The sequence below is a fragment of the Apodemus sylvaticus genome, chromosome 2, assembly GCF_947179515.1.
Source record: "Apodemus sylvaticus chromosome 2, mApoSyl1.1, whole genome shotgun sequence".
NCBI lineage: Eukaryota > Metazoa > Chordata > Mammalia > Rodentia > Muridae > Apodemus > Apodemus sylvaticus.
Window position 1 is genome coordinate 19,112,689 of NC_067473.1, and position 108,167 is coordinate 19,220,855.

Here is a 108,167-nt window from a genome sequence, read left to right on the forward strand (position 1 = left end):
CCACCAGGGGCGCGCGTCTCCGCCGCCGCCCACCCGGGCGAGCTGCCAGCAGCCCGCAGAGCAGCACCAGCTGCAGCCGATAAGCCCGCCAATGCCTCCCCTGGCAGGCCACGGGCCCCTAAAAGTGACTGCCACACCTCCCCCACGCTGAGTTTTCTTTTAGAACACACTAGGGAGGCAATTTCCTCTAGTTCAACAGCCAGGAGCTCTGAGAACCCAATAGGAAGTAAGTAGTAAGGTCAGCTTGAGTCGATGGCACCAAACTGCAACTAACACCCTAGATGCTGAAGATTAAGCAGGTCCGGCTCGGAATCCTCAGCTTAGACTCCTTGGAGATGAGGAATACTTCTGGTGTCCCCAACGGGGCGGGGGGGAGGGGGGCGCATAGAGACACAGAACTTGAATTTAAAAGTGCATACTTAAAGAAATAGTATTCATTTTGCATCCTGATCGCTGCCCCCTCTCCCGGTACCCCCTTCACACAGTCCCTTCCCCAATCCTCCTTACTCTAGCTTGTCAAGTCCCTGAAGGGAACCCCTGAAGAGCTAGGTGCATCCTCTCCCACTGAGACCAGATAAGGCAGCTAGCTTCCATGCCTCACAACTTGAATTTGATCCCTGCTACACACGTAGTGGAAGGAGAGAATGGAGTCTCAAATTGTTCTCTGATTTTCGTACATATATCATGGCACATGGGTTCTCATATACATAAAAACACGTGCAGAAAATAAGTAAAATGAGAGAAAGCACGTATTTTTGGCTTTTGTTTTCACAAAATGAAGAAATAGGTGCTCAGAGTAACGAAGTAACATCCCCACTTCCCAATGTTGCATCTTTAAGACTGGCGCCCAGGCAAAGCCTATTGACTGCCGCTGTTCTGATTCCCTGCTCTAACCTATGCCAAATTGTCTTACTCCTAGGGCCTATGTGAATATGGCTTCCTTATGAATTCTCATTGATTTCTCCACTCTACCCAAAACGAAGGAGCTCAAACAGATGATAACGCGCCACCTTCTGAGCTTCAAGCAAGTGAGTTTCGTGCTCAGTAGCTTCGCGGATCAGTGTGTGGCTGTGGACACTGCTTATTTCTCTGGGCTGCAGTTTCTTAAGAGTCTGTCTCTCTCATCAGGTTACTGTGAATGTACCTAGTGTTACTTTTAAAACATAGCACCTGTTGAATAAGTGGTTTGTTTTTCTCCTAGTCCAGTAGCCGGATTTGCGGCTGAGCCTTGTTCTGTGTGGCATAAGCACAATAGCTGACTGTTTTCCAGACAACCTTAAAGGATGCAGAGTAGAAGAGTTGTCACACGTCTCTGCTCTGCTGTTTACTGGTGGTCTGGCTTTTGATGGATTATATAAATCTCAATTCAGTCTCAACATGCATTAAAATAGAGGCACTGGTAAGATTGGAGACAATGAGTATAAAGTGTCTCCCACACTTAATAAATGACAAGTGCTGTCATGGTTAAGAGCTTAGAAGAGACAGATGGCAGAGCAGAGGAAGGGCTTGCAGACACTCCCAACTGAGTGTGCTGGGCATCCCCATCTGGGTCTTCACACATGGGGAGCTGATTGCAACTATGAGATAGACATGAATGTAGTTACAGGTTTGGGCTCGGTTTACAGCTTACCACAACCACAAGAAATTTTCTTGATGGAGTAGAAGGCCTTTCCTTTACCAGCCTACCAGGGGTTCAGATTATTATTGCAAGATGACATCCTGAGGCTATAGCAACTACAGAGGTGAAATCAATCACCAAGGCTAAAGCCACTGCAGAGGCGAAAGCAATTAGAATTGCCAACTTCGAGAGGGGGATTTTGGGTAGCTGGGGGACATTACAAAATTCAGTAGCATCTAGGGGATGATATGCACCAGTCAATCTCTAATATAAGACAGCCTGGGGGAGTGAAGACAAGAGTCAGGAAAGAATGAGAGGGGTCTGAATAAAACACAAATGAGCAAAAACCTGGAAGGAATGAAGTGGTTGTCCTTGCAAGAGGTACTCTGTTCTCTGCATGAGCACAGAAGTGAGAGGTAGGCCAACAGTGTCTACAGGGAAGGAGAAGTCACATCTCCATTCCCAAGCTAATGTATTTGCTCAAAATGAAAAGCTGTATCATCTAAAATCCCAGTAGCATTATTATAGAACAAAATTAAAATTATTTACAATAAACCTTGAAGAATCCTTCTTATCCCATTTTGTCTCCACTCAGAAACTAGGCCATAAACCATTTGCTATCCATCCTAAGTGTAAGGTACTTTGCTTCTGCAGCTGATCTTCCTGTCTGAGTTGCTCTGAGGCTAAAAGCTGCAGTTTATGAGGGTTTTACTATGAGGTTTAGCACCTCATAGTAAAAACAGTGGGAGGCTAGGTAAAGAAGCCTTTTGTTCTATCTCTGCAGGAGACTCTCAGTTCTAAGGTAAAGTCTAGGGGAGAAAACTGGAGGAAGGTTTGTCTCTGCTCTCTGCACTTGCACAACTTAGAGATTGTGCTCACATGGTAAAAAGTTCATTATGAGTGTGCACATATATTCATAAATTGAAGAAGTTTATAACAGAGAAGGTCTATATGAATATCCCCTAGGAGTAATTACCTAGTTAAACATTCATCATTTGTTACTAGCTTACAGATTCATAGAGAGTTAAAAACTAAGCTGTCCTTGAAGTTTTGTATTGATAAACTCGGTCACTATTTTATCTTCTGTCTTTGCACCTGTGGAGTGTATATTTAGCTCCTTTTTTAAAAAAATTGCATATTTTCTTTATTTACATTTCAAATATTATCTCCTTTCCCAGTTTTCCCTCCAGAAATCACCATCCCATTCCTCCCCACCTGCTTCTATGAGGGTACACCCCCAATCACCCACCCACTCCTGCCTCCTGGCCCTGGCATTCCCCTACACTGGGGCATCGAGCATTCACAGGACCAAGGGACTCTCTTCCCATTGGTGCTCCACAAGGCCATCCTTTGCTACATATGCAGCTGGAGCCATGGGTTGCTCTGTGTGTCCTCTTTAGTTGGTGGTTTAGACCCTGGGCGATCTGGGTGGTCTGGTTGGTTGATATTGTTGTCCTTATTATGGGGTTGCAAACCCCTTCATCTCCTCCAGTCCTTTCTCTAACTCCTCCATTGGGGACCCCACGATCAGTCCAATGGTTGTCTGTGAGCATCTGCCTTTGTATTTGCCAGGCTCTGGCAAAGCCTCTCAGGAAACAGCTATATCAGGCTCCTGTCAGCAAGCACTTCTTGGCATCCACAGCAGTGTCTGTGTTTGGTGACTGTATATGGGATGGACCCCAGGTGGGGCAGACTCTGGATGGCTTTGTCTCCATATTTCCTCCCATGAGTATTTTGTTCCCCATTCTAAGAAGGACTGAAGCATCTACTCTTTGATCTACTCTTCTTCTTGAGCTTCATGTTGTCTGTGAATTGTATCTTGGGTATTTCGAGCTTTTAGGATAATATCCACTTATCAGTGAGTGCATACTGTTTGTATTGTTTTGTGATTGGGTTACCGCACTCAGGAATTAAGATTTATTTATTTATTTTATGTATGTGAGTACATTGTCACTGTCTTCAGATACACCAGAAGAGGGCATCAGATCCCACTACAGATGATTGTGAGCCACCATGTGGTTGCTGGGAATTGAACGCAGGACTGTCGTAAGAGCAGTCAGTGCTCTTAACCACTGAGCCATCTCTCCAGCCCAGTTAATGGTTTTTATAAGTCCTTGGAATATGCTCTAGGTTTTAGAAGTCTGTTGTTATCTCAGAAACAATTAAGCAGTTCTGTTTTAAAAAGGACTCGAATGTTTTTGTCTGCATTGCCATTCTGAAACACGGTGACCCCAGGATGCTGGTTGTTTATGCAGAATAAATGCTCTTTGTTTTTATGTACTGAGTCTGGGGTCTTCCTTCAGTGATTTTTGGACCCTTACAACGTACTTAAATTTAAAGAGGGATTTAAGAAACATCTAAAGCACTATAGACTTATAAGACATTTTGCAAAAAGTCTAGGCGATGATAATATTTCTTCATGCTTACACAGACCAGTGTGACAGTTATATGGATATATGAGAAGATAAACCGCCTTAAAGAAATAGGTCAACATATTTGCTCATGAGAATGCGAACTAGTTCAGCCATTTTGGAAATCGGCTTCTTCAATGACTAGAAGTAGAACTTCATATGAGCCAGCTGCACTCCTCCTGAGTGCACAGACGTTATATCCCAGAAACACTTCTGCAGCCATGTTCATTGCTGCTCTATCTAGAACAGCTGCTAAGTGGAATCAAGCTAGATGTCTTTTTAGTTAGGTTTCTACTGCTGTGATTAAACGTCACAAGCAAAAGCAAACTGGTTTATGTCACCTTACAGCTTGTAGACCATTATTCAAGGAATCTGAGGCAGGAACTGAAGAGGACTACTTACTGGCTTCTTCTCATGGCTTGTTTGGTCTTCTTTCTTAAACACCCCCAGGACTACCTGCTCAGGGATGGCACCACTCTGAATGGATTGGGCTCTTCCACACCAATCAGTAATCAAGAAAATACACTACAGATTTGCCTACAGAAAAACCATATGTAGGCATTTTCTCAAATGAGAGTCCTTCTTCCCAAATGATTCTAGCTTGTGTCAAGTTGAAAAAAAAACCAACCTGAAATAGTGTCCACCAATAGATGAATAGATAAGAGAAACACTGTTCATGTGCAGAATGTGATATTATTCATCTGTAAAGAAAAAACGAAATTTTGAAGTAAACAGAACTGGAAAAAAAATCAAATTTAGGAAACTAAGACCCAGAAAGACAAATACTACATGTTCTCACTCATACATAGATCCTAGTTTCAGATCTTTGGTTTTTTTATTTTTAACCCGGAGTATAAGTATAAGCAAGTGTAAAATGGGGCTTTTGAAGTCATGCTAAGGGAGGTGGGAGGTAGACTATTGGGAGCCTAAAGACTTAAACAAGGAAGGTCATGGTGTGTTTGGGGAAAATCTGGGAATAAAGCAGGGTTAGGGAACTGCTCCAAAGGAAAGGAATAGGATAAGCTATACGGAAGCCATATCATGAATGGTTAGCCAAAATCAACAGTCTATGAAAAAGTCTTGCAGAAACCCATTAGTTAGTAATTTCAAAATAGAGTTTCTAGAAAGAGTTCAAGCACGGATTGAGAATGTTACTCCCAGAATATGGGTTATTAGATGAAAATTACAGGATAAGTCAAAGGATACCCCCCTATGAGTTACTGGTCAGGGATGCCCCAGAAGTCTCAAAAACAAAAGAGCTATTGTCCTTGATTGCCCTTGGTTATTGTGATGGTTTGAAAATGCTTGGCTCCTGAGAAGTGACAGTATTAGGAGATGTGGCCTGTTGGAGGAAGTATGTCATTGTGTAGGTGGGCTTTGGGGGCTCCTAGTACTCAAGTTCTGCTCAGTGCAGAAGAGCCCCTCCTCCTGGCTGCCTTTGGATCAAGAGGCAGAACTCTTGGCTCCTCCAGCACCAAGTCAGCCTGCATGATGCCATGCTTCCCACTGTGATTATCATGGGCTGAATCTCTGAACCCGTAAGTTGGCATCCACTAGCTGTTTACCATTATAAAAGTTGCCTTGGTCATGGTGTCTCTTCATAGCCATGAAAACCCTAACTAAGACAGTCATCTATTATAACTAGACCCTACTGCTGAAGACATCACACTCTTTGGTTTCAGGAAATAGAGAAATCAATCTCAAATCATTCTGGAAACGCTCTCCTTGCTGGCTAGCTCTCACGGTGTCAGAGGTGCTATGCCGGCTGCTAGGAGAGAAAGGAAATAGATGGTCTTACCTAGCATTGGATCCTGTGTGCTACAACACAGACTTGACGGGCAAGATATGTCCACTGGTGCAATAGTGGCTTGACTGTTACATGTTGCGGGAAATATTAAAAAATCGACCTGCCAACTCTCTGCCCGCCAGGCCTCAGTCCCGCTCTTGTACCACAACACTATGTCCCGCATGTCCTGCTCTGAGTGTTCTCTCTGCCGAGCTATTCTCTCCCAGCTAGCCCACCCCAACCCCAGCATCCCAGCTGTGTCCCCTGTTCTGGCTTGCTTGTCCCTAGAACTGTTAGTTCCCTCTCTGCCATAAACCCCCTGTATAGGAAGGCAACTGATTTGCTTGAGTTGATTTTATAACCAGCCACTTTGCTGAAGTTGTTTATCAGCTGTAGGAGTTCTCTGATGGAATTTTTTGGGTCACTTAAGTATACTATCATGTCATCTGCAAATAGTGATAATCTTACTTCTTCCTTTCCAATTTGTATCTCTTTGACCTCCTTATGTTGTCTAATTGCTCTAGCTAGAACTTCAAGTTCTATATTGAAAAGATATGGAGAGAGAGGGCAGCCTTGTCTAGTCCCTGATTTTAGTGGGATTGCTTCAAGTTTCTCTCCATTTAGTTTGATGTTGGCTACTGGTTTGCTGTATATTGCTTTTACTATATTTAGGTATGGGCCTTGAATTCCTGTTCTTTCCAAGACTTTTAGCATGAAAGGATGCTGAATTTTTTCAAATGCTTTTTCAGCATCTAATGAAATGATCATATGGTTTTTTTCTTTGAGTTTGTTTATGTAGTGGATTGCATTGATAGATTTCCTTATATTGAACCATTCCTGCATTCCTAGGATGAAGCCCACTTGATCGTGGCGGATGATCGTTTTGATGTGTTCTTGGATTCGGTGGGCAAGAATTTTATTGAGTATTTTTGCATCAATATTCATAAGGGAAATTGGCCTGAAATTCTCTTTCTTTGTTGGATCTTTGTGTGGTATACTCAAAGGATAAGCAGGCTGAGAAAGAAGTTAGGGAAATGACACCCTTCACAATAGCCACAAGCAATATGAAGTATCTTGGTGTGACTCTAACCAAACAAGTGAAAGATCTATTTGACAAGAACTTCATATTCCTCCATTGGGGGGATACCTGGGTTCTTTCCAGCTTCTGGCTATTACAAATAAGCCTGCTATGAACATAGTGGAGCATATATCCTTATTACATGCTGGGGAATCCTCTGGGTATATGCCCAGGAGAGGTACAGCAGGGTCCTCCAGAAGTGTCATGCCCAGTTTTCTTAGGAACTGCCAGACTGATTTCCATAGTGGTTGTACCATCTTACAATCCCACCAGCAGTGGAGGAGTGTTCCTCTTTCTCCACATCCTCACCAACACCTGCTGTCTCCTGAGGTTTTCTTGTTTTTTTTTTTTTTTTGTTTGTTTGTTTTTTTTTTTGGCTTTTTGGATTTGGTTTTTTTTCGAGACAGGGTTTCTCTGTGTAGTCCTGGCTGTCCTGGAACTCACTCTGTAGACCAGGCTGGCCTTGAACTCAGAAATCCGCCTGCATCTGCCTCCCAAAGTGCTGGGATTACAGGCATGCGCCACCACCACCCGGCCATCTCCTGAGTTTTTAACCTTAGCCATTTGTGAGGTGAAATTTCAGGGTTGTTTTGATTTGCATTTCTCTAATGACTAATGATGTTGAGCACTTCTTAAGGTGCCTCTCAGCCATCTGAATTTCTTCAGGTGAAAATTCTTTGTTTAGGTCTGTACCCCATTTTTTCATAGGGTTATTTGGTTCCCTGAGGTCTAACTTCTTGAGTTCTTTGTATATATTGGATATTAGCCCTCTATCGGATGTAGGATTGGTGAAGATCTATTCCCAATTTGTTGGTTGCTGTTTTGTCCTTTTGACAGTGTCCTTTGCCTTACAGAAACTTTGTAATTTTATGAGATCCCATTTGTCAATTCGTGATCTTAGAGCATAAGCTATTGGTGTTCTGTTCAGGAACTTTTCCCCTGTGACTATGTCCTCAAGGGTTTTCCCCAGTTTCTTTTCTATTAGTTTCAGAGTATCTGGCTTTATGTGGAGGTCCTTGATCCACTTGGAGTTGAGCTTAGTACAAGGAGATAAGAATGGATCAATTCGCATTCTTCTGCATGCTGACCTCCAGTTGAACCAGCACCATTTGTTGAAAAGGCTGTCTTTTTTCCACTGGATGTTTTCAGCTCCTTTGACGAAGATCAAGTGACCATAGGTGTGTGGGTTCATTTCTGGATCTTCAATTCTATTCCATTGGTCCACTTGCCTTTCACTGTGCCAATACCATGCCATTTTTAACACTATTGTTCTGTAGTACTGCTTGAGGTCTGAGATACTAATTCCCCAGAAGTTCTTTTACTATGGAGAATAGTTTTAGCTATCCTGGGTTTTTTGTTATTCTAGATAAATTTGAGAATTGCTTTTTCTAACTCTGTGAAGAACTGAGTTGGGATTTTGATGGGGATTACATTGAATCTATATATTGCTTTTGGCAAGATGGCCATTTTATGTATATTAATCCTGCCAATCCACAAGCATGGAAGATTTTTCCATTTTCTGAGGTCTTCTTCAATTCCTTCAATACAGAAAATGTGGTATATATATATATACACAATGGAGTACTATTCAGCAATTAAAAACAATGAATTCATGAATTTTTTTAGGCAAATGGATGGAACTGGAAAATATCATCCTAAGCGAGGTAACACAATCACAAAAGAATACAATGGAATGCAATGATTGACAAGTAGATGTTAATTAGCCCTGAAGCTCTGAATACTGAAGATACAATTAGCATATCAAGTGATTCCCATGAAGAAGGAAGAAGAGGGCCCTAATCCTGGAAAGGCTTGATCCAGCTTTGTAGGAGATTACCAGGACAGAGAAAGGGGAGGGGGAAAGACAGGAGAATGGATGGAGAGAAGAGGACTTATGGGACATATGGGGAGGGGGGAACTGGGAAAGGGGAAAGCTTTTGGATTGTAAACAAAGAATATAGGAAATAAAAATATATATTTAAAAAAAACCCTGTAATCAGCAGACCCACATTCCAGTAACCAAGTAAATCAAAACGCTTCATGCTTAATTAACCAATCCGATTTATGTATCAATGATATCACAATTTACAAGATGTCAAGGCAATAACTTTAGAGCCAATTGATAATGGTAAAAGCTTTATCCCAATATTTCTAACCTTGGTGTGAAATCATAGCTCCTTGTAGCCATGCGGGTTCACATCTGTGGTCGTGGTTCTCCCTCTCCCCTCTGGGATGCTCCCCAACCCTCTCTCCACAACTCTTAGCTCCACCACCCTACCCTCCCATCCCCCACCCCCCCCACCTCCTCCCCCGTTTCCCTGTCCAATAACAGACCTCTGCACTAATGTAGGTGGACAGGGAAAATCTTGCGACAGTTACAGAGAACTGTTTTCAGGTTGAATTTGAGGCTTGTTCCATAGGAGGGAATTTCATGCCTCAGGCTTAATCCTGGTTAAAAGTTTATTGTGGAGAGATCATAGGTTCTAGGGTAAAAACCACTATTTTTTTTTTCCTAAATGGTCAAGGTGTCAAATTGCCTTCTGAATGCTTATGTTTATACCCACAGACCTTGGATGCCCACTACCTTGGTCAGAGTAGCTTGCTTTTGCAGTAAACAGCAGTCAACAGACTGACACATGATTGGCCAAAGAACTGAGATTAAGAAACTGAGTACTCAGCCCCAAATAGGACATGGACTCAAACACTGCACCGCACAAAGCTCAAGGCCATCACAGAAGAGGAAGCAGGAAGAGTGTTAGACCGAAAGATGGAGAAAGGGTGCTGTGAAATAATGTCTTTTGGACTTCGAATGACTATTGTACTCACAAATCCACAGCAGTGGCCACCTGCACTAGAACAACACAAAATCAAGTCAGCCCAAATTTCCAGCCTCAGTGGAGTAGATGATCTCTAGGCCCTCCCCCTTACTGAGGAGCTATTATTGGCAGTGGACAGTTGCTGGGAGGAGAATGGCCATCTATGGAAGATGTGGCTATTAGCAGGCTTACCATGTTTCAGTGGATAGTTTCACACCCAAGTATGTATGGACAGCACTAACGTGCCTTTAATGGAATACATTATTAGACATGAGTTGGAAGAGTACTTGGGGGAGGTAGAGGAAGGTGGAAGGAAAAAAGGGAGTGGAAGGTATCTCAAAGGTATAATAGAGATCAGTCAAGATATGAGTTGTATAGAGATAAGCACTATAGCTGGTTGATGTGAGCGTCAGTTATATCACTGTGGCCACCTGAGCTGTAGTAACAAGGAACTGGAGAGATGCCTCGGCAGTAAAGAGTACATGCTCCTCTTACAGAAGAGCTGAGTTTGGTTCCCAGAACCTATACCAGGCAGCACACAACAGCCTGTACCTCCAAGTCCAGGGAGGTCCAACATTCTAGCCTCTGTGGGAACCTGTACTTACAAGCTCCCCTCTACCTACACACAGGCACGCGCACACATGTACATGACTTAAAAATAATTTAGGAAGTGAACTTTTGAAGTACTGTGACAGAATAAGTCTTCTGGTACTATTAAGCATAAATCTTGCAGGGTCACTACTGCACAAGGAGCTTACCCAGGAAGTCAAGGTCCTGAGAAATTTTATATTTTACAATTGCAGATGTTTAAGGAGGAGAACTCCATTCTCTGAAGAAGTCCGAGTGTTTCTTATACACACAGGGTTGCTTACACACAGAGTATGCGACGTCTGTGACAATGCACTTTAAGTTTGCAAAAAGTGCATAAAGCAAATTAGGATTCTCTTAACATCTGTGTATAATTTCTATGCCAATATGGAGCAGGACTAAAAGAAACAGAGAATATAAATTAATAAGAAAAATTGAAAAATAAAAATACTCTGTAAGTAACAACAACAACAAAAAACCAAGAATAATGCTGAAATTTAAATAACAATAAATGAAATAGTAGAAGTTTAAAACAAAAAAAGAACTTTAGACTTTCAGGATTTTAAATTTGGGTTTTAATCTCTCAGATCTTGATCTGGCGTAGGGTAGGGGAGGTTTTGGATCATGGTGTTCAAGAAGGTTTCTTTTAGGATTATGTCCAGCACCAGTTTATCTGTATCCTACCTAATTCAGGGACTCCTTCTGTGTTTGTTTAATAACAAGAACACCTCTGTCTTATTTGTTTGTTTATTTATTTATTTATTTATTTTCTATATTCTTTGTTTACATTCCAAATGCTTTCCCCTTTCCCGGTTCCCCGCCCCCCATCTGTCTCATAAGCCCTCTTCCCTCTGCCCATTTCCCAATCACCCCCTCCCATTTCTCTGTCCTGGTACTCCCCTACAAAGCTGGATCAAGTCTTTTCAGAACCGGAGCTCTCTCCTTCCTTCTTCCTGGGAATCATTTGATGTACTAATTGTATCTTTAAGAATTCAGAGCTTCTGGGCTAATTAATATCCACTTATCAGTGATTACATTCCATGTGTATTCTTTTGTGATTGGGTTACCTCACTTTGGATGATATTTTCCAGTTCCAACCATTTGCCTAAGAATTTCATGAATTCATTGTTTTTAATTGCTGAGTAGTATTCCATTGTGTAAATACACATTTTCTGTATCCATTCCTCCATTGGAGGATATCTGGGTTCTTTCCAGCTTCTGGCTATTATAAATAAGGCTACTATGAACATAATGGAGCATGTGTCCTTATTGCATGCTGGGGAATCCTATGGGTATATGCCTAGGAGAGGTATAGCAGGGTCATCCGGAAGCATCATGCCCAGTTTTCTGAGGAACCGCCAGACTGATTTCCATAGTGGTTGTACCATCTTGCAATCCCACCAGCAGTGGAGGAGTGTTCCTCTTTCTCCACATCCTCGCTAACACCTGCTGTCTCCTGAGTTTTTAACCTTAGTCATTCTGACTGGTGTGAGGTGAAATCTCAGGGTTGTTTTGATTTGCATTTCCCTAATGATTAATGATGTTGAGCATTTCTTAAGGTGCTTCTCGGCCATCCTAATTTCTTCAGGTGAAAATTTTTTGTTTAGCTCTGTACCCCATTTTTAATAGGGTTATTTGATTCTCTGGGGTCTAACTTCTTGAGTTCTTTGTATATATTGGATATTATATACAAATATCCTCTGTCGGATTTAGAGTTGGTGAAGATCCTTTCCCAATTTGTTGGTTGCTGTTTTGTTCTTTTGATGGTGTACTTTGTGCCTCCAGTTACTCATGTGTCAATTAGAACCTGAATATTAACTGTATTTAATGACATAATGTACATAATGACAAACTGCATTTCTATTTTGTACTATACAAAAAGAACTCGCCCCCCGCCACCCACATACACATGCATGTTATGCGTAGGTAGGCCCATGTGTGTACCAGTGAATGCACACATGTATGCATCTAGAGGCCAAAGATCACCCCCAGGGGTGTTTCTCTGGAGCCTTCCACCTGGGTTTTGAGATGGTACTTCACTGGGACCTGAAACTCACTATGAGGTTAAATTGACTAGCCAGAGAGTCCCACAGATCTGCTTTCTCCACCAAGTACTGGGGTTATGCATGTGCTACATGGTTACTGTTGGTTAACTAAGGTCCCTGTGTTTGCACAGAAAGCCCTTTACTGACTGAGCTCTCTCTCTCCTGCACTATAAATATCTCTTTATGAAAAGATATTTAGACACTTGTACACTGATGTTGAAGATTGGTGTTGATGCCTTTCTTATAATCTGCTGTCTTTTTAATATTTTTTATTGAATATATTCTTCATTTACATTTCAAATGTTATACCCTTTCCTGGTTTCCCCCTCCAAGTAAGCCTCCAATCCCACCTCCTTCTCCCTGCTTCCAAGAAGATGGCCCTTTGCCCAACCCACTGCCACCTACCCCACCCCTCTTGATTTCCCCATGCTAGGGCAACTATCCAGCCTTCATATGATCAAGGACCTCTCCTCCCACCGATGCCCGACAAGGCATTTCTCTACCACAATTGCGACTAGAACCATGTGTACCCCTTGGTTGATGGCTTAGTCCCTGGGAGCCCTGGGGGATCTGGTTGGCCGACATCGTTGTTCATCCCATGGGGCTGCAAACCCCTTCAGCTCCTCCAGTCCTCCCTTCAACTCCTCCATTGGAGGACCTCGTACTCAGTCCAATGGTTGGATGCTAGCATCTGCCTCTGTATCTGTAAGGCTCTGGCAGGGCCTCTCAGGAGACAGCCATAACAGGCTCCTTTCAGCAAGCACTTCTTGTCATCCCCAATAGTGTAAGGATTTGGTGATGTTTATAGAAAGATTACCCAGGTAGAACAGTCTCTGGATGGCATTCCCTTCAGTCTCTGCCCAACACTGTCTCCATAATTACTCCTGTGAATATTTTGTTCCCTTTCTCTGAAAAGCGGAAGTACCCACACTTTGGTCTTCCTTCTTCTTGAGCTTCATGTGGTCTATGAGTTGTAGCTTGTTTATTCTGAGATTTTGGGATAATATCCACTTATCAGTGAGTGCATACCTTGTGATTTTTGTGATTGGGTTACCTCACTCAGGTTGACACTTTTAGTTCCATCCATTTGCCTAAGAATTTCATAAATTCGTTGTTTTAATAGCTGAATAGTACTCCATTGTGTTTACTTACCACATTTTCTGTATCCATTCCTCTGTTGAAGGACATCTGGGTTATTTCCAGCTTCTGGCTATTAGAAATAAGACAGCTATGAACATAGTGGAGCATGTATCCTTATTACACGTTGGAGCATCTTCTGGGTATATGCCCAGGAGCAGTATAGCTGAGTCCTCAGGTAGTGTACTATGTCTAATTTTCTGAGGAACTGCCAAACTGATTTCCAGAGTGGTTGTACCAGCTTGCAATCCCACCAGCAATGGAGGAGTATTCCTCTTTCTCCACATCCTCGACAGCATCTGCTATCCCCTGAGTTTTTCATCTTAGCCATTCTGACTGGTGTGGAATAGAATCTCAGGGTTGTTTTGATTTGCATTTCCCTGATAACTAAGGATGCTGAATATTTCTTTAGGTGCGTCAGAGCCATTTGAGTTTCCTCAGTTGAGAATTCTCTGTTTAGCCCTGTACCCATTTTTTAAATAGGGTTATTTGACTCTCTCGAATCTAACTTTTTGAGTTCCTTGTATATATTGGATATTAGCCCTCTATTGGATGTAGGATTGGTAAAGATCTTTTTCCAATCTTTTGGCTACCATTTTGTCCTATTGACAGTGTCCTTTGCCTTACAGATGCTTTGCAGTTTTATGAGGTCCCATTTGTTGATTTTTGTTCTTAGAGCATAAGCCATTAGTGTTCTATTCAGGAAAATTTCCCCTGTGCCTGTGTGTTCAAGGCTCTTCCCCACTTTCTCCTCTATAAGCTTCAGTATATCTGGTTTTATGTGGAGACCCTTGATCCACTTGGACTTGAGCTTTGTACAGGGAGATAAGAATAGATCAATTTGCATTTTCTGCATGCTGACCTCCAGTGATTCAGCACCATTTGTTAAAAATGCTGTCTTTTTTTTCCCAATGGGTGTTGGTATTAGTTTGGGTTCTCTAGAGTCACAGAATTTATTGGCAGTCTCTATATAGTTAGGGAATTTGTTGATGACTTACAATCTATAGTCCAACTCCCCAAAATTGGGCAGCAGCAGCTGTGGATGGAAGTCCAAGGATCTAGCAGTTGCTCAGTCCCACGAGGCAAGCAGGCAAGGAAGAGTGAGTAAATCTTCCTTCTTCCAAAGTCCTTATAAAGGTCTCCAGCAGAGGGTGTGGCCCAGATTAAAGGTGTGTGCTTCCATGCCTTTAATCCCAGATGATCTTGAACTCGGAGATCTCCTTGTCTTAATCTTCTGGAATTCATAGCCACTATGCTTCAAGATCTCCATGCCAAGATCCAGGTCAGAAATTTATATCTCTGAGCCTCCAGATTAGGATCATAGGTGAGCCTTCCAATTCTAGATTATAGTTCATTCCAGATATAGTCAAGTTGACAACCAGGAATAGCCACTACAGTGTTTTTAGCTCCTTTGTCAAATATCAAGTGACCATAGGTGTGTAGGTTCATTTCTGGGTCTTCAATTCTATTCCATTGATCTTCCTGCCTGTCTTTGTACCAGTTCCATACAGTTTTTTTTTTTAATCACTTTTACTCTGTAGTAGAGCTTGAGGTCATGGATGGTGATTCCCCCAGAAGTTATTTTGTTGTAGAGAATAGTTTTCACTATCCTGGGTTTTTTGTTATTCCAATGAATTTGCAGATTGCTCTTTCCAGCTCTATGAAAAATTGATTTGGAATTTTGATGGGGATTGCAATGAATATGTAGATTGCATTAGGTAAGATGGCCATTTTTACTGTATTAATCCTGCCAATCCATGAGCATGGGAGATCTTTCCATCTTCTGAGATCTTCCACTTCTTTTTTCAGAGGCTTGAAGTTCTTGTCATAGAGACTTGCTTGGTTAGAGTCACACCAAGGTATGTAAAATTATTTGTGACTATTGTGAAGGGTATCCTTTCCCTAATTTCTTTCTCAGCTTGTTTATTCTTTGAGTAGAGGAAGCCTACTAATTTGTTTGAGTTATTTTTATATCCAGCCACTTTGTTGAAGATGTTTATCGGTTTTAGGAGTTCTCTGGTGGAATTTTTGGGGTCGCTTAAATATACGATTGTATCACCTGCAAATAGTGATATTTTAACTTCTTCCTTTCCAATTTGTATCCCTTTGACCTCCTTTTGTTGTCTAATTGCTGTGGCTAGGACTTCAAGTACTATGTTGAATAGATAGGGAGAGAGTGAGCAGCCTTGTCTGGTCCCCAATTTTAGTGGGATTGCTTCAAGTTTCTCTCCATTTAGTTAGATGTTGGCTACCAGTTTGCAGTATATTGCTTTCACTATGTTTAGGTATGGGCCTTGAATTACTGATCTCTCCCAGACTTTTATCATGAAGGGATGTTGAAATTTGTCAAATGCTTTCTCAGCATCTAATGAAATGTTCATGTGGTTTTTTTCTTTGAGTTTGTTTATCTAGTAGATTATATTGATGGATTTCCGTATATTGAACCATCCCTGTATCACTGGGATGAATCCTACTTGATCATGGTGAATTATCATTTTGATGCATTCTTGCATTCAGTTGACAAGAATTTTGTTTAATATTTTTGCTTCAATGTTCATAAGGGAAATTGGTCTGAAGTTCTCTTTCCTTGTTTGGTCTCTTTTGGTTTAGACAAACCAAGTGTTATTGTGGCTTCATAGAATGAATTGGGTAGTGTTCCTTGTGTTTCTATTTTGTGGAATAGTTTGAAGAGCATTGGTATTAGGTCTTCTTTGAAGGTCTAATAAGATGTCCCACTGAACCCATCTGGTCCATGGATACTGTTAGTTGAACTAAGGTTCCTATGTTTGCACAGAAAGCCTTTTACTGACTGAGCTCTATCTTTCCTGCCCTATAAATACCTCTTTATGGAAAGATATTTAGACACTTGTACACTGATATTGGAGATTGGTGTTAATGTCTTTCTTGTAATTTGCTGTCTCTCTCTCTTTTTTTTTTTTTGAGACAAAAATTTTTACCCAAAAAAAGCAAGGCTTTATTTTTTTATTAAATCTTTACAGAGTTATTGTGGCAACCCAAAATTGCCAACATTAGGTTAAAAGCCTGACTAGGGCTGGGGAGATGGCTCAGTGGTTAAGAGCAATGATTGCTCTTCCAGGGGACCTTGGTTCAGTTCATAGCACCCACATGGCAGCTCGCAATGTCCAGCTGCAGGAGATCTGATGCCTCCTTCCGGATTTTGCAGGCACTGCATATGCATGCTGCACACATACATGGAGGAAAAACATGTAAAAATGGTTCAACTCTGGTTGACAAACCATCTGGCAGTCTGTCTTTCTCAACCAACATTGGTACCTGGAGAATCTGAATCTGCGTTTTAGCCCTGGGCCCTTTTCTGTATGCCAGCCAAACATGGAACCCCAACCCTGGTCACCTTGATCATACTAGTCTATTATGAAGAGACAGGCAACCAGGGCAACTCAAAGAAAGCATCTAATAGGGACTTTGCTTACACTTTGAAGGTTAGTCCATTTTACCAGCAATCACTGCAGCACACAGGCAGTCATGGTGCTAGAGAAGTTGGCAAGGGCCACACGCTGATCCACAGGCAGACCCTGGACATTAATAAAACTAGTAACACATCTCAACATAGACACAGTCAATCCTTTCCCTGTCAACTGGGATCTAAGCATGCAAACATGAGCCTATTAGTGTTATATCACATGTACGCCTGTAATTTCAACTTCTGGGAGATGGAGACAAGTCCACACCCTTGGTATGCTAATAGCCAGTTTGGACTGACAGCCTGCAGTTCCCATTGTAGCTGGAGTTTGCATTGCATCAGTTATAACATCCTCCATCTAATGTATGTATGGTAAGTAAACTCTCACATCTAGCATAGTAACTTAAGATTTAAAGGACAGGAGTCTGTGAATGGTGGCCACAGGAGTTAAAACGTATTGTTTGTATGTGAGGTTTGTATCATGTACTGAATCCCACTCATCTCCCGGGCCCGGTCCCCTTATATCCACTCTCCTCCCTTATACCACTCCCTACCCCCAATAAAAACCAAACAAAGAAACAAAAAATAAATAAAATAAAGCATGGTGAATGGCTAGCTGTGAAACTGTAGTTTGTCAGAGTGAGTTCCACACTACACTCTTCTCTCTACACTTCTTCAATTCCAAATGTTCACTGCAGTGCATCTTTGGTCTGGTTTGAGGTCTCTGGCTTCTGTGACACCATCAATATTGAATCCTCTCTTCTTCGGATTTTCCTGTCGTTTCCCTGCACGTTTGGATCAGCAGGACCTGCCCTTTCATGCATCCTAGCAGTTCACTGATATATAGAGTTTTGGAGTGGGCCAACTCAAAGCCCTGGATCTGCGCTGGAGTAGGAGCTGAGCTAGTCAGCCTACTGGCTCGCCCTTGTCCCACCACCTGGCCCAGCTCTCAAGACTGCCACAGCATTGAGGGGCAAGGAGGGGAGGACATCAACCATGCACCACGCCACCTCATGGCAGATGAGCTGTGGGCCCAGTCACACCCTCAGGCGGACTCACCAGCACCCCTGCCACCAGAGCCAGCTTCACCGTGCTGCCCGGGCAAGGCGCAGGGCCCACTCTCCTGAGTGTGTCTGCAGGTGAGAGGTGGGGCAGCTCTCCAGAGCACCACTTCCAGTGAGAGGCTGGGCCAGTTCTGCATAACCCCTGGACATCCACATGGTGGCTCCTAAACCAGGGACGTCCCCATGGTCTCTACTGGAAATATGAGCCACAGATGTTGACACTTGACCCCTGCTGCTGCATAGCCACAAACCTAGATGTGACTCTCATCATAAGCCCAGGCTGGGACTTCACCATGGCTTCAGGTGGCAGGGCTGGCTACTCACAACAGGCTCCTCCTCCCTCTTCTCTCCAGTTCTGTCTCTCTTCATAATGTTCAAACTCTTACGTGTCTCTTTCTCCCTAGTCTGTTGACCACACACTTGACATTGCAGTGTTTCCCGCTACAGGTGGGTCACGTGGCTGGCAGACCTGTGGGTGACCTCCAGTGTACTCATCGTATGGCTGTAGCAAGGGGGCTTCTAGGTGTCTACAGCCTGCCTATGTGGCATCGTGGGAGATCTACAGACATCTTCCTCTTGTAGTATGGCACATCAGCAGACAGGCTTCTGTGGATCTGTGGCCCACTTGAGCTGTGCCTAAGAACAGGTCTGTGGGCAACTTTCTCTGTTCACACCACATGGCATGGCGGTCAGCAAGTCTCTAGATGTCTCCTGACTCTACTTTAAACCTCCATTGCTCAGCTCAGCCCTGGGATACTGTCATGACCTCCTCACCACTGACCTCAGAGGTCCTGGCGCAAGGCAGGTTGGGAGAATCTGCTGTCTCACTGCTTCTATTTATCCTGTGGGAATTTTCCTTTTCTATATGAACTTTTGATCTCTTTCAGATAAATTTTCTTTTTTATTAATGATTTCATTTCTACTCTTTTTTTTTTATAGTAGACACTGCCTCCATTGGGATTATAACAGTCATCTTTCACTAGCCATTGTGCTTTCTTCTTCCAGGATAATGTGTGGAGTCTGGAACTCTCAGGCTCACTTACTCCACCCCCAACTTTGACAAAGTTACCCCACATACTTTAATCTTATCTATGTATTGGAGGCTCTTGGAATGTCATCATATCATGAGTTGATGCACACATACATACATACATACATACACACAAACACACACATGAACACACACATACACACACACACACACACACACACACACACATGCACACAAAGTCTTCTTTCTTTTGATTTCTTCACACCTCAGCACTACTGTCTTGGGTCATTTCCCCCAGTCTAATGCATCCACACTTGGTCTACTTTTGCTGTCTTGGATAGTATTCTTTCCAGCTTAAAAAAAAAAAACACCCTTTAATATGTTTTAAAAAGTTGATGATGAATTTTCTCAGCCTTTTTCCTCTGGCAAGTCATTTCACTTTTAATTTGAAAACTTATGTTATTTGGGAGCTTGGTTCACTAGAGCTGAAGGCTCATCACACAACTACAGCAATCAAGAAGATGTGTTTTGGAAGGAGACAAACAATGAAGGAGAAACAAAATAGAGATCTTATAACTGATGGGGCTGGACTCTGATCTGGGCTGCATTCTTATCCACTCTTCCTTTGTGTGTGTGTGTGTGTGTGTGTGTGTGTGTGTGTGTGTGTGTGTTTGGTTAATATTTTTTAAATTTTTTATTTTCTATATTCTTTATTTACATTCCAAAAGATTTTCCCTTTCCTGGTTCACCCATCCCCAAAAGTCCCATAAGCCCTTTTCCCTCCACCTGTACTCCAATCAATTCCCTCCTACCTCTCTGTCCTGGTACTCCCCTACAATTCTGGGTCAAGACTTTCCAGGACCAGGGACCTCTCCTTCCTTCTTCTTGGGAGTCATTTGATATGTGAATTGTGTCTTGGGTACTCAGAACTTCTGAGCTAATATTCACTTATCAGTGACTGCATTCCATGTGTGTTCTTTTGTGATTGGTTAGTTTTTTGAGATAGTGTTTCTCTTTGTAGCCCTGGCTGTCCTGTAGAACAGGCTGGTTTTGAACTCAGAGATCCACCTGCCTTAGCCTCCTGAGTTCTGGGATTAAAACTGTGTGCCACCATACCTAGCTCATTAGACACTCCTTTTTAACTAACAACTGAAAGCAAAGATGAGGTTGAGACAGATATGTCAGAGCTAACCACATCCAGTCTTTCATGCAGGCTGCAGCCCTTTACACCCTTGCTGTTCCTTGTTCTTCTCTGTCCTTCACAACTGAAGCTGCAAACAGCCACAATCCCTTTGTTCCCTCTGCTTATGTTAGTGAAGCCACAGCTCTGGCAAGTTCCAGTTATCCAGTTAACCCCACACCACGCATGACTCTCTGTGAAAAGCAAAAACCACTCAGTGGGTGTGGCCAGGGATGCCATTGGTTCTAGACTGTATTCTTAAGCTACCTACACTTTCCATTTACTGTGCACTCCGTGGCATGTAGACTCAGAGGATAAAATTTGTTTTCTGTGGCATTTGTTGACCCAACCCAACAACCACAATGTTTGCTTACTTCACTCACTCTACCACTGTCCTAGGATGTTAGTTCCTGCCATCTATTTCCTCAGACTCTGTCATTCCTGCCCTGAATCCTAGTGCTTCTTAGTGTACTCACTAAACAGAAGTGAGCATAAGGACAAGTGTCCTCTGGCCATGTCTGCACTCACTCTGTGTCTTCCCAGGGAGGGTGTTCCTATAAGCAAGCTGATCACCCCCTTAGTGCAGCCTGCATTCCTCTGCATGTCTACACCCCAGAGTCCATCCTTCTCACTGTCTTAAGGCACCCCTATGCCAAAGCAGATGTCATGGGTTATCTCCCTTACCTTTTCATCCCTGAACCCCGTTTCTCCTAACACACACACATCCATACTTCTCCCTTCCTGAAAGACTCTTGGCCCTCTTCCCTCACAAGTTACTGTGACTTTTCTCTCTTCTTTGAAGGTAGACATCTTGATAGAGATGTGCCGTTGACCTCGATTTCCTGTCCCTTTGTTCTTTCTTAGATCCAATCTAAACAGGAATTTGACCCTTTAACACCAATGAAACTGCTCACATCAGGGTCACTGATAACCTCCACGTTGCCAAATCGAAAGGCCTTAGTCCAGTGGTTCTCAACTTGTGGGTTGCAACCCCTTTCAGTGTTGCAGACAGACATCCTGTATATCAGGTATTTATCTTATGACTCATAATAGTAGCAAAATTATGGTTATGAAGTTTCAACAAGATAATTTTATGGTTGGGGGTTGCCACAACATTAGGAATTGATTTAAAACGTCATAGCATTAGGAAGGTTGAGGACCATTACCTTTTACTTGAGAAACTCAAATATTTGATAACTTGATCATGCTCTCTTCCTGATTCATTTTCTCTGATTTCAGGATGTCACCCATTTTGTACTGGTCCAGTGCTTTCCTCCTTTCTTTCTCAGTCGTCTCTGATGGCCTTCTCTCTCTCTCTCTCTCTCTCTCTCTCTCTCTCTCTCTCTCTCTCTCTCTCTTTATAAGTTTTCATTTTTTTAGATTATAATGATTATGATGTTTCTCCCTTCCCTTTCATCTCTCTTCTAAACCTATACCTCTTCCCTCCCTCCCTAAAAATCATGACCTACCTTTTCACTAATTGCTATTGCATGCATATATGTATAAACATATATATTTCTAAACACAATTTTTCAATCCATATAATGTATGTATGTTTTCAGAGTGATCATTTGGCCCTGGAAAGCCAATCGCTGTGCTCCCATCTCTAGCTTTCCTTGGTTGCCAGCAGTTCCTGGGGCAGTGTTGCAGTCTCGTGGGCTTTTCTTTGTCTAGCTTGGCATTCTTGTTGATGCCATCCTTCTTCAGCTCACCTTCGGGCAGCCATGTTGGTGAGTCTTTGTGGGTATTTTCTGATGTTACTAGGAGACACAGTCTCATAGCAAATTCCCTGATCCTCTGACTCTTACAGTCTTTCTGCCTCCACTTCAGCAATGTCCTCTGAGCCTTAGATGCAGGAGTGTTTTGTACATGTATCCATTGGGACTGGACTCCACAACTCTGCATTCTGAATGCTCGTGGTTTTCTGTAGTCATCTCTGCTGGAGCACAGGGAGTGGAAACTTGTAGTGCTAAGGCATGGGTGGTCAGAGTAGACTGGGGCACTGACTGTGGGACCTGGTCCAGGTATGACAGGCTGTGGGTAAGTGAAGATTGGCTGTAGGGGTACTCACCAGGCTAGCTTGTAGAGGAGGATTTAGGAAGTCTAGGTATGGGGTAGGGTGGTGGAGGTGGCTTTCTGTTAATTTCTTAAGTTGCATGAGGTACTCCAAAGCCTACTTCTTGGTGTTTTAGTCTCTCCATTCTTACATTTTTTGTCATCTCAGTCTCAAAGCTTTAAATATCATTCATATCCAACAGTTTCTCAGTTTTATTTTTATATTAGATCTCTTTCCCAAATCCAACTTTTTATTTTCAAGGCATCCCGGATGATTGTATTAAATGTTTAGTACCATCTCAAGTCTAATATGCTCACATCTATCCTTCAAGCTGGCCCCTCCAAAAGGCCCATCTTTCTCAGCTGGTAGTTGTTAACACAGAGTCAGTCACCTTATATCCTTCGATTTCTTCAGTACTCTATAGTCAGTCAGTTTGGAATTATGTTGATTTTCCTTTACTGTATACTCCAAGTCTGAACCTTTCTCCATGCGTCCAGTTCTGCTAGTGTTACACAAGTCACTACCATCTCTAGCCTGAGTTGCTATGAGAGCTTAATTGCTCCTCTGTTTTGGTCTCTGCCCCATCTCTATATTTTTCCTCTTTCCAAAGAAGGGTCCAACGGTCAGTGGTGTGAGAGGTAAATCAGCTTGTGTTGCTCTGCCCTCTACAACTCTGATTTGACCCAGTTCTGCAGTCTCAGCCCTCAAATGTTCTGCCCTCTCCATAGCCTCTCTGACCTCATTTTCTTTTCTTTTCCTTGCCCAACTCTGTCCTACCCAACTTGCATTTTGGATTTTCGTCAAACTGGAGAGGCAGTAGACACACCAGCTTTCTTTGCCTCAAACTCATTCCCCAGTCATCACATGACTCCACTTTCACCTCTTCTGAGTGGAGTCTCACTTATCATCTTTGCAAAAACAGCAGCCGTGGTTCCACTTAGAAGCTGAGTTCCATAGTCCTTAGGCCTCAGTTCTGCCTTCTCTACTTGGTTTGTTTTCTCCACAGCATCACTTGTTTTCTAAAATATATCTATGAATGTATTAGGCTTCTTGTTATCATTATCTCAATATTATGTAAGATTCATGTGAGCAAAGATAATTTTCTATTTCATTCCTGGAGACACCCAACAATCCTACACATGGATTAGAGTGTGAAGATAGAAAGAAAGCAAGATGTCACTCCAGTACAGAAACCATTCAGGTTTACATGACATCTTATATTACAATCACACACATGGATATGATCTCTTCTGAATCTCAAAATAAAAAGCATGTTTAAATAAAAAAAGGGGGGGGGATACTATTTTCAGCTTAGAGTGGGAACACAGGGACTCCCAAAGTGTAAGTTAACTTTATACAGTTGGTAAATGATGGAATTGGGACTCTACCTCCAGCCACATGGCTCCAACATGCCCTCTGTATCGCTGGAGAAGTAATACCAGTAAGAAAGTATTTTTTTTTTTATGAATGGTCCCTTAGCATAAAGCAGACTCTGTGTGTATGTGTGTGTGTGTGTGTGTGTGTGTGTGTGTATGTGTGTGTGTGTGTATTAAATCAATATTACAAACAAAAATTTCCTATAAGTAAAGGCCAACAGAAAGCAAACTACATTTACCAATTCACGTACTAAATTTACCAAGGTATTGCCAATACAACAGTGATAGCTTTTTTCTGAAGAAGGTGTCTTATATTCTATTCTAGGACAGGTTGACTTTTGCTGATAAGCTCTGTGGTATTTTCTCCCAGTATTTTGCTGTCGAGGCTGCTAAAGATTGGGTCTGGCATGATCCAGAAGTACCCACATGTTAAAGGCCTGGTTCCCAGAGGTACACTTTGGAGAAATGTTAGAATCTTTTAGAGGTGGAACCTAGTGGAAGAAGCATAGGTCATTAGTGGACATGTGGGGACTGTGGGGCCACAGTGACTTCCTCTTTTTCTTTGCTCTCTGACTTATTGCACAAGAAGCTTTACTTTGCCACACATTCCTATCAGCACATGATGCTCCACCACAGACCTCCGCCAACCACCAAAGGAGCTGTGGAATACTCACTTCTCAAAGTGCTCGCCTCACTAGCCTGCTCTCTTCTTGGTCCTTTGGCTTGAGGGTAGAGGCTTTTGTCTCTGTCTATTGTCATTTCTGGATTATTTTCTCTTTCAGCTAGAACAAATTAGGCAACAAAGCAACAAACCAGGGACTTGTGTCATTCTTTTGGTCCCAAGACCTTTGATCAGTCTTCTGTACCATCTCCAGTTTTCAGTCTTCTTAATTTTTTTTTAGAAGTATAATTCAGTACTTTTAGTTGTACTTAGTAGGACAAATAGAAAACAACAGCCCAGCTTTATTTTCTCAGAAGTGATTACTGAATTTTTTAAAGGTGTGTGTGTGTGGGGGGGGGTGATTAATTTTTCTCATGGTATGGGAGGGTTCAGTCCTTGGCTTGGCCCCAAGCACTTGGGCAGAACCTTGTGATGCAGAGTGACTTCTTCACCTCATGGTGGATGGAAAGCAGGGGGAAAAGGAAGGGGCTGGGGCCAGGTATGATCTTTAAGGGTGGACCAGAAGCCTGCCTTTGCCAGGTCAGCCCCCCTCTAAGGTTTCTATATCTCCCAAAAGCATCACTAGTTGGGGAACAAGTGTTAACACATGAGCCTGTGGGCATATTTAATTATTCAACCATAATATTCTGTCCATGGCCCCCAAAATACTCACAGCTATCTAATAATATAAAATACATCTGATCCATTTAGAAGAGAACCTATAGTCTTAGCATTTCCAACATTGCCCAAAATCCAAATTCAAAGACTGCTGAGACTCACGAGAAAATCTTAGCCATGAACCCAGGTAAAATTAAAGGGAAGTTATATATTTTTGTTATATGGTGGTATAGAATAAACATTCCCAGCACCCCCAATCTAAAGAATGGCAGAAAATCAAAACTGGATGAGACCAAAGCAAGACAGAAACAGATACTATAATAAATACTATATTCTCTATAGTATTGAGTTTTGAGTTCCAACAGGCTGAGAACGCCCTGTCCCTGAGGCTTCTTTTGGGACTCTGCTCACCATCTGTGGCTTTTGTTTATAAACAGTCTATGTTTGTAGCACCTTCAGAACCCTGGAGTCACCACTGTAGACTGAGCTTCACACACACAGGCCCCTGAAGAGACTGCTTAAAGGTATCAGACCCAATCACACATTACATGGCCTCTTGGCATTTCCTTTGAGATCAAAGAGGAGGCCTCCCCAACCCCATGACTCTTTATGCCTACATGACCAGAATCATGTGGACAATGCCAGGATTCCATGAGATCCTGTCTGCCTTGAACAGCTAAGTACCTGAGCACAGGAAAGACTTTCCTAAGAGAACCAGTTTGTTCAGGCTCTGTAGAGCACTTTTCACAAAACCAAGTCTTCAAATTGATGAAAACCTTTTCCCCACCCCTCATGATTGTATTGTGGGTAAGAGCTAACTGATTCATGAGATGCCCTTAACACATCATCCCTATTTTCCCAGTGCAAAACACTAAATTTCTTTTTAATGATGACTATTTCTTTAATAGTCAATTGTATTTATCCTTGGCTCTAAATATACTCATTTTCTGGCCAAACTGCATATTTTTAAGTCATTTGGTTCTGCTTTTTACCCATGATTCTTACAGTAAAACTGGCTAAAAGCATCCAGAAAAAAACCATACTATATCCTAAGTGTTCCACTGGCTTACAATGTCTTCCTCCAAGTTAATTAGTCCATCATTTTAAAATTCAGATTTACTCAGACAAAATATAGACTTACCAAAGAGGAGTGGCCTATAGTACTCCTGCAAATAGACTTGTTATCCCTGCAGAAACCTGGTGGCCGTGCACCTATTCAGCGCCCATGCTCCTGTTGGTATCCTGGTCTTTGGATTTCTATCAGAATCCCTTGATAAGCTCTTGTTCCAGCATTCCTGGGCCTCTCAAGACCATGTCTCCAAACGTCCCCAGATTCCTACCACAAATCTACCACAAATACACATGCTTAGGTGAGTATACAGATATCAGAGGACAACCTCAGGGATTGGCCCTCACCTTCCGAGATGTTTGAGATAAGGTTTCTTGGTTGTTTTCCCATTGTGCATGCTAGGTTGTCTGGTTCTTGGGCTTGCAGGGACTCTTCTGTTTCTAGTCTCATCTCCTCATAAGAGTGCAGGAATTACAGACGGCCCTGCTGTGTATCCAAGGATTCATCTGTTTCTAGTCTCATTTTCTCATAGGAGTGCAGTGATGATAGAAGCTGGGTACCCAGTTTCCACGTGGCTTCTGTGCGTTGAAATTCAAGCCCTTGTACTTGCTCAGTTCTTACCCACTGAGCCATCTCCCATGCCTAAGAATTATGGATTTTTAATATTATTGTAATAGTTAAACTGTTTCAGAAAAGGTTTCAGGAAGGAAGAAATGTCATACTCAAGCTTAGTCATTCAGCAGGGTTCAGTGACAGAAGTATTCACGATAAAAAGACAAAGCACAGGAAAGACTGGGAACTCCATAACAGGTAGTGAGCTATCTTAAGGCCACACAAAGTTCTGAAGGGGAATATCATCTCCCCAGACAGGCACTGGAGTGGGCAGCAGTTACCAGAAGCTGTAAGTCTTTAAGTCAGAACTGCCTTGAGAAGGGCTGTGATGTCCCACCCATCTCTTGAGTTCTCATTCACCTGAACCCATGGAAGTCAACCCTATAGGGTGGAGAGTAGGTAGCATGTGGAGGAAGGTGGAGATAGATAGGGAGGGTAAACAGAAGGTATGTGGCACACTCATGTAGAGGAATCAGGAAACTGGCAAATCCCTGACCATTTCCTGACCATCACTGTCCACTCACAGTTTATATGTTGCTTTCTGTGCCGTAGGAAGGGATGAGTCCCAGGGAGGCAGGAGAACTGGACAGTAGTGATGCAGATAGAGTCTCAGCCCTCAGTGTGTGAAAAAAGCTACAGACTGGGAACGAGACAGGAAACGAAAACACAGCCTGAAACCTAACGAGGTGTGCAAAGCATAAAGAGATCTCAATGTGGGCATTTGTTTTTTAAAACTTAATTTTATTTGTTTCCTTATTCACTTTACATCCTGCTCACTGCCACCTCCTGGTCACCCCCTCCCACAATTCTTCCCCACCCTCCCTCTCAGTGGGTAGGGGCTCCCCTGGGCATCCTTCCCCAACCCCTGGCCCTTCAAGTCTCCATGAGGCTAGGTGCTTCCTCTCCCACTGAGGCCAGACAAGGCAGCCCAGCTAGTAGAACATAACCCACCTACAGGCAACAGATTTTGTGGTAGCCCCTGATCTAGTTGTTAGGGACCCACATGAAGGTCAGGCTACACATTTGCTACATATGTGCAGGGTCCTAGGTCCAGCTCATGTATGTTCTTTGGTTGATGGTTCAGACTCTGAGAACCCAAAGGGTCCAGCTCGGTTGATTCTGGTGTTCTTCCTGTGGAGTTCCTATGCCCTTCGGGGCCCAATGTGGGATATTTTTAGAGTCAATTTATGATCTGTAGCCTTGGCCTGAAGTACTGGTATATAGTATAAATGCAATGTTCAAGACCTTAAATTGCACTGAAATTTAATTATCTGTATTAATAAATTTAATTTCATTTTTATCCATATTTATTTAAAAAATAATCATTCAGCTAACATGCCTGGAACCCCAGCTACCGCAAATTGGAAGTCAGCCTAGGCAATTTCGTTATAGTCTCAACATAAATTTTTTTCAGATAAATGTTTATTTAATTTGTATGCTTATGGTATTCTCATATACAGAAAACTATATGATTGAAGACATGGCTTTGATTTAAATTGAAGAATACAGAAAGAATATAATTTTGATAGTTAATTGTATATCATCATTCAAATAATGTTAAACTTTTATTTCCAAATTAACCCCCACATGTATATCAACATTAATAAAACTATGAGATTAGGAAAAGCCACCAATTTTCAAGACAGCAATATGGACAAACACTGCAGATGTATGCACACACTGAAGCTATTTTCAGAATGAAAAGAAAACAGCATTACATGGGGCTTTTATACAACATCCAATTGTGTGTGCGTGTGTATGTTTTAAGAAAAACCAGAGTAAACATGAATGCAGACACAGCTCATATTCAGTTTACTCACAAGAGTGAATAGTTAGATGGTAAGTATAGTGTTATTCTGAATTGAAATGTTTCAAAATTAGTTCATTATGTACAAATAATCCAGCTCTTTCTTTTCTGTTTTTTTAATTTTTATAATTATTTAATTCTGTTTTGAGTCTTCATCCCCATCCCAGACCACCCTGCCCCCAACCGCTCTCCCATCCCATATCTCCCTGCCACCCTCACTCTCCACCCACACCCCTCATCTCCAAGAGGATGTCTCCACCCCCCACCTCCACCTCACCAGACTTCCCCACTCCCTGGGGCCTCAAGTCTTTTGAGGCTTAGGTGCATCTTCTCTCACTGAGGCCAGACCAGGCCTCTGCTGTATGAGTGTGGGGCCTCGTATCAGCTAGTGTGTGCTGTGGGTTGTGGATGTAGCTTTATGGTAGGTCCCTTGCCTACCATGATGGAGACCCTGGTTTCAATTCCCAGTGTCCCTTCCCCCCATTAAGGTTTTAATGGTCTCTTTCAAAATTAAGTATATGCAAAGGACTAATTCATAAATAGAAACTAATGAAAAACATGAATACGTGAGTGGTATTTTGCTCCTCATACATTTAAACCCTCCTTTCAGAATTCTTACAGAGGAAACCTTTAAAGTTTGCTTTTCTGGGCCTGTGATATCATTCAGCCTGAGGATCTGAGTTCAGTGCCCAGAACTCACAAGGTGGAAGGAGAGAACTTACTCTTACAAGTTATTCTCTGACCTCTACATGTGTGCTTTAGCATGTGTGCAACACACACACACACACACACACACACACACAATTATTTTTCGATTCAAAACTAAAATTTGCTTTTCTACTTTTACTGAACTTCTCCAGGTTGTGTATCTGTTCAGGAATCTGGGCTCCCTGACACCAAATGTGGTCGAATATTGCAGCTACGGGGATTTTTCAGACATAGTATCATCCATAGCTTGGTTGAAACTGGTACTTTCTCAAAACAACATGGAAAAATCCATGAGCAAGTTCTGCCTGAGTCATCTGTTTAAACTATAAAGAGGGGGAGTAATGGGGTCATTGCCCATGCTGACCAAGATTTTTAACCAGTCATGCTTACATTGACCCTGTGCCTAACAAAAATGTGACCCAACCCCCAGAGATCAAGCTGAGGGTGCAATTGTGCACCTCCTACAATTCATGTGATATATGTGATACACACACACACACACACACACATACACACATATCACATGTGCACATGTCCTGAGTTCATAAGGACATTTTGAAGCTGGTATACCTCGCAGTGTGATCATGAGCCCCACATTTGTCCCCTTCCCCACTCCTCTCAGGCCCTTCCCCTAAACAGGATGTTTTTCGTATGACACAATTAAGGAGTGACAATGGCTCTTCCAGGAATTCAAACATTTTCATACTCAAACTCTGAACAAGGACGCTGCCACCATAAAGTGGCCTAAATATAGCAACACAACAGTCCCAAGACAGACAATTTTCATTCTTTTTCAAGTTCCCAATTAAAGAGGAGCTGGACTCCCTCCAACTTCCTTGCCCGCCTCGTCCCCCGCCCCCACCCCTCCACTGTCTGCCTGACAAATATGAACTTAGTTCTCCATGAAACTTCTTTGGTTTTATTTTCTATTTAGTATGCGATTTTTTTTTTAGAGTAGTTTTAGATTTATAAAGCAAAATTGAATGAAAAGCACAGTGCTTTCCTGTGAACTCCTGGAAAGTTGTCTTCTGATCCTCACACTGGTGCTGTGGCATGCTAAACCCCCCCCCCACGAGAAAATTAATAACAACAAAATCAATATAATAATAATAAACAAGTTTTTAACAATTTCCCCACCAGAGAGGATTATTTGTACAACTGATGAACAGATATGGAGACACACAATCTCTTCAGTCTACACTTGGTACTTTTTCAATCTTGGTATTGTACGTTCTGTGAATCTGAGCAAATCTACAATGACATCTAACTACGCCTCCAGTTTCTTAAAGAATAGTTTCATTGTCCTAAAAAAAAACAAAACAAACTTAGATGCCCTTTTTATTCCGCTTCCCTTCCTGTTCATACCTGGCCCCTGTGGTCTTATAATGTTCATGTCTTTGCCTTACCTAAGGTGTCATATATGAGAAACCTACTGTGTGCCCTCTCAGGCTGGCTTCTTTCTCTTGGTTTGCATTTTGGTCTCCCCCTTATATTTCCATGACTCATTTCTTTATAGTGCTCCCTAGTATCCCGCTGAGTGGGCATACATAATTTATCCAGCCACCTTCTTTAAGGCAGCTTGGTTACACGGGAAGCTTTGTGACCCTCCGAGCACTCTCAGATACAGTTTCTCTTCTCAGCATGCCCCTTCTCCTCACAGGCTTGCATCTTAACACCACATATCACTAAGTCTTGAGCTGAGAGCTCCTTCTCTTATCACGGTGCTCCTAACTTGCACTCTAGAAGGCATCTAAAATGATTGCTAAGCTAATCAATACCAAATAAAATTTTGCTTTCATCCAAGACAACAGTACTTTTGAAGATCAAGAAAACTGTGGACTTAAAGGCAGCTGATATTTATTTTTGCTGTATTCTACATAATGGCTAACTGCCCTAAGTACTTTGATTATATTTAGTATAATTAGACAATCATTTGTCTAATCGCCTTTCCCCTCCCAGAACAGCACATCATTTTGTGTCATTTAGCAAATATTGGTACTGAGGACTTTCGGTGTATACAGCATGTAAGCAATTCAGTAAAGCGACTGGTGTAAGAAACCTTTTTATTATTATTATTATTATTATTATTATTATTATTATTAGCCAGTGGGGAAATAGGGTCCTTGAGAAATAAATAACTTGTCCAAGGAACCACAAGCCAAAAAACTGCTGGCCTAAACAGAAACCTGGGCTTCTTAGACTGTAGAGCCCAGGTCTTGTCTGCCACCAAGCAGTAATCAATGAGAGGGAAATATTTAAATCTGGCTGCTCACAGAGAAATGGAAAAACTCTCAGGTTTCAACTCAAAGGTCACTTTTGCTCTGCACTGGCTCTTTTGAAAGAGTCCAGGCGAAAACATTTCATCATTTATCTTTGTCCCTGAGCAGAGGTTTCTCTTTGCTCTTCTAATTTCTCCAAGGACAGAGAGAGGTCTTTCACCTTAGTGTTTGACAGTCCAAGTGGGACATAGTAAAGTCATTGTGGAAGTGTCCCAAGACAATCATTTGTCTAATCGCCTTTCCCCTCCCAGAACAGCACGTCATTTTGTTTCATTCAACAAATATTTGTACTGAGGACTTTCACTGTGTACAGCATTGGTCGAACTATCAGGCACAATGCACGACAGACGCCAGCCAGGATCCTGTAGTCACGGGATTTCTTTGGATGAACGGGAACATTGAGTTTAAGGGTGTGCAGAACCTCACTGGCTCTGCTTATTCAGTGCCCTGAAATCCTCGGTGCTTCTGATCACTTGTAGTTCTGTGGTCTGACTGGGTTCAGCTCTCGTTTCAGGACCCTGTGAGCAGACACCAACTGAGGCCGGAGCTTCCTGCGTACGTGACAGGCCTGTCCACACGGCTGGCACGTGATCCTGGCTGAGTACCAAGGACTCTGTAGGATCAAGTCACATAGCCACTTCGCAGGACTTTGGTTTCTTCTCGTAGAAAGAGGGTGTGGTTTAGAGAGCAGGGATCATCACCGCAGCTTGGGATCTTGTCTTCAGTTGAAAATAACTCTAACTGCCATGTTGTCAGGTAGGGCCTGCAGGGTGAAGATGGTCCCTGTTCAGGTGCCAGGGTATCTCAAGCCAGGGTATGCCTTGCTCAGCACGATTGAGCCCTGGGTCTCGGTCTTCATCTTCAAATATCCTTCGCATGCGAGTTCCTCTGCCTGAGGCTTTCAACCTCTTCCTTCTCACCCTCTCCTTCCTCCATCTTCCCATTCCCACCTCTTCTAGCTTGTTTTTGAGGAGCTGTCTCTGTGTCTCTCTGTGTCTCTATGTCTTTGTGTCTCTGTGTCTTCCTGTCTCTGTTTACCTGTCTGCCGATCTTTGTGTGTGTGTCTGTCTCTCTCTCTCTCTCTCTCTCTCTGTCTCTCTGTCTCTGTGTGTGTCTGTCTGTCTCTCTCTGTCTCTCTGTCTCTGTCTCTGTTTCTCTCTGTCTCTCGTCTCTCTCTCTCTCTCTGTGTGGGAGTGGGGCAGAATTATAAGGCTTTAGGTAAGAATACTGTTGCCCTGTCTTGTGTTAATTTCCAGGAAACATGACCCAAGAGCAGAGACAAACAGGACCAGAGTTTGGTACTTACTGCACCTTTGCTGTATGCCCAAGGTTGCCAACCTCAGCAACACAGTGCTGTAAAGTGATCCTCCTCCCTTTCAGAGGTCTGCAAACCTGGAGCACCAGGGTTCTGAGCTGAGTAAGCAAACCTGGATTTTTATAAAAGGACTTGTTATGGGATCTGAAGACAAATGGCTGCTTTGTGTATTAGAACAGGTTGAGCATGAATTGGCTGGAATTCAGAAACTGGTGCTGGTGAGTCAAGGAGAGGGCCATCATTGTTCAGAGCTGTGCATCGCTGGATAACTTTTGAGATGGAACAAGAGAAATCAAGCCCATGTTAGAAAAGGAATATACTCACCAGATGGTACACACTGTACCACCTGTATTTAGTGGTGTCCTGAAGGCCTGTATCAGTCAGGGTTCTTTAGACAAACAAAACTTATAGAATGAATACAGAAATGAATATGTATACAGAAAGTGGGTTTATTAGAGTGGCTTTCAGGCCGTGGCCCAGCTAGTCCAACAATGGCTTTCTTCCAATAGAAAGTCCAAGAATCCAGTAGTTGTCCAGTCATAAAGGCTGGATGTCTCAGCTGGTGTTTGCTATACTCTGGAATTCTGAAGAAGCAATCTCTAATATCAGTGAAGCAAAAGCAAGGGCAAGCAGGCCAAGAGCAGAAGCCTTTTTCTTCCTTGTCCTCTATATAGGCTGCCACGAGAAGGTGTGACCCAGAGTTAGAGCATGTCTGCCCAACTTGAGTGATCCGGATTTAAGGGAAGTCTTCCTATCTCATGATGCAATTAACTAAAAATCCCTCACAAGTGTGCCTAGTTACTTAACTTTTTAGGTAATTCCAAAATGTAGTTGCCAACCATGAATAGCTGTCACAGGGCCACGTCTTAAATACCTGTGTCCATGTAAACAAGTTCTTCCTCTGGAGTATCTCATGTCAGCCACAGCAATATCTCAACAAGTCTTTATCTCTCCTCCATCATGCCCAACTCGTCTAATATATATCATATATGATATATGATATAAAATACATGATATTATATTATATATTACATGTATGATACCATATATGACATATTATATATCATATTATATAATTATATATTATCTTATACAATATATAAAATATTATAGTGTGATATAATATATGATATGCATATTATATAATAATCATGTAATATGATATAGGTAATGTATCATATATAATATTGTTATATGATATATAAAATATATGGTATATAATGCATAATGATACATTATATAATAATAAATTATACTATATAATAATATTATATAATTGTATTATTATTGTATTATACTATAGTATAGTATATACATTCTTCAGCTCTTTGTTGTGTTTGTAGAAGTTGCATTCTTTTTGTGTCTTTTGCTTATTCTCTAGTCTTTGCTTCATTCTAATTTTGTGTCTTCTTGTTTCCCAGGTCTGAATGTGTATTGCTGGGTTGCATTGTGAGATAGTGTTCCTTGTTTTTGCCCCTTTTCTGCCCCCATCTGCAGTATTTGGCACTGAATCAGGGACTCAAGCATCCTATGTGAGTTCTTTTACCACTGAGTGGCATCCACAGCCCCACCCCCGCAAGTGCTTCTGTTTATACCATAAGTTTTGGGTTGTTGTATGCCTGTTCCTATTTGGTTGAATAATTTTAAAATATGTTTTTCATTCCATAGAGTGTTGTGAGATTTCCCCACATGTATACTTTCTAAGATTTTCTTTGTTGATTTACAATTGTGTTTGTGGTCAGAAAAGATAACTGTTCTTATTTCATTAAAGTTTATTGAGATTTGTTTTCCTGAATAATATAAGAAATACTCTGGAAAATGTTCTATGTGCTGATGAAAAGCTTATTCTGCAGCTGTTTGAGGAGCAGTTCTGTAAACACCTTTCAGATTCTGTTGGTGTAGAGTGTACTTAACTCCAACGTTTCTTGGCCATTTTTTTCCTTTTTGGTTTGATTTGATGTGGCCAATAAAATAGGGTATTGAAATTTTTCATTATTACTTATTAGATCTCCTCTGTCTTTATATACCTAATGTTTGCTTTATATTGTTGCATTAGGTGAACATAATTTTAAGTTGTCATATCTCATCATTTGGCCCTTAGAGTACTACCTGGTGAGCCTCTTTGTCCCTTTTGGTCTGTCTTTATGTCTGTTTTGTTTTTACAAATGTACCTAGTTCTGGGTGCTTTTGATGATTATGTGTGTAGATATCTTGGTACACCCTTTCACTTTCAGTCTCTGTTTCTTTGCACATGAAGTGACTTTCTAGTAGGGAACTTTTGTGGGAAATAAAAAATGGATTGGCACATTCCTGCATGTGTGCCAGCGACCCTCAGTTCTGCTGCAGTCTCACCAGCTCTGTCTCTACCCGTCAACTCTCTGGTGGGGCCGGAGCTCCCAAGTTCTTCTCGCTGCCAAGCAATGACCATCCACACCATGGTCAGCCACCACCACACCCATTTACCCCATAGAATCAAAACTCTTAAGGCTTATAATAATTAACCAATCAGATTTATGTATGAATAAATTTTCAATTTACAAGATGCCAATACAATAATTTCAGAACCAGTTGATAATGATAAAAGCTTCATCCCAAGTATTCTAACCTTATGATATCAGAACTACCTGTGGCTGGTTAAAGCCAAGCTGGTTCACACCCATAACCATCTTCCTTTCTTTCCTCTTTCCTTCTGAGGCTCTCTGTCCCTGCAACTCTTAGCTCTGCCTCCCTTTTCCCTGTCCAATCACAGGCCTCCTGCTGCCCTAATGTGATTGGACAGGGAAAATCCTGCAACAGGGAACACTTTTCTTTTTCACTTTATTGAACTGGTTTGTATCTATTTCTTCTAGCAATTTAGTCCATTTCTTTCATGGTTTTAAATGACATAAAAATTTTTAGTCCTGCTTAGTTAATTCTGTGGGCCATGTGATATATGAGACAATTAAAAGTAAAGTACTTGTCATTTTGTTGGCTTAAAAAAATTTAATCATATATATACATATATGTATATATACACAGAGAGATGAGATAGATAGATATAGATAGATAGATAGATAGATAGATAGATAGATAGATAGATAGATAGATTGTCACTGAGACAGGATCCTACTATGTAGCCCAGGGTCATCAGGAACTCATGATCCTCCAGCCGAGGTAGCTCCCAGGCATTTTCTTTCTGGTATATTTTGTAAGGCCCCCCTTGGTCTACAATAATTCTGCTAAGAATCTGCTGCTATTCTAATACACCGGGTGACGGGCAGGGTTTGGATTAGCACTTAGACACACTTAGACATGGCTTCGGACTTTTCTCTTGTTCCTCTTTTTGTATCCTCCATTTACTTTACACTTCTGACAGGTTGACTAATAAATCACAGGCTGCATTGCTTCATGTCATGTCTGCTTGGGGACCTATTGTGCTCCTGGATGTGTACCCAAGAGAAGAGAGAGTTTCGGTTACTGTTTTACCTGGCTGTCCTCCTTTCCTTCACCTTCAGGTTCTGTCAAAGGCAGGAATGCACTCCTGAGACAGCGTGGGCTCAGCAGAACAGCAATGGCTTGGATCCTCTCAAGCTCACTTCTCCCTCCTCTCCCCGTCCCTTCCTTAGCCTCCCCCAGGGCAGACACTTCCAGGAGAGGGGGTGTGCTTTTCTTGGAAGCCCATTTTACTCAGAATTCAGTCTGTTATAAGTTGATATATGTAAGATTTATATGGATTTAAGCATTCACTGGGGTTAGGGGTGTCAGCAGTCTAAGCATGCTCCCCTGATGGGGAATTCCTGAAGCTGGCCAGCCCTGCCACCTACTGCTTGTTTTCTTGTTTTGTCAGCTGACCCCAAGTATCCCTTTATCTTGCTCTGGGAGTCCTGAGCTGTGGGTGGCCACCACTTATCATGGTTCATGTCCTGTTTGGGGACTCGTTGGTTATAATCTGACTAAGCTGGAGAAATCACAATGTGGACTCCGGAAGCTTTCCGAACTGGGCTTCAGACCTGTCCCTCCTGGCCTTGGGGATGGTGCTGGTGTCTACTGCGATGGGGTCTGTGGGACTTTTCTATGCGCTCTCTTCCCTGATGTGGGGCCTCAGGTGGAGAACAGGGACCAAGTCTGTTGTCTTCTCCTACTTTTCATTGCTTTCTCCTACTCCCAGGGCTTCCACCCTAGGTCTCCTGGTTGTGCAGGTTCCTGGCTCTCCCATAGCTGCCACCTTTGTTCTGACCAGCACCACTCTCCCCAGAATGCAGCTATGTATTTGGTGCTCTGCTCCTCTGGGGAGGGGAGGCGAGCCCTAGGAGATCATTTGACTATCTGGACTGCTGTCCGATGTAACTTTATGAAAGGTTACATGCTATTCCAATTGGTGATTGCAATGGAAAATATAATGCTTTTTTATTTCATTTTTAAAGAAGTCTGTTACGTCAAGATAAACATATTTGATTTCTGTTTCTTTAAGGCAAGGTCTTAATTGTATCCCAGACCGGTTTTACACTTGCTTTGCAGCCTAAATGGCCTCAAACTCAAGATCCTCCTGCCTCAGCTCCTGGAGTCCTTGAATTACAGGTATATATATGCTGTGGAGCTGAACTATTGTTAACATTAGAGCTATACAATTTTTAATATTAATGGTTCAACAGCATCCTTCTATGTCTCTTAAATAAATTTCAAGAATTGACACTACTATATTGAGGCATATGCTTATTTAAAACACTTGTGATGTTGTTAATATTTAACTAAAAAAGTATCACAATTTACCATGCATTTCTTGTTGGGAATGACTTGATATCATTTGCTCATAGGTTTCTTTTTATGAGCATTTTATGTATTGAAGACATCATTTACCCTAATAAACATGGGCCCAGGGCTTGTGATCCTCATTCACATATACCATCTCAGGGTTAATCCTTTTGAAATGTTCTCTTGTTTGTACCATTATGGCTTGAAAATCATGACATATTTTAAACATCTCTAATCAGGAAGGTCAGCTTTGGAAGAGGCCAGTTACTAGAAACAATGTTATCAAGGAGTAATTAAACTTCTAAAGTAATAAAAGTATTAGAATCATTGAAGAGCTCTTTTGTAGAGCAATAAAAGAAATTTGAGGTGCATTTGAGCAATGCATACTTCAAAACTTCATAACCTCATCCCATGTCCCACAAATGGTGTGCTGGGTCTGAGAGCAGACAACGGCAATGCGAGGTTGAGCGGACACGTCTGAGAAGCAGCTGTACAGGTGGCTTTGTGAGGCTCCACGGGAAAAGTCATACCAAACCACCCCCCCCCAAAATAGAGAGGTTCTTAAAATCCACTTTTCTAAAGGCTGAAATGATTTACAGCCCCCTATTTGGAAGGATAGATAAATTCATATGCACAACAGATGATTCCAATTATATAAAAATTTATTTTTATAGGCAATTTAAGGAATAGTACATTTTACAATCTTTATAATCATTTTAAAAAGTAGGGTGAAAATTAAAAACTGAAACAAAATTACATATTTTATTTTAAAAAACTATATGTACTCTTATGAATCATATAATGCAATTAAAAACACAGTCCTGTTTCATGATATTTTTTTTTCAACTTTGGCTCATTTAATTATGAAGTCTCAGAAGGCTTCATAATTTCTTGACAAAATTACCTTTAACAGTGCTCACCTTTTAGCTTTGGTCGAGTGCCACGTTTAAACATCAATATTAAAAATATTTAGCACCTCAGACAGTCAGAGCTCATGAGCGCTTTGCTCCGGCCTGGACCATGGAGAAGTAGATGCCTTTCTGCGCCAGCAGCTGCTGGTGCGTGCCCTGCTCCTTCACCCGGCCGTTCTCAATCACCACGATCAAGTCTGCGTTCTGGATGGTGGACAGGCGGTGCGCGATCACAATGCAGGTGCGCCCTTCCCTGGCTTTGTCCAGCGCTTCCTGGACAACCTGTTCCACAATTGCGCCAAAGAATTAATGATAAAAACAGTCCTCTTCTTATGGATCCCCTCTGTCACCAGACCCAGGATTTCTCTACTATGTCCTTCTTCAACTGTGTTATTAAAACTATGAGGCTTCTATCATATGGAAGCCAGAAGGCTTGATACCAAGAGAGCAGAGGATAACCTAGGCTGGCAGGGGTGAGGAGAAAGAGTCCTTAGGCAGCTGGTGGGAATGAAAACTGGGACATCCACTGCAAGGCAGTGTGGAAGACCCTCGAAGCAAAGACAGAAACATAACCATCTATACCTGTGCCCCGGTATGTACCTAAAGGTTCTAGGTCACAATACCATAGTATCTGAGTTTATACATTATTTATCACAGCTACCATATAAAACCAGGCTAGATGCATATGAACAGATGAATGAATAAAGGAAATGTGGAATATATATACAATATTTATTTTGCCATAAGGGAGAATTAAATGGTGTCATGCCTCATGTTTTCCCATATGCAGACTTTCTATTTAAAGGTACGTATGATATAAACATGGAAGGGAGATTCTGTGGTGCTTGGAAGGGTTCAAAGAGAGGAGAAGAACAACAGAGGACAAGGAGGTATAATAAAGACAAAATATTGTGTTTTCTTTCTAGGTGTAACAATAACTATATGCTTTACATTTATAATACATATATTTTTAGTGTGAAAATAGAAAGGGAACCATCTGGTGGGATGATGGATGGAGGAAGGAAATCAGGAAGTAAATATGAGCAAAATAAATGATAAAAACGTATATAATATAACAAAGTCCATTATTTTATACAATAAAAAATTTTAACAAACTATAAAAAAACTGAATAGTAACATAAACTTTAGAGACTAATGGGTCTACCACATTAGAAAAATAAAAGAATGACTTTAGATTAGTTCTAAGACAGGAGGTATCTAATATTAAGGTAAGGGCAGTAAATACATTCTATCCAAGCATTTAAAAGCACTCACTGCACCTCGCCACCAGCATCCTTCAAGGAAGTCCTCCAGCCCGGCTCTACAGCACAGGCAGGAAGCTGGACCACCAGCCCAGGCCATCACAGCAGGAAGAAAACATCTCTTGACCATCTATCTGCCTTTCAGGTAGCTCAACTCCTAACCCTTCTCAGGCTGGAAGGCAGCAGCAGTGGCCGTCTTAGGGCGTTGTCAGACTCCAACCCTCTCACCTCAGCTCTCAGAGGCTGCAGCAGAGATGTCCATGACTAACCTGCCTCTTGTCACTGAAGGTCTCCTAAGTCCCAGCTGCAGACATGTCTAAACTGCACTGGAGCCAGCATCAGCAGCAATCATCTCTGGAGCCGTGCTCTCTACTAAGGCATGAAGAAAGGAAACTTAAATCCTTACCTTTTCACTTTCTGTATCCAGAGCTGATGTTGCTTCGTCCAGAAGCAAAATGTGAGGCCGTCTGACGAGGGCGCGTGCGATGGCGATGCGCTGCTTCTGCCCACCCGACAGCTGAGTTCCTTTGTCTCCTACTCTGGTGTTGTATTTCTGTGGACAGAATTTGGTTGTTACCAAAATAGAGCTGATGGCAAACTGTGAATACATAGACAGTTTGATCACAGCAAATAGGATAATTAGATAAATTTAGTCTCAGAGGCTAAAAATAGGTTCCCAGAAAGCTAAACAAATTAGGAAAAGGCTCTAATTGCGAGGTTTAATGGTTCTTTTTGGAAACAGATATTTAGGCTCCAAAATTAGTGTAAATAAGCTCAGGTTTCTCTGTCCAAGAACATGGCAAGTCCATTATTTTCCATTTCCTGGTTATTGTCTCTGTAACACAGATTGATAGGAGAAAGGAAATGATTACTCACAATAGCAGAAACATCTTGTCACAGCAGGTGACGCCCTCTTTGTAATTAAAACAGGCAGTGAAATCCTTAAAAATCCTCTTAGAATCCTCTCTCTGTGTGTTTCTATTAAACTATCTTCAAGATTTAAATGATTTTAATGTGTCAAGGAATTCTAAGCTTAAAACAGATCCTTCTTTATCCAAGTCTAGAATCTTTCAAAAGCATTTCCTTCTCATCTCAACAGCAGAGAACTGTCAGAAATTATTATATACAATCACAAAGACATGGCCTAAAGATGGCGTACCATCAGAAAGCAGGAGAGGATGTCACAGTGTGTGTCAGCAGAACGCATACTGCCTTATTATTTGTAGGCCTGTGCCAGGTTAGAATCAGTCACACACACAGCTTTGATGCTTGTGACTTTGACTGTAAAAGTCCATACTCTATATAAGGGTGCCATTTTTATTTATTTTGTTTGGCAATTCCAGATGTATGGTGGACAGAACAAGGCCTGTGTCGGTGGAGGAGATGGGTTCTGGTGAGGACGGAAAGATGCTTGGAACAGTCTCTGATGTGTCCTGCCTCAGGTGAGTACAGGGCTACCAGAGAAGATGGTGCTGTTAACCCTGTAGGGGGACACAGGCTGGAACATAGTACGATGGAGTCTAGGACTAACCACTCAGAAGCAGATGCTCATAGAGTGGGGCTTAGTGGCAGAGTGATAGACCAGGAGTCCAGAAAAGCAGGTCCTATGGGAGTCGGTTACTCTGCTGTGTCTTCTATTCTATGTCACTGTCACCTGGGATTTAAATAACAAATCGCTGGGCTTGACTGACACGTTTTTGTCTTCCTTCAGATGAGCTAATATACACACCGAAAAATCTGCTTTTCTACCAACTTCTAGGGTGAGGATTCAGGCTTGACAAGCAGTGAATCTCATTAATAAAGGGGGCTGTAGGCTCGTACTTTGAATATTTCCGCCTCAAAAGTCAATCACCCATCACCCATGGCCAGACTACATCGAGGAGAACAGGGGGACAGATCTCCTTCCAGGTCATGTGCTCAGGAGGAGCAGTTATCTGAGGAAGGGCCACATGACAAGGGATAACTTGGGAAGAGTTAGGGTCTTTGGTTCATGCTATCCTTACCCACAAGACCTCTGCCCTCCCGGTTGGTTTGAGGCTATTAAATCCTATTCTATAGAGGGCATTTCCTGTAATAGTAACTTAACTGGTGATAATGGAAGAAGGTGTTTTATTTGGGTAAGACTTGGGGCTAGAGAGATATCTAGGTGGTTAAAAGTCTTGGCTGTTCTTTCAGAGGGCCCAAGCCAATTTCCAGAACATACAGTAGCTCACAACTGTCTGTAAGTCCCAACCCATGGTATCTGATGCCTTCTGGCTTCTGTAGACACCAGGCCTGAATGTGGTATACAGGCACACATGCAGGTAATACTACACAACCATACACATAAGATAAAAACAATAAAATTAAAATAACTAAAAGGGCTTAGGATAGAGCCAGCAGTCCTATTTATCAAACTTACCAGAGGAAATGAGAGGGAATTCCCAGGATTGTAACCTAGTGAACATTTTCATAAACAACTTGGTAAGTACAGCCCGGGGACAACGAGACTCACAAAGGTAAGAAATCATGCAGTAACGCGGTCTTCGCAATGACTCAGCACTAATTAGAGAGGCCTGTTTCGGCCTGGCCTATTTCCAGAGTGAGGCTTGAAGCTCGTGCAAGAGCAGCAAAGGGATGAACAAAACAGAAATGGGGAGTGGGGATAGATGGTGAGGACAGCTCCTTCCTCAGAATCAGGCCCTTCACTCATATTTGAAGGAAGGAGATTATTCCCTGAGGGGTGGGGCCTCCACCCCAGAAGCTGTAGGTCTACACCAGGCCTCCTCTTAGACATCCTCTTACCAGGCCTCCAGGGATGCATGTCACACTGCTTCTGTCTCACCAGGACTCACGGGATCAGGCAACCCTAATGCCTTGCAGGCATGGGAGAGGTGGCCAGATCTGTGTGTGTGTGTGGATATGTGTTTGGCTGCTAACTTTTCTTTGGTAATCTTAATCTGGAGAGAGACATACATCAGGCAGTGAGTCGATGAACTGGTGGATGTTGGCCTCCTTGGCCGCCCTCTCGATCTCCTCGTGAGACACGGTCCGGCTGTTGTCTCCGTAGGCGATGTTCTCGGCGATGCTGCAGTCGAACAGGATGGGCTCCTGGGACACGATGCCCAGCTGAGCTCGCAGCCACTGGACGTTCAGTTGCTTTATTTCTTTGCCATCTAGAAACTGAAAGCAAGGGTTCATAGATCGACTTCAGGACCTTCATCATTTAGATTTAACAGAATTACCACCATTACTTCATAGTTTAAGACTGTGGGGTTGCCATGAGATAAAAATTTTTTGCTTAGTTTAGATTTTTAAGGTTTGTTCAAGAATACCATAACTATACAGTTCAAGGAAGTACTCATTTCTCATGTTTTAACCCTGCTTTTTGTTTTTGTTTGTTTACGTAGTAAAAAGCAGAAAATTGACCCTCCTTCCAAAAATATCCATGTCCTTACCCCTCAAAATTGTGAAAATATTTTGGCAAAGAAGCATTAGCATAGCACATTGTATCATGTGCATACATTAGTATGCTGTGCTAGTAACTGACTAACTCTAAAATACGATGGTTGTCCAGATTGTCTTGGTTGTCTAGATTGTCTTGGTGTAGCCAATGTATTCCTGAGGTTCTTAACTGTGGAAAAAGGGACAGGAGCAGGCTATCCTAAGGGGTGCGGCATGACAAGACTTAGCCAGCTACTGCTAGCTTTGAAGATGGAAAAAGGAGCCCCGACTTAGGCAAAGCAGAGCAGTCTTTCTCTTGTGGTCTCAAGAAGGTATGCTACACCGCTGTCCTTTGTATTTTAGCACAATGAGAGCTATTCTCAAAGGTTTAAAGCAGTGTGTGTGTGTGTGTGTGTGTGTGTGTGTGTGTGTGTGAGAGAGAGAGCGAGCGAGAGAGAGAGAGAGAGAGAGAGAGAGAGAGAGAGAGAAGAAGGACAGGTAGACAAGACTATAGAAGGAGTCATGGTATATTCAATACTGATCCAAGAGTAGGAAAGAAAAGGCCGCCTTTCCCCTACATCACTGGTTCTCAACCCATGGTCACAACCATTTTGTGGTCGAAAGACCCTTTCACAGGGGTTGCCTAAGGCCATCAGAAAACACAAATATTTATATTATGATTCATGACAGTAGCAAAGTTACAGATATGAAGTAGTAACAAAAATAACTTTATGGTTGGGGTCACCATAAGGAAAGGAACTGTATTAAAGAGTCATAGCATTAGGAAGGTTGGGGACGGCATACAATAAGGACATATGCTTCACTATGTTCATAGCAGCCTTATTTATAATAGCCAGAAGCTGGAAAGAACCCAGATGAACCTCAATGGAGGAATGGATACAGAAAATGTGGTATATTTACACAATGGAATACTACTCAGCAATTAAAACAATGAATTCATGAAATTCATAGGCAAATGGTTGGAACTGGAAAACATCATCCTAAGCAAGGTAACTCATTCACAAAAGAACATACATGGAATGCAGTCACTAATAAGTGGATATTAGCCCAGAAGCTCAGAATACCCAAAACACAACCCACATATCAATTCATTCCCAAGAAGAAGGAAGGAGAGGGCCCGGTCCTGGAAAGGCTTGATGCAGCACTGTAGGGGATTGCCAGGACAGAGGAGTGGGAGGGGGTTGATTGGGGAACTGGCAGAAAGAGGACTTATGGGACTTAGTGGGGAGGGGGAACTGGGAAAGGGAAAATAATTTGGAATGAATAAACAAAGAATATAGAAAATTAAAAAAAAAAAAGGAAGGTTGGGAACCAATGAAATGAGTTAGATGCGCTGGAGCTGGGGAGGTCCCTGTATAGATTTGCTGATAAAATCCTCTTCTGATACAGATATGCCAACTAAAGAGATCTCTTTTTCCAAAAACTAATGGCCTTCAAATAAGGGAGGTGCTGATGGCTTCTAAAGAAGACCCCACCCACCCCATTATCCCAGCTTTGGAGAGTCAAACAATGGTCAGCATGAACTGGCTCACACTGTATACCTTGTGAGTAGCTGGGCCTCTGGCATAGCCCTGGCCAGAACTCGGATAAATCTTTGCCACAGGAATGCATTTCTACTTGTGAGACTGGCAGTCACATGGAGAGAAGGCACACTGTGCATGACTTTGCTGGGACTGCGCTGTTGCCATGGAAACTACTCCGTGCATCTACTCTCCTAGCTTTCTAAACATGTCAATAAGTCAAAGTGCAAAATAAAGAATGGGGAGGGGCAGTGAAAACCATGAAAGCACATGACAGGATAGCAGTACAAGCCTACTACCTCAACGCTACGGCAGGTCAAGTCATTCTTAGCTACATGCCAAGTTCTAGACCAGTTTGAACGACATAGCAAAGCTCTGTCTCAAAACAAACACACCAGCAAGGAATCCATATTGGAGCATAGCTATGTCATCTTGTTAGCATGGAGGACAATCATGTATCTTGAAAGTGGAAATTTGAAGAACTAATCCTTAAAGAAGTTTATTTTATGTTTATATCCCTGGAAGCAAAACACATTATCTCATAGAATCACAGGTAAGTCTGAATGGTTCCTATAAGTTTTAAGAAATTTGTACATTTCACCAGATACGGTAAAACTCTTGTCCCTAATTATAACTGTAAAACACACAGGTTTGGGAACTATTTAAACCCACATTGGCCAAAGAATCCTTCCTCTAAAAAAACACACGTTTGGAAGCTCAGAATGTAAAATGGTTTCACGTGCAGCTTCTGTGGTAGAGGCACACCAGTGGTCTGATGGGAGACCCAGAAATTCTGGAGAATTCATGAAAATTGCTCACAAGATCCAAGCCCAAGGGAAGCCCTATCTAGGAAAGTACAACTTGGTAAGGAATAATGTAAGGTTAATGAAGATAATTAGCTCTTCCTACAATAGCCTGCTACATTTGCCATTCCTTAGTACAGTAACTAAGGGCTGCATATGTATTATTTGCATATGTATGTACTCTGAAATAAAAAAAATGTCAAGGACTGAAAACATTTTAGGTGAGATAAAATGTGAGGTAAGCACAATGCACATACTCTCTCCTTTATCTTCACAGCATCTCTTAGGGTCACTGTGACCTAAAGGGGACAAAAGGCCCTGGCTGTGGTACCTGGGATGGACTAGAGAGGGAGAAAGGCAAGGCCAGCAGCAGACTTAAAAAGCTAGGCTGCTAGGGCTTTCAAGTACATGTAAGTTCTGGCACTTGAACAGCATTCTGGGAGGGAGGGAGGGAGGGAGGGAGGGAGGGAGGGAGGGACGGAGGGAGAGGGCCAGGCTGCAGTCAGGAAGTTCTCCCTCTTAGTCAGTTTGCTGAGAAAGGAAGAGTCCTCAATCTAAGACTTGGGTATCTAGATTTTGTTATTATTATAATGCTTTTAAAATATTCCATTTTTTCTATTAGAATATATTAGTCTCTAAAACTACTGTCCCTCTTCCTCTTTGCTTATAGTCCATCTTCCACTTTGGTGTTATTTTTTATATTAGACTTAACTTCTACATACAAAAGAAAATCTGGTTTATGTAACTTAACCCTTGGCTCTCCACAGGCTGCTGGGTGGTTAGGGATGTTACCTAGGACTGGATGTAACTGAGCAACTAAAGGGCAGGAGGAGAGGTGTGGAGCTCAGAGCATGCGTCTCCAGGCGGGAGATCCGTAGCACCCAGCCATGGTGCCAAAAGGGCAAGTTGAAATTGAACAACTGTGTGTGCCTATGTTTTTTATCCTTGGAATCCAATATTCTCGAGGTCTGTTCCCGGAGCTTAGGCAGGGTAGCAAAAACAATGTGCTGCAGGTGGTGTCCTTTACTAGCAGGCTTGAGAGCCGCCACCTCAGGTCAAGGTCCTTCGAAGCATGACACAAAACTTATTGTCAGTCATAAGAGTTCCCTGATTCCCAGGTGGCCCTCAAGGTCAAGTCTTCTTTTCAATTCTTAAGACCAAATGATGCTCAAATGCACAATTATTTCCCACGGCAATAGGAAATAGCTTTGAGTTACCTATTAACACTAACAGAGTCACAAAGGGTCACTAACTGATACTTAGGAACAAAAATTAACACCTTTATTTATTGGGAATGCTTCTGCAAGGCTGCATGGCTGCTATGCACCATGTCCTGGCATTTTAAGGTTCTAGTGCAATTCACTGAAGAAGACAACAGGTATTCCTGTGACGAACTAGAATACATTAGCTTCAGTGCATTTGGATAGTGTCTTGAGACATCACTGTACTAGTTGATCAGTCTTCACTTTCATATTTTTTGTGTGTGTCTACCTTTACATATCAAGAACTAAAAAGGCAGGGGCTGGAGAGATGGCCCAGTAGTTAAGAGCACTCACTGCTCTTCAGAAGGTCCTGAGTTCAATTCTGAGTACCCACATGGCAGCTCACACCTGTCTGATGTGTAGATGTACATGCAAAGTATCCATATACATACAATACATAAATCAGTAAGTCTTAAAACAAACAGGCTCAAAACTCTTTCCCTGCCTCCCTCTTTTTAGAAGCACACTCGATTCCATCTGTGAACATTACTGTATAAAATTTGGGGGGCAGACACCAATTCTCATTTAGCAGGAGTGGGCTGGTGGTATGGTGGAAGATGGGGGTTCCTGCAACAGCCGGCCCAAGCTTGGTCTTGTAGATCAGGAATAGCTATAATGCTGACATAATTCCCAATAACTTCTTGGCCATAGACCGCAGCAGCAGGGCTGAGAGCTGAATCCAAGGGCCACCTTCATCGCATTTATTCATTCAGCTCAGCAAAGAGTGAGCACCTAACTCCTTTTATTAAGTCTTTCTGTTTCCTGTACTGGGCTGACATGATCCTCCTCCATGTTGTAGATTACGCTCTCCAGATATTGATGTTGCACCTGCCTTTTGTGCAGTTGCTTCAGAGCTACCTTTTGACTCAGAAATGTCCAACTTTTACTCTTTCTTCGTTTATAATTGTTTTTTTTAAATTACTGTCTAGTATGTCCAGAACCTAAGTATGCTTTCTCTGGTTCTCTGGGCTTCCTCCCTCTTTCTATATAGCTCCCCAACTATCTGTGGCTCCTTGTCTGCCATGGGTAGAGCTCGATGCTGGGTTAACTCAAGTGGCATGGCTTGTTCCTCTTTCTCCTCTCCAACTTCCTTCTCTGAGAAGCTTCAAATTTAAGCTTGCTTACCTGTGGGAGAAGGCCCTGCCCCACTAGGAAGTTTTTGTGACTATAAAAAGACGCTATGAGATTTTAAAATCTTTCTTAAAATATAACAAAAGAGTTTGGGAAACTATTACTTCTACTAGGTTTCACTTTAACCAGCCTGCTTGCTACCCTACTCTACCGAGTACAACCTACATTTCCTCTTGCAATAAGTACCAGCTATATGGCTCTGCACTATGCAAATCCTACACAGCCATTAAGAGCTAGCTCCAGTCTCTAATCAAATTTACACAGGCACATTTCCCGTCGTCCCAGTTAAAGTCACCATATGCTATTTCTTTTAATCGCACAGTTTACATGCTGTTTAATAAAAGCTTACTGAGGACATTACTGAAAGTTCTGGTGGCTGACACTACCTCCTCTAACTGCTTTGAATGTAGCGAACAATGGTAGAGTGGTACAAGAGTGGCTCTCAACCTTCCTAATGCTGAGACCCTTTAATACAGTCCCTCAAGTTATGGTGACCCCAATCATAAAATTACGTCATTACTACCTCATAACTGTAATCTTGGTACTGTTATAAATGTTATAAATCATAATATAAATATAAAATAAATATAAATATGATATGCAACCCCAAAGGTGTCTCCACCCACAGGTTGAGAACTGCTGTTTTAGAGTTCTGTGCTCAGATTTTAACCCCAAAACTTAAACCATAAAATCAGAACTCAAAAAACAGAAACACACTTCTTAACAGGAAAAAAAGTTGTGAAGCATTTATAACTTAAAGAATAAACTGCGTATACTGGTTGGTTTTGTGTTAACTTGACACAAGCTAGAGTCATCAGAGAGGAAGAAGCCTCAGCTGAGGAAACGTGTCACACGATCCAGCCATAAGGCATTTTCTCACTTAGTGATCAATGGGGTGGGCCGTCATGACCAGCAGTGAGTGGTGCTATCCCTGGGGTTCTGTAAGAAATCAGGCTGAGCAAGCCATGGCGAGCAAGGCAGTAAGTCGCACCCTTCCATGGCCTCTGCATGAGCTCTCGCTTCCAGGATCCTGTGCTGTTTAACTTCCTGTCCTGACTTCCTTCAAGTGGTGAACAGTGCTAGGCATGTGTAAGCTGAATAAACCCTTCCCTCCCCAACTCGGTCTCTTTTTTTGATCATGGTGTTTCATAGCAGCAATAAAAACCCCAACTAAGACACTGAGTAAAATGTGACTGTTTTTGAATAGTTATTGGGTAGAAAATTTAAAGGCCACGGGTATCAGATCGGGATCCCTTGGAGCGGATGGGATGAATCAGTGTTTGGTTCATTGTCTTATCTCTGCAGTGGCTCTAAGGGGCTCTATGGCTAACTTAATGCACACAGAATACAAGGTCCTGCTCCAAGCTGCTTCCTTGCACTCCTTTTGCTAGATCCCACCACATTTATTTAAACTCACAGCCAAAACATGCCTCAGTGTCCTCCTTTTTAAATTATTTATTTTATTGGAGCTGGGGAGTGCAGGCACATGCCTTTAACCCCAGCACTCGGGAGGGAAAGGTAGATGTGTATCTGTGAGTTCAAGGACAACCTGGTCTACAGAGCTAGTCTTAGACAGCCAAGGCTACACAACAACAACAACAACAACAACAACAACAACAACAAAGGATTATTTTTTACTTAATTTGTTTTTATGTATGCATGTGCCTGAGTATATATATGCACACCGTGAGCACACAGGAGGACAAACAGGTTAAAAAAGAGTCACATTCCCCTGGAAGTGGAGTGATAGGTGGTTGTGAGTCGCCATGTGGGTTCTGGGAACTGAACCTAGGTCCTCTGCAAGAGCAGTGAGCACTGCTGACTGCCGAGCCCTCTCTGCCAACCTCCAGATTCCTTCTTTCAAATGTGTCACCTCAAAGGTCCCCTATCCTGCTGCTACTCCTACCTCTTTCACTGTCAACTGCTTCATGGGTCTAAATCTGTGTTTTAATCTAAGTCTCCATGTTTCCTCCTAGGCTTCCTTCAGACATGCCAAGCTGTTTAGGGAGAGCAGGAAGTGTTGGAAACAGTCCACTGATTTGTCCCTCAGGTCACCATGTCCTCCCCGCTGCTCTCATCTCATCCAACTCTGCCCCACCCCCTCCTCCTAGACATCCTCTCCTTCTTTAAACAAAGTAGTTGGCTGGAATCTCCTCGTCACTCCTAGATCCCCTTTCTATTTCTCAAGCTACTCTGCCTTTCCCATGCAAGGGAGACGGGTGTTTAAGTAGGCTCCTGCGAAGGAAAACAGAGGCACACTGTTGATGGAGAAGGCATCTGGGGCAGACAGTGCAGCTTAGACACCAAACTGTAGCTGTAGGAAGTTTCTCAGTGGAGTTATTATTTAAAGATGGCGGCGGGGGGGGGGGGGGACATGGCTTATAATGAAGAGTTAATACTATCCAGGCACTACGATGATCTGAATATCAAAGTGTGCTCACCACTGATCCAGCCATGGGGTTGTAGAAGCGCTCAAGCAGCTGGACCACTGTGCTCTTCCCGCAGCCGCTGCTGCCCACCAGGGCCAGCGTCTGGCCCTTCGTCACCTCGAGGCTCAGCCCCTGGAGCACTGGGATGTTGGGTCGGGTGGGATAGTTGAACTGGACTCCACTGAATTTCACATTTCCTTCTAACCAATTCTAAAATGAGAAAAGCAATAGTTAATTTGATTATGGCAAGATTGGAAGCATGGAGTTTCCAGATATGAGCCTAGGTGCGAGGTGAGGCAGATCAAAAGGACCCACCTTTTCCCTGGCTTCCAGGGCAATTCTTGAGCACTGTTAAATACTGTTAAGTGCTGTAAGCTCTGTGCTGAATACTCACTAAGCCTTTACTGTACTCACCCTTTGCATAAATGACTAAAAGAGTCTAAAAGATGGGCTATTTGACAGGGCCTCCTCTTACGATCTGGCTTCCTTGAGCCGGAGGCTGTCAGCTAAGCAGCCCCATTGGCAGCTGCCTGAACTGCCCTCACACCAATTTGGCTGCACTGAACACATCATGAATGTCTGAAGAAAATGGCATTGGAATTATGCCACTTGCAGCAAAAGCACACTTCAATGGGGGAAAGCATTATTTCCATTGTGACTGTTATACTAGCTTGCTGTGGAGGAAGTCACCAGGATGTCCAGCAAGTATTTTCACCCAGGACGCAGGGGAACACTGCTGATGGGGTGCTCACTGTTCATACGCTCACAGAGGCCCAGCAGAAGGACCCTTAATTAGTGTCAATATAGGCTTGATATATTTGTCTTGATATACAGGCCTTTGCTTGCTACTTTTCTTCTCCCTCATCAATACCGTGGATAAGCTGACCACGCAAAGGAGAGACAGCAGCAGCAGCAGTAGAGCAAAGGCTGCCATGCTGGTGAAGGGGAACTGAAGAGAGTACCCGACAATGACATGCACGGGAACTGGAGGTAGAGGTGGTAATGACTGAGAAGAACTATAGCGAAGAAACTCTAGGCTCCAGTTGTAGGAAGAACTGCAAAGCTTTAATGACCAACGTTCTGACACCCTAGGCTCAAGACCCACAATTAAAGGACCTAAGGGTCCTAATACTGGAGTCCTCCCCAATAGCTGTAATGCTTGGCAAGTGCTGCCTGCTGCTACTCAACTCTGTTGGTCAGCGAGAACTATAATAGTTTTGAATTACCAGGGCAGTTGGTAATTAAAGCCTAGAGCAATAAACCCCTAGCATAGCCCCTAGTAGCCATAGTCTCTGGCTTCTGAAGTCTGGAGTAGGTTCCCCAGTTCTCAAGGCCCAGAGCCTGCTTGTTCAGTCCCATATGACTTAGGCACGCAAGGGCTTATGACTCCTAAAAATGAAAGAGTTCTAACCACCATGCTCATGGATTCTACCCATGAAGAGCAAAAAGACCTCAGCCAGGTGGTTAGCAACAAATGTAGTGAAATTCTACTATGAACTGTGACGGGAAGTTAACCTACGTTTCACAAAGCTAGAATGTACTTGACTCTAAAGGAACCAGTGCCTTGGCCAGCAATATGCCGGAGTGGACGGGAACCCTGCTACTGAGCATGACAACTTGACTTCAGTTCCCAGGAGCCACATGGTGGAAGTAGAGAACCCACTCTTAAAATTGTCCTCTGACCTCCACCTGTGTACTGCGGTGAGTGAACATTCACACACATAGAACTACATACAAATGAAATTTGAAAAAAATCTTAAGAAAAAGAGAAAATCAACGTGTTTATGTGGTGGTGTTAACACCATCTAATCCATAACAAAATGCGATAATTTGGAGCTTTTCCTCCAGAATTTGCCTATGAAGAGGATAGTATTCTTATCTCTCTGTAAGTGTCATGTAAAAGTTCTGGTTTTTTTAAAATTCGATATATTCTTTATTTACATTTCAAATGATTTTGCTTTCCTGGATCCCCCCCTCCCTGAAAGTCCCATAAGTCCTCTTTCCTCCCCCTGTTCCCTAATTAACCCCCTCCCCTCCGGCTTCCCTGTCCTGGTATTCCCCTACACTGTGGCACTGAGCCTTTCCAGGACCAGGGGCCTCTCCTTTCTTCTTAGGCATCATTTGATATCTGGATTGTTTCTTGGGTATTCCAAGCTTCTGGGCTAATATTCACTTATCAGTGAGTGCATACCATGTGTGTTCTTTTGTGATTGGGTCACCTCACTCAGGACAACATTTTCCAGTTCCACGCACTTGCCTAAGAAACAAGTGCTGGCGAGGATGTGGAGAAAGAGGAATTCTCCTCCACTGCTGGTAGGGTTGCAAGATGGTACAACCACTCTGGAAATCAGTCTGGCGGTTCCTCAGAAAACTGGGCATGACACTACCAGAGGACCCCATTATACCACTCCTGGGTATATACCCAGAGGACTCCCCAGCATGTAATAAGGACATATGCTCCACTATGTTCATAGCAGCCCTATTTATAATAGCCAGAAGCTGGAAAGAACCTAGATATCCTTCAACATAGGAATGGATACAGAAAATGTGGTATATTTACATGATGGAGTACTACTCAGCTATTAAAAACAATGAATTCATGAAGTACTGGGTTTTAATATACATTACTACTCAATGAATTAACCCAAGGCCTAGAAAATTATATCCCAATCAATATAAGAAAAAGCACAACTTTACTAACTTTCTTCAACTACTTTTAGCAGACCTTGGGTTAGCAGGTCACTTGAGTAAATAAACAAACTCACAGGCTTTAGGCCCTCTGTGCTGTAGCTGTCAATCTCGGGGGTTTTCTCAATGATCCTGATGATGTGTGATGCCGATACTTTGGCTTTCGCATAGTCAGGAGCGAATGAACTGGTATTCCCAGCTGCCATGGCTCCAAAGACAACAGCAGAAAATACCCTGAAAAACAAAAGAAAAAAACCATGCGCCCACAGTCGTGGCTGCCATGTGTGCACTGTCACAGCGCTGTGGAAGCAAGCAAGCTGTCGAGTCTATACCCAAGAGCAGTGACCTCCGATCTGAATAGAGAAAAATCGTGCAAAGGAACTATAAAGACACCACCACAGTCGATGGTCCCTCTCTGAGCCAGCCTGGACTTGACAGCTCTCACCATCCACCTCGCTCGACTGGTAATGCCTCGGGACAGCAGAAGATGAAGGATGACAGCTAGGAGCTCACCTGATTCACCCAAGCTCTAGTTCTCTACAGAAGAGAGGGTGGTGCTTCCTGCAGTCCTTGGCAATGCTCGGTTCTCTGCTCTTCTGTCATTAGGAACCCTTTAGGAAGAAGCCACGCGGCTTCCCTAAGGACTCCTCTTTACCAGGAGTGGATTAGGATCACTGGACCAATGGCTGAGGGTTTCAGGCAACAAAAATGGAAGGACACCCTCACCTGCTCCTTGCCAAGCAAGGCAGACAACACTGCAGTCCAGCCTCCCAGAGCCCAGAGGCCATGCCTGAGGTCTCCAATTTTGTCCCAGTGTCTGGCAGATGTGACAGACTGCTCACATTCTTTGTCAAAACACTGTAAGTGTTCTGTTTCCCTTTATGTATTCAAGAGTTTGATTTTAAATGAGATACTGTGCCTGAAATGCATAGTAGTGCAGCAGGATACAAAATAGCCGGTTCTTTCATCCCTCTCTGACCTTTGCAAACACCTCTGTTCAAAAGATGAAGTGTGTTCCCATCCCTTTGAATCTAGGTTTGCTTTGTGACGTATTTCTATTAGAAGACAGGGCAGAGCCACTGTCCTTAACAAGCATGCTAAGCAAAAGAGACCACAGTCAGGAGGTCTCTTTTACTTAGCATGCTTGTTAACTTTCATTTGTACGTTTTCCCTCCCCTCCCCCTCCTTCTCTCCCTCCCACTACTACAAGTTGCTCCAAGATAAAGCATGCACAGAGGACACCTCTTACTCACTAGCCACCTACTCTGTCCTGCAACACTAACTCGGGTCCATACAACTGACTTAGGCACAAAATAAATGTTTTGAATTCCATGTCACTGAGGCTTAGTGGCTGGTTGTGGGAACGTATTCTCACAAAACCTATGAGATGTGTGACAAACATCTCCCCACTTAAATCATGTCACTCGGCTGCTAAGGTACATTTGCATTTGTGATATGGCTTTCATAAAGCAGACTGGAAAGGACCTTAGATCAAGTATGGTTGCCAATGTTTATGCCCGGACACATCCCCTAAACTGGCCTGCACCCTTGTTTTAAAGGGTGTCATTAAGTCTGTTGCTAAACTATTTTTAAAACAGGGAAAATCTTTATCTTCCTTACTGTCATGCCCCAGAACATCATTCAAAGGCCCTTGCTTTTCTCCATATTCATTTCATTGTGTCATAGTAAACTGGGATAATGCCGGAGAGTATTCCAGAACACTAGGAACCTACCACTTCCTTTTCTTGACACTATATATACATGCTAAAGGAATATACTACAATTTTTAAAACTATAATTTAAAAAAAAAACACACAGATGGTTAACTTTTCTCATGTATCATTTAAATGTGTGGGGTTTTTTTTTTTAAAGTGGCCACTTTTCAAAAGTTTCTTTTGGATTCTAATTAGATTTTTTATATCTAAGATTTTAAATCTATGAATGGTGCATCAGCAAATTTCATTGCTTCAAAGGCTTGGAATAAATCAATATATCAAATATTTATCTGTTTAGGAAATCAATACTTACAACATAACATTTTCAAAAGTCATGAGTTCTCGTGCCACCAAGTAGGCGCCAAACCGGAAACAAGCAGCATAGGAAAAATACATCATGGCCTGGGTGAAGGCGAACGTGATCCCGAAGACGTGTGCCTTCTTCAAAGCATTTCTGGAAGGCAGACAATCCAAAGTCACCCCATGCTCAGTCATTCAGGCAGCTTGCTGTGGGTTGGCAGTGAGGCACGCAGGCATGGCACACACTACTCACTCCATTTCTAAAGAATTCAGCCGGATCCCCGTTTGTTTAGCTGTGTGAATTTGGGAAACTGCCTTTACTCTGAGACTCAGTGCTGTCTTCATCTTTAATGTGGGATTATTACATCTCAGTGGGCTGATGGAAGACAACAGGCCTGGAACCCTGAGAAGAGCCTGTTTTATGTGAACAATGAATGGTCCTTCCCTTCCTCACACTGTGGGATACACAACGCTGCTCTACAGGACACCTCCCAACATATCTACCCAACACACTCAAGCTGTGGGTGACAGGGAGCAGGCATGTCCTTGCATGTGGGGACCTAGGTCAGCTGCATATTCTGAGTGCAGTGGAGGGACATCCTGAGGAGAGTGCAGTGGAGGGAATTCCTGAGGAGAGTGCTGTGGAGGGACATCCTGAGGAGAGTGCTGTGGAGGGACATCCTGAGGAGAGTGCAGTGGAGGGACATCCTGAGGAGAGTGCTGTGGAGGGACATCCTGAGGAGAGTGCAGTGGAGGGACATCCTGAGGAGAGTGCTGTGGAGGGTCATCCTGAGGAGAGTGCAGTGGAGGGACATCCTGAGGAGAGTGCAGTGGAGGGACATCCTGAGGAGAGTACTGTGGAGGGATATCCTGAGGAGAGTGCTGTGGAGGGACATCCTGAGGAGAGTGCTGTGGAGGGACATCCTGAGGAGAGTGCTGTGGAGGGACATCCTGAGGAGAGTGCTGTGGAGGGACATCCTGAGGAGAGTGCAGTGGAGGGACATCCTGAGGAGAGTGCTGTGGAGGGACATCCTGAGGAGAGTGCTGTGGAGGGACATCCTGAGGAGAGTGCAGTGGAGGGAATTCCTGAGGAGAGTGCTGTGGAGGGACATCCTGAGGAGAGTGCTGTGGAGGGACATCCTGAGGAGAGTGCAGTGGAGGGACATCCTGAGGAGAGTGCAGTGGAGGGACATCCTGAGGAGAGTGCTGTGGAGGGACATCCTGAGGAGAGTGCAGTGGAGGGACATCCTGAGGAGAGTGCTGTGGAGGGAATTCCTGAGGAGAGTGCTGTGGAGGGACATCCTGAGGAGAGTGCTGTGGGAAGGAAGAAGCACTTGCCTGTCTGGAGCTAGGGAAGGCTTTACAAAACACTAACATTCCAGGAATTTCTGAACAATATCTTGGGTGTGGAGGTGTGGGCAGGGACAGGGTGGAGATGAGCAGACCTTTGATCCTTCTACTCCCAGTTTGTTTAAATCCACTGTCTTTGCCACTAGGAAGCTTTTCCCAGGAAAAGAGGGCTTGCTATAGTTGTGACAAAGGTGCTTAGAAACACTTCAGTGAGGTCCAGTTCTTCCCATGTGTTAGAACTTAGTTTTTGCCTTTTGAAAATTATGACTATGCTCTATGTCTTCATGTTTTAAAAGGTACTTTGTTTCTATATTACAAATAATACAATGGAGAGATTTTAAACTTCTTTTTTAGAAAGACTTTGGAAGTTTTATAATATTAAAAATGTTAAAAATCACTGGCTTAAAATATATTTATCCTCTTTTTTGCTAACATTAAGCTATAGATATTTTTATGTTTATGGATTAAAAGTTTTGTTTTGATGTTGAAAAGGCTCCAATTTAAAATTGTTATTTTAAATTTGAACTGAAAAGGGATAAGACATAAAGTCCTAGTCTTATAAAAATTACTAAATTATTGCAAACCATTAAGGATAATTAAGAAATGCAAGTTGGTAGTCAACCATCCTATAAATGATCATATCCTTTAAAGTGTTCAGAAATACATTTGAAACAATGCAGAGAATGATGCAATTGATAACAGGAAGAAGCCTTTTTGCCTCCTATATATGTCTTCAAGGTTAAACCTAGGACGGATAACTAGAAACACACAAAGTCTGTCTATTTAGATAGACAGATGGTTCTCAGGCACTTTATAGAGACTGCAGAATATGGCATTTAAAAATGTTTACTAAAAAGCTTTTCATGTAGACATGTCAGCTCCTGACAGTGCCTCTAATCTCCTCCTCCTCCAAAAATGGCCACAGAAGACCCTCCACTTAAGCTTGCTTCAAATGTGTCAAAGCTGGCCACTGGGCAGTAGACTGTTGATTGCCTCAGCTGATGACAGAACACTGCCCAAACTATAGACAGGCAAGACATTGGGAAACTGGCTGCTTCATTTTGCCTAGATCAAGAAAGAACATCCTTCCCAAGTTCCTGCTTCACAGAAATGTCTGTCAAGGCCTGATAGCTAAAGAAAGATGCCCTACCAGCTACAGAGGAGCCTGAGAACCAGGCAGCTGGTAGACCTCTGATTTCCAATAGCCTTGGAAGCTGCTTGGTCTGTACTTGCTTATTCAGGTCTCTGATGGGTTTGAAGACTAGACTAGTGAAAGAAGTAACCTTTTACTATGCCTTTATCTAAAGGAACTCAGTTTACAGTGTTGGCTCCCTGTGTCTCATAGTGAATAACTGGATAGGATAAGGTGTGATGTTTATGTATGGTCTGGGGTTATGAAAGCTTAAGTGAGGATCTAGCAAAATGTCTGAGGGTAAATACAAGTTATGAGCATTTGAGGACATAAAACCTTAAATGGTGATAACAGAGTGCTTCATGGTCCATTTGAGGAATGGAAAACACTTCAGATTTATTCCCCTCATCACGCTGCTATTGTCTTAAGACTTCCAGAGTGTTAACACTTTTAACCAAAATCATTCTACTGTTCCTCTTACTAGGACTCAAAGGAATAAGTCTGCTGCTCTTTCTACAATATGGATTTCAGTATAGATTATAAACAATGGTAATACTAACATGCCTAAAATTCATCTCTTCTTGTAAACTTAAAAAAGATTATGATAATCTTCAGGGAAGCCACTTGAATCCACCTCTCACAAGTCAAGTGAACTCCAGATGCCTACTGTCAATCAATAGCTGGTTTCCCCACTTGCCTATTCCTAAGGATAGAATCTCTTTCCCCTTTTCCTGGTTTCAGACTTCCCCTAGTCCCAAAGGCCAAAATCACTGGTCTCAAAGTTTCAAATGTACACCCAAAAAAAAGATGTTTCTAAATTCCTTAACATTATTATCTGATATATATATATATATATATATATATATATATATATATATATATATACACATCACATATGTAGTACATACACACATTATATATATATATATATATATATATATATATATATATATTTATCAAAACCTGCCAAGTCTAGGTGTTTTCTCAAAATCCGCATCCAGACACAGCACAGTTCTGAAATGGTTACCTGCAGGTGCTCCTGTCTAGCCTCACAGACTCCTTCAACTGGGCCTTCATGTCTTAGCCCAATATGGTCCTGTAAAACTTGGACAGTTGCTTGTTCTTCCCAGACCTAGCCAACATTCCAGCTTTTGAACTCCTAATAACGATGCCCCAATATCAGCAGGAAGTATTTATAAATGATTACATAACCCCTTATTCATTTATTATCAATAAAAGGCTCTGATGTTGGGATTCAGATCCAGGACAAGTGACTGAGGTGCCTATTTAACATACCAAAGCAGACCTGGCCTCCAGGTTCTCCCTGCACCCCTTAATCTCTACCTGTTATAGGACATGACTTGCATACTCCTACACTTTAAACTGAACGATCCAGCAAGGACTTGGGCTTCTCTTCCCAGCTCTGCACTATATAATCTAGACATTTGTTTCTGTCTCTTCCACCCCTCCCCCCTCTCTGTCTCTGTGTTCCTCTCTGCTCTTCTTTCTCTCCTCTTTCTTCCTCCAACCCTCCTTCTCTCCCTCTCCCTCTCCCTCTTCCCCCTTCCCTCCCTCTCTCTTTCTCTCTCTCTTTCCTCCCCTCTGTCTCCCTCTGTATTTCAACTTCCTTGGCCTCATCCATTGGGACTGATGAACTCACCCAAGAGCTGTTCCCAATAAACCTACTTTTATACTTTAATTTGTCTTGAATTGGTGATAACCTATCACCTTGTCCTAGAGGAGAAACTGGGACTCAAGGCTGGCCTTGCTCATGTCCTGGTCACCCTTTAGAACCCTCATGAATACTTCTGGGGTGAAGGGAGAAGAGAAGGTCTTCCGAGGAAACAAAGGAACAGAAAATTTCCTCAGGAGATTCTTCTGTATCACAGAACATCTCCAATTTCATGTTCCATAGAGAACCTTCACCCCAAATTCAGCAAATACAGCATGTGCCTACTCTGCCTTTTGGAAAAAGCAATCCTGAAAACTGAAGTCCTGCTTGGAAATCTCCTCAGAGCCCTGGCCCACTCTCCAGGGAGTCTTACCTGTATGGTACCTGCAAGCTCTGGGCATACATAGCTTCAAACTTCTGCTCCTGAGTCAAAGAGACGACAGTGCGGAAGTTTTCAATTGCTTCTGTAGCAATCTGTAACACAACAGACACAAGATCCAACAGGCAGTTAATTTGAAGCATATGAACCATATTAATAAAAGCAATTTATTATAATGTATGTAGTAGCATTTAGTATTATCTATGAGCATCTTCTTCACTAAAAAAAGAATATTAAGTAATTTTTCAAACTGGACTTCAGATCTGTAAGAAAGATCAACTAATTCCCCACCCCCCATCCCACTCTCCCCTATAGAGACTAAAGCTGACAGATTGTCTAAAGCCACTGTCTTAACTTGGCTTTTAAAAAGGTAACTTGAGAATTCAGTGTCCTTTATGCTGCTCTTTCTTCTACAGTAGACATGTTCTATCTAACCTTACAGTTGTTTTAGTTTGCTTATTCATTTATTTGAAACAGGGTCTTACAAAATACGCAAGTCCTAAAACTTGGGAATTTCTCACTTCTGTCACAGTGCTACGGATACTGCCATGCACCATGATATCTGGCTTTACATATTTTTTTAAATGTGAATATTTTTCTCTTCAAAAGTCCCATTTGTTTAAAACATAATATCTTGGATATGTTACATATTATCATTTTAGACATTAACTTAAACATTGATTCCCCCCCCCACCCCATAAGGATACACATCTTTAATAATAGATTCTAAATTCATACTGCTTTTGATAAAATAAAGAGCATTTTTATTAAAGGTTATTAAATATATGTGGAGTGGTATAATAAACAACCTCAACATTGCTTTCAATTCTTATTAAAATAAGCATTTCCATACATATCTTTGAATATGAACATTTATCAATATTAAGTAACTTTCTTGGGAAATTTTCTTGAAAGTAAAAATACTAGGCCAAAGAGAGCAAAGCTACTTGCCATTAATAAATATTAATTGTAAAAATTAAAGGATTCACTGGCATTTCTGTATATTCACAGGTCATGCATCTCCTCTCCCCCCTTTCCTCAACCTCTCTCAGTCCCACAGTTCACCTCTTGTATTTTCACATATTCTGCACAGGAAACAAAATATACACTTGTTTGCTGTCTTTTAACACAACATACTTTCTTGCAAGTAACAGAATTTTCTTTGTGGCTGAATGGTATTCTATGATACTCATTTACCATATATTAACCATTCATCTCTTCTGTATCATGGCTGCAGAAGACAAATTTGCAAATTGCTTTGAGTAATATTGACTCTGAGTATCATTTCCCCTGATGCGTGAACACAGGTGGCTGTCTTTCCTGCTACTGACTTTGACTTTTTTTGTAAGTTTTCAGTATAATGTTAAAATCCTTAGGAATCAGGGTTATTGGGGACTTTGTTGTATGTTGCAGCTATTAGGAATGGGATTCCTAATTTGTCTTAGTGAGGTTTTGGTTGTTGTGAAGAACAGCTACTTATATTTGCAACATATCTTGTGTCCATAAATGCTTCTCTAGTGAGTTGGTGAGTTCTGGTCCTTCAGCAAACTCTTTTTCTTTTTAATATGTGTGAAGAGCAGGATTTCACTTCTTTCCTATTTTTTCTATTTCATTTATTTCCTATAATTTTTCTCAGGTGTGATCTCTATAGGTAAAATTGAACAGTAATGATGTTAGCTATCCTTATTTTATTCCTGATTTTAAAGAATCAGGCATTCTTGTTTTTTTCCATTATTTTATTATTACCTATTATATATTTATATTCTATTATATATTTTCATTAGCTATTATATATTTGTATTAGCTATTCTATATTTGCCTGGTACAATCATTTGTATGTTGCGGTATGGTTCTTCTATACTAACTAAAGCCTTTCATCAAGAAGGTGTGTGGAATTCTGGTGAATGCTGTGTCTGCTGTCCTTGGACAGCTCTGTGATTATTCATGTACTTCATTTTTCAGTTGTGCATTATTGAGCTACTCTTACGTCTTAGGGATCTTTCCAGCTCTATCACAGAGCACTTTTCCTGTTTTGATTTCTTGAGACAGCATCTCACTGTGTGGCCTAGAGTATCTAATTTATTAGCCCAGATCGACATCTTTCTGTATCTTGAATGACTGGATGGCAAGCAATTACCATGTCTGTCAGCACAAACCTTTCTCAGCCTGCCTTCATATTTACTTTGCAGGCATATGTCTTATGAGGGCTTTTTTTTTGCACCTGTTGACGAGATATACTGCTGTATAGTTTTTGGGAGGTAAGGGAGGTTGTTGTTTTGTGGGGTTGTTTTTGGTTTTGGGTTTGTTTTTGTTTTTTGTCCTTATCAGGTTTTAGTAGCTGGGTGATGTTAGCATCTTAGCTCATAGAATGAGTGAGGAGGGGTTTCTTCCCTTTCTCATATGTCAGAGAGCAGACTTTTTTTTAATTGGGAAACTTATTATCAAGCAATCTCGTGTTTTTATTATAGTTTCTTAAATTTTTTAGACTCAATTTTGGTTGGCCATATTTGCTGTGAAATTATTCTACTTCTTCTAAATTTGCTACAGTATAAGCATTTTTTTTCTCACGAAAAATCTGTTCTAACAGAGTTGGAGAAATGGCTCAGCAGTCAAGTGCACACATTGCTGTTCCAGAGGACCCAGATTCAATTCCCAATAATCACACCAGGTGTCTCACAACCACCTGTAACTCCAGCTCCACTGGTAATTGACACCCTTGCACCTGTACTCATAGGCATACAACCCACACAACACACACACACACACACAGAGTTATAAAAATGTTAAAGCTTAAATAAAAACTTAGAAATCCCCCTCCAATTTCCAGTAGTATTGAGCATACTCTTTCTTTTTAAAGTTCTATTTATTTGGATCTTTCTCTTGACTAATTGAGTGCTTGACAATTTGATCTTTTTTAAAACACTATCTCTTTGCTTAATTAGTTCTTTAATGATTTATTTTTATGTATGTGTCTATGCATGTTATGTGTGTGCTGGGGTGTTGGATCCCCTGGAGCTGGAGTTACACAGTTGTGAGCTGCCTGATGTCAGGGTTGGGAACCAAACAGAGCCATCTTTCCTCATTGCCCCTTTATGGTTCTCTCTTATGGTCTCTTCTACTGGCTCCTGTCCTGATCACCATTCCTTGTTTTTGGTTTGGTTTGCTCTCATTTCTACAAGAACTTGAATGCCTCTCTAGGCTGAGATCTCTTTATAGTGTAGGAACTCACTGCAATAAACATTCTTTGTAGCATTGCTTTTGGAGTTTCTCCTGCTGTGATTAGAGAATACTAACTAGTTATTTCTTTTAAATCTAGATAATGTATCTGAGAGAAGGGGACAGGCAAACTACCAGTGCATTGGAGGTCCAAATCTCCTTTTGGGTCCATATTCTGATACTTGGTGCATATAAACTTATCCTTTGATAAATTATTTTCTTAATAAATAGCAATCTTCTTTAAGTATTATGATTGTCCTTAAACTCTATTTTGTTGGCTGTGAGTGTGGCTAAACCTTCTTGGCTTCAGACTCCATTTGCTTTTTATCCTTTCCCTTGCAGATTGTGGAGTTTATTAGTGAAGGTTTTTGTGTTTGTTTGTTTGTTTGATTGTTTTACATACTGTTGCACCTTGCTTCTAAATCCATTCATCCAGTCTGTCTTTTAATTGTAGAATTAAGACCATTTACATTTAGAGTTATTATTAAGAGGCATACACTAGAGTTTATAATCTTGTTATGTTTTGTTTCCTCTTATTCGGCTTAAATGTTTGATAGCTTACTGCATTGCTGTTTGATTCCTTGCTATTTTCCATTAACACATTTTAGTGGTATTTGAAAATACACTATTTTCGAGGAACATGGTAGACATACTCTCCCCTATGTTTTGCCTGCAGGTATGTCTGTGCACCACTTGCACACAGTGCCCATGGAAACCAGAAGAGGGCATCAGATCCAGCCCAGTCCTCTGGAAGGAGCTCACTTACAGAGACACTCAGCCGGCAGCTCCAGCCTGGCTGCTTCATCCACTGCTCAATATTCTAAGTCCCGATTTAAATGTTACCTCCGTTTGCTCTCTCAGTCTATCGATCACTGCGGCTGTATGTTCTCGGGACCTTACTTGATGACACTCTGGTAACCATCTGTTGCTTCCATTTGTCTACCCTTTGCAATTGTTCTTTTACTTTGGTTTGTTAACTGTACACTTTATAAATTCATTTAAATCTGAAGGCGTGGCTATAGCAGACCATTCTCTGGATATGCTCACTACATTCTCTCTCTCTCTCTCTCTCTCTCTCTCTCTCTCTCTCTCTCACACACACACACACACACACACACACACACACACACACACACACTTTACTTGTAATCTCAGCACTAGAAAAGGAGACAGGAGGATCCTTGCTGCCCAGCCAGCCTAGCCTAATCAGCCTAATCAATGGGCTTGAGGTCCCAGTGAAGGACTCCAACTCAAAGATGAGGCAGATGGCTTTTGAGCAATGACCCCTGATGCTGACCTCTGACCTCCCATACATATTGCACAGGCACCCATACTTACATACGACTGCATACTCACACAACAAATATATACATTTTTTTCCTGACAGTAAAGAAAAGATGTTAGAGAAAATATTTATTCAGACCACCTTAGTTAGGTGCATCATAAATATTTGTAATTATAAATGTTCAAATGTTAGAGGAGCTGTCCTGACTTAGAAGGACCCACTGAACAAACCACAGCAATGCGTGTTGAAAAACGAGCTCCTTGGACAAAATCAACCAACATCAAAGGCTTCCTGCGCATTGCTTCCTAAGGCAAGGATGCTGTGGCTGCGGTGAGTTTGTATATGCCACGTTTCCTCAGTGTGCGTGCATGTTGCTGATTAAAGTGAGGGTTTGCAGCAGACTTGACAGAACGATCTCTTCACTTCAAGGCACAATGAAACAATTAGGAAAAGCCTTAACTAGAAACATGGGCTCCTTCTCTACAGGTTTTAGAGACTAAGTAATCCCCTTTCCCCCAAAAGAACTTTTAGCTGAAAGAGTAAAAATAGTAGTTTCTTTCAGAAAGGATCATTTACGAAATCATTTTGCAGAAAAAAATGTGTGATTTTGAAACAAACAAAGAAGAAACCTCTTCACCATTCTCCTTCAAAAGAATTCAAGTTTGATTATGGCTTTCAAGATTGATAAAAAAAACTACATCTTTTTTTTTCCAATAAATACTCATTAGTTCATAGTAACATGACTGAACACAGGCACAGACCTTCAACAGACTATGAGCATATTCCGACGCCATAGACAGAAAATGATGAGCAGGTCCTTACTTCACAGACACTGTGAGTGAGGCTCTGGCCTCAAACACAGGGAACATGAACAGTCTGTGACATCATACTGTCACTGTGTTGTTGGGATATGAGCAGCTCTTAACATCACATACTTGAGTATACATGTTCTCCTAAATCACAGAGATCTGCTTAGAAACCCCAAGCTTACTGCATTCCTTTAGAGGGAAATCACCAGAGACAGCCTCGTGCTCCACGGGACTTAGGTTTTGGCAAGGAAGACACGCCATTCATTAATAAAGAAGGAAAACAGAAACATCAGAGGCTGAGGGGAAGAGGCACACACTCAGGTAGCGCAAAGGGTCTTTGAGAATGCAGTTCAGAAACCTGGGTGGTGTAGCCATCTGTGAGATCCAAGGGAATCAGAAAGGGGCACAAAGGCCCTGCTGGCCACAGCAGTGTGTAGAATGAAAAGGAAAGGAGCAGAGTCGTGAAGTACCAGAGCACAAAGCTGGGACCGCATGCCACGTGGTAGAAGCCACTGAAAGAGTTGAAGTATTTGAGGCTAGCATAATCTGGTTTGTATCTAATAGATGTGAAAATTCATTTTGCAGGATGAATATAGAATACAGGAAGATAAGACTAGAGGGAACACATCAGTGGGCTGTCCATTACCTTGTGACTTTGGATAAGATCCAGGTTCTCTTTATACTTTGGGCTTTATCATCTCTCCAGTAGGGATAGTTCTGCATGGCTACTGACAGCATTAAGTAAAGGAATATACATACAGGTCATGAGATGATGGGGGCTGTTTAATAGTAAATGGTTGCAACCTGAGAATTATGTGAATGTGGTTGTTTTTTAATATTAAATAGGGAAAGGATTAGTATAGCGGCCACCATCATCTCTATGCACCGTAGTCAGCTGATAGTGAATCAGAGCCTGACCATGAGTCAGGAAACCTGTGATAGGTCCACACATCCATTCCCACCTGTATCCCTCTCCTCACTTATGCTGAAATAAGTCCAAGAGCCTGTAACTGATGAATGGTTCTTAGGGCTGCGCATCTTTCTACCAACACTCTAAGATACTTTAAGAACATCCGGGCTACACTTTCATAATGCTTTGCTCCGAGTGAAAAGTCTTCACCACAGAATGAAGAAACCCGATAAACACATTGTTAACCGAAGCCATTGACTCAGGAAGTATTCCCCAACAACTGGGCTAATGTGGCTTGAGCTGGAAAAGACTGAGGGTACCCACACTGTGGAGTCTGACCCCATAAACAATAGTTTGGAGGCAAGAAAGCGGGTCTTATGTATTTCTCTCAAAGGAACTCCAGGAGAGCAGGATGAGGAATCTTGGTGATGACTCATCTACAGGAACTTCCTCACCTTTTATGTCAGTGAGGCTAGAGACAAAGTGCCAAACACACACCTACTGTGAACCCAAACCTCTCCCACACCCTGGTGACCTGGCACTAAGTCTTGGGAATGTGGGATGTCCATCTGCAGATAGAGCCCTAGTAGACACTGGGCTCAGTTGATCAGTTCTGCTCCAAACTCTCATTTCTGCAGAGAGCATGTGATATCTGATCACCTCTATCCTAACAGAGTGTAGATTCCTAGCTGACTGAAGTACCGCTGCTGCCTGAGTTTGAATGCTAGCTCCAGGAGTGATGGGCTCTAAGACACGGAAGGCATAGCTTACATATCTGTAAGCCTCACCTGGAAAGACAATGAGGTTCTCACAGAACATATCTGGTAGGGTCTTGCTGCAAGAAATAAACCACTCGCTAGGGAAGTGGCGTCAGTAAGACCCACAAAAGCATTTGTTAATCTGTGAAGCAAAATTTAGCTTCGTGTGCACAAGAGTGAGGATGGAGGGAAGGGGAGCACACCTGTGAGGGAGGAGGAGGTATGATCAAGGGAAGGTGGCAATCTAAGACAGGAAGAATAAACACTAGTTGGATGTTCCCATAATCATGCATAACAAAGCGGGTCTATGTTTCTGAGAAAGGAATGGTTTAGAGAAAGAACAACAGAGAAGGTGGGGGAGAGAAGAAAAGAGGGAAAGAAGAGGAAGGAAGGAAGGAAGGAAGGAAGGAAGGAAGGAAGGAAGGAAGGAAGGAAGGAAGGAAGGAAGGAAGGAAGGAAGGAAGGAGCAGGCTGGATGGGAACCCAGAAGAAAGTGGACACAATGGCTGAAACCAGAAAAGCCGTTAAAAGCAGCTGTCAGTCTCTGAGACACATTCCCTCAGCCATAACTCTGCAGGAAACTAAGATTTTCTTAAAGAATGATTCGAAGGACATCACCAGGGCACAGCCAGTGGCAGGGGATTGCCAAACGTCACCACTGAGAGTCTTTTTTTAATTTCCATGTAAGAATTGCACTTAGTTTAACTCACCTTCCCAGAGATCTCTAGCTCTTTCTTGTCCTTCAAGGCTTGACCGGACAACAGTTTCATTTCAATAATTCCGCCCAACACAATGAGCGGGATAATGACTACAAGTAAAAGTGTCAGCTGCCAGCCATAGACTAAGGATAGGATAATTCCTGTCCCGAGGTTTGCTACATTCTGGGTGATCACAGCAAGCCTGGAACCCATAGCCTGGAAAACACAACAAATTAGAGACATATTTTTAAATTAACCATAAGATACATGTTTACAAATTAGGACAAATTACTTTCATCCATTATCTTCTCAGTTACTAAAGTTTACTTTTAAGTTTATTGCGTTTCTAAGATGAGGATTTTCCTGACGTCTACACAAATATGAAAGTAGATCAATACTACAGCAATTACCCAACTTTTCTCTCTGTTCCAATTTCTTGTTTTTAGGGTGTTTGTATTGCTGTACATATGTACATGTGTGTGTGTGGTCTCTGTACATGAGGATGTTGGAGTATTCACCCATATGGAGGCTAGAGCAGATACGGGTGTCTTTTTCTATTGTTTCCCACTCCCACAAGCTTGCCCATAAACCCCCTGGGTCCACACATCCCTGTCTTCCAGTGCTGAGGCTATAGGGATATGCAGCCCTGCCTGTTCCTTTTAATGTGAATGATGTGGTTTCAAACCCAGGGCCTCATACTTGTGGAGAAAGGGCTCTGACCTACCAAACCCTCTCCTCAGCCCTGACTTTCCAATACCAAGAAATTCCTTGATACTGAAACTGATATATGAAGCATGATTACTGAACAGAGCTATGGAAATCAGTACAGTAAAAGAGACTGACTACTGTACTAAACTGGGAATGGTGGAAATGTCAGTGTTGGGTACCCAGTTTATAAAGCAAGACTACTGTTCTATATTAAGGATATTAAAATACACCTGGGCTTATTTGAGACACTCATTAGGTTTCATTTACTTGGATTTAATTTGAAAAAAACAGTGAAAAATTATGAAATATGTACATTCTCCATCATGTATGTGTGTATAATACACACACAACACACACATGTGTGCATTATATATGATATACATATATGTATGTATATATAAATATGATGCAGTGAACTAAGCTTAAACTGAAGAGGCCCTCTGCTAAGCCATGCACTTGTCAAAGAGCAGAGTGACCTTTAAAGAGTTCTCTCTGCACATTTCTCATGCGAAGGTCAAAGTGAAGCATCCTGAGAGAGTCTGCAGATGGGGATGCGCTGGGATGCCCCGGTCTCAGCATCTACAATCCTACACAGAACTCATTCCCCACAGCAGCTGCTGATGGACAGAAGTACCCAGAGCATCTGCTATGGGCACAGCAGAGCTGCTTGCCCGGCTGTAACCTTTATAACACAGACAGATCCTGCTCTGGTAGGTCACAAGGCTCAAAGAATCAAGGTCAATCAAAAGACGACAAAATCCCACTACCTGAGGAAGGTGCTAGAAACAAGGTCTTAGCACTTGCTGGTCTTATCTGAACATCCCTCCAGTTCCTACAAGAACTGCACTTTCCCTCTGCCTCCTGCCTAAAGACATCGTTGAGCTTGGCCTGCCTGCCACCTTCCTGCTTCCCTCCCTCCCAACAGCTAGGCAGTCCCTAACTCTATATCCTGCTTCTAGTCATCCTTTTGCACTTTTTGAGTCTCACGTACCAAGCAGATTGTAAAAAGGCAAGTCTTCTCTGTTACATGAAATACATAGCTATATTTTATTTGTACATTTTTGTGCTACACAACTTGTCATAAGTCTTTAGTGTTGATTTATTCATTTAAAAAAAGATGACTATGAAAATAATTCTTGAGATTTATAAGACTTTGAAGACTTTCCCAACTCTCCTGAGTGGTGTCACACTCCAATTTATTGTAACAGAAGCGCCATATGTAACCTGAAATGTTATCAATATGGGTCTGTCGTAGAAGCCTGAAGGACAATGACTGACACAAAGGTTCAAGGTTGGTGGGACACGACCCTGTATGTTTGAGTTTTCACATCATCTTCTTGAAGACTGTTGCTAAGGGGTGGGTATAGGAGAAACTGTAACTTCAACCAGAAATCAAAATCTCATGATTTGAGAATTCAAAGTTATTCCTTCTCTGTAGGCAATAATTTTTAATATGTGTTTTGTTTCCTACAGTCATATTAAGGAAAGTTTTCTTCCCTCTTCTCTGAAGACCTTGAAACATCCTGAAAGGAAGTATATGTGTCCTTTCTTCAGTAGCAAGTACAACTGTCTGTCGATTAACTAAGCAGGAAGACAGACAGACTGACCCCATGAGACATGTTAATCTATTAGCAACAGACACACCTCAGGTAAGTGTAATGGGCACAAGACTGCACAAAGTGGTTCCTTTTCTAACAACTATTCTCAGTGCATTTTATTAATAGTATGAAAACCAGCAATAACAAAGGAATTCTAATTTTAAGGTGTATCCTAGGCAATATAGATTTAAATATGTATTTAATTTTACACTTTTGCTACAACACTGGTGATATCCCAGGGAGTTAAATGGATATTTAGGTTTTTTCCTCTAGCCCCTATGTACATTTTCTTAAAGCTAGTCACTATCACCTATAACAAGAAGATTGGTCTCATGCGGTGGATCAAGATAGAACGAAGACATCCACCCAGAGGAAGCACATACCCCTTTAACATTGGAAGCGTCACTGGCGAGCCTGGCGGTCAGTGAGCCAGTGCTGTTTTTATGATCATCAAACCAGCTTATATCCTGTAACACAAAGGGATTTAAAAAAAAAAAAAGTGAAACTCTTAGCTCCAGGAGAAAGTAACAGCATCAGCTATCTCATATCCCCTGAAACTAGCATTCAGAATTTAATGTTCAATAGACAGAAGACAGAGCCAATATGCAGACATGTAACTAGACTGTTTTATTTGTTCATTTATACAAAAAAAAATTCTACTTGTCTCTAGCATGACTCTAAGTATAAAACAGGGAAGAATAACAATGTCGTTGTCACCATAAAGCTGTCTCCATAGATCTGTCACTCAGCTCTAGGGAGAGAAGGCACAAGTAAAAGGATTTACACTGTCTAGATGGTAATTAACACTCTGGACACAAACATATCAAAGAAGGACAAACAAGTAAGGGACAGGTGAGGTAGAGAAGGGGCAAGGAAGGCTTCTCTGAGGTGATGGGTGATCAGACATGCAAACGAAGCAGAAGAAAGCATCTAAGAGAAAGAAAATAGAGCATGGGCAGAGGCCTCCAGGCCAAGGTACACTGAATCTGTTACAGAAAGCTAGCAGGCTCTGGCTACCTAAACAGAACAGGCCTTGTGTCTTCCTCTGAATCTCTTTGTCCTACCGTATTCCCCTGACCCTCTCTGCTACAACCATTGTGCAGTTACCTCAAGAGTCTGGAAGACACCATGTGTTAGACGAGGGTGTCGTCGTCCATTACCTGGGTATAGATGGGCGAGGCACAGTGTGCACAGCCTTTGGTAACTCTAAAGACTAGACAGACTTGTCCCTGCTAGACACATGTTCCGTCCACACTGGGATGGGAGTGGGGGTGATGAAACAATTGGTGGAGAGGTAAAATACTCAACAGTGAGGGAAATCATTAAGGATTTAGTCTGAACAATGGGTGGAGAGGAGAAAGAGTAGGTACGGAGTAAGCCTGCTGAGGAAACAGAAGTCAAAGTTCTAGTTTGGAAATGTGGCAGTCTGAGAGATTTGTCAACATCAAAGGAAGGGAAGCCAAACACACAGATAGTTAACTCTAGTCAGGGCAGAATAGATGAAGGAGGCTGAAATGCCAAGAGCCATGCACATTAAAATGATGTTCAAATCAAAAGCGGATGTTCCTTGGGCTATCTCATATTTTTAAAGCAAACACAGGTAAGACTGTGGTTCCAAAGCATGAATTTACATCTGTCACAAGTAATTGGTCTTATAAATATCTGAAGCGACGATATTCAAAACAGTAACTGATCTTCATAGAAAACAGTTAACAAGAATCAGTGAAGTACAGTGACTCACTGTACCCTGCACCGATGCACTTTTTAGTATCTCGGGTACGATAGTGTTTCCCCACTAGAACGTGACTTCCTTGAAGACAGAGGCCATTCGGCTCTGAATACCTTAATTCTATACTGCATAAGCAGTGGCCTTTTCGCATTTGCTTTACTGAACGGTTTATGGAGAGGGCATCATGCACAGCATCCACTCAGCTCTTGAAGAACAGTGGAGCTGGGGATTAGCCTGGAGCCTGATGGGATAGCAAGCATCTGCAGCTTGCCGAGGTCTACCATGAGAGTGTGAGCAGAAGCCTGGGGGTAACAACGGTTTGACAGAAAGCCCAAGGTCGGAGACCACCATGACAATCAGAGCTTCCCCACAGGTCAGACTTAGTCTGGCTGTAACCACAGGGAGTTTCCAAGTCTCATTTACCTTTTGAAGTATTGGTGAGAAGACTGGGAAAGAACTGGGATCAACAACAGCTGGGAACTGGGGTGCTGCTGGCCTGGAGGTTAAAGTGCACACTGCTCTTGAAGAGTTTGGTTCCCAGCACATGCGTTAGTGGCACACAATAACTTATAACCTTACCTCCATGGGATCTTAAGCCCTTTTGAATGTCTGCAGACACCTACCCTCATATGCACAATATACCTACCCAAATATATATATAATATATATATATATTTTTCTTTCCTCACCTTAGAGGAAAGAAACTAGGCAGTGGGGAAAGATGAGACATGTGATGGTTTGGATTTGTAGAATAAATAGATTGGAGGCTATTTTCCTGAGGGCAAGACTCATGACAGAGTATCCCAGGTTCACAGGAGAGAGAAGGAAGGAGTGGGGAATGCACAAAACTGACAATTACATCAGCTTCTGTAATCTTTCAATGCTGGGCCAAAGGCTGGAGGAGAATCTACTCTGGACACTCCATTTGTCTCAACTCAGTCTGGTTCCTGGAGCCTGCCTGCAGCAGACAGACTACAGGTCCGCAGACAGATGTTTCACCAGCCTCAAGGTGAGGCTGAGAACCCATGCAGGATTTCTACCTAACATGGCAGGGCTCCTACAATCTCTATCCATGGGGCACAAGAGAAAAGTTGTACTCGCCCCACGGGGCGACCCCTTCACACCCGTACCTGTCTCAGCATGGATTTGAAAACCAAGTATCGGAGTCGCTTGGTGAGGATCTCTCCAGCTTTGCCAAATGTGAAGCCCTGAGAAGCACAAGAACACATCACACATCAGACCGGTCAGAGACTAAGACAGCAATTACACAGCAGGAAGAGTGATCAGAGGGATTGGTGCTACTGCTAAGGAATATATGATGATCTATGAAAGTCACATAGCCTCAGTGCCTGGGTTTGCTTTGTTGCTTTGATGCTATGCTATAGTGTCAGGTGTGCAGCTGCAGTAGTGAGAGAGCTCCAGAGGCCAGTTCTGGAGTCCCAGTTAGTGACAGAGTATCCAGAAGTATACTACAAATGCATTTATGTGCCCAACCCATCCCAGCCCAACTTATCTTCCCAATTGTTCAACAGCAATTACTTAGAAAGAAGCTGTTATACAAAGGTTGGGGCAGTCTAGACAAGTTGTGTGGTGGTTTGAATAGGTACGGCCCCCATAGACTCCTATGTTTGAATGCTTGGACCATGGGTAGCGAATGACACTATTAGGAGGTGTGGTCTTATTGGAGGAAGTGTGACACTATGAGAGCTGGCTTTGAGATCACCTATGCTGAAGTTCTCTGTCCAGTGTGGAACACAGTCTTCTTGCTGTCTGTAGATAAAGATGTAGAACTCTAGGATCCTCCAGCACCATGTCTGCCTGTACACTGACATGCTTCCCACCATGATGATAATGGATTAAACCTCTGAAACTGTGAGCTACCCCAATTAAATGTAGTGGGTTTTTTGTTTTGTTTTGTTTTGTTTTGTTTTGTTTGTTTGTTTGTTTCTTTTTTGGTAAGAGTCGTGTTGGTCATGGTGTCTCTTTACAGCAATGGAATCCATAACTAAGAAAAGTTGTAAACATAAATTATTACTAACTGGAACACTTTGTAGGATGGAAAAGAAGCTTCACAAGAACCTAAGGTAAAATCTGGACAAAAAGAGTTTACAGTCACCTATCCATAAAGGAGGAATGGAAAAAGTAAACTTTGCTATCAAAACAGACTGAAGAAGGCAGCTCACCAAGAAACCTTCCACTATCTCCCCATCCTTCAAGACTATACACCTCAATGTCTGGAGGAGGGACAGTAACCAGGAGAGAACAGTAAGACACAAGTGTGCTGCTTTACCAGGCCACACCTGGGAAGAAAGACAACCAAGTCTTCACAACAATAAGTGTGGGGACAAAAGACTAGGAAGCAGCAGGATCCCCCTTTTCGCCAGAAACTGGAAGCTACAACCCACAGATGAGCTATGGAAAAGCAACGTAGAAAGAGAGGCCAGCCTTATAATCCTTTGTGCTCCCACGTTGCATCCTGGGTGTTACAGAAAGAAAGGGAGATGTGCAGAGGGTACACAAGCCAAGATCAACAAGGAAATGAGGGACTGTGCAAGTAAGGTCAGATGGGGCCACCATCAGGTTCCTGCCGCTGGACCAAAGGACATTGGAAAGGTCTTTCTCATTTTGAATTGGCTACAATAAATGGGCTACTACCTATATGCAATGGGGAAATGGTTGCAGTTATTTTTGTAGAGAGCTACCTTCTGTTACATGGTGGGCTATATGCATGATCTTATAACCCCACAACCATCAGGCTTAAAACCATCAGGGGGTTTGAGTAGTTGACAAGTTTCCAGAGTCCACAGCTCAACAGGGCATAATCAGGGTTTATAGCAAGGAATGCAGATTCCTGAGCAGAATGGCACCCAGTATGACTACCTGTCTCTCACTGAACTCCCTGCCTATTTCTAAGATAAGCAGCTGGGCATTCCACCTTTCCCAGCACGGACTGGAAATCCACAGAAGTCCAGGGATCCAATGGCTGTTTCTCAGGGTGGTCTGACAGTCTTGAAAGTCTGTGTCATAGCAGACTCAGTTTCCCAGCCTAGCCAGACTGTGAATGAATGCTTATGACCCCTTACCCTTCAGTATTCCAACTGCCAAATCTCAAAGCTGCCTCCCTCCCGATCTCTTACCTACTCCACACAGAACAACTGACACTTCTCCAAACATTTGTGACTCTCTTACTCTAAGAAATGTCCAATTTATTCTAGCAAGATGGAGTTCTATCATCTTTTAAGCACTTAGTCAAATAACCCTTTTATTCATTTTTCTTCACCACCGACAATGTTCAGGAACTGTGTCTTGTCCAGTAAAATATTAACACATGTCTAGAATGTGTTTACTCGGGACTGGAGAGATGGCTCAGTTGTTAAGAGCACTAGCTGCTCTTCCAGATGACACCAATCACATTCCAAGCACCACATGGTGGTTCTTAAGCATCTGTGGCTCCAGTTCCAGGGAACTGGTCTCCTTCCTCTGCCTTCCGGTGATGCCAGGTATGTATATGGTGCACAGACATAAATGCACGCAAAACATTCAAGCACATAAAACAAAATTTTAAATTCAAAAAGCCCAGAATGTATTAAAGAAACTTATTCAGAGTGTCAGCTAAAGTATTTCATGTGGGTAATCACTGACTCGTTGAATAGAATATCTCCTAATGCTTCTCATAAAGCTGAGTTGCTCACTTGGCTCAATCGTTACAAGGTAACATTTCCTGAATTTTGGAGAAAGGAAGCTCATGGAAAGACAGGCAAAATGAGTAATTTTCCCATGAACACATCATTGGATAGGTGTACAAATGATTGAAAGACCTATCAGAGTCCACACTGCATGCCTTTCTGCACCACATTGTGAGAACATTTCATTTCTTTGCGATTGAGTTTTAGTCATATGATTTTAAGCTGCAAAAAGTGTTAAGGGCGTGTCCTAAGTGCTTTTTTTTAATGACAGGCTTTTAACCCTGTCATTAAAAGGGTTCTTTCTCTGTTGCAAGAGCACAGTGACAAAGGTCTCAGCATCATTTTAAATTAATATAATACATTTGGAGAGTCTCTTAGCTTCTTGGGTTTTGTTTTTGTTTGTTTGTTTGTTTGTTTGTTTGGTTGGTTGGTTTTTCAAATATAGGAAGACATTTCTCTAAACACTAAACTGACCAGCAATACTTAGCTCCAAACTTATCCCTGGGCTCCTTTGTTCGAGTTTCTGCCTTTGTTCTAATCACAACAGCACATTGATTGTCCCCTTACTACCATCAGGCCAAAGGCTGTATTTGGGGGAAGGGTAGAGAGGGGGAAGGGTAGAGAGGAGAAGCCCACAGACTGTTACAAACAGGAACGTTACATACACATTTGCAAATTTTCCACAATGAATACAGAAGTAATATAGGCACTTACCTGAAAGAAGTATGTAACAAAAGAAATCACTCCCATGACCAGAAAGAGCAGGGAAAACAAGTTACAGTTCCGTTGTTTAGTTTCATGGTCATCATCTCTTGAAAAAACCTGTGGCAAAATATTTGACAGACTCTTAGTTCTGTGGCCGAGGAAGCCATTTTGCATGGAACCCATTTCTCATCTCACACAGTTTGGGGAAGGGGACAAGGCAGACTTTGTATAATGGAATAGAGTTGGCCTCCAAAATGCCGACCTCCAAAGCATCTGCCTTCTGCCTTCCTTGAAGACAGAGGAGGTCTACCATTCATAGACTCATCCAGTATGGAGGGGGTCCATATAGATTAGTGCACGCCACCCTATCATGGAATGAATTGTAATAAGTTCTTTCCACTCAGAATCTTGGTAAGGAGCAATATTGTTCAACAACTCTTTGTTTTACTATGTGAAGATTTCCAAGTGTCCCAAGCTGTCTCTGTTGACTATTTGGAACTGAAGAACCTATTAGGGAGCTCATCCCTGAAGAAAATGGAGTCTAATTCTCTTTGCAGCCCTTGTGGGACCTTGTGAAATGTTCTCCGGCCATATTAGCCTACTGGTGTGTTATTCTGAGTCCTACTGAGGTAATTATGTTGTCAAGATTTCATGGGTGTAGCTCCCATGTCACCCAGCATGAGGTACCCTGCTTCTTTGGTTCTTATGATCTCTCTGCCACCCCAAGGCAGCTCATTTTGTCAAGTGTCTTTTATCTTTATTTATTTGCATTTTTTCACTCATACACTCAGTAGGGTGTATGAGTGTGTGTGTGTGTGTGTGTGTGTGTGTGTGTGTGTCTGTTTGTCTATCTATATGAAAAACAATAATAATTATGAAAGAAAGCAAGTAATAAGCAGGACATAAGGAGTTGACAGGGGTTGAGGGAGATGAAAATGATGTAATTATAGTACCTTTGCAAGAAATTCTCAAACAATTTTAAAATTTAAATAAAAATATCAGGTTTGCTCTGACAAATTAGAATTCTATTCTCTTGTTAAAAGCCATGTGAGGAGTCACACTTTTCTGGCTTATTGTCAATGCTATGAACAGAAGCAATTTATTTACTCTTCATAAGTAAACACAACCAAATAAACACAAAGCAGACATCAGCACTTACCCCAACAATCCTTGAAAATACTATGGCAAACACCGGCTGTATGCACCCATTTATAACAGCACAAAGAACACCAACAACTAAATAAGGCCATTCACTTATATTTAGCTTTAGGATCCGACAAAAGGAAACCATAGGTACCTCTTCATCCTGGAAACATAATGACAGCAAGATGGTTTACTAGACTGATAATTCAGGGGCTAGAGAAATGTCACAGGGGTTGAGGACACTTGCTGGTTTCTATTCCCAGCCCCAGCTCAGCCAACTAACAGAGCCACAAGGAGAGGGGTTGGGAAGGATTTATAACTAAGACTATGGACACATCCATACCACAGCCTCTTTTGTACTAAGTCTTCTCTCTTGGTCTTGTTTTCTGTGCATACTTGATCTCCTTATTAAAGGAGATTTTGATTCTTCTGAGGTCAATTCGGAGGCATCAGTGTCACTTTGGGATTCATAAGCATTATTTCCTGGTTCAATTTCATTCCCTCTAGTCTATAACAAATAAAAAAGACAGAGATTGGTTAGACATGGTGCAAAAGGGAAAATGACTCCTCAAGGATCAGCATTAGCCAAAATAATGAAATGTTTCACGTTATTATGGGAAACAATGAGTTAAGCTGCTATGTTTTCTCATGTGAACTATTTGCAATGAAAAGCACAAAATGAACAGGACTGCCACCAAATAAAGTGGCCTTTTCGTAGTCACTGCTGTGCTGCTTTGTTTGAAAACTGGACACAAACCTAGACATACCTAGGAAGAGGAAATTTTAATTCAGAAAATGCCCTCATAAGATTGGTATTTAGGCAAGCCTGTGGGAGTATTTTCTTGATTTTTGATTGAAGTGGGAGGACCCAGCCCATTGTACATAGTGCAATCCCTGGGTAGATGATCCTCTATTGTATAAGAAACTAGGTTGAGCAAGCCAAGGGGAGCAAGCCAGTAAGCAGCACGCCTCCATGGCATCTGCATCAGTTCCTGCCTCCAGGTTCCTGCTTTGAGTTATTGGCCTGACTTAGCTGAACAATGATCTGACTATAAGCTGTAGGATGGAATATTCCTTTTCCTGCCCAAGGTGTGTTTGGCCATCATATTTTATCATAGCAACAGAAAGCTAACTAAAACTTTTCCCCCTCTGGGGTGTTCAGTCAATCAAGTTTGTTTTGAACCAGTGTTATCAACAACAAGATGGTACATTCTATGTGAGTCACACCTGCCATTTAAAATTTCCTAGCAGCCACATTAAAAACTGTGAAAATAGATTTTAAAAAAATCAATTTTAATTATGTATTTAATTTAGTGAATTCAAGATATTACTGTTATCCAATGTGTTATACATTTAATATGTAACAATACAAAAAGCTATTGGGGTGTTTTACAACTTTTTAAGACTAGGCCTTCAGAATCCTAAGTTCATTTTGTACTTGAAAAAATTTTTGAAATCCAGATTAATCAACATTTAAGCACTCAGTAGCCATATGTGGTTAGCAGTTACTATCAGAGAAAAGTCACTTTTAAACCTTGTTAAACTATATTATCCCTTCTTAAGTTTCTCTCTTTGCCAGAAAAAGTAACACAGATCATTGCCTGGCCCTGACACTCCAAAGCACTTTCCACGCTTCTCAAGATACTCAAATCAAATTTATCTATAGATTAGATATAGTGACAGCTTATCATCCAGATAGATGAGGACACTTCTAGGGTTCCGCTGTACCTGTGTCATGACAAGTTTGAAGTAAATGCCCTTCTCTCTCATGAGCTCATCATGATTTCCTTGCTCCACAATGACACCACCATCAAATCCAGCAATGACGTCAGCATTACGAACTGTAGACAAGCGGTGAGCTATCACAATGGTGGTCCGGCCTTCTCTAGCCTGGAGAGAGAGAGAAACCCGGCTTTGGATTCAATTCAGTCATTCGTCTTATGGTTACTAAATGCCAGTGGTTCGACATTATAAAACCAGAAAAGCTCCAGAAGATAGTCTATGATTACAATATACATGTTTAAGTACCCCAATACACGCATATGTATATACACACTCAGTTACACACACAAGATAAAACAGTGGAATACAATTATTCTTGTAATTCAGACCTATGTAAGTATAGCTCACAGACCTTATCCAGAGCAGCCTGCACCACAGCCTCGCTTTCTGTATCCAGGGCTGAAGTGGCCTCGTCCAGCAGAAGGATCTTGGGGTTGCGGACCAGGGCCCGGGCAATGGCGATTCTCTGTTTCTGTCCCCCACTCAGCTGTGCCCCTCTCTCACCAACCAGAGTGTCAAATTTCTATAATTAGAACAAACAAATTAAAAAATTCAGGAAACTATTGCAAAGAAATCAATTTATCTATCACTAGTTGACAGGGTGTATGGGCTGTAAAATCCGAGGTAAATGGATTTCCCCGCCAAGGCGACCTCACAGAAGGTTCATGTGAACCGCATTAAGCAGAGCTCAACTCTCTGAACCTGGGGTGACAGAGTCAGGCACGACTCACGTGGGGCAATTTCATGATGAAGTCATAGGCATTGGCTTCCTTGACAGCCTTTTCAATCTCATTCATGGTGACGTCTTCTCGGCCATAGCGAATGTTCTCGGCGATCGTGGTGGCAAACAGCACAGGTTCCTGACTCACCACACCAATGATTTCCCGCAGATACCTCACATTGATGGTCCTGATGTCCTGTCCGTCTATAGTGACCTGGAACAAAACGTGTGGTTTCCACACTTTAGAATCACAGACTCAGAATGGCGGACAGTGCTAACTGCATAGCCACTCACCACACCCTCGATGGGGTCGTAGAGCCTCTGCATCAGCTGGACAGTTGTGCTTTTCCCACAGCCGCTATTGCCAACCAGAGCCACGGTCTGTCCACTCTTCACCTTCAGGTTGAGGCCCTTCAAGATCTGCCAAAACACGTGAGAAGCCAATGTTAGGCCAGTTTCCAGGACAGATGGATATACATAAGTTCTATGAGCTGAAAGGTGATTCAATACTGGGTTTAAATACATAAAATATATATGATTTATATATATTATCTTCCTTTCTTTTATAATATGTAAAGGAGTATCTCTAACCAACAGATTACTGAAGCATAGATTTATCATTTATCGCCTTACCTTAACTTCACTTCGTGATGGGTAGTTGAAGTGAACATTTTTAAACTCTAAATTTCCCATTATGCTGTCTGGTTTGTGTCCTTTTGGTGAAAAGCTGTCAATGCTTGGCTCCTAGAAAGAAAAATATTTTAGGAGATCTGTAGGTTACGATAACTACTGTGTAGTGACACTTTGTGGAGAGAGGAAGCAATAATGAAACTGACTCAATCAGAAAACTATTTTAAGTATATGGATAAATGGGCAGGTCAGACTTACATTATCAATTATCTTGAAGATTTCAAAGGCTGCTCCTCTTGCATTTGCAAAGGCTTCTATGTTTGGAGCTAAATGGCCAATACTAAAAGTCCCCAGCAAAATAGAGAAGAAGACCTGAAGAGGGACCAAAGCATGCAGTTACTCAGAACTCAAGGACAATTTTCCTCACTGTCCCTGTCCTTCTAACATAACTGATTTCATTTCAGAATGACAAGAATAACATAAGACTATTGAGTACTGAATATTTTAAGCTTATGACTAAGAGATTCAAGTTCAAATCTCAGTAATCAGCTGTATTTAACCACTCCACAGTATATACATACATCAAAGTATTACACTATAGTCAACAAAAGTGAAATAGTTTGATTCTTTGATTTAAATAATAAAAAACAATTGATGTAGATTTAAATGTAAACACTTAGTGTGTTTACAATTTGGAATTACTTTATCACACAAGAGTATATCTATACAATCATCATATTATCCATTCCTCAGCTGAGGGACACCTGGGTTCTTTCCAGCTTCTGGCTACTAATTGAAAATTTTTACTTTTTTTTTCAAAAATTATGCATTTTTTACCTTGATTTTCTCAGGAGAAAAATGAAAAAGAACACAAGACGACCAGGTCTATACCTGGGATTAATACTGTACACCCTCAGGACATTCTCTTCAAATCCTTGGCCTTCAAGGAGGCCTGCTCTGTCCATGCTACATCAGATGCTGCTGCCTCTGCAAATGCTTTGTCAATTATGAGGCACATGCTTCAGACGTGACTCCATGTGTCCAGTTCATCTCCCTACACTGCATTCCTTTTTGAAATCTAATAAACAGGTATTTGGGACTTTGTTCTTTGTTTTTTTGAAAATACTTTTTTCTTGTTACTAAAGACTTGGCTTTGCTCTATTGGATTTTAAGACTGCGTATGTCACAACTCATTTCTAACCCCTACAGGGACACCACTGTGTATCCCTTTTAGTCTTCAAGTTAGGGCACACACTTCTGTTACATAGGGTTTGGCAGAAGAGGTGAGAGAAGCCAGGAGAGTTTAGATGGCTGCTCCAAATCACATAGCTGGTAAAGTCCGACTAGAGTTTGAACCCGGTGTGTCTGGTATGAAATCCTACGTGTACTATTCTAGTGTTTCAGTTTGTAAAGCCAGTCTGCACTCCATGAGCATCTGCTGCACATCGCTTCTCCAAAGCTGGGGTGTGGCTCGGGAGCAGAAGAGCTGCAGATCAGGCTAACATTTAGGAATCCCAGGTTCTATTCTCAGCATGTGAAAAAACAGACAAAACTGTTTCTCTACATCACACTAAGCAGGGTACATTCTTATTACAACTCAAGATTCTCTCCCTAACACACACACACACACACACACACACCACCACCACCACCACCAACAACAACAACAACAACAACAAAACAACAAAAACAACCACTTAACTTCTTAAAAATAAAAACTACCCTAGCAGCTAGAGAGATGTCTCAACAGTTAAAAACACATACTGCTCTTGCAAAGGACACGCGTTTAGTTCCAAGTACCATGATAGGATGTCCATAACCTGCAGCTAAGAACTACCTACAACTGCAGTTTTGGGGTGTGTGTGTGTGTGTGTAGGTGTGTGTGTGTGTATATATATATATATATGTAAAAATTTAAACTACCTTAAAAATTGGGGGAGAGGGCAGTAGAGCTTGCTTCTAATCAAATAGCCCTATAAATGGTGTTAAATGGGGTTGAAAAATAGAAGCAATTATTATATCTGTACTATAAATCTAAATTTTGATAAAAAGAACTGTTTGTCACACATGTGGCTCCCACCTATGACTGCTAAACTCAAAAGCTATGGCAAGACAATCACCAATAACCTGGACTGTATAGTAAAGTATAAAAATATAGAAAGGTGATACATTAAATGATTCAAAAAGAAAAAAAAAAAGAAACAGGTGGCTGTGGTCATGAACTCAATACATTTGTGATTGGGGAGGAAAAAATATGAGCCCGCTATTACAGATTGAGCTTGGTTAATAAATTACTTCATTGTCTTCAAATGAAAGAAAATAGCACCTGTCCTTGTGCACAGTCCTATAAGTCAGAAAACCTCTAAAGAGAATTTTCTGCTACAAATGAATAACAATTAATATTTCTACAAATTGGTGAGGTATATTAGCTGCCATTCAAAAGATTTTTATTATTTATATTTTGTTTGAATGGTAAATGAGACCATCTCATTAAATGTAAACTCACAGTACAAAGATGGCTAATGTTAATGTCTCAGAATTGCCTTTTCTGTCTTGCCTTCAGAGACTAAATTTTTGCCAGACCTTAGTTACAGATAACCAAGTTTATAATATGCCTTAAAACCATTTAAAAGCATATCATCACTCTCTTTCCCTACTATGTATTCATCCAGTTTAAGTGTAACTTGCCTTTAGGAAAGCAATGTAACCAACCTGTAATTTCCTTTCCACTCTCTAACCTGTGAATATTGGAACAAATATTTTTTGGTAGTATTCAGTCATTTTCAAAACATATTCTAAGGTCAAATTAAAAGCACTCAGTTGAACTGGCATTTTAATGGATCCTTTTATAGATCACATATTACTTACAGTGAGCACTTGTCCAATAGAATACTCATTTGACAGGACCAAGGAGGTCCCGTACCAGAATGCAAGTGAGTATGACGCATAGACCAATAGGTAGGCAATGCCTATGGAAATGTTGGCCGTGATAGCTTTCTTTATGCCAACATTTTTAGCTTCTTCTAGATTTTTATTGTACCTGGAAGAAAAAAACAGAAATCGTTATATACACCCCATTCTTAAATATTAAGAAACTATCTCAATAACAAGATAGTTACTTGAGAAACTGGAATACATGCAGCCCCAAAACAAAGTTTTCTTCTGTTTTCCATACATTACCCCTAAGATGTACTATTATTATTTTATTTCTTTGTTGAAGAAAACAACTGGGGCTCTCACATTTTCTGGACTCAGTAATAATGAAATCATCCAAAATATCCAAAAGTGGATATTATTCCACCCACAAGAAAAACAGCTGGTCATGGTAGCTGGTCTGTAATCCTAGTTAGTACTAGGATTAGGAGCTGAAAAATCCTTTGACAAAACCCAAGACCACTTCATGTTAAAAGTCTTGGGAGGTCAGGGATACAAGATGCATACCTAAACACAATAAAGGAAATATATAGCAAGCCAATAGCCAACATTAAATGGAGAGAAACTTAAAGCAATCCTACTAATCAGGGACAAGACCAGGTTGCCCTTGTAGTCCCAGGAGGCTGAATCAGGAGGACTATACATTCAGGGCTCTGTCTAGTGTCTACCTGTCTACTGCCTGTCCTACTGGGGGAATGGGGAGGGGAGAAGGAAGGGTAAGGATAATGAGGCAGAGGAAACCAGATAAAGGAGGTGATGAAAAAGGAGAAGGATGAAGAACAAGAACAGGGAAGACGAGGAAAAAGGAGCAGCAAATGGAGACACAGTGCTATGGGTTGACGGGAGGGAGGATGGGACAGGGGGTTTTCAGAGGGGAAACCAGGAAAGAGGAGAACGTTTCAAATGTAAATAAAGAAAATATCTGATAAAAATAAAATAAAAAAAAGAGAAAAAGCTATTTGAAGGTCTGGACCTAAAGGAAGCTTTGAAGACTGCTTGTTCCCTTAGGGTGCTAGAAGGACCAACTGCAAGATTACACACACTTTGGGAACTGAGGCTTGTTAGCCATGCTTTTGATATCTAAACAAGCTGTTCTAAGTGTGTCTGAAACCAATAATACCAGAACCTAGGTAACCTAGGGAAGGGACTGAGAGTTCCAGGACACACTCAACTGGAGGTCAGCATGCAGAAGAATGAGAACTGATCCATTCTTATCTCCTTGTACTAAGCTCAACTCCAAGTGGATCAAGGACCTCCACATAAAACCAGACACACTGAAACTAATAGAAAAGAAACTGGAGAAGACCTTTGAGGACATGGGCACAGGGGAAAAGTTCCTGAACAGAACACCAATAGCTTACTCTAAGATCAAGAATTGACAAAGGGGACCTCATAAAATTACAAAGTTTCTGTAAGGCAAAGGACACTGTCAAAAGGACAAAACAGCAACCAACAAATTGAGAAAAGATCTTCACCAACCCTACATCTGACAGAGGGCTTATATCCAATATATACAAAGAACTCAAGAAGTTAGACTCCAGAGAGTCAAATAATCCTATTAAAAATGGTGTACAGAACTAAACAAAGAATTTTCACCTGAAGAACTTCGAATGGCTGAAATGTTCAACATCATTAGTGATTAGGGAAATTATGCAAATCAAAACAACCCTGAGATTTCACCACACACCAGTAAGAATAGCTAAGATTAAAAACTCAGAAGACAGCAGGTGTTTGCGAGAATATGGAGAAAGAGGAACACTCCTCCACTGCTGGTGGGAATGCAAGTTGGTACAACCACTCTGGAAATCAGTCTGGCGGTTCCTCAGAAAACTGGGCATGACACTTCCGGAGGACCCTGCTATACCACTCCTGGGCATATACCCAGAGGATTCCCTGGCATGCAATAAGGACACATGCTCCACTATGTTCATAGCAGCCTTATTTGTGATAGCCAGAAACTGGAAAGAACCAAGATGTCCCTCAATGGAGGAATGGATACAGAAAAGGTGGTATATTTACACAATGTAATACTACTCAGCAATTAAAAACAATGAATTCATGAAATTCTTAGGCAAATGGTTGGAACTGGAAAATACCATCCTTCATAAGAGCCAAAAGCTGGAAACAACTCAGATATCCCTTAACTGAAGAATGGATACAGAAAATGTGGATCATTTACACAGTGGAATACTATTCAACTATTAAAAACAAGGATATCATGAATTTTGCAGGCAAGTTGATGAAACTAGAAAATATCACCCTGAGTGAGGTAACCCAGACCCAAAGGACATGCATAGTATATACTCACTTATAAGTGTATATTAGTCATAAAGTACACAGGTTATCCACAGACTCAACGAGGCTAAACAAGAAGGAAGACCCAAGCAAGGCTACTTGATTTTCACTTAGAAGGAGGAACAAAATAGTCATAACATGCAGATGGAGGGAGGGTATTGGGTAGAAAGGGGGGCTGGGGGAGGGGATGGAGGGTTCAAGATCAGATATGGGGAGAGACAGAGAGAGGGACAGAGGGACAGAAGAATGAATGGAAGTCTACACCTGGTAGGGTTGCATCTCTAGGACATGCCAGAGACCTGGGGTGAGGGAGGCTTCCAGGAGTTTTTGGAGGTAACCTTAGCTGACACTCATAGCAGTGGGGATATGGAACCTGTAGAGGACATCTCCTGTAGCTAGACAAAGATAGAACAGACACTGAGGAAATGGCCAAACCATAATGGGCCCAACTTGAGACCCATCCCATGGGAAAGCACCACTTAATAATACTCTGTTATGCTTGCAGACAGGAGCCTGGCTTTCTTCTGAGAACTCCTGCCTAACAGCTAACTGAAAGAGATGCAGAGACCCACAGCCAAACATTGGAATGAGCTCAGGGAGTCTTATGGAAGAGTTGGAGGAAGTATTGAAAGCCTCAAAAGGGATAGGAACTCCACAGGAAGACCAACAGAGTCAACTAACCTGGACCCTTGGGGACTCTTAAAGACTGAGCCGCCAATCAAAGAGCATACACACACTGGACCTAGCACCTCTCTCCCAAGCACATCTGTAGCAGATGTGCAGCTCAGTCTTAATGTGGGTCCCCCAACAATTAGAGTGGGACTATCCCTAAAGCTGTTGCCTGTCTGTGGAATCCATTCGCCTACAGGGATGCCTTGTCTGGTTTCAGTGGGAGAGGATGCACCTAACCCTGAAGAGACTTGATGTACTAGGGTGGGGAGATATTGTAGGAGGGAGGAGGGGCTCCACCCTCTCAGAGAAGAAGGGAATGGGGGAGAGACTGTGTGAGCAAGGAACCAGGAAAGGGAGGCAGCAATCAGGGTTGTAAAGTGAATAAATAAATGATTAATGGAGAAGAAATTACATGGAAGAGCTGAACTATGGAACTGCACTCCGTCAGCATATGAGGGACACACAGGCTTGATTTGACTAAGCTACCCAGCCTACTAGCTCTCCTTCTTGCCTGAATAAACTGGTAGAAGGGGGCTCCGAAAGAGTGACAAGAGCCACAACACTCCAGTTAAAAATGCTGGGTCACCCTCATCTAAGAGATGACTCAGGAAAAAAAATTCTGCTAACTACTAATTCCCGATGGACAACCCCAACTCAAAAACAAAAACTAGATGAAAACCCAAGAAAACATGCATTCTCCCAAAAGTCATGGCACTAACAGTGACCTAGTTGAAATTCCAAACAAAGAATTAAAACATATGACTATAATCACATTCACAGAATTCAAGATCATGAGTGTACTCAAAGAGCATACAAGCACCTGAATGAAATATGGAAGTCAATTCAAGATATTAAAATAAATCAAAGCTGACAGAAGTATTGAAGAAAAAGCAATCCAAAATGATGCTCAAAACACAGTACTCAATAAGTCAATCAAAAACGGTGTGGAAGGCCATACTTCCTAAGAGACTGGATAATGGTGAAGACAGCCCAGAAAGACTTGAATCAAGGTAAAAGAATTGTATTATTCAGTCAAGGGCAATGATATTTTTTTAAGAACAAATAAACAACATGCAAGAATTTTGAAAGGTCAATTTTATGAATGATGTCCACTGCAGAATAAGAGCTTCATGCCAAAGGCTCAGAAAATATTTCCAACAAAAACTATAGAAAAAAAATTGCCACATCTAGGAGAATAAATGTCTGTCTAGGCCCAAGACACATACAGAACACCTAAGAGACAGGGTCAGAAAGGAAATTTCCTGTGTCATTTTATAGTTAAAACACTAAGATCACAAGAAAGAAGAGAAGGAGGGAGGGAGGGAGGGAGGGAAGGAAGAAGGAAAGGTGGGAGGGAGGGAGGGAGGGAGGGAGGGAGGGAGGGAGGGAGGGAGGGAGGGAGGGAGTTCTTGTTCTTTGATGACCATCATTCATAGATTTGACCTTTCGTGGTATTTCAAATTTCTTGCATGTTCTGTTTACTTGATTTTAAAAAAATTTATCATTGCCCTTGATGGAATGATACAATTGTTTTACCTTGAATCAAGCCTTGCTAGACTGTCCTACATGTTATCCAGTCTCTTAGGAAGTAAGGCCTTCCACACAGCTTTTGATTGACTTACTGAGTTCTGTGTTTTGAGAATCATTTTGGGAGGAAGGGGAACTAGAAGCTGCAGAAGAAAAGGGCCAATTTCCATATAAAGACAGGGCAATCAAAGTAACAGCTGATTTTTCAATAGAAGCTATTAAAACCAGAAGAGCTTGGAGTGGTATTGTTGAAAGAACACAGCTAATAATCAAGACTATTATACCCAGAAAAACTATCTGCCATAAATAAAAGAAAAAAATTTCCATGACAAAGCAGTCTGAACATAAGACCTGCTACTCTGAATCTGTTAGAGAAAAACCAGGGCAGATACTTGAACATTGGACGTAAGTGAGGACTTTCAGAATAGGACTCTGGTCACTCACTCAGGAAATAGAGCCAATGATCACCAGACAGGACTCCATGAAAGTAAAAGATTTTTGTATATAGAAGGAAACACATTTGAAAAACATGAGAAAAAAAGCCTGTTAATCATACCTGAATGAAACTGTTCTATTGAATTAAATGCATCCACAATTGTGGCTAAATTTGCATTCCAAACAAGCCAGTTTCTTCCCATGCCTGATGTTTTGAGGGAAAAATGGGAGCAATTGGTTGCTTCAGACACAGAGGGTCTGTGATGATATATTCCACACTATCCTGGAGCTTTCGCCATATTGGGAGATTTTTGTCATCTTCGATCCCAGACCCCATCCCTGCCCTAACTATGGGAACCTTATTCTCATCTCTCAGGCCTCAGGCTCGTTAAGAGAGACATCCTTCACCATATTTAAATGTGCCCTCCTCCTGCTCCTCGGGACATTTCTCTTATCAAAGCATAATTTTAAAGATTAAGTGTGTTGAGTGGCATGTATGCATATGAGCAAAGATGCCTTTGGAGGAAAATAAAAAGACATCATATCCTCTGGACTGGAAGTTATAGGTATATGAGCCCACAAGAACAATAGACCCTCTTAATCACTAGGCCAGCAACCAGCCCTATCAAAGCAAATGTCAATGTCTTTCCAAAAAACAAAACAAAACCAAAAAAAAAAAAAAAACCAAACAAACTTTCTTTAGTCTTTTACGCCTTAAACTAATGGTTGTCTGTATAGCAGATACTTCTTTATTTTTAGTTTCTGTATCATCCCATCCTCTTAGGAATGAAAACAGGCTTTCAAACATTTCAATGCTAAAAGCAAACAGAACATATACAGAACATATAGACTCCATTCTTCTGAAGGCATGCGGTAAGAAACATACTCAGAGTTGCAACTTTTCAGAACACCATCAATGACATGAAATTTAAATTTCTAGCAGAAGCAGCCCAAACCTTTCGAGTTCCTTCTTTTGTCCTCCAAATGCAATCACAGTTCTGATGGCTGCTAAGACTTCTTCGGCAACTGCTCCAGCTTTTGCATAAGCCTGGAGTTCCTTATTAGTAAACGAAACCAATACCTGTCAAAGCACAATCTCATATCATTTAAGAATGCCTAGCAACTTTAGCTTTTTGCAAAGTAAAAAGTAAAGATATATGAATGTTGCTCATACATTAATCACTCTACAAAACAAGATCTTTGACTCTCGTGGGAAAGAAAAGGTGTAATGGCTTCCCTCTCAATGCCTTCTAGCTGCCACAATGACTGTTCAAGGAAGAGAATCTGGGACACAAAGAGACTCTGGGTCAGGTGACTCATGTACCTGGGACCCTTCTGTTCTTCATGTTTGTCTGGGTTGAGGAGATAGCCTCAAGCCCACAGTGAGAAACAGCTTCTCAGGCTAGTGCATGTATCTTTTAAATGAGCCAGACACTCTGAGGCGCTAAGATGCACAGAGAAGGGAATGAAACAAAGGCTTTGTTTTTGAAGTAATTGAAGTAATCGAAGCAATGTGTAGTTCTTAAAGATTAAATTGCATCCCTTTTTCTTTGTCTATCTACAAGACATCCTAAAACATTTTAAATAATTTTTTAATTAATTAAACTCTGACATGAATCTAAACGTAACTTGCTCAATGTTTCACTAAGCTGGAAAATCAATTAGCAAAAAGAAGCTTTCAGGGTGGCAAAGGCTGCGCAAGATAGTTCAAGCCTGCCAACCTGAGATTGCTCCCTGGAGAGTGACAGCAAGTCTTGCATTAACCACTGTAGGATGCTATCAACTGGGAAAGCCACTTTTATCACTGACACCTCAGAGTGATATGGTGCTGTCCTCTACTGAGCACGGATCTTTCCAGCTCAGGGTGTATTTACTAGAAAGGGGGGGAATGAGATTGGAGGACCCACTTCCTTCTTATCCTTTCTACAAATAACAGCTCAGTGGGACACGCTCATCTTATCCAGCTGATGGATGAACAGAAGTCTAAAAACAAGTACCAAACTCACAGTTGTGGCTAAAAGACCCTCTGCAGAGTCTGGGGAGGGTTCTGGAGTGTGTGCACTTACCTTTGCCCACATAGCAGATGACAATCCAATAAGAGGGCTGACAGCCAAAATTACAAGGGTTAGCTTCCAACCACTTATAAATCCTATTATAAAACCGGCTAAAAAGGTTGTTATGGACTGAAAAAACATCCCAATTTTGTCACCAATTCCGTCATTAATTTTGGAGACGTCACTAAAGGAGAAAGAGATTGTGTTACCAACAATATCAGATCTGCAAACACAGAATTTATGCAGTTTCATATTGCATCACTGAGTCTGATGTAAATTAATGCATATAATATATATATGTATATATATATATATATATATATATATATATATATATATATATATATATTCCACTTGACAGGTTGTTTCCAGTAGATTTGTCATTAACAGTGTTCTGTGGTCCACATGGCCTCAGAATACAAACATGGGATGCATAAGACTATTCACTGTGAAATTTCAAACTACACAGAGATTTCTGCTGCGTGCATATGGCAGTGTTCTCTGTGAACACAATCTTGAGGTCTTCATGTCTTCCATGAAGAGAGGATGACAGACCAGAGCCCCTCCCTTCTTTCTACTGTTGTCCAAGGATGCCATGGGGCCCCGGCAGGATAGCGCTCAGTGGGGCTAGCCAGACCATGTTGTTGCTTTATTGCACACCACTCTGCTGGGCTCAGCCTTGATTCCACCAGCCTAATCCCTCATTCAGTGCCAGGCAAGCAGGAGCCCCCTCCCTGCCCTTCATCTCCTGCCAGGGTACTGTGAACAGGAAGCTGTGGGAGGCTTTCCTCTGCTCAGATGCACCAGCACTCCCAACAGAGCTGGTGGTATCTGCCTCACAGCACAGAGAACAAGACCACATCTGACTTCAGCATAGAAGGAAGCACTCACTCTGTGAGCCGGGTGTTGAGCTCCCCGACGTCATGCACGTCGAACCAGCCTATCTCCTGATTCATTATAGCATGGAAAAACTTCTGCCTGATCTTGTGTATTTGTCTTCCAGCTGCCAGGCACCAAAGAGAAACCTGGATGTAGGCAACTATGATCACCCCAGCACCAATCCCGGTGTAATAGTAGGCGTACCTGGAAAACAAGAACACTGTATTTCCGCATATCCCACCCTCCGTAGCAGAAGAGAAGCAGTTGTAAGGAGTTGTAGTGGTCAGCATCCATCTATGTCTGCACTCACGTAGAGAGACAGCCAATGGTGGTCACTGCAGTGGGATAAATAAATGCCTGCTCTTCGCTTAACCTTGTGAATTCAGGCTGCTTAAGTTCCTGTGCCCCAGTTTCCTAGCTGGTAAAACGGTGCTTTGGCCAGCGCCTTACATAAAATAAGCACGAAGAGGAGTCAGCTACTTTGAAAGAGTGCTTGGCGTACTGGCTATCAGGTATGACGTGCTATTGTGGCCCTAACCTTATTACATCAGCATCATGAGCAGTGAGAAATGGCAGGCTGTGTGCTTGTCAAGAGACAAGGGACAGAACTTGTCGGAAAGTAGAACCCAGAGACAGGAGTGATGCCGCCGTGCCATTGAACTAGCGACAGACGGTGGCTGGTAAGTGACTAATAGAATCTGTAAGTCATCTGACCAACTGGTCATTTTGAACTACCCTAACATGTTTTAAGGAATCGAAGAGCAGCCCTTCTAATTTTGATTGAAACAATGAAAACTGAAAGCCCTCAAATTAAACAAACAAAAGAGATGAATTGACGCTGACTTGTTCTGAGTCTTCACATTCACAAAAGTGAACAACCCTTGGACTTCTCTGATCAGTTGATGTTTAGATTAAAGGCAAACCTTCCAAAATGAAAAACAGGATACAGATTCCCCCATTTAAAAAAAAAAAAAAAAGAAGAGTTCTACTCGTTATCTTCTGAAGAATGCAGTGTGTCACAGGGAAACATCAGAATACTTATTTAAAAGCAAGAGATGGTCTGGGGTGATGGTCACAGTTCTGCGCTCAGCCTATCAGGAATCTTGCTAACGGCTCATGCCCTGTAACCTCTTACAACTCTCAACAAAATATGGTGCAGCTAAGATGCTTCTCATTAATAGATGAGTCTATAATCAATTATTTTCATGTGCTAATGATATAGCAAGAGTAGCCCCATTTAAAAAGTGTAACTTATGATTAGGGAACAACCTGTAAATTGTTAAGTTTTATTTATTTGTTCACTTATTTACATTTTTAAAGATCTTGCTACATAGCCCAAGATGGCCTCAATCTCAAAAGCCTCTTGCCCTAAGATGTGTCCACGAACCCTTAGTAATGTATTTTAATCAATTATTATTGCTGTTAACTGGGTGTTGGTGCTTAAACCTGTAATCCCAGCACTTGCAAGGTTGAAGCAGATGGAATCCCACAAGCTTGAGAGCAGCCTGGGCTACATAGTGAGGTCATTGAGAGCAGCCTGGGCTACATAGTGAGGTCATTGAGAGCAGCCTGGGCTACACAGTGAGGTCATTGAGAGCAGCCTGGGCTACACAGTGAGGTCATTGAGAGCAGCCTGGGCTACACAGTGAGGTCATTGAGAGCAGCCTGGGCTACACAGTGAGGTCACATGGGGCACATAATTGTCTCAATATATAAAAAAAATCACGCCTCTATACAATAGTACTCCAAGGATTTGCATCTGTCAAGTATACCCAAGTGGCTATGCTTCCTTTAAACATGTCAAACTGTAGAATAATGTAGAATCATATTGTCTGGTTATTGTTATAGATCTTTGCACATTTGTTAGAAGATATTGAGCAACAAACTTCAGAGCATATAGAGTATATAAAGCATTAAAATGTTTCCCCAAGGTAAGCCAAGGTCAAAATTAAATATTTATTTATTCTAGGGTGTTTTATTTTCTCGTTTAGAATTAGATGCTGAGTTTAACATTTTCCCACTGGCTGTTCTTCTTAGCACTATCACCAGGGAAACTGTGCAGGAAGCAAACTAATAATTGCAAAGCTGTGGACAGCGAGTGATTCTTAATTCTGCTTCAGACCATCTTGTAAGAGTGAAGATTTATGTAGATCATGATAACTGGATTCATACAGAAGAGATAAATGAAAGAATAAGGAAAGTGCAGAATTACGTGGCCATGTCTTCCTCCAGACTGCTGTTGCTGACGATCTGTGTGCTGTTGATTTCACCTAGACAACCAGAAAACAGAGCTGGCCCATTTATGCCTCTTTGATCTCCAGTGATAATAAACATGGAAAACTAAACCAAACTCATTTCACTTGAAATCTGATACAAAAGCAGGATTCAAGCAATTCAGCTAAGCTCAATTCAGTTCCAATTCGAGCTTTACGGACACCTATTCAAACACTTTCCTGCTGGCCCTGCATGTCTACACACAGCCTATGTTCAGTGGCACTCACTTTCAAGAAGAAACTCACAGTGACCAATGTGACTGGACACTTGGGCACACATTTAAACCCCAACACCTCATTTCTTTACTCTTATAAAATTATCATGAAAAATATAGCATGATGCAATATTAGGAAGTGCTAACAGTCTGAATCAAATACATGAGAAGCCCCAATACCTGAACTATCCACATAAATATAAATGACTACCAATTAACATTTGTGTGTGTGTGTGTGTATACATATATTTCAAATTTTCTTTTATAGATGTACCTATATACAAAACATTTAAAAATGAATCTTGGTCTACCTTCATTAACAATTTTTCTTGCCAAATGTCTGCTTATATCAATTTAAAATTTCCATTCATTATAGTTGTTTCCAATACCATACTGTTACAAACAATTCTACTGGGAACATTGCCCAGTGAGAATCTACTTACCTAGCAAACACTATGCCCTAGGTTTGATCCAGGACCACATAAACAGACAAATAATACTGCATAATAATATGTATACATATATATGGATATATAGTAAATAGTATATAGGAAAAATTATAATCAGGACTGCTCAGTCAAGGAAAGGCACACTTCAAATTTCACAGCCATTGCAACATGTTAGATTATTGTATGTGTGGTGCTCAATGGGAAGGGAGGGAGAGGAAGAAAGCAGATGACTCATGATGTAAACAATATGGCCGTGTGAAGATGGGTGAGCTTCATTCCCTTGGCCTTGGTCCACATCCTAGGCTGGATTCAAGGCCCCTTCAACTCACCTATTACCCAGTTTCTAATCCTATCTTATACCAAGCCACTCTCATTTCTTTAATTTCCTGGATGTCACTTAGACTTTTGTGTGTCCTGCCCATATTAGTACAACACATTTAAAACCACAGAGTCTTTATCTAGATCTATCTGCAGATAGCACTTGGTTCACATGGAGATATGAATTCAGAGACTACAGAAAACTCCAATCAGTTAAGCCTTGTATTCTCTCTCTCTCTCTCTCTCTCTCTCTCTCTCTCTCTCTCTCTCTGTCTCTCTGTTTCTCTCTGTCTGTCTCTCTCTCTCACACACACACACAAATAGTGTGTCAGAGCTAGAGAATTCTCTGTCTCAGACATCAGAGTCTGATGGAAAGGCTTTAATACTCAGCTAAAGAGAAATGGGAATAGAACATTTAGAAATAGAAAAACCAAGTCCATGCTGAGACCAAGCAGAGCATCAGAAGAGCTAACACGAGGACCGCAACAGCATCAATAAAGGATGGACCCGCTGAAGTCTTTACACAGCTGTCTGGTTACAGCCCTGTATTGTGTAATGCCGTCTAGAATCTGGGCCTCCTTGAGCAATTAATAAACAAGGAAGCTCTGTAGTCTAGGACACAGCAATCACAAAATAGTACAGTTTTAACTCAGGATAAGCAGAAACACAAAGATGTGGACCCCAGGAACTAAGAACAAAGCAGCAAAAGTGACAACGGGCTACAAATTAGTTTGGATATTTATGTACATATTTCTTGGATAAGGATTTATAGTGCTTATCTTAGACCCAAGAATTCAAATATCAGGCTAGAAAGATGGCTCAATGATTAAGAGCACAGGCTGCTCTTCCAGAGGTCCTGAGTTCAATTCCCAGAAACCACATGGTGGCTCAGAACCATCTGTACTGAGACCCGATGTCCTCATCTGTCATACAGGCATATGCAAATACAGAATCCATAGACATAAAGAGATAAACCTTTGAAAAAAAAGTTCAGCTATCAGGCTAGGAATATTGCTTAGTGGGACATTATAAGTTCAATTCTCAGCACTTCAAAAATGAGCTCACATGATGCACTGAGCCATGGGTTTGGTCTCTAATATCAAATGTAAAAAGCCCAGGCATGGGAAGATGGCTCAGCAGTCAGGAGTGCTAACTGTTCTTGCAGTGGCCAATGCCAATTCCCAGAGCCCACAGTGTGGCCCACAGCCTCCTGCAACTATAGCCCCAGGGGATCCAATGGCTTCTTCTGGCCTCAGTAGACAACCTGAACAAATGTCCACCTGAATGTTTTACACACACACACACACACACACACAATCTAAAAAAGAAAAACAAAGGGTCCTTGTAAGCTAAGGACATCATTGAATTATCAAGAGTATTTTTCATACAGGCATTGCCAACATTTTTGAAAATTTTTTTTTTTTTACTTTTTGAGATTATAGTATAATTACATCATTTCCTGTTGTGGATTTGGTCTAACGCTGGTACCATATTAATTGGGTCCCCCAAATTGCGTGACGGTCCCTGCCTCCAGTTGGCTTTGATTGGTAAATAAAGTTGCTGGCAGTCAAGGGCTGGGCAGGGAGACAGAGGTGGGACTTTAGGGTTGCCAGGCAAAGGGACTGAGGGCGAGGTGTAGAGACCAGGCCTGAGAAGTAGGGGACAGAGAGCCAGCCGCCATGTAAGCGTCAGGAAGAGCAGCCACACCCCCTGGCCCCCAACCACCCCGCAACTGGGGCTAGGGCAACAAAGATGGAATACAGATTTTAGTAAAGTCATAACTCAGGAATATGGGAGAGGAGGTGCTATCCATGTGGAGGTTTGGGAGTGGCCCAGCCATGGATCTGCTTAAGACATATTAAAATATAAGGCTGTGTGTGTGTGTCTTTCATTTGAGAGCCCAGATCACTGGGGTGGGCAGTTAGGAACACATGCCGCCACGGCTGAGTTGATTAGAGAAGAGATTAATCGGTTTCAGCTACAATTCCCTTTCCCTTTTCTCTTCCCAAACTCTCCCATATACTACTTTCTCTCTTTAAAATCATGGCATGTGTTTTCATTAATTGTTGTCTTACACACACACACACACACACACACACACACATCCCTACCTAAATATATAACTGGAACCCGCCAACATGTTCACTGAGGACACACTGTAAGTGTCCCAGTAGTTTATGATAACTTGATCTCTGCATGACCAAGAGGGATCTGAAGCCCGGAGGTAGAGAGCTGTGTCCCCCAAGTCAAGGACGGATGTGTTAAAGACATAGAAATTCATCAGCTCACTCATTTCTCCACCCTACGGATGTCTGTGTCTTTCTCTATTAACCAGTTTCTTCCTTTGAGCCTTACTGCAAAAAACTAAATTCTAACAGTTCCCTATTTAACCAAAGTTAGACTTTCTGTGGCTTCAGTTTCCTGCAGTGACTCAGGAAACTGCATCATGTGACATCACCAAAAGGATCAGGAGCATAAGGTGAGTTGGTAGAAAGAGAAAGTGGGAACAAACACTGAAATAACTTTTAGCACAGTGCATGGCTGTATTTGTTGCTTTATCAATTATTGTCATCAATCTCTTGTCATGCCTTATTTGTAAATTAAACTTTATCAGTGGTGTGCCTGTATAAGAAATACATTGTAAATACATGCAGGCTTCAGTATTCACTGTGGTTTCAGGCACCCACAGGACAGTTTTTAAACATGTCCCTGGCAGACCGGAGAATTTCCTTACCAGCAGAAAACACGCAGATTCCTCAACCATCGGTCTTCAGATTCTGACATGAATACACTATTATCACCTGTGACTGCAGCTGAGCTGTCCGTGCTATTACCCTGAGTAAACATCTCCTGGTCATTGCATGCTGTCCTTCATAGAGGATCTTTCTAGATCTCTCCACTCTCTTTCAAATGTCACCTTCCACTGTCTTATTTCCATAAGAACAAAAGCATTACTTTCCCAATCTATAACTAACATCCTTGCACACACTCTCTCTCACTTTCTTACCATGTCACCCCTCGATAAACAACTGTCTTAGTCCTCTTCTTTCCAATCCAGGGTCTGCTTTCAGCCCAAACTGCGCCTAGGGTCTCTCCCTTTCTTTTTCTCAATGGAGAGTAACCATGTCCTTCCAGTTTCTTGGGCTAAAAGTGTTAGTGACACCCTAAAGTCCTCACTCACACTCGTAGGCATGGACATCATCCTAGACTCACACCCACAGCCATGGACTCTCGGTCATTGTAGTCCTGGTTAGAACGTGTACTTCCCTCTGAAGTGTTCAAAGACATTCCTGACTCCATAAAGTCCCCCTCCCCTTTTTGACATTTCTCTGCCATTACCTCTGGGTGTTCTAAATGCCCATAAACATTACATTCTCAAACTCATTACAAACATGAGCTGGAGCTCTGACCCTCCACCTTTCACAGAACAACACACAACACTGCACATTTAATAAAAGCCCTGCAAACGATCCATTAAGCGAATGTTGATGCAAAATTTCAATCAGTGTGGTCCCGCAAATAATTCTTACTTTGATTAGTCACGCTTGGCAGAATTCTGGCTTCTGCTTTTGTGAAGCTATCTGTCATGTTTCCAAACACCAGCATCAAGAGGGGAAGTAATGTTCCATGGATAATGGCGGCGAGAGTTCCCAGAGCCATGCACAGTTTGTCAAGCCAATCTGCATAGCGAAACTAGAAGAGAGCAGAGAATTCTCACATGAGACCGTAAGTGGCGCTTCAACACAGACTCCAAATTCAAACACATTTTAGTCTGCCATGCTACTGTCTCACACCAGGCTGTGCTCTCCCTTTGCTGTGATCAAAGCACGGTGGTATGCCATGGTAATCCCAGCACTTAGGAGGTCAGAAGTGGAAGGATCAGGCGTTTGAGGCCAGTCTGTTCTACATACACAGCAAGACCTTGTCTCAAAAAACAGCAGAAAGACAATTGAAAATGGCAAGTTTCCTCTACCCAGCTGGTAATGAGGCCGAGAAGACAAATGCAGGTAAAGGATCACTGTCAGCAGAAGTGATTTGGAAAAAACTGAGAACTGACGAGAGAGCTGCTAAGGCTCAGCAAATGGCAAGTTATGATTGGCATTCCTCTGAAAACAAGCTAACTCCAATCAATTAACTTCACACCCACACTGCCGTGCTTCCTAAGAATGCCACGTGAAACATCTCCTCGGCGAGGGAAGAGTTTTAAATAATGAATACATCCCAAACTCACCATCCCAAATATGCCAACAGCAGGCTTCTTTTCTTTCTTCTCCTTTTTACTGAGAAACACAACAAAGGGATTATACAAAGCTTCAAAAATGCTATGAAAACTTTCAGGTTTTAAAACTAAATGGCAGCTAGGACAAATACACCTACACAGAACTCATTAAAACAGTCTGATGTCATTTACGAAGTGTAAATACAGATGGTCATATATTTTAGATATTTAAACATATGATGATCACTGGGTATTGTATTCCTGTTTTTAACTCTTTACATTTGTGTGTATGCATGTTCTTGTGAGTGTGTGTGGGGAGGGGAAGAGCACAAACATGCAATGGTACATGTATGGAGGTCAGCAGAAACCTGGGATATCATTCCTTGTCTCCTACCAGGAAAGACAAGGGTTCTTGTTATTCAGCACTGGATTTACCAGGCTAGCTGTCCCATTAGCTTCCAGTGAACCTCCCGTTTCAACTTCATACTTCTCCAGCAGAGTGCAGGTATCACAGATGTGTGTTACCAGGCTGCCTTTCAAATGCTTCTCTCACAGAGCTAGGGCCCCCATCCAGGTTTTGGGATTTGTACAAGACTATTTGCTTGTGTGCTAGATAGAATCTACCCAGCTTCTACAAGTAAAACACTACACATTCAAAAAATGAAGTTTTCTATTTTTTGTACCTCTTTTGAATTGTTTTCAGTCTAATTATGATAGTATGTCTGGGTATGACAAAGTATATTTTTAATTCCAGTACTGCAATGGCTAAAGCAGGAAGATTACAAGTTAGAGGAAAACCTGGGCTACATAGTGATATTCTATTGAAAAAGGAAGAAGGAAAGAAAATCAATCATGTTCCAAATTAATCTTCCCAATTACCTTCTTAATAAGTCTAAGTGTACTTTAATTACTACTTGACATTTATCATCATCATCATCATCGGCATTCTGGATAGTATTTGAAATCATTCTCTTCACACCAGGGAAAGCAGTGGTCAGGTGTTGAACGTAAGTCTCCTATCTTGAAAAGCAGTTAAATAACTCTCTAATTCTGAGAGCCTAGGTCCTAGGTGGACTATAATAAAAACAAATGCAAGCTTAAAAATCCGTGATTTAAAAACTGGTGAAAAAGCTGTCCTTACACACAAAAAAGGTCAACTCGTATTCAAAGTTGCTAATCAAATAACTCTACCTCATAACCCGCATTTGTTACCACATCCAACTGCCAATATGGGTAGGGAGCTAGCTGTACCAAACTGGTCATCTGAAAGGCAGTTTTAGAGAGAAGACCATTATTTTGACACAGACTTTTTAAGTTTAAATGCGTATTTTGTTCGTGAATTAAATTAAGCCAGAGGATATAAAGAAAAAAAATCCAGTTTGTGATAGTGCAACATGGACCCAAACACACAGCCTCCGGATGGGTCAGTGCTGATAGGATAAGGCTTCCGTACCCCTGGAGCTAGGATGCACGGGGAGAGACAGCCACGGACCACTTCAGCTCTGCTGCTTCCTTACGGCTTCTTTCTCTGACGCTGACACTACTAGCTACTTAGGAGAAATTGTGACATTCCAGGCATGAGCCACAAGACACATAATTCATCAAGGACGCTGGAGAGGGCATATTGTCTGTGTTTGACAGATAAAAACCATGCAGAAGAGTTGTTTTAACCTGTCCCAGGTCCTGCTCCTGGGCCACCATGCTGAGGTAGGAGATGCAGGCTTCTGAGACTGGACATACCCTTTCAGCCGGGCTGGAGCTCTGAGGTCCAGCACTCGCCTAGCACTGAGCTAGAGATAGATGAGTTGAAAACTACTTCTCTCATCCACACAAGGCCCCAGGTTCAGTCCCTAGTACTAAAGGGGAAGAGGTACTAGCTGTAACGTGTATTTGGGAAGTTTCTATAACAACATGAGTGACTGTCCATTGGTCTTTTATAGCACTGTGTTCTGAACTGATGGGTACTTTGCAGTATCTACTAGGAGTAAGAACTGGTGGCAATGGGAATTCTCTCTCCAAGAACCAGAGCTTAAAAAGCACCTGGGGTCATCCAGGCAACCATCCTAGAGTAGATTTAGAACCACAAAAATAACTAAATCACAAACTCAGTGCTGATGAGTGATTTAATAAGAGCCACTAAACTAAATGGAAATGGAAATCTCTCTCCTTTGTAACCACAACAAAACCAATAATAAAATGAGGATATGTGTAGAACCAAACCATTTATTTTCTTTACATTGCCTTTTTGTACACAATATAATTAGGAGTGTTGGTGCACACCTGTTAATTCCAGCTCTTAGGAAACAAGAGAAGAAAGGAGGAATCACAAGTCCAGGCCTCTACTACACTGTAAGTTTATGGACAGTCTCCACATTACTACACAGCAAGATGCTATCTCAAACCCAAAACAAGTCCTGCGTGCGTGTGCGTGTGCGTGTGCGTGTGTGTGTGTGTGTGTGTGTGAACATAGTTCATTAGGCTACTATGCTAAACAACTATCTCCTAACGCATTCCACTTGTTGGGTATATGTCTTCAAGCTGAGCACAACTAGGACATGAATATTAAATATAAAAATATGAACCTTGAGTAGAAGAGAATGTCACCTTATTCATAATTTTTATTACATATAAAAAATACTATGTCTGAGATTTTCAAGCTTTTCCAAACTTGATTTTTTTACTTTTTAATGTCAACAGGAAGTTAATTGAAAACTTCAAACGTGTCTCTCAATATATCTCTCTTTAGAAAGTACCAACCTAGAAGCCTGGCTGCATTCAGATGAAATTCTTGTCTCCCCAAGCCCCACCACACGATGAGTGACCACCACTAGCGGTGCCACATCCACATCCGGTGACTCTGTGAAGGTGCTCAGAGCAAACTCTCTCCCTAGGAAAGGACACTTTCCTCTCTGAATGGTTCAGACCCTTTGCAGAAACTCCCCTGATGGGCAGATAGCATGCTTTCCGGTGCGACAGCTGCATTCTTCTGTAAAGAAGATTCTCTTGTACGCTTTATCTCTTCCTACGTCTCCTTCCTCTCAGGATGTTGGTGAGCCACTGACTGTGCTGTTTCTAGCATCTCGAAATCACTTGTAGCATTCACTTTCTTTGACGTTCAAACCCTTCTAGCTTGCTCCTATGTCGGGTTTGTGGTTTTTATTTTTTATTTTAATTTTATTTATTGTGTTTAGATGCACCCAGAAGGGTGTCTGGGCAGGTCAAGGTCACCTAGAAGCTTGCAATTGGCTTCTGATTCTACCACATGGGTTCTGGAAAAAGGATTCAGAACCAGGCTGTCCAGGCTTGGAGGGAGGCCTCTGGGACCAGCTCCCGCATCCGCCTGTCCGTTATACCCTGCTTCTTGGTTTGTTAGTACCAGATACTCCAGGCTCACTTTGTATTTTCTCTGCCCGAAATCTGGCTGAGATTAGCTGTTCTACAGTGTCCCTTTCTTTAACAGAAAGCTCCAAGAGGGCTTTTCTGTACTATCCTTTTCAGGACTAAAAAATGAATGACTGAAAAAAAAATCATACTGAAGTTTCTCCTCCTAATTTCACATTATTAAATGTAAAATTTACTTTCACTTTGCACTTCCTTTACACTGAAACCTTGTTTCAGAATAATGTTAATATATCTGCTCATTCCTGCTATCTTACTTTACAATTTTCTATAAACAATGAACCCACTGAGGGATGTTTTTAATTACCGGCCACACACAGCCCACTATGATAAAACTATATTGAAAATAACTATCTTCTCTTAGCAATTACATTTTCAGTGTTTCTAATTTAAGTATAGATAAGCAACCTTAAGCCATATAACTGCATTGCTCTGTTTCACCTGTCCCCCCACATTCAGTGTTTTTGTTTACGTGTTTATCAGAACATACTGGACCACAGTGAGAGCCCAAGCAGCATACGGCTCAGGTGCAGAGCCATCAACGGTGCTCGTAAAACTGAGGTCTTAAAACTAAAAGGACCTGAGTGACTGCCGGTCTAGGGGCTGAACAGAAGCCTCGATCTGTCACACACATCTGAAGGACTGCTCCAAGTAGAGGAGTTCCTTCCAAGGGCTGAAATAACACCCACTAATCATTTAGTACAGTGCTGGAGGCTACAAACTAATTGCCCAACCATACAAGGCATGTAAAGTACGAAAGTGAAACAATCTGGCTACCTCTTTTTGCCCATCTTTGAGAAGTTCTTGTCTGCTCTTCCCTTAAGGTCCTCTTCAAACTCCATCACCACCTGCGGATAAACCACAGTTTATTAGCCAAACAGGTGGCTCGCTTGGGGGTGGGCGGAGGTGGGAGGTCGGGGGTGGCGGACCAGAGCCTAGGCAGAGCTCACCGCCCGGGGCAGCCCAGCGGTGAGGAGGAGCCCCGCCCTGATGCTCCCAGGATAACTCACCCCGGGGGAATCCCGGGGAGCTGTGTCACCCACGTGGACCTGGACCGGTGCTCGGCTCTGGATCCAACAGGGTCCCCTCCGCTCTGGCGCGGCGACTGCGAGCTAGGCAGCCGGATCCACGGCGCGGGGTTGGCGCGGGAAACACAGCCCTGGGGGCTGCTGCGGGAGCTCCTGGGGCGATTTGGGGCTGTCGCCGCTTGGTCCCCACCGGACGCACGAGGACGCTGCCACCCGGACCAGGCTCAGGTATCCGGACCACCCCCACCCTCCCTGAGAACTGCCTACCTCACGTGCCACCTCCGGGTTTCCTCTGCAAAGTCCGCCAAGATGTAGAAGAAGTAGCTCTGAGTTGAGTAGAACCTCGGAAGATGGGAGCAGCGGCCTCAGCTTCTTACAGCTTCAAGAGCCGCCGCGGAAAGGAGCCAGAGGGCTTCCTCGGGCCGGGATTAAAATAGATGCCAGTGGCCGCCCCGTGGCCCCTCAGCCAATCAGCCTGGTGGCTGGGATTGGGCAAGGGCAGCTGGAGCGGTTGCGAAACAGGAGATGCTTCCAGGCTTCCCTGATTTTTTTTTTTTTTTTTTTTTTTTTTTTTTTTTGAAAAAAGGCTGTGGTTTCCTCAGACATTTACATAGACATGTCTTTACGTGTTAGGTAAGTCTCCATACAGAAGTGTCTGTACCTGGAGAGTGCACAGTTTGATCCCTGGTGAGCCATACTTAAAAGGACACTTTCCCTGGCATAGCTAATCTAATAGAATTAATAAAGCAACCAGGGACCTCGCTTATTCTGTAAAGTTTCCTTCGGACAGCATTGCTTCCTTTTTGTGTTTAAGGCTGGCAGGAATGTTTCTGGGAACGTTATGTATATTCGTTTTTTTTTGGCTTGGATGATAGTCCTATACAATTTCAGGAGAAATGATGTTTTAAAGTACATAGTATTTTCAACTTTTTTTTCTTTTTCTTTCTTTCTGTCTTTTTGTTGTTGTTGTTGTTGTTGTTTTGTTTTTCTAGACAGGGTTTCTCTGTATTAGCCCTAGCTGTCCTGGAACTCACTCTGTAGACCAGGCTGGCCTCGAACTCAGAAATCTGCCTGCCTCTGCCTCCCAAGTGCTGGGATCAAAGGTGTGCTCCACCACCGCCCGGCTAGTATTTTCAACTTTTAAGTCTGTAATCAATGTCCGTGTTTTCCCCAGGGTATATCAAGATAGATGTTCTGGAATTCTGATTGATGCAGGTATTTGCGTGTAACAGATATTTCTCTGTATACTTGAACCTACCTGACTGTGCTCTAACATGCTGAAAAATGTCAACCTGAGACAGAACTCCTTGTCTTGATGACAGTGAAGCACTTCCTGTTTCTTCTACCAAGATGTCTGTTTCCACAGATACCAAGAAGTATAGCCTCCTTTGTTTTTATTTAACTCATTGTCTACGGGGTGAGCTGGGGTCTCCTTCCATGGAGGTTTTACTTGATCTGTTAAAACTAGCTTTGTTAAGGTAAGAATAGATCATGAGAGGACATCTGTGCCTTACCGGCTCCTCAGGGGCTTCAGGGTGAGGACAGAGCAGTTTGTCACCCTCAGGACCAGACCATCTTTCCTCTGGCTGTTTAGTGTGGTTGTCTCAGGCCCAGCTACAAGCCCTCTGACTCACGTTCTCAGGCCTGCAGGCTTTGCCATTTCCATTTGTCAGCTTCCCTTTAACCCCAGCATCCCTTCTCACTTCAACATGTGTGGGACTTGCAGTTTCCCCGTACAATCTGCAGGGAGCCAGCTCCTTCAGCAGAATTGTTAAATATAACACTTTAAGCTGTTACTTGCGTTACCAACAGTAATGGCAGGGGCAAGGCTCAAACTCTTCCTCCCCAGTGGCTTGAAAAATGCCCTTTCCATTTGGGCAAAACTGAGATATGCTACTTCAACAAAGAAAAAAATTTCTCATACGCCCACTCATGTATATATGTAGATAGATAGATAGATAGATAGATAGATAGATAGATAGATAGATAGATAGATAGATTTTGGATGCATACAGTAAAGAATTTCCTTTTTTTAAAAAAAGATCTATTTATTTATTATATGTAAGTATAGTGTAGCTGTTTTCAAACACCATAAGAGGGCATCCGATCCCATTACAGATGGTTGTGAGCCACAATGTGGTTGCTGGGATTTGAACTCAGGACCTCAAGAAGAACAGACAGTGCTCTTAACAGCTGAGCCATCTCTCCAGCTCTCACTCTGGCCCCTCTCACTATAGCTGTCTTCAGACACCCCAGAAGAAGGCATCAGATCTCATTAGGGATGGTTGTGAGCCACCATGTGGTTGCTGGGATTTGAACTCAGGACCTCCGGAAGAGCAGTCAGTGCTCTAAACTGCTAAGCCATTTCTCCAGCCTGAATTTCCTTTTTAAAAACAAAATTTCTTTAGACTTAGGAATGACAGGGAGTGCAGTTCCGTCACCTAATACAGCAATAGCAACAGTACAGTCACCTGTCATCCCAGCTCCCAGTGTTCCTATCAGTGTACCAACAGGGAGAGAACTCATGACTGTCCCGAAAGCCCAAAAGCATCACATCAGCTTGGTCCCTGCTGGTCTGTTTACCTCCATTCATCTATCCGGAACTACCAACCACCTGTCCACCCACTCATTCCCCAGGACCCAGACCTGTGCGTTACCGCTCCAGCCTTTTGACATCGTGGAAGGGCACAGACGTGTTCCTCTCTCGTTCTGACATAACACACTCACAACTTATTTCTAGCATTTAATATTTTTCATTGCCCACTATTTTCAAATCGGCCAGGAGTGAATTCAGTCTTCTCACAGAACAGGATTGATTCCCAGCATATTTTTACCCACTTTATGAGCACTGGGTGGGTAACTGTACCAGGTATGCTGTATCCCCTGAGTGACACACACGCCTCTTCACTTGCTGCCTGTAATGGCTGAGGACAGCTTTTAATGCAGCCCAACATAAAATTGTAAACCTACTTAAAACACTGTTTAAGCTTTGTGTGTGTGTGTGTGTGTGTGTGTGTGTGTGTGTGTGTGTGTGTGTGTGTGAACATTTTGTTTACAGCATGAACATTATAGATAGGAATTCTGGGTCCCAAGATCAAAAGGCTAGAAATGTCCAGAAGAAGAAAACACATCATTGCTTGCTGGTAGGTAAAGGTATTTCGTCTTCTTTCTGTACTTAACCCACATCAACACCATGGATTTCTTTCTAACCTTTAAGCTGTCCTTGCTTTATTTATTTATTTTTCTTGATCGTATACTTGAAGTATCATGTCAGACTACTAATTACCTTTTCTATTAGGCCTTTCTATTAGATCTTTCTTGGTTTTCCGATCTGCTGTGCCTGTGTAGTGGGATGGCTCACTGCCCACAGCCTTAACTCTGTGCGGTCTAGCTGGAGCAAGTGCGTACGCCTTCATCTTCACCACAATCATTTCTCCTTCGCCTTGTTCTTGCCTCTGCATTCATGACCACACCTGTAGCATATGCAGCCCTTCTGATATGGGTGCTGTGATATCCCTGTGAGTAATCCTAAATGCTGGGTAGTTTTATGTCAGCTGGACACATGCTGGAGTCAGAGTGTGGAAAGAGCCTTAAGTAATAAAGGCACTGGCAGGCAGAGCAAGCCACTATTACTCCATGGCCTCTACATCAGCTCCTGCCTCCAGGATCCTGCCCTGTTTGAGTTCCTGTCCTGACTTCCTCCAATGGTAAACAGTGATGCAGAAGTATAGGCCAAATAAACCCTTTCCATCCCAAGTTGCTTTTGGTCATGTTGTTTCATCACAATGATGATAACCCTAAGATATCTATCATATATATGTATTACTATACCACACACACACACACACACATATACATGTACATATACATATACATATAAATACTGTGTTATATATTATTATGCTACTATATACTATATATTATACTACAAGAGCATAAAATGTTTCTTTGCTATATTATCATTAAAATACAGATATACAGTACAATGAACTTAAGACATTGGAAAGTCTTAGTTCCTTCTACTGCACTTCTAAGTGTCTTGACTCTTAGATACTTGTCTTACATTCTTGCCCATTTCTTGGACAGTGGGTTCTCGTTGAGCTTCATTAATTTCCAGTGAGATCACTGTTGTAAGTCATAATTCATATGCTAGTTCTGCTTTTTGAAGTGTTCTTCCCCACCATCTGTGCCTTCCTGCCATTCACCTTTATGAAGTCGTTTTACCAACTTGTCTGTAGGCTTCCAACACTGAAGACTATATGCCTCCATCCTATTCAAACCTATGTGAATAATAATATCTAACATTTATTAAACACGAGTCATGTATGAGAAACTGTCCCAAGCAGTTTGAAGGCATGAGCTCCAATCATCTTATTCTGTTCTTTGGATGTCCAAGCACTCCCATCCCAGGCCAGCGGCTCTTTCTGTAGCCCTCAGCATGGAGCTCCTCTTCTATTCAGTCAGCTGTACAGTATCATTCCTCCATTTTCTTTTCAGGCCCTCACTCAAAAGCTCTGCCACTTTCTTCCCAGCACCCTGTGTACAGGATGCACTCACATACGTGCATTGGATGAAGGAATGAAGGCAAGGAGTAGGTTGACTTAACCAGGCATAGCCTAGGGATAGTTATGTGCAGGCTTCTGCTATAAGAAAATGTAGCTCTCCTTTTGTATATTTCTTAAAATTTTTGAAATATTCAAGTTATGCTTTTTGGATTATCCATCAGTTACTTTTGCATAACATGCCTAAAATTCTTGAGAGAACAAGTTACAAGAAAAGGTGGAATCCTTTAGTTGGGTTCATGGTTTCAGAGTTGTTAGCCTGTAATGATGGAGAGGAAGAGACAGAGGAGAGGCATTCATAACTTGGGGGTCAACAGCAGAGAGAAGGTTATAGGAATAAGCCAGGACAAGAGATAGCCCTCCAAGAATATGTACCTTGTCATCGAAATCTTCCAACCAAGTCCCACCTCCTACTTTTTACTACCTCCCCAAAATGACACCATAATTTCGCATCATTAGTTAGAGGTCTTACAAACTAATCCTGCCTAAGGATACCCCCACTGACACACCCAGAAGTGTGCTTCAATAATCCTAGTTCTTTCAAAGTCCAACTTAAGGGTTAAGATAAAACATCACAGGGTGTGGCTTTATAGATATGGGCTTCCGTTTAGTCTGCACCCTTCAAACATTTACTGAGTCCCTGCTGTAGTCTAAACTGAGTTGCAGTGGCTCTTGTGTCTGAAGGGAAGTTGCAGAGACTCTCCACTAAACCAGATAGTTAATACCATTGTTGCTAGGATTGTGTCTCTTGTTCATTGTTTAGTTTCATTGTATAGGACTTTACATAGTTTCCAGTGGTAGAGGTTCTATAAATACTGTTGAAAAGCTGGATATCTTTTTTTCCTTGAATCTGCTTAAAATCCAAAATAACATGAATTTCTATGCCATTCTACCTCACCTTAAGTCAAACTACATGAACATCTACCAAATAACTCAACCTTAAATCTTGTCCAACTAAACTCTTATCAACTAAGTGTCTCCTAGTGCATTAAGCATATCAGAGTAAGATACCAATATTGTAGCTATTCTTTTAACTCTTTTTAACTTTTTTCAGAAATGTTTTGCTATTATTGAAATAAAAACCAACTGTTAATTGAGGTTTGCATAGAATTATCACCCCCACAGATGCCCCACAGATGCAATG

General features: G+C 42.0%; 1 protein-coding gene across 3 annotated transcripts; it reads right to left on the reverse strand.

The window, feature by feature from the left end:
• Window positions 1-38,066: 38,066 nt before the first annotated feature.
• On the reverse strand, window positions 38,067-102,880 carry LOC127678300 (ATP-dependent translocase ABCB1). 3 transcript variants are annotated; one of them, XM_052173149.1, is made up of 28 exons: window positions 102,729-102,880; window positions 102,211-102,281; window positions 98,047-98,095; window positions 97,346-97,508; window positions 92,773-92,830; window positions 90,573-90,764; window positions 89,694-89,865; window positions 88,584-88,708; window positions 82,633-82,804; window positions 80,023-80,136; window positions 79,768-79,878; window positions 79,429-79,554; window positions 79,145-79,348; window positions 78,766-78,936; window positions 78,360-78,521; window positions 76,975-77,139; window positions 76,648-76,794; window positions 75,498-75,605; window positions 72,228-72,305; window positions 69,752-69,835; window positions 67,075-67,278; window positions 59,381-59,481; window positions 54,867-55,007; window positions 52,916-53,072; window positions 50,163-50,360; window positions 42,517-42,723; window positions 39,968-40,114; window positions 38,067-38,581 (listed from the first exon to the last, which is right to left on the reverse strand). In XM_052173149.1, the coding sequence occupies exons 2-28, from the start codon at window positions 102,273-102,275 to the stop codon at window positions 38,381-38,383; spliced, it is 3,822 nt and encodes a 1,273-aa protein (XP_052029109.1). In that variant the 5' UTR covers window positions 102,276-102,281; window positions 102,729-102,880; the 3' UTR covers window positions 38,067-38,380. The 3 variants fall into 3 exon arrangements, with proteins under 3 accessions (XP_052029109.1, XP_052029110.1, XP_052029111.1); XM_052173150.1 differs by lacking the exon at window positions 102,729-102,880 and adding an exon at window positions 102,444-102,690; XM_052173151.1 differs by lacking the exons at window positions 98,047-98,095; window positions 102,729-102,880 and having other exon boundaries at window positions 102,211-102,274.
• Between the last annotated feature and the right edge of the window lie 5,287 nt (window positions 102,881-108,167).

Excerpts from the sequence above, each read along its gene's own strand:
- LOC127678300 (XM_052173149.1), bottom strand. The coding sequence starts at position 102,275 with ATGGAGTTTGAAGAGGACCTTAAGGGAAGAGCAGACAAGAACTTCTCA. Across the intron at positions 55,008-59,380 it reads AGCTTGCAGGTACCATACAG|AAATGCTTTGAAGAAGGCAC; the intron begins GTAAGACTCCCT and ends TCTGCCTTCCAG. Across the intron at positions 53,073-54,866 it reads ACTTTTGAAAATGTTATGTT|GGTATTTTCTGCTGTTGTCT; the intron begins GTAAGTATTGAT and ends TTTGTTTTTCAG.